This window comes from Chrysemys picta, chromosome 20 (genome assembly GCF_011386835.1).
Source record: "Chrysemys picta bellii isolate R12L10 chromosome 20, ASM1138683v2, whole genome shotgun sequence".
Taxonomy (NCBI): domain Eukaryota; kingdom Metazoa; phylum Chordata; order Testudines; family Emydidae; genus Chrysemys; species Chrysemys picta.
This window is the reverse complement of record NC_088810.1, coordinates 21,939,862-22,076,887: the sequence shown is the minus strand read 5'-3', so window position 1 is coordinate 22,076,887 and position 137,026 is coordinate 21,939,862. Positions and strand designations below refer to the sequence as shown.

At 56.5% G+C, this 137,026-nt stretch overlaps 1 protein-coding gene across 1 annotated transcript; it reads left to right on the top strand.

Moving 5' to 3' along the window:
• The first annotated feature begins 28,180 nt into the window (after window positions 1-28,180).
• Window positions 28,181-109,258, top strand: KIRREL1 (kirre like nephrin family adhesion molecule 1). Its single transcript, XM_065574581.1, has 15 exons — window positions 28,181-28,492; window positions 87,983-88,132; window positions 91,087-91,236; window positions 95,778-95,935; window positions 97,312-97,462; window positions 99,297-99,402; window positions 99,690-99,838; window positions 100,858-100,985; window positions 101,111-101,237; window positions 101,785-101,885; window positions 105,565-105,763; window positions 106,761-106,868; window positions 107,484-107,623; window positions 108,240-108,317; window positions 108,740-109,258. The coding sequence occupies exons 1-15, from the start codon at window positions 28,432-28,434 to the stop codon at window positions 109,208-109,210; spliced, it is 2,277 nt and encodes a 758-aa protein (XP_065430653.1). The 5' UTR covers window positions 28,181-28,431; the 3' UTR covers window positions 109,211-109,258.
• The last annotated feature ends 27,768 nt before the right edge of the window (window positions 109,259-137,026 follow it).

Genomic DNA, 137,026 nt, shown 5'->3' with positions numbered 1-137,026 from the left:
TTGCCCCAGTCTCAAGCCAGGTCCAGATCCACCTTCCCAACAGGTCTGTCCTCTCCCCAGTAAGTCTTCTGCCCACCCTCTGGGCTCAGCTTTCACCCTGTCTCCCAAGCCTCTTAATAGGTCTATTCCATTTACAATTGCTTTGATATCATGGAAGACATAAACAAACATTGCAACAAAGAGGCTAGTACATGTGAGCATGTGTCTCTATGTGACCACCCTCCGCTGGATGCAACCAGAACTGCTCCTCTGTGGCTCATAAGCACTATACTGTTTGCAGCTCATGAGGATTTTCCTTTAGCTTCACTGTTTTGGGAAGGGGAGGGTTTGAGTTCTCTCCCCACTGCCACCTGAGAAGTCCCAAGCGGCCATGATGTGAGGCACACTGACAGCCACAAAGCACTAGGGGGCCACAAGTTTGTGACAATATTTTATGCACCGTCATATATTACACACTGTGCTTGCTGTAGGTTTTAGCGGCTACATAACGGTCACCCTCCACGTTGGCATGTCCGTCTGCCCTCCATAGCGGAATCCTTACTGCCAAGTGCCTTTGCGTGCCGTGTTTCCATCGTGTGCAGATGGAATTTTCCCGGCTCTGATCACAATTAAACAGCGTGATCCGAGCGCTGTCGTAAATGACGGCCCTGATACCAAGGCAAAGTTACGCTCCCTTCGTACATTAACTCCTAAAGCCCACTGGCCTGCTCAGGAGGAAACTATTTTTGATTTTATATCCTCCCACATTTCACCCGCAAATCTCCACCCGGGAAAGGCAGCCAGTGCAACACGAGGCAGATGAATCTCCATTTTAAACAGGAAAGGTTGCCTGCATCCTCCGTGCTCTCGGAGCTGTCTAGCCTAGGAGAAGGGCGGCGTTCTTATCTTGTGTGGGCGCACACACTCCTTCCTAGGTTACAATGGGACCAACTAGCGTATGGTTATGCTGAAAGGTGCTAGATCTGCTAGTTAAGCACATGGATCCATAAACAACTGCAGATCCCATTAAAGACGATGGGAGCCAAGCACCCTCTTTCACGCTCAGCAGAAGGAACAACCAAGCGCCTTTGGGCACTAAAACCAGCTGCAAACAACGGATGGGCTGCCCAAGGCACTAGGCCAGCTGAACCAGTTGCAATACATGCAGGGGGTAGGGGACAGGCTGCAGCCTGCTTGTGTTGGAAGCCGGAGGAGGAGGAGGAGTTAGTTGTGAGCATGATGCTAAGAGGAAGAAGAGAGACGGAGCTCCTTGAGTACAGAACTCATTGGAGGAGCAGACCAGGGATTTCTGAAGAAGGAAGCTGCTTGCCGTTGTTTGCTTCTACCTGTGTTCAAGGAAACAGGACTTTGTGGGCATTTATTTGTAAAGACACGAGATTACCCCAAGACTCGACCTGTCTCCTCTCGCTAATTTCTCATCCTAATGGAAGCGACCCTGCAAGGCCCCCAACGTGGTCCAAGGGGCATCAAGACTGTTACACTTTGTCTGCTCAAGGTGCTGTTATGAGAGAGGTCCAGAGAAAAGCAGGATCTGAGGATCACGGGAGGGCGCTTTGTGACTGCATCGGTAAGGTCAAGTTCTGGTTTAGTCTCATGGCTTGTCTGCACAGGGACGCGGCGGAGCATTAATCTGAATTAACAAAAGGTGTTTCATTTTGCTGGGCTTCCCTCCAAGACCTTTTCCCTTGGCTTATATCCAGAGCACCTCGTGCAGGACACTTCAGCCAGCTGTCTGGGCTCCAGAAACTCAGTTTGACTCCAGCACCTCACTCCAGTCACGTGACTGGGCACGTAACAGCTCTATGCCCCCAGTGACTGGGCCCAGCCGCAGGGAGTTTAGGCACAAGGAGATGCCATAATTCCAAATCATGTCACGCTACACCGTTCATCTACATTTTTCATAGCTACTAACACCTCTATTTCTGGAATCTAATTGGTCTGGGCATCGTACGGAGTGCGTAAGGACCAATCGCTTTGCAGATTGTGTAAGGACCAATTGCTTATGTTCACAGCTTCCCCGTTCAGGGTGTTTCCACTCATCTCACCTCGCCCGAAAACATTGTCTCCAGCGCACAGCCCGTCACACCCTTGTTTACAGGGTAACTTCGTACTCAAAGCAAGCCATATGCAGGTTTGTTCATGCCCAGCAGCAAGCGCGAGGCCTACAAATTGAAAGTGGATTGTTTAACCCCCGGTGTGGCTGTCTCTAATTGCTGAGGTGATGTAGGTTACAGCCGGACTCAGATCAACAGTGGAGATGGGGCCATTGGGGTAGATCGATCACTCCCCACCTCTCCCCTACAGCACATTTGCATGCGACAATTCTATTGGTTGTAATGACTCAGTGGCATCACAGGTCTCAAGAGTTCTCATTGGTGAATAATCCCGCCCAGCTGTCCCTCCTCTTTAAGCGTTCCATGGCAGTGCTTGAAAGGGAAACTGAGGAAGCATACTCTCTTCGCTCCCTCACGTCCATTAGCAAGCGGGTTCGGTTACAAATCTTGGCTCCTCTCCGCAGTGGAAGCCCATTTCCAAAAAGGCTGCCACCCTGGAGAGACGGACCCAGGCCAGAACCTCCGAGAACCACAGCGATCTCTGGCTCTGACATCTATGGCTTTAATCCGGGCTTCCACTTTAAAAAGGGCTGCTGGACCCAACCCAGACCCCGGGGTTCTCCCGCTACCAATCTGTGCTACCTAGTTTTCCCACTAGGGGGTCTCCTGATGTCCTGGCCTAGATAGCGCAATGAGAAGCATTCTGGTGTCAGTGTCACGGTAGCCTCAGACCTCCGGAAACAGCTCCCTCTAGACGTCGCCCTAAGCAGAGTCCGGCGGGAATCCAGGAGACACCCGGAAACCTAGTTATCTGCTCAGGGCTCTGAGCAGCCTGCAGTGTCGTGGAGTTTAATAGCCACAAATGGCGGGTGGTTGGCTACGGAGCAGGGGCTTCCATAGCTGAGGCTTTAACTTTCAATCCTCCTGTTTCGTTGCTGATTTAGTTTTATTTCCCGAAGCACCTCGGCCAGGGGACGTGCCGAGCAAATTCCTGAGTACGTACCTCTGAGCCTCTGCTGTTCATCAAACACTCCCCAGAGCACTAGGAAATATCCTGCTTTGGCTTTGGCTGGAGGTTAAGAGCCGACGCAGATGTGGCCAATAGGTTTCACTAGCTCTGGTGGGTCCGGCTCAGAGGCAGGCGTGTGGGGCGATTGCTTTCGAACAGCTGGGGAATGACGTGGGTGCAGCGGAGGGGAAATCGTCCAAAATACGAAACCTAGTGGAACTTGTCTGTATTTGCAGCAAGAAAAGCTGGTTTTGTGGTTAAGGCACCGGCCTGGGCGTTAATAGTAACAACTCCTAGCGCATCTCTAGGGCTTTGCACCAGGAGATCTCCAAGCACAGAACAAAGGAGGTCGGGATCACTACCTTCATTTTACCATGGGGGAAACTGAGGCAAATAGGAGGTCAGACTAGATGATCACAAAGGTCCATGCTGACTTTGTAGTCTATGAATCTATAAATAATAACAAGAAACAGGTAGACCAAAATAGCGGCCATTTACCAGAAAGTTGCAGGGAAGGGGGACTCATCGATTGACTCATTGGGGTGGGGGAGACTGGCAGGCACCCCCCGCAACTGAGGTCAGAAGGAGCTGCAGGTTCTCATCACCCAGGGTCTCAAATTGAGATACCCAAGGCCCGATCCTCAGTCACACGCAGGCAGCATAAGGAGGCCTTAAAGCGGTGAAGGGGTGTTGGAAATATTGCCCCCTCCACACAGACGCCTCCCCAGCTGATAGGAGGGCTCTGCACAGCCAGCCCTGCTCCCAGCCTGTGGCACAGAGGGCACGGCTGATGTGCACCATGCCATGGCTATGCTCTGCATGCCAGAAGGAGCAGGAGCGTCAGTTAGAACAGCCCTGAGGCCACGGGGCCCAATCAACAGGCCACGGGGCCCAATTTGTGCCCCAGCATCCCTTGCACACGCAGCTGTTCCAAGCGGAGCGGTGTTCTGCCCGCCCCTTTCCAATGAATCTCTGTCTGTCTCTCCCTTTCCCTGGAGCAGAGCTGATTAAAATAATACATTCACCGTGCCACAAACGCGTGTAACAGTATCAGCTGAAAAAGAGCGTTTCTGCAATGAGACGTGGACGGCGAAGGAGGCAATTTAATCACTCCTGGAGGAGGGCAGGCTGGGAAAAGACCTAAACGAGACGACGGCTGCAGGTTTAACAGGAGGAGATCAGGGCGGCTTCGCCGACGTTAAAACAGAGTTATCCTCGGCTCGGCTGGCACGAGAAATAGTCAGGAGGGGTCCTAGCCGCTTAGCCGCCCTGGGCAAAAAACGGTTTCGGTGCCCACACGGCTGCCAACCAGCACCAAGCTAACATAACTGGCCAATCAGAGCAGAGCCCAAAAAGGTCCCACCCACACAGCGGGGTGGCAGCGCCCCCTGGATGCTGGTGTCCCAACCAGGCGCCCTGCTCGCCTGCCCCTAGTACCAGCCCTGCTCCTGGCGATCACAGAAAGGCCTTTGGACTAGTGCTGGGGGGGATATCAGGCAGGCTGTCTTCCTGGGACCCCCGGGCTTGCAGGGGGGTGCCAGGGGCAGACCTGTCAGGGTGGGGCTGCAGTATCCAACGCTGTCACCCAGTGGGCAGCCCGGGGAGGCAGCTGTAACTCAGGCTACGCCTGCACGTCAATCGCTGCCGTCGCGTTGACACTCGCTGTGATTAATCCACCTCCCCGAGAGGCGATAGCGGGGGCTCTGTCGACCCAGCGCTGTCTACACCAGGGCTAGGGGGGTTTAACTACAGCGAGGGATTTTTCACACCCCTGCGAGCCGTAGCTCCGCTGCTGTCACTTTTCACTCTCGAGCGTCCTTTGGACGGGGACCCAGGGCTGCGGGTGGGGGCGGCAACCATCTGCCGAAAAACACCTGGCATTGTTGCAGTCAGCTCTAGGGATGCGCTAGCATAAGATCAGTGCCCTTGAGAGCAGGATTGGGCCCTTCGGAGGTTTGCAGGCCATCGCTCGAGGTTTTTGTACAGCCTGGCTATTGTTTTTCCCCTTTGGGCCCATAGCCGAGGTGCCGGAGGGACGAGGTAGCAGCGTTTGATCTGTGACAGCTGCTGGGTGTAATCTCGTGTGCCCTCCGCAAAAGGCCCACGATACACGGTCCAGAATCAAGTTTTCTCCGCAGTGCTGCCAGCCGGGTTGAAACAAAGATGGGAACCTCAACCCGTATGGCACACAGCTGCTTTTCTCCAGCCTGGGAGATGGCAGCACATCCAGGTCAGTACAACTGCCCCAGGGAGCTGACTCCCTAACATCACTTCTTACAGCACCTTGGGGGGGGGGGGGGTGCTGCAGGTCTCTCTGCCTCGCTCCAGGACGTCTGATGAGAGAACAACCCATGGCAGTAAAGCCTGGTGGACCTGCCCCCACGTTCCCCGGGAGAGACTCCGAATGAACAAAAGTGGGGAGGGAGTTTCTTGTGGGATGAAGGGCTTTGATTTCCCCTTTTGCCTTGTCTTGGGGATGCTGCTCAGGCTCTTCTGCGAGGTGTGTCTGTCTGACTGGCCTGCAGACAGAAAGTTAACCAGGTGGCTTAAAACACTTACTCGGGTCCTAAACGAAAATGATCTTTCCATCTCTTTCTCATTATCCTGTCATTTCTATTCGGTCTCTCCTAATCAAAGAACAAAGGGACTTTCAATTAATTGGAAAGGCAGCATATTTAAAACCAGTCCAAAGTAAAACTCCCCCCTCACCCACAATGCCTGGTTTAACCTGTGGAACTCATTGCCACATGATATCCCCAAGGGCGAGAGCTTAGCAGGGTTTATAGGAAAGGGACTGGATGTTGTGATGGGGGGCGTGCCCCTTCGTTAATTATATCCTAGGCAGCGCAAGTAGCAGACCTTCCTCGTCTAATGATTCTCCTGCTGCATGCAAAGCAAAGGGCAGCGGGGGTGGGGTGGATATGACCCCATCAAACAGATCCTGGTGCAGAAGAAGAAACTACCTTCCCAGATGGAGGACGAACCCCACAAGGTTGATGAACGTGGCCGCTAACAAACAACGGTCCAGCCACTGAGACGCTAGCCCCAGCATCCTTTGGGACATTACCTTTGATGGCTTAGAGCCCAGAACTCCCAGGACGGATTGTTTTGGGGGCTGGGGGTGGCCGATTAGCTAGCAGGATCTCTCCAGAGACAAAGGCGGCATTGGGCAATGACTTCATAGCTTCTCAGCTGGGGTAACCAGAGGTCTGGGCTACCTAATGGAGACCCAGACCCAGACCCAAGCTCTTTGCCAGCTCGATGACGTAAGAACTTAACACGTGGCCCATCTTCTCCTGTGGCTAAAGCGGCAATGACCTGTCCCGGTTTACTGGTAGTACCATGCAAAATCTAGATGAGATAGGAAAAGGGCTAATTTTTAACATCTCCCCTCCTCCTTTTCTGTTTTCAAAGACAACGTATTTTACAAAGAGATCAACTGCCTGGAAACATTCTCCTCACTCTCCCTTCTCTTAGGAGAGAAACTGCAGGTCACCTTGCACGCAGGGCGCTGCCGGGTAAACAGGCCTGGGAGCCTACCCTTGTCACTGTCTAGTGGGTGGGAGGCAAGGGCGAGCTCCCCTAGACTGAGAGTTGTAGAAGGCGAACGTAGGTAACTCACGAGGGGAGATGCAGAGAGGCAAAGGAGGGGTGAGAGGTACAGGTGATCCAGACTTCAGACATTTTTGTCAATAACAAGAACATCCGGAATAGTAAGGGTTCAAAATAAACAGGGTTCAGAAGCAAACTCGGGTCACAAAAAACCAACCCCCCTGGCTGGCAGCCTGAGCAAAGAGGCCCAAGACTGCATGGGTTACGAGAACAGAACTTAGCGTTGGTCTGCGTCTCTCGCGTTGGCTTAGCTGTGTGTTGGGAGGTTTGCCTTGCTGTTGCTCACCTCCGAGAGGCAAGTAAACATTGCAGTGAACTGGCTTGTGAGAGTGAGTCACCACCGCCCTCTGTGGGATGGAATCACAACGGCCCAACTCAGTGTCATAGGCCCTATACTGCCATCAGCTAGTGGGGATTCTCCGTTGGCTCTGGGGATTGGGGCCTGTGCTGACAGAACTCTGAATTCTACCCCTGCAACTGCCCAGAAGTTCCAAATAGCCACAGTGCAGCAGGGCGATACCCATGAAATTCCCAGCTCATCACATCTTTGATGCATGCAAAAAAACCACCGTGACAGTGTTTCTCGATTCCAAGCAGAAGTGCCAGAATGCAGCAAGCCCTGTTCGCCCAAGTCTTTCAGCTCAGCGATCCAGGCTGGGGAGGTGTCGGTAACATGGAGATCCTGAGCCAAGAGGAGACTTCGAACCCAAGGCCGTGACCTCAGGATTCCCAAAGGCTGAGAGAAAGTCGTGTAGCCGCTGGGAAAAAGAAACCCAGAAGTCCTCCTGCAGCTTCATCACCGGAACAAGAGGATTAGACCAGTGTTTTGTTTAATAATTGAATGCAAGTTTGGGGACAATTATTTATTTAAAGAAAACAGCGTGTTAACACGAACATGATCTAATCCCACATGACGGCCCGTCTGCTTTATTAGCACCTCTGTCCGAGAGCCGAGCCCGCCAGGCAAACAAGCAAACAAGCAAACAAACGCCAAATAAAAGCAGCGATAGACGATGTAAGCGCCTTCCAGAAGTTCGCACGTGAAAGCCAATAGCACATCGCGCCTGAGCAAATGGCACTAGCCCATGGGGCTGCAAGCATTTGTCATCGAATTGGAGTGCACTAGCAAAACACCCCTTCGTCTGCTCCACGCAGAGGATAACAGCCTACTACTGCTGCCAATTAACAGAGTTACTCCTTCAGCACAAGTAGTAGAGGCCTGTATTTTAGTGCTGAAATTTCCAGGTTCAAATCTCCCTGGTAGGGAGGGGTCAATCTATAAACACAGTTCTTTTACCTCAGGGCAGACCTCCAATGTTACAAGCTAAGTAGGGTTGATCCTGGTAACTACCATGGAAGGGAGACTTTTGAGGGTATGGTACGGGGGGATGGTGCTGTAATTCCATAGGTGGCACTTCTCCCCCTGAATGCATCCTGCAGCAATGCCCTGGCACAACACTGGAGGGGCCATCTTCCGAGTAAAATATCCTGCCGTTAGTGTCTGGACTCGTACCCCCATGCCAATCCGGCCTGGCTCTCGGTCTCCCTCTAGTGGAAAGATAATGAGTCTCTTATTGCCTCCGAGTTCACAGAGCTGGTTGGGGGTCAGGGTTTTTAGGTCCCAGAGCCAATCCCCGCTAAACAAGACCCCCCCAGATCTGTAGTATTTGTCAGGGTACCACACAACTGTCAATGCATCTATCCTGACAACACCCCTTGAGGCAGAGCATTGCTATCGTCCCCACAGTAAAGATGGGGAACTGAGGCACGCAGGATGTGTCTACACTGCATTGTAAACCCGGATCTGTGGGCCCCGGGCTTGTGGATTCGGTGTTCCCAAGCCTGCGCTTGAGCGTCCTCACTGCATCGTAAACGTGGGTTTCCAGCTGCTGGGCCCGGGTCTCACAGGCGGGCTAAGGCGTCCAAATCCTGTCGTTTTGCAGGGTGGACGCAGCTCAAGCCACAAACCCGAGTCAGAAGTTCGGTGCACTGCAGTGTGGATGCATTAGCCCGGGCGTGAGACTTGGCTCCAGCAGTGGGAAACTCAGGTTTACATCGAGTCCACAAGCCCGTGTCCCACAGACCTGGGCTTAGCCTGTAGTGTAGACGTACCTATAGGGGGTAGGGGTTGCACTGCCTTTCACAATCTGGGCCTGCCCAAAGCCTGCAGTCGATTGGTGTCCCAAACCTTAGCCCAGTGTCTGAACCTCCTCCGACGCGGCCAGCCACCCCATGGCTTTGGATCCCGCGGGGCTCAGATCTCACCCAAGAGGCTAAGAACCAGGCCTGTGGTACCTCCAGAGGGGAGCAGATGCTCCTTCACGGCAGGTTAGCCATTCTTCCTGCCGCTTTCCCAAATCCCACAGCTCAACGGAGGCGGCGTTCCCCAGGTGCCGTCAATCTCCTCGGCCTTCCCTGGCGCTAATTAGGAGAAAATCAGGTAATGAGGGAAGAAGAAAAGCTCCCCCACTCAGAGGGAGTGCCCGTCACCAGGGGATCTTCGCTCCCCTCTCAAAGCGCTGCCCGACGGGCTCAGATCCAGCGCGCCAGCCTCCCCGCATGGCAGCACATCCCCGCTGCGGGAGGAGGGGATTCCCCTCGGGCGGGTTGTTATGGAAATGGATTGGATTGGATTTTCTTATTTTTTTGCCATGCAAATGAGGAGCCGGCGCTTGTGAGGGGAGGCAGACGCCTTGACAGGAACACGGAGCGCCCGGGGCCTTTCCTTTCATGGTGGCACAATTCCGTGACGAGCCCTTTTGTGGGGGAAACTTTGATAATCCCCGTCACGGTGCCGGATCGATCGGCTGATGACAGGCCCCGTTTCCCTGTGCCGCTGAGCGGGGGGACTGGGGGATTCAGGAGACATCAGAGACCCGTTAAAGGGACAGGTAGCTTCGCAAGCAACACGGGATCGGACACGAGAACAAGACATGGGCCCCCGACCGTCCCCTTGCCAGGATAATTCAGAGACGACCCCCTTTGTGTCATGAGAGGTAGTCTGGCCCAGTGAATAGAGCGCTAGCCAGGCATTCTAGAGACTAGGGTTCAGATCCTCGCCCCATTGATTTCTAGGGGAGTTAGGACCCTAAATACCTTGGAGGATACAGACTTTTGGCTCTTTCTGCCTTGGTTCTCCACCCGCCCTACTTCCTAGCAGTGTCGCGAGGATAAACGGGAGATTGTCAGGTGCCCAGAGACTTCAGTAATGGGGCCAGGTGCGTACAATAGCGGGGTCAGCGATATGGTAGCAGTTAGATCCAAGCCCCACGGCGCTAGGTGCTGTGCGAATACACAGGAGGACACAGTCCCTGCCCCCCAAGAGTTTACAATCAAAGACAATGGGGGAAGTTTGCTCCCAGCGAAACCCAGGAGAGTTTTGGTCACCCACCTCCAGGGGCCCAGAACCAGCCCCTTAGACGAAGGCGCAGTCCATCTTACGGACATAGGGCCAGATCCTCAGTGGGTTTTAGGTGTGGGGTAGGGCCTCTCGCCTCCTGGCGCCCCCACGGCTCTGCTCACAGCACTGCACAGGGGGCCTGTTCCTAGCGCCCCTACTGGGCTCTCCTGGGTTGGCCCCTCACAATCGCCTGTCTCAGCTGGCGTCTTCCCCCCGCTCCCACTCCGGAAAGTTTAAACCTGCCCCAGGGCCACATAAACACGTGCCTGGGAAAGTCCAAACAAGGCTTCAAACTGCGCCTAGCCCTTCTGCACGCCCCAGGCTCCCGCAGAGCTCCCTTCCCGGCCCTGCCTTGGGGCTTCCCACGCAGGACTCTAACCTTCTCCTGCCGCGTTCTTCCTCCCTTGCTCCCTGTTCGAGTTTCTCTCCACCAAAGACCATCTCCCCTACAACCTTCCAGCCAGCCGAGCTCCCTCAGACTAATTACGCCACCAGACGCCGCCTCTTCTGGCCGGGGGCAATTCGTTAATCAGCCCCAGGTGCAGGGCATGTCTAACCGGGTTCTTAACTTCTTCCCCTGGCCTGCAGATGAGGGGGGGGGAGCTCCTATCACAAGGCGCTGAACTGCCATTGAAATCAACCGGACTTAGGTGCCAACATACCTGGGGCGCTGGGCAGTCAGGCCTGCTTCACTTGTACACGGAATCCCCTTTGCACCATTCTGGCAGCATCCGGGGTGTGGGCTCCGGGAGGGAGTTTGGGTGCGGGAGGGGACTCCGGGCTGGGGCAGGAGGTTGGGGTGCGGGAGGGATTTTGGGGTGCAGGGTCCCGGCGACGCTTACCTTGGCTCCCAGGATGCGGCTGCCAGGTCCTTGCAGCCCCTAGGCACATGGGTAGCCAGGGACGCTCCATGCACTGCCCTCGCACCCACAGGCGCCGCCCCTGCAGCTCCCATTGGTCGTGGTTCCCGGACAATGGGAGCTGCAGAGCCAGCACTAGGGGCGGGGGCAGCGCGTGGCGCCTCCCTTGCCACACATGTGCCTAGAGACCGCAAGGACCTGGTGGCTGCTTCCGGGAGCCACGTGGAGTTAGGGCAGGCAGGGAGCCTGCCTTAGCCCTGGGCCCCCCCGCTGAGCCGCCAACCGGACTTTTAACGGCCCAGTCGGCGGTGCCGAACGGAGCCGCCAGGTTCCCTTTCCGACTGGGCGTTCCAGTCGAAAACCGGACACCTGGCAACCCTAATCCGGGGCTCTGCCGGTCGCTGAGTGCCCACCCGGTGCAGCCAGAGTGGGGTAAAGGGGCCTTGGCGTAACAGAGAATCCGGCTGTGAGGTTCCCACCAGGAATTTTCCTTCTGGAGCCAAAGGCATGCAGAGTTTGGGAGGGTTTGGCTCTGCTGGTCCAGGGCAGGACGAGCTTTGTCCCCTGGGCTTTAGCTACCCAAATGCCTGCTGGTCACTAGGCAAAACGCCAGGGAGGAGGGTAGCCACAGGAGTTGGGGGATAAGGTCCCCCGTGCTCCGAACAATGGCTCCCTGGAGAAAGCCAGGGCTGTTATTTTCCCACTCAGGAGAGGGACAGTGACACAGCAGGTAACAGGGACTGACACGCTGATAAACACGCTTCAGGGGGCAGCCGCGCTGCTAATGCATCTCAGAGCGGGGCTCGGCACACGGCGCCACGTCCCTCTCAGACGTATTCATAGCTCGCCCCAGAGAACCGCCCTGGGGTCGCTCCCCCAGCGCAAGCGACCGAGTCCCGGCCCCCGAGCAGTGCAGGACCAATCGTGCCCTTTTAGTGTCAGACCTGAATCTGACTAGGGATGGGACCGGGGAATCCACCCACAGCACTGAAATGTGGCCACCTCTGGGGGGGGGACACGCAGCAGCCGCTTACATGCCGCAGACCAGTCTAGGAGAGGAAGGGGTGGAGGATGCTGTGCGTCCTTTCATTACAGGGGAGATTGAGGGGGTAGAATTGGATCAGGGCACTGGGCTCAAGGACTGCCTCGCCAACCGTGCCGTGGGGTGCGGCCTGGCATGGGAACGCTCTGAGCATTGATCACCTCTAACCCCACCGGAGACCCTGTGGTGGGTCAGCGCCGCCCTTGGCAGGCAGATGAACGCCGGCCCCTTCCCCTGTGTCGCTCAAAGCCCCCCAGGCTGAGCTGAGCGAGCGCACCCCGTCCTGGCTCCCCCACGCCTCTCCCTGCAACACACACCAAGCTGGGGTCACTCCTAATTCTAGCAGAGCTCCCAGAGCTGCAGGGGCTCCATGGTGACTCACAGGGAGTGTGTCGCTTTACTGAGTGACCGCAGCGCTCTGAGGGTCTCCCACCCACGCCCTGACCCAGCCCAGCTTAGAAGATCTGACACCCGCACAGGCCAAGGGAGGAGGGCTGCAAGTCACCCACCCTCTACTCTCTCTCCTCCTGGAGCGCCCACCAGCACTGGGCCGCAAGAACATCTCCCTTGGCTGCCTCTGTCCGTCAGACGCACCCCAGGAGGTTCGACTCTTGGAGAAATAAGCCAGGCGGCTGGGCAGGGGTTCGCCAGGCTCGCAAAGGCGCCAATGCCCCCTGCCAGCTCACATCTGCCACAGCCACGGGCAATTGGCTAACGTCGCCCCGCTGCGCTCGGCGTCGGCCTGTTCCTCTGCACGCCAGCACGGGGAGGGTGGGAGGCTACAGGGAACATCTTTCTGTGCACGCCTTGGCTTCTAGGGGCCCCCCACTCCTTTCCCTTGCCTGGGATCCCCAGGCAGATTAGCCCCCAGGGGCCTGGCGCTTGGCATGGATCCCAAGCAAACAAGGCAGATTCCCCCCCACCAACACCATGCTCTGGAAGAAGACTGCAACTGGCCCCCGAGAGGGATGCTCCCCTTGGAACAGAGCCCAGGGTTTGAACCCTGCACAGTCAGGGCTGGCGCTCAGGAGAGCAAGGCTTCAGTCCCAGCGCTGCCTCAGTTTCCCTGTCCCAGCTTCGTGCCTCAGTTTCCCTGTCTATAGAGTGGAGTTAAAACCTCTTCCCCCGCTAGGTGGTGGGGTGCTCAGGTCCCATGGTGATGGGATACTACCGAGCCAAGCCCAAGCCCTTCCTGATCCCACAAGAAGACAGTGTCCTCCCCCCACACACACCTTTTCCCTCTCTGCTCCCCTTCGCTCACACATTTCCCTCGGCCCCTTTCCCGCCCTTCTGATCCCTTTCTCTATCTTTCTTCCTCCTTCCTTCCATGCTTCCCTTCCACAGATTTTTCTTTCCTTCTTTCCATGTCTCTTTCTTTCTCTTCCCCTCTGTAGCTCGCTTGCTTTCTTTTTCTTTCTTTCTTCCTTTCTCCAACATTCGGCACCTACCCAACGTGCTGCTTCTCCTTCATTTGCAGCTGGCTTTCACTCCCCACTCAGGCCCTCTCCTCTTTCTCTGTCCCCACAAGGCCTTCTGCAACTCGGATCCACTCCCCCTGTCCGGCCCCTCTATCCGTCCCAGCCTGGTTCCCGCCAGCCCGTGACATCAGTCCTGGTGGAAGAAGGGGGAAATTCCCTGGGCTGCCTCTGAGGATGGTCATGGTTGAGTCACCGATGGGTGCGGCGCCGCTTGGCTCATGGGCCCCGGTGGCGTCTCACCGGCTCCCCCTCTGTTTGGCTTCCGTTTAGAAAACGCCTGCTGGAACACCACCGGGGTGCCAGCACTCGGAGGTACTGCGGGTCTGGCCCAGCCTCAGCCGTGCTGCAAGGGAGCTGCCGAGTGTCTACAGCACCAAACACCAAACACCAAACATGGGGGAATACAAATCAATCATCGCTACTGTGTCTAGAAGGGTGGATGCTAGGGATGGGGGCAGCGAGGGGGCATCAGGACTCCTGGGTTCTATTCCTGGCTCTGGGAGGGGTGTGGGGTCTAGTGGTTAGAGCAAGGGGTGCTGGGAGCCTGGACTCCTGGATTCTATCTCCAGCACTGGAACGGGAGTGGGGTCTAGTGGTTAGAGCAAGGGGGTTTGGGGGCCAGGACTCCTGGGTTCTATTCCTGGCTCTGGGAGGGGCGTGGGGTCTAGTGGTTAGAGCAAGGAGTGCTGGACTCCTGGGTACTATCTCCAGCACTGGAAGGGGGAGTGGGGTCTAGTGGTTAGAGCAAGGGGATTTGGGAGCCAGGACTCCTGGGTTCTATTCCTGGCTCTGGGAGGGGTGTGGGGTTTAGAGCTTGGGGACTGGAAATGAGAACGTCTAGTCCCAGGTCTGGGACATTTGGCCCTGGTATAAATGACTGCACAAGGTGCACAGCAAAGGAAAATCAAGCGCAAGTGAGTCGTCCTGGGATTACAGCTGGGAAGAGGGAAGTCAGGATGCTTGGGTCCTTTTCCCAACTCAGCCACAGTGTGATCTTTGGTGAGTCACCGCCCCCTCTGTGCCTCAGTTTCCCCATGGGGAATAATGACCCTGACCCCCTTTGAGATCCTCAGGCAAAATCCCAAGTAACAAACGTTATAACTGCCGCTGCTAATAAATCCATTCCCCTCTGCCTGGCCCCGAATCGCTCATCGGCAGGCCCTCAATTAATCCCCGCTGTCCATGGGTCTGAATCCATAGCCCAAAAAAGCCAATGACTTGCGATTCTTAGCAAACCGCCCTCCGCAAAGCAGGCAGGGTCTGGGCCAGCGGTGCTGAGCGCCTCTCCTCCTGGCTCGCAGTCAATTACCAGGGAATAGAGGTCACTCCGGCAGGAGCGGAGCAAAGGCGCTTCCCAGTAATTGCTTACCAAGAAATGTTAATAATCCAGAGCCCTGCCGTGGCGCTGAAGTGCTGGGGTGGAACCCTCCAGCCTGCCCCGTTATTAATCAGGGAAGGAGGGCCCTGGCCAGGTATTTTTCATAAACTTGCAAGTTATTTTTCTGCTCCCTGGTGTCCCTCCGCAGCAAGTGGAAAGTGAATTCCTTTCCCCTCATCGCTTCCCACCGGCCGGTTTGCTACAGCAGGGCTGCGTGAGTGGGGGAACACATGCTGGGTGGTTATTAGAGGGCTCCCCGGGAACGGAAGGAGGCAAGGGCCTTAGGTGCGCGTTTAAGAGACCTGCGGGCACACCTCTGCTCTGCTACGAATCCGCTGTGGGTGCCTGAGGTACGTCTACACCGCCCGGGCAAACCTGGGGGTTGAGTCTCAGAGCTCGGATCAGCGGAGCAGGGCTCGGGCTGCGGGGCTCACAATAGCTGTAGACGTTCGGGCTGGGGCCCGGAGTCTCAAAACCCAGCAAGGGGGGGGTGGGGCTCGGAGCTCAGGTGCGTCTAAACTGCTATTTTTAGCCCCACGAGCCCGAGTCAGTTGCCCAGGGCTCTGAGACTCAGCACCAGCGGTGGTCTTTGCAGTGTAGACGCGCCGTCAGTCTCTGTGTAGCCCCCGCACCCTGCCATCTGTCTCAGGCACTTCTATACCCCAGGCACCAATGCCCACGACAAATGCCTTGCCCGTCTAGTGGCCCCAGCAGAACCCCCTAGTGCAGACAGCGGATGCGACAGGAGGACCTTTCCTGCCCGTTCAGCTCTGTCCCCTCCCCTCACGACAGGCGACACAGCTGCGGCCACACCGGGGGCAGGAGGGGGGGTTGCTGGCAGAGTTACCTCATGGGGGGGGGTTTCACAGCCCCGCCCGACACAGCTGGCTGACAGAACATTGGCGCTCAGGGATTTGCCACGTAGGTGGACTCCCTAAGACAGCGGCTTATGCCTCCTGAACGCTCCCGGAATAACTCAAGTGGTGCCACTTTCTAGAACAGCAAATCGATTAGGCCCAGGTGTGAGCAAGACCAAAATGAGAATCCACGCCTGGGTTTGCATTAGTGCAAAGAACCTCATCTAAAGACACTTCCCCTGGAGCTCCGGTGCCAGCCGTCTGGGCGGAGAGCAGGAGGATGTGAGCTCGGCCGCGGCTGTGGTGCCGTTCCAAGAGGCGACACAGGGCTGCAGGTTCATTATGCGATTAATCAATTGCAATTTATTATACAATAACATGCCCCTTAAATGTATTTGGGCTCCAACCTGCAATTATTGCTGTTGGATGAATTATCGACCAGTGGGAATAACAAAATGTCTTATATTTATAGAGCCACTTGCAGCCTAAAGGGCTTTATAAACTTGACATGGATTGGAATGGGTCCCCCCCACCCCAGCATTGGAATCCCTTCTGGGCTTCCCCTGCCGCTGAAATGCAGCCTCCTCTGGGGTGTAGCGGAGCAACTGCTTAACAGCCACACAGCACAGTGCGCAGGGGTCACTCCACGCTAAAATGCAGCCGTTTCTGGGGTGGAGCAGGAAGTAAACGTTAGGGGCGGGAGAGGAGAGAACCCCTGGTGGAACCTGCTCAAAGCCCTGTGGCTCACTTCCTCACTGTGACCAAAAGAGTGGTGGGGATCTTCAGTGACCACCAGCGGGCAGGTTTGTACATCCCATGGCCCCTCCCCATGGCCCCTGGGGCACTGGCGTCAGCACAGAGGCAGAGGGGAGAGCGCCCCCTCCTGAGCCACCCACCCCACTCCTTGCAGCACAGCACCTCCTACTGCCATCGAGGGGAATCTGTTCAGAGACGAGCCCCACAGCTGTATCATCACGATTGAGACTAAAATGCCTCTCTCTGGGTGTCCCTAGCCTCTGACTGCCAGAAACTGGAACTGGAGGACAGGGGATGGAGCAGCCGATAATTGCCCTGTTCTGTTCATTCCCTCTGAAGTCTCTGGCACTGGTCACTGTCGGCAGACAGGCTACAGGGCTAGAGGGACCTTTGGCCTGAGCCGGTCGGGCCGTTCTTATGCCCACGGGCGATCCTGGCTCCGTACACATTGCGCCCACCTCGGCCCGAAGAGGCAGCACCCGCACCGCAGCCGGCTAATGAGCGGCTTCGTTAGTGATTCCATTTCAGCAGCTGCGCGCCCGACGCTGCCTCTAAATGGCTTCTGGAGGGCGCTCGCAAATGTCGGGCTCTGTACAAATATCATTAGGTTGGTTATTATTATTATTGGCGCAGATGGGCTTTCACGGAACGCCGTGCACCGCACGAGTCCCTCTCACGCCTGCGGCAGTGGGAGAAAACGAACCGCTGACGCCAGCCCAGATTCCGCTCCGGAAAGGAGATCGGAGGGGTTGGTGGTTGCTTATTTTCCGTTTTCTTGCTAACGCCTTCTCCTCTGATCCACAGCTTGCTGGGCTGGACAAGTCAGAGACCACGGTGATGGGCGCGGGGTGAGATGCGGGGGAGGCGTTAGTGCTTAAGACACTGCCTTGGGGATATAAAGGCTTGTGCTTTGAGGCATAACCACTGAAGCGAAGTGTTGAGGGAGGTGGTGGAATCTCAGTCCCTTGATGGCTTCAGATCCTGGCTGCCTTTCTGCAGGCTAAACGCAGCGACTGGATGCAAGGCAGGGGTAGCTGGTTGAAACGGGTGTGCCCCAGGTCAGGCTGAATGATACAATGGCCTCTTCTGGCCTTCAAAAAAGCTGTGAATCCCGGGACAGGGACTGTCTCTTTGTACAGCACCTACCCCGAGAGGGCCCTGCTCCATGGCAGGGGCCTGTGGGCCCTAGTGAAAAAGAATAATTAGGAACGCAGCCCAAAGGGCAGGTTTGTTCCCGGACTGTCCTGGTGCTGGCCTGGAGGCAGGATACCCGGATCGATGGGTCCCTGGTCTGTTGCAGTCAGGGAATTCCCCATGCCCCTCTGTTATTGTAGGGTTGAAGCGCTGTCCTGTGCGCCTTGGGTTGTTATTGTGGGGCTGCTGATGGGCTGGGGATTTTGCGGGTCTGGTTGCAATAGCTTTGGGCTGCCCCGCTGCTGCGTTATCGTAGGAGCTCTCGGGGGCGAAGCGGCCCCGCTACTGGATGGCTTCTCAGGAGCGTCCCGGATGCGCATGCTGCGTGGTTACTGCAGGGTCCTTCACCAGCGCCGGCCATCCCAGCTGCCTTGGCTGTTCGTCTCACCATGCCCCAGGCGGGCCGGAAGCTGCCATCTCCATCGCTATTTCCCTTCCTCCCCCATCAGGGCCTGCTCCCCTCGCTCCTGTCTGGCCGGGCCGAGAACCGCCGGTGAATTCCTGTCCGGCATCTCCTCCCCGACCTCCTGCTCCCGTCCTTTGTGCTTGGAAAACGCCTTCGTGTTCATCTCCTCTCCTGACTGATTTCTTAGGGGATCTTGTGCCGCAGAGACGGGGGCTGGACTGACACCCCAGCGAGACCAAGAGATTTCCACAGATTCCCCAGATTGGGTGCAGCAAGTGCTTGGCTTCCTGCCTACACACTGCCCTGCAAAGGGGCAGCCGGAGGACCCCTCTCCACAGCAGGAAGGAGACGCAGTGCGGCCCAGTGGGTAGGGCACCAGCCTAGGAATCAGGAGATCTGGCATCCAGTCTCCCAACTCTGCTGCGTGCCCTTGGGCAAATCACTGCCCTTGTCTTTCTAGAGTGTAAGTTTGTGCAGCACCTAGCGCACTGGGGCGCTGATCTCATTTGGGGCCTGGGGGCGCCTCTCAGATCAAGCGCCACCCGGCCTGATCCTCCAGATGGTCTGGCTCCGTTTGTCAGTGGCCATCTTACTGCAGCACCAAAGCTCCTGGTGCCCGCGTGATCACCGGCTGTGTTTAAGTGGGTTACACTGGTGTGTCTGTCCTGGCCATCCCCTTGTGGGCAGAATCGGTCTGGATATGATAAGCCCTACATTGCTAACAGCACCTCCTTGGAAATTCCCAGCAGCAGCGGGGCTAGAACTCCGATCCAAACGCACAAGCCCCTCTCCCCTGGGTTAAGAGAGCAGCTCCCTCTCTCCCGACAGCAGTGGTAGGGCTGTTACCTGCCGATAGCCACTCGAGGGTCTCTCCCACACGCTGCCCTTGTGCTGTTACATTACAAATCCATCCCCCGAGGAGAGACACCGTTATTGCTTTTAATAAAACAGACTTGATATTCAGTTCTTTTTATTGCTATCATTAGTCTTCTCTGTAGCGTATCCTGGTGCTTCGGTGACAGAGGCCCCTGCTGCTCCAACAGGCCTGTCTGCAGTCAAAATCACCGGTGGCTCATTTGGCTTTGAGCCGGGAGAGGACAACCTAGGACCGCCTCGTGCTCCCGTAGACTGGACCAGAACTCAGGTTCCCCTGAGCCCCCGCAGTGGATTTAGCTACAGCACTGTTAACTGTGCCTGAACAGCCCATGGGGGGTCTCTAAAGACGCTGCCGTCTACGGAGATAGGCAGGTGTTGCGTGCGGAGTTCTGTGCAGACTGTTAGGAGAGACCCACCCTGTGCGCTCTCCTCGAGACTTTACCTTCGCTCTTCTTCTTGATCCAAGTGATTGCTTGTATTGCCGTAGCCTCTAGCAGCCTCGGCCGTGGACCAGGACCCCTGGTGCTTGGCGCTGGACAAACCCACCCCGGACAGACAGCCCCTGCCCCAAAGATCTAAAGCAAAGGGCCCTTCACACGGAGGATGCTGGTGCGCTCTTGTGGGTGGTGAGCACATGCTAAATGGTGTCGATGCTGCTTCCCCAGGTCTGGCGATTTCACCCTGCCGGGGATCACCCCTCCCGCTGACAGCGGGTCTTCTACGGATTTCAGCCCCTCCCAGGCCAGAAAGGGGAGGGGGAAGATTTGCTCCCCCGAGAACCTCCAGTAAGAAAAATGCTTTGGCTTGTGTCTCTGGAGGCTGCCTCCCCCTCATCCCTCCTCTGCTTCCCTCACACCGCTCGTCCCGTGAACTCCAGGGGCCTGAGCAGCTCCCCCCACCCCCGCTGGAGGATACAACCAGCCCTGCAGCTGAGTGGCAACGATTCAGGATCCTGCGGGAAACGGGTCCCAGGACTCCTCCGACGCCATCAGAAACCGGTTTCCCCTCGCGCTTTCCACTGCCACCAGCAGGCCGGTCAATGCAGCGGCCTCTCCGCAAACCCTGCTGGAAAGGGGCTTGGTTACACTCTCCATGCAGCCTGGCCCTGGAACGGCCTGCATGCATCCTATCTCTGCCTCTCTCCCCAAGCCTTCCTTCTCCAGCCTCCGCCTTCTTCCCTCTCCCATTCCACTCCCCCAGCCCGCTGTGTCTTCCCCATCTGGGGTCAGCCGTACCCTGCCTTTCTAAGGCCAGGGCTTTGTGGCCATTAGGGGCAGGGTCTCCTAGATGGTCCCTTGTCCCTTGAACATCTAGCCTGTCCTGGTGCAGAGCCCATGGCCCAAAGAGACCCCCCAAGGCTCTCACCAGCTGGGGGCGCTGTGCCTCCGAGTTCCGCTTCTCACCTAGCGGCGAGTCAAAGCCTTTGAGTGTCTCCTAATGCCTCCCTTGGATTGGCTGAGCAGAGCACAGGACACCTGGGTCCTATCCCCAGCTCTGCCACTGGCTTACTGTGCGGCCCCTGGGCAAATTCCTTCCCCTCTCCAAAAAGGGGAATGAGGTGGGTGAGTCAGCGTGGGGAATTTCCAGGTGCAAATCCGAAGCGAGGGGAGTTGCTCAGTGTTGCTGCTTTCATGTTAGACAACAGAAGGAGCTGTTTGAGTACAGGGCTGGGAGCCAGGACTCCTGGCTTCGCTTCCTGTCTCTGCCATTAACTGATCCAGGTCGAGCCAACAAGTTGCCTCAGTTTCCCCATCAGTAGAAAGGGGATAAGAAAGTTAGCCTCTCTTACGGTGTGGGCAGTTGGGAGACATAGTTACTGTCTGTAAAGAGCATTGTAACAACACCTGCCCAAATGAATCCTGAGCTGGGTTTGAACCCAGAATCTGCCCGAGAGGCGTCTAATACTTGAGCTCCAGGAGCAGCTCCATTAGCTGGCAGCAGTAATAGGCTGTTATCCTCTAGGGTGGATCAGTCACTAGAAGAAGATGCAGCACACACTTCACAAGTGGGTTAGATTTGAATCCAGGGGGTTGTGAAGATAGATACTTTAACGACGGTGCGGCACCCGACGCTGTGGTGACAGGGGCCATTCTAAAGCACCTTAGACGGAAGTCCATTATAACCCTCTCCGTGGGGTGGATCCGTGCATCTCTGGGGAGTGCCTGGCGCGATTCTTTGACATCCGCAGACGGAGCCTAGCGAATTGCAGCATCTTAGGTATTAAAAGGCAGAAGGGAGAGGAGGAGAAGCCAAGAATCTGTCGGGGGCGGAGGGAGGTAGCCGTGAGGGGAAGGGACAGCTTGAACGGCTGCATCCGTGTGGGGATGCAGGGATGTGATGTGGCACCGGCATTATGGAGCTGCCGCTCCAGGAGGGGAAAAAAAGAAGACAAGCAAATGGGTTTGTTATTCTTCTTCTTGGGAATAGCCAGCACAGCATGTCCCCTCCATCTGCCGCTCACGTGAGCAGCCAGGGCCACTGTGGAAAGAGGGGGTGGCCCCACCACCGCTGAGGTCTGTCGCACTGACATGTTCTCTTTGTGATCTACAGATCAGAGCGTTTCCCCCACCGCTGAGACCCAGCCACCTTTGGATGGTGGCAGCTAACAGCACACGACAATACCTCAGCTCACTCAGCACTGGAAGGCAACTGCCTCTGGGACGCAAGGTGGCAGCTGTTTAACTGGGTGCACAAGGATTGGAATGCAGCCACTTCTGGGGTGGCACACAGCAGCGGTTTAACAGCCACGCTGCACAACAGTCGGGGTCAGGAACCAAGGAGACTCTTGTAACTTACTGGCACAGCAGGGTGGAACGCTGGAGGCAGACTGGAGTGACCCATGTTAGAATTTGCCCCAAACTCCAGTACTGACACCTCGGCGTAGGCAAAAGGTGCAGCGTGGCCTTTAATACTCCAGCACCTCCTAATGCCCTGGTGTGCCAAAAGGATTTCTCAAACATCTCTCCCCTCACGTCCCAGCAGCCCTACCTGCACCATGCAAAAAACCCCACTGCTAGCAAGAGAGCCCAGTTGTTCTGTTGCTGTGGGCGGGGTGGGGCATTCTGGGCGGAGCTAGACCTCATCGCATTCCCCTATAAAAGTGGGACTCACGGTCACATCTACAGTGCACAGCAAGCCTGGGCTCTGACTCAGATTTGAGCCCCCAGCCCCCTTTCTGTCCACACACGAATCAGTCTGATTCACATCAGCAAGCGCTCAGGACCTGGGTCCTAGAGCCCTGGTGGGGGAGTGGGTCAGAGCCCGCGGTCCAAGCCCTGCAGTGTGGACTCAGCTCAAGTCACAGACCTGGTCTGCACCATGCAGTATGGACGTGTTAGCACGGTTGTGGGACCCGGGTTTGCAATGCAGCGCGGACGCTCCAACACCGAGTGCACACGCCCAGCTCCCACGCAGACCCGGGTTTGCAATGCAGCGCGGTCAGGGCTAGGCCCAGACCTCCAGCATTCCCAAGCCCAGCAAACTCAAACGGTAACAGCAGCTCCTCAAATCGATGGACGCTGTCCCCTGCCACATAGGAGGGGATACACCCTTCAGTGGCCTAATGGATCAGGCCTCGCTCTGTCACTTATCTGGTGTGCGAATCACGGAGCCTCTGTTTCCTCTCCCTCTTTGGACTGTAAGCTCTTTAGAACAGGGACCGTCTCCCTGTGCACAACAACGTGCTGATCTCAGCTGGGACACACACTGCTACAGCACAAACGATTGTAAGCCGGGTGCACATTGAGCCCCGGGAGATAAAGCGTCCTCACAGATCGCTGCAAGGGGGTGAGGTTTCATTGCGGTGCAAGGATACAATAGAAATAATCATAGGAAGGTTGCATCACGCTTTCTCTTGCCGTAATGCTCTGAGGACCCTGATGTACCAACTGCAGGATGAACACGAGCCCCCTGCCCTAGAGAGCTTTCTCCCACATTGCAGCAGGAGTTCATGCCCGCAGCGTGTAAATGCAGTGGGGGCGGGGGGCGGCTGGGGCCTTGCACTGAACTAGAGCTGGGTGGGGAAGCGTTTTCCTGTCCTCCAAGAATTTGAAATTTTCTCCATCCTGAATCAGATGGAAAAGTTGACTTCACAAAGTTAGGAACCAAAAATGCAACGGGGTCAACCAAAAGGTTTGGAGAGGGACGGAGGGGAGCCAGCAGGGACCCCCCCACACACACACACACCCCTTAGCCCTGGAAACAAAAAGTCATTTTGCCCTACAAAAGTGCAACTTTTTTCATTTCAAAACTGTGTGAAATGGGACATTGACAATTTGGAAAGGTTCTCCCCCCGCCCCCCGCCCCAAGTTTATGAAATGAGAAATTCCTCCAAACTGACCCTTTCCCTCCAAACACTTTTGGCTTTGACGAGTCGGGGTTTTCCGACGGAGAAACATTTCACCGAAGGATTCCTGCCCAGCTCTGCGCTGAGCCCCGCGTGGCTCCTCACGGCACAGTGCCACGTTTCTGACAGTGGAGGGCAGCAAGAAGCCACCCAAAATCCACACGCCAAGACTCCAGCCTGCTAGAGTGAAACTGCGGCCGTGCACTGGGGCTCAGGGCAGGCTGGATAGGACCCTGGAGATAGCTGCTCTGGGCCCCCGAACGCTGGCTGTTGTAAAGGCTGTTTATTATGGGCATCAGACCCATCCCGCAAGTGGGAGCTCATCCCAGGCCGGGTCTTTCCAAAGGGGGAGAGAGGCCAACCCTCCCCCTTCCGCCCTGCTGCATAGTAATGGGCCGCGGGATTCAGGGGGGTGGGAGAGCAGGCTCCCCCCAAACCAGAGAGAGCCGCAGCCAGATGCACACCACTGGCGGGGGCACCAAGCCATCAGCACTGAGCCCCCCCCAACGGATGCGACCTGGTGCATGAGGGTGCAGAGCCGCTCAGGTGTGGCCCCCAAGCCCCGCCCTCCAGACCCGCATGGTGCTGTGACCGCCCATGCACCAGGTCCGCAAGGCCCCGGACCCGCCTCCAGTCATGACAGGGGCCACGGGGCCAAACCTGAACAGGCCATGGGGAGCCAGCGCTGCTCCTCCTTGCCACTGCCATGGGGCCAGCTCCTGCATCGGGGCTGCCTCCCGCCCTGGCCCTTCCAGCAGCCCTTGTGCCCTCTGCTCTGCCCACAAGCCTGGCTTAGCCACAGCCCCACGAGCTGCAGAGTGCTGCACGGGGGAGCTGGCCAGGAGCCCAGGGCAGCACCATGTGAAAAATCTCTGGGGTCATCCCTGGACCAAAGAGCCACAAACTTTGAGCCGTGCACCCCGATCAGACCTTCAGAGCTCGGCCTGAGGGCAAACCACCAGTCCCCACAGCCCACGGGGTTGGGATGGATCCAGACACTGCAGCCGGAGCCCATCTTAGCTGCTTCTCACCTCCTCCCCTCCTTCGCCCCCATGCCCATCCCCAGCTTTAGGCCAGGTTCTTGGGGGATCTGCTCAGGTCCGCCCCTAAACCCCCCTCCCGCCTCTATCGCGCACACACCCACCACTCAGCCCTGGGACCCCCAAGTCCCATGGAGGTTCCAAACTCGCCATGTCCGGCCACTCTCCCTGCTGGGCCCAGCGCTCTCGTGGGTTGGCGGCGGGAAGCGGGTTGGAGACTGGGGGCTCCCAGCGAAGGGGATGGAGAGCGGAGCCTGTGAGGAGACGCGTGGGAGGCACAGAAAGGTGCTGCTAACCGCTGATGAGTCAGCCAGGTCCCAGAAAGCTTCTGAACCCAGAGGCCCCGTCTGCAGCTGCTCCTGGGGTCAGCTCTCGATCACGTGCTGCGCATAGTTCCTCTCTGCAGGAGATGCCGCAGCCTCAGATCCCTCCCTGTCTAGGCACAGAGGTAGCTTGTGTTAGTCTGTCTAGTGGCTGCTGTTCTAGGGGGACTCTGTTTCTCCTCCCTCTGCCTTGTCTATTTAGCTTGGGAGTTCTTGAGAGAGCCGCTGTGCGTACACATAGTAAGCGACAGTCCCTGCCCCAAAGCCCTTACAATCTAAATAGCCAAAGAGAGGACGGGGAAGCAAAGGCCCAGAAAGGGGATGTGGGAACAGAACCCAGGCATCCGAGTCCCTCTCCATTGGGCAACACTGCCTCCCAAAGTGCTGGCTTGATGGCTGTAGAGGGAATGATCCCAGTGTAACCGAGAAGGCTGCTGGGAAAAACGTTACTAGAACTTTGTTGTTTTAAGCCTTCTATTTTATTAGGCAAGTGAAAGACGATCCCCAGCAACATTCCCGACCATATAAACCCACACCCGTCTGCAGCATAAAAGAGAGAACACAATCCAGCTTGTATGTCGCTGACAGCTTCAAAGCACCAGCAGGTGAGCTCTGATCTGGCGCACCTGAGTGGAATTACGCAGGCTCCCAATCTAAACAAATGCAAACAGCTAGATCAGCAGCTCTCTGATGAACCCAAATGAGAGGAGGGCCCTGATATGTCAGTTTCACTGCTCTATTACTGGTACTGGGAGCAGCTTTAGGCCCCAAATTAGGTCAGGACCCCTTCATGCCAGGCACTGTACGCACATGAGAGTTTCCTCGGGCCTTGAAGAGCCCAGTCCATCTAAGTAGCCAAGACCAACCAAGGGAGTAACAGGATCCCCATTTTATAGATGGAGAAACTGAGGCACAGAAAGCTGCCGCTTCCCCAAGGCCACCAGGAAAACCACAGACGAGCCAAGAAACGAGTCCAGAGCTGCATTCCAGTAACCACAAAAATTCACTCCCCTTCTTTTATAGGCTCCCCACCTGCATGACCCCTGGAGGGGACGTGCGGCAAAGCAAACTGTCCTCATCTGGCACCCCCTGCTGGGAGATGCTCAGGCCCTGCAGGGCTTCACTTTTTCTCAGCCCTCCGGCCAGGTCACTTACAGCCCCCCCAGGGTAAAAGAGAGTCCCATAAACAAGAGTCCAGTGGCCTTACATCAGGTCTCCAGCACCTGGGTCTGGGCTCTGTGGTTTTTACATCCTGTTGTCCCAGGGCTTTCAAGGGTCCTTAGACCCTTATGCCAGGGGGCTTTGCACCCCCTTCACTGGGTTCCAGCCCAGGGAAACTGTAGCAAGCAGGTAAGGTGCAACCAGATCTCCAGCTTCTCCTCACTCTCTCACACCCATCATATTCTCATAACAACTGTGAAACTCACCAGAGTCTGGTCAATTTCCCTTGCCACAGGGGTGGGAAGCTGCCTGCCTGCAGACTCAGGCAAATGACGCTCCACCAGGGCACATTCGGAAAGTTTTCTTTACAACCGTAAGGGGTAGATGCATAATTTTTTTTAAAAAAGCAAAAGCTGAGATTCTGCCCAAATAAAGGGGCCTCTCTGATCCCTGTGGAAAACTTCCCACTCCCCAGGATCTTACAGGCGAAACGATTTTTCAAGCCCCTGATATTCAGAACCTTTAGTTTGGGCTTCTATAGTTTCTGGGGCGGGTGGCGGGGTAGGAGAGAAGAGGGTAAAAAAAAAAGCTAGAAGGAAAAGTGAACAGAACTGTCTGGACAATCAGCAAAGCCTGGGCTTCGGTTTGGGAAGCCTGGGAGTGCTTTGAGAATAGCATGTTTGTCCCCAGGCTGGATGGGAATGGCGGTTCCCATTAATGCTATAGCCCCCACCATGGAAGAGTTGTTGGGGGGTTATGGGGAAGTAGCCAAGCACAGACACAGACTTAACTCCTGTCTCCATGTGTCTCTGCAGAGGTGTTAATGGGCCACTCTACCCTTATGCTAAACACCTTGCATGATGCTGTGAGGGGGGAGGACACCTTTCCCAGCCTGAAGAAGAGCTCTGTGTGGCTGAAAAACTTCTCTCTCTTCCCACCAGAAGTAGGTCCAATAAAAGACAGATATTAGCTCCCCCCTCCCCTTGTCTGTGTGTGTCCTGGGCACTCCCAGCCAAAGTGAAATGAGGGCAAAGGGGTATCCTGTCCCTTTAAAAACACAGAGCCAAGGCCTTCCTCCCCCTGCCCCCCCAAAGGATGCTGGGCTGGAGCTAGAGAGGGGGCCTGTTTTCATGTGCAAGAAAATGGGGGTTCAGGGGACTTCCATTGCTCTGCAGGGAACAGGGTGAATGGGGGAGTGGTGCAGAGTGGGGGAGGGGCTGGCGGAGCCAAGATGAAAGTCTGACACCCCCCCATCTCCTCTTCCCACCCCTCAGTGCAGAATTCCCTACCCCCATGTCCAGGATTCCCCCCCCACACACACACACACATTTCCCTTCTGTCAAGAATCCCCCCAACACACATCCAGGATCCCCTCCCCCACCCCATCAAAGCCCCCCCCCATCAAGGATTCCCCCTGCTGATTCGAAGATTCCCCCCCCGCCCCGTCCAGGACCCCCCACCTCCAGAATTCACCCCTCCTCTCGAAGATCCCACCTCTGCATCAGGGATCCCACTCCCTGCCCAAGTTCTGCCCACCCCATCCCTCTAGGACCCCCCCAAATCCAGGATCTTCCCTCCCCCTGCAACATCTTCTGTCTCTGTTCAGACTCTGCCCCGTGTTCAAAAAACTCCCCCCGGCCACCCCTACATCTCTATGATCCCCTCCCCCATGACAAGATTTCCCTCCCACACCAAGATTCCCCCTGCCCCCCAAAAAGTCAGTTACCCTGTGTCCCTGTCCAGAATCTGACCCCCATGTCAAAAATCTGTTCCCCCCAACAGCTCTATGATCCCCTCTCCCATGTCAAGAATTTGCTCCCCATAGCCTGAATTTCTCCCCCCCCCCAATCAATCACCCTCTGTGCCTCTGCCCCCCCTGTAAAAAATATCCCCCACCTCTATGATCCCCTCCCCATGTCCTGGATTTCCTCCCCAAGTCAATGACCCTCTGTGCCTCTGCCCCCCTGTAAAAAATACCCCCCACCTCTATGATCCCCTCCCCATGTCCTGGATTGCCCCGCAAGTCAATCACCCTCTGTGCCTCTGCCCCCCTGTAAAAAATACCCCCACCTCTATGATCCCCTCCCCAGGTCCTGGATTGCCCCCCAAGTCAATTACCCTCTGTGCCTCTGCCCAGAACCCCCCCGCCCAGTCAATCATCCTCTGCCGAGAATCTGCCCCCCCCATGTCAAAAATACCCCCCCACACACACTTCTATGATCCCCTCCCCCATGTCCAGGATCTCCCCCCCGTCCATCACCCTCTGCCTCTGTCCACATCCCCCCCCCTTTGGCCCAAGTTACTGGTGGGTTGTTCTGAGAGCTCCCCCCCCCCGGCCCGGCCAGCTCCTCAGCCCCCCTCCCCCGCTCGCTCCCAGTGGTTCCCTCCCCGCCTCGCTCCATCCCCTCGCTCCATCCAGCGCCACCACTCCGGAGCGCCAGGCAGAGCGAGCCCGGAGCGAGCCAGCCGGAGGGCCCCTTGCGCCGGAGCCGTGGAAATGGTTTGGCGGCGGCGCTGAAGCCGGGCAGGGCGCGGAGAAGGCGAGAGACCCCCCCCGCCGCCCCCCAGCTCCGCGCACCGGACCCCCTGATCCCCCCCTGCCCCCCACACCCCCCCAGCTCCCGGGCCAAAGGCGGGAGCATGCGGAATTTGCGGCTCTTTCTGGTCTGGGTTGTGACTCTGACTGACACGCAGTGCCAAGGTAAGGGGGGGCCCCGCGCCCCCACCTCTTTTGTGTCCCCGCGCGCGAGGGGGGGGGGCGAGTTTGCAAGTTGTTCGTGGGAGGATGGGCGAGGGCCGAAGGAGCGCGGGAGGGGGGGCGAGATGGAAAGATCCCCCCCCCGATCCCCACTAACCCCCCCCCCAATTCCTTCTGCAAACGCAGCAGCCGGGCCTGATCCTGGTGTAACTTCAGTGGCTTCGCTGGAACGGCTCCTGATTGGGGGGGGGGGGTCGGTAGCCCTCCCCCCAACCCCACTTCTTTCATGGGAAATCAGGGGGGGAGGGGGAATTGCATCTTCTTGGATCTAAAGCTGGGGGGGGAGTTAAGGGGGGTTAAGGGGGAGCCGCTTCCAGTCCTCCCCCCCCCGCCCCGGTGTAACACTGGTGGGTAGCCTTGGTTGTTGCCCTTTTATTGATGTATTTGTGTTGCTCAGAGAAAAGTTTTGTGGCAAAAAGAGCGGGGAGGGGGGGCCCGGAAGGCTGAAGGGGGAAAGTGAAGGAAGAGAGGGAGGAATGGCAGAGAGGAGAGTCACACGGATGCCAAGGAAGGGGAGGAGAGAGCGGGATGGGGAATGTGGGGGGAAGGGCAGGGGAGAGGCTGCGATTTCAAGTTATAAAGGGGGGGGTCCGAACCGTGTTTGTGCAAGTTCTGCGGGGTTAGCCCCTCGCGGGGTGCATGGGGGGGCTGCTTTCCCGGGAATCCCCCCCCCCCCACACACACACACACGCTGGGGAGCGGCTCCCAGGCCAAACCGCTGGCTGGAGAACAGCTGGGGCTCTCCTGGTGGAAGGGGCATTCCAGGAAAGGGGAGCCCCTGTCTGGGAAGCCTGGGAGTCGGCATTAAACCTTGCTCTGTGCCCACTTGCGGGAAGCCAGGGGTGGGGGGGGCTAGCTGGACTGGAGTCCCGGGTGCCCCCTCCTCGATCCGGGTGGGGACCCTTCCTGGGATGCCTTGTGCTGATGTCGCAGCAAAGGGAAAAAAAGGGGAATCTGTGTTTGGAGCAGGGGCGTCTTGTCTGTGACTCCTAGCGAGATGTGTGGGGCAGGGGAGCTGGGGTGTGTGGTGGGATCTCTCCCTAGGGGCAGGGTTGTGTGTGGGGTAGGGGAGCTGGGGTGTGTGTGGTGGGATCTCTCCCCAGGGGCAGGGTTGTGTGTGGGGCGAGGGAGCTGGGGTGTGTGGTGGGATCTCTCCCCAGGGGCAGGGTTGTGTGTGGGGCAGGGGAGCTGGGGTGTGTGGTGGGATCTCTCCCCAGGGGCAGGGTTGTGTGTGGGGCGGGGCAGCTGGGGTGTGTGGTGGGATCTCTCCCCAGGGGCAGGGTTGTGTGTGGGGCGAGGGAGCTGGGGTGTGTGTGGTGGGATCTCTCCCCAGGGGCAGGGTTGTGTGTGGGGCAGGGGAGCTGGGGGTGTGTGGTGGGATCTCTCCCCAGGGGCAGGGTTGTGTGTGGGGTGAGGGAGCTGGGGTGTGTGGTGGGATCTCTCACCAGGGGCAGGGTTGTGTGTGGGGCGAGGGAGCTGGGGTGTGTGGTGGGATCTCTCCCCAGGGGCAGGGTTGTGTGTGGGGCGAGGGAGCTGGGGTGTGTGGTGGGATCTCTCCCCAGGGGCAGGGTTGTGTGTGGGGCGAGGGAGCTGGGGTGTGTGTGGTGGGATCTCTCCCCAGGGGCAGGGTTGTGTGTGGGGCGGGGGAGCTGGGGTGTGTGGTGGGATCTCTCCCCAGGGGCAGGGTTGTGTGTGGGGCGAGGGAGCTGGGGTGTGTGGTGGGATCTCTCCCCAGGGGCAGGGTTGTGTGTGGGGCAGGGGAACTGGGGTGTGTGGTGGGATCTCTCCCCAGGGGCAGGGTTGTGTGTGGGGCGAGGGAGCTGGGGTGTGTGTGGTGGGATCTCTCCCCAGGGGCAGGGTTGTGTGTGGGGCGGGGGAGCTGGGGTGTGTGGTGGGATCTCTCCCCAGGGGCAGGGTTGTGTGTGGGGCGAGGGAGCTGGGGTGTGTGGTGGGATCTCTCCCCAGGGGCAGGGTTGTGTGTGGGGCAGGGGAGCTGGGGTGTGTGGTGGGATCTCTCCCCAGGGGCAGGGTTGTGTGTGGGGCAGGGGAGCTGGGGTGTGTGGTGGGATCTCTCCCCAGGGGCAGGGTTGTGTGTGGGGCAGGGGAACTGGGGTGTGTGTGGTAGAGGCGGAAAGGGAAAGATTCCCCCGGCTAAGGGAGCAACTCAGCCTCCTTCTGCAGATGTCTCAGCTCCCCCAGGAATGCCTGCGCCTGGAGATTTCTGGCAGATAAGGCTGCTGGGGGTTGTTTATCTAGCTGGTCGCAGGGACCTGTAGAGCTAGACGATTCAGGTCTGGTCCTTCCTTGCAGACAGAGAGCTGAGCTGCGCCTCAGAGAAATGGAGGGGCCCTGGGCTCCCACTGGAAAGTAAGAAATCCAAGCCCTGCCAGGGTGGGTGGGGGGAACACGTCCCCTCTTCTGATCTTGCCCGGAAGGTGTTATTGCTGTTTGTCGCGCGGTCCCACTCAGCGGGCCGGTTGTGCCAGGCGCTGCGCAGAGGCAGGAGAGACGGTCCCTGCCCCAAGCGCTCACAGTCCAAATAGGACAAGACCCTTAGGCCCATTTTACAGAGGGGGCAAACTGAGGCCTAGAGAGACTTGCCCAAGTTCCAGGCTAGTGCCAGGCTGCCTCCTTCCCAGGTGCTGGCTGCTTGGCGGGCACATGAGTTGGCTGGTTCTGGGGGTCTGCGTTGCGGGACCACCACCTCCTCTTGGGGCGAAATAGATTCCACCGAAGGCGGGGCTGGAGGGGGATGAAACACCTGTGGGGGCCAGTTTGCAAAGGGCCCTGGCCCTGCCAGCGTCCCCGTGCTCTGGATACAGAGGCCTCCAATGCCTGCCGGTCCCTCCTGCTACAGCATTCATTTAAAAAGGGGTGGGGGAGCGTTGCTAAGATGCTGGGAAGAAAATGAGACAAACAGGGGTTTAGAGGGGGAAAAAAAGCCTCTTACACTGAAAGATCAGGCCGGGGGGTGGGTCAGGGCAGGATAAATACGTCTCATCCTCCACCCCCACCCCCGTTGCAAGACTCCGGGAACCACCATGGGTCTTTACTTCAATGGAAGGAACAAAAGCTACAGTTCCCCCCCCCCCCCCCCCAAACTGTGACATGTGGATTTAATTGGAGGGAAGGTGGCGGGGGGTGGGGGGGAGACGGTTGCAGGAGAGAGCAGCAATATTTCCCTTTTTAGAAATATAACTCTTGGAAAGCAGCGTGAGGGGGGCAAATGGGCTGAGTCTGATTTACTCCTGGGGAGGATTTGATCCAGAGGGTGGCAGGGAAGCATACCCCTCGGGGAGGCGAATGGCTAAGCAGGGCTGGCGATTTAGGAAGCAGGATTCTGGGAAAGAGGAGGCTTGGCGATCTGTTTTGATTCCCTTTCGAATTAACACCCCTCCGCCCCCCCGTTTTTCTCCCTGCTCCCCACGGCTCTGCATGACACCAGGGGAGCCACTTGGGTTATTTTTCCAGGGTTTGCGGGGTGTGCATGGGGATTCTTGTAAGTTTCTTTCTCTTGCCGACTACCTCCTCCTTTGGAAGCTGTTTGGATGGGTTGGTCTGGGGCAGGAGGGGGTTTCCTTCAGGGTTGTTATCGGGGAGAAACGGAGCAGCGATTGGGGGTTGCAGAGTGATTGGGAAAACTGTGATCTCCCCCCCCCCCCCCCGAGGAGATTTATATAAATGAGCTTGATAGATGGAGAAGGGGGGGGGAAGTGCTGGAGTATTGGGGGGGGGGAGAAAGGACGGGGGGGGCGAATCTGTGCCATTCATGTGGTTTGAGCTCACGCACACACACACACACACAAAGATGTTGAATGGGTTTCATCATTCTTCATTTCTCACTAAATAATTTTCTGTATCTTATCTAAATGAAACCCATTATTCTTCCCCCCATTTCAATCACTCGCTGTGATTGTGCCTCAAATTGAAATATTTATTCATTTTCCGGGTGATTCTTTATCCCTTTCTCTCTGTGTGGGTCCCCCCCCCCCCTTCCCTTCCTTTCAGGGAAGAACAGCAAAATTGCAATAGCAAAGACTACAGCTAATCAGGAGAAGTGTGTGTGCTTCGGGAGGTGGGGGGTGTCAACCCATGGGGGTGGGAAGTGGCTAGGGCAGAGTTTTGGCTAGGGGAGGTAGAGAGGAGGAGTGTGCTTCATATTGCTTGGAAATATTGGGGGGGGGGGAACGTGCTTCCCAAATCCCTCCCCCTACCAGAAACACATGCATAAAATGCTTTGATCTTGCACCCCAGATGGCAGCTAGACAGAAGGAAGAGGGAGTGCTGCCGTGCAACAGGGCGAGCTATAGTAAACTGGTCACAGATCCTTTGTCATGTGTCACCGCCCGGGCACTTCACATCCTGCAAGGGGGAGGAGGAATTGGGAGTCCAGGACTCCTGGGTTCTATCCCCAGCTCTGGGAAGGGAGTGGAGTCTAGTGGGTAGTGCAGGGTGGTCTACGTGTCAGGACTCCTGGGTCCCTTTTCTGGTTTGCTATGTGACTGTCTGGCCTGCTTTCCTTGCATTTATAGGGCGGCCGCTGGGCTGTCTGTGAAATAGTGATAAACCCACCTCCGGGGGGGCTGTGAGGTCTTAGTCAAGGTTTGTGATCCCCTGCCACAGATACCCGAGAAGGGAAAGGTTACAAAGAGCTCTCACTCCCATTCAGCGTGGGGTTTGCCACCTTCTCCAGTCCCAATGAACAAACGTGTTCCTGTGCCTTTAATCCCTATCCCATCCTTCATGACCCCAGACCTGGCTTCCCAGAGCAGGGACCAGGGCGCCGTCCCTGGCCTCAATTAGGACAGAATCGCTAGGACTGGAACATGCCAGGGTAGATCCTTGGCCACCGAGAGTGAGAAAGAAAGAAAGAAAGAGGTGGATAAATTCTATTGATCTTGTTGTTTATTCTGGTAACTGTTTTCATCAGCTAGTGAGTACATTACTGGTGAATAATATTTTCATTATTCAGTCCGGTTAGATAGATAGATAGATAGATAGACGGACGGGGTGTATGGGGATAGCTAGATAGATGGGTGGATTGGGATAGATAGATACACATGTGGGGGGGTGGATGGCTGGCTGGTTAGAAGAGGGGTATCTATGGGGTAGTGTGTATTGCGATGGATGGAGCGGGATGGCTGGCTGGTTAGAAGAGGGGTATCTATGGGGTAGTGTGTATTGTGATGGATGGAGCGGGATGGCTGGCTGGTTAGAAGAGGGGTATCTATGGGGTAGTGTGTATTGTGATGGATGGAGCGGGATGGCTGGCTGGTTAGAAGAGGGGTATCTATGGGGTAGTGTGTATTGTGATGGATGGAGCGGGATGGCTGGCTGGTTAGATGGAGGGGTATCTATGGGGTAGTGTGTATTGTGATGGATGGAGCGGGATGGCTGGCTGGTTAGAAGAGGGGTATCTATGGGGTAGTGTGTATTGTGATGGATGGAGCGGGATGGCTGGCTGGTTAGATGGAGGGGTATCTATGGGGTAGTGTGTATTGCGATGGATGGAGCGGGATGGCTGGCTGGTTAGATGGAGGGGTATCTATGGGGTAGTGTGTATTGTGATGGATGGAGCGGGATGGAGCTGGCTGGTTAGATGGAGGGGTATCTATGGGGTAGTGTGTATTGTGATGGATGGAGCGGGATGGAGCTGGCTGGTTAGAAGAGGGGTATCTATGGGGTAGTGTGTATTGTGATGGATGGAGCGGGATGGAGCTGGCTGGTTAGAAGAGGGGTATCTATGGGGTAGTGTGTATTGTGATGGATGGAGCGGGATGGCTGGCTGGTTAGATGGAGGGGTATCTATGGGGTAGTGTGTATTGTGATGGATGGAGCGGGATGGCTGGCTGGGTAGAAGAGGGGTATCTATGGGGTAGTGTGTATTGTGATGGATGGAGCGGGATGGCTGGCTGGTTAGATGGAGGGGTATCTATGGGGTAGTGTGTATTGTGATGGATGGAGCGGGATGGAGCTGGCTGGTTAGAAGAGGGGTATCTATGGGGTAGTGTGTATTGTGATGGATGGAGCGGGATGGCTGGCTGGTTAGAAGAGGGGTATCTATGGGGTAGTGTGTATTGTGATGGATGGAGCGGGATGGCTGGCTGGTTAGAAGAGGGGTATCTATGGGGTAGTGTGTATTGTGATGGATGGAGCGGGATGGCTGGCTGGGTAGAAGAGGGGTATCTATGGGGTAGTGTGTATTGTGATGGATGGAGCGGGATGGCTGGCTGGTTAGATGGAGGGGTATCTATGGGGTAGTGTGTATTGTGATGGATGGAGCGGGATGGAGCTGGCTGGTTAGAAGAGGGGTATCTATGGGGTAGTGTGTATTGTGATGGATGGAGCGGGATGGCTGGCTGGGTAGATGGAGGGTGTTCCTAGGAATGGATAATAAAAGGGATATATATAGGGGTGGATCAGATATTACAGAGCTGAGGGCAGTATAAGAATCTATATATGTTGTTAGATAGAGGGGTATTTATGGGGATGGATAGACAGATGGACAGAGAGGTGGGAGTGCAGATGGATGGACGGATGGACAGAGGAGTGGGGGTGAGGATGGATGGATGGACAGAGGTGTGGGGGGACGTATGGAGGATGGATGGACAGAGGGGTGGGGGTGCGGAGGGACGGACGGACGGACAGAGGGGTGGGGGTGCGGATGGGGGATGGATGGACAGAGGGGTGGGGGTGTGGAGGGACAGACGGACAAAGGGGTGGGGGGACGTATAGAGGATGGATGGACAGAGGGGTGGGAGTGCGGATGGACAGGGGTGGGAGTGCGGAGGGAGGGAGGGACGGACGGACAGAGGGGTGGGGGTGCGGATGGACAGAGGGGTGGGAGTGCGGAGGGAGGGAGGGACGGACGGACAGGGGTGGGGGTGCGGATGGACAGAGGGGTGGGAGTGCGGAGGGAGGGAGGGACGGACGGACAGAGGGGTGGGGGTGCGGATGGACAGAGGGGTGGAGGTGTGGAGGGACGGATGGACAGAGGGGTGGGAGTGCGGAGGGACGGAGGGACGGACGGACAGAGGGGTGGGGGAGCGGATGGACAGAGGGGTGGGAGTGTGGATGGATGGACGGACAGAGGGGTGGGGGGACGTATGGAGGATGGATGGACAGAGGGGTGGGAGTGCGGAGGGAGGGAGGGACGGACGGACAGAGGGGTGGGGGTGCGGATGGACAGAGGGGTGGGGGTGCAGAGGGACGGATGGACAGAGGGGTGGGAGTGCGGAGGGACGGGTGGACAGAAGGGTGGGGGTGAGGATGGATGGACGGACAGAGGGGTGGGGGGACGTATGGAGGATGGATGGACAGAGGGGTGGGGGTGCGGATGGACAGAGGGGTGGGGGTGCGGAGGGACGGGTGGACAGAAGGGTGGGGGTGTGGATGGACAGAGGGGTGGGAGTGCGGAGGGAGGGACGGATGGACAGAGGGGTGGGGGTGCGGATGGACAGAGGGGTGGGAGTGCGGAGGGAGGGACGGACGGACAGAGGGGTGGGAGTGCGGATGGACAGAGGGCTGGGGGTGCGGAGGGACGGATGGACAGAGGGGTGGGAGTGCGGAGGGACGGAGGGACGGACGGACAGAGGGGTGGGGGTGCGGATGGACAGAGGGGTGGGAGTGCGGAGGGACGAGTGGACAGAAGGGTGGGGGTGTGGATGGATGGACGAATGGACGGGGTGGAGGTGCAGACAGACAGACAGCGGGCAGAAGTGTGGATAGATGGTCTCTCCCCCGGGGAAGCAGGCAAGGAGCTGGCAGGACGTGGTTTCAGACCTGTGTAGACTCCGTGCCTGCGGAGAGCTCGGCCCCCCGTGTGCGTGGCTGCTGCGTTGCCGGCTCCCTTCCCCCCTCCGTGCCAGCCGCCCCCCGGCGAGCGGCAGGTAAATATTGTCAGCGCTGCGCGGGCGGTAATAGCAGTTTGACTGCAGATTGATTAGTGCTGTGTAAAAACTCGGCGCCCGGCGGCCCCCCTCACTCACCCACGCATGCCGGCTGCTGCCTGTGCCACTTCCCTGCCAGCCGCCCTGACCTCCAGGGGCCCCCTAAAGCCCGGCCTGCCGGCTCCACGGGGCAGTTGGGGGAGCAGCTGGCATCGGGGTGGGGGTGGCTATAGGGTAAACACTGTGCTGGGGCAAATGGCTTCCCTTACCCAGCGTGGGGGCCAGCACGGGGTTGAGGAGGGAGAGCCCCCCCCGGATGGTTGAAGTCTTTAGGGACTGGAGGAATACAATGCGGGGTGGAGGGGTGGCCCTGTGCGTGTCCGTCTGTCTGCTCGCTCTCGCCATATCCCCGTCGTCCTAGCCTGCTCTCAGCCTGCTGGCGGTGTGAGGGTTAAAGGGGCATCTTGTCATGCCCAGTGTCGATTTCCTGGTGTGTGTAGGGGGAAAGCGATGCCCCACAGCCCAGCCCCTCTCCCTGGGGTGGCCCACTTATGGGGCACGCAGGCTGCAAACGTTCCCATCTCTCCGTCTCCTGGCGGCTTGGCAGGGGCTGGCCGGGCTGCTCCTCGGCCCCCCTGCCACCAGGACGTCGCTGTTCAGCTCCACATCTCCCCTTCCCCCATCCCTCTGCCCAACGCAGCAGAGAAAGAGGAGGAGGATGAAGGGTTTGGTCCCCTTGTCTTGTCCTCTATGTGTGAGCGGCCCCAGGGCCGGTTTATAGCTTCCTGCTGTCCTGTCCAGCCCCAATAACCTGAACTGACTCCTGGCCGGGGACTCCAGCCCGGTTCCGCTGGCTGCTCTGGAACGTAACCCCCGTGTCTCTGACTCCCACCCCCGGCAGCCTCTTCTCCTCCCCCTCTGCGGCTGCCCCACGGCAGGCCTTTCTCCCCCCGTCCCCGCGCAAATGTGACACGCCACCCGGCTGGAACCATGAGCCCGTCTGCCTTTCCAGATCAATTCCCTCCATTGCAGGCAGTCGTTGCCATGCCCGGGCTCTGAAAGCAGCAAGAGGGAAATGGGGGGGCTGCAGGAGAGCTGGATTCCTTGGGGCGGATGTGCCAGCCCCGGGCATAGCTGGGAATAGCCTAGGTTTTCTGGGAGCCAGATGAGCACCTGTCCACTAGGCTGTGCTACCTTGTGCAGAGGTGGTAAAGCCCAGATCCCTAGACCATTGTGCGGGGGACGGTACGGGCAGTGGGGGGGTCACATGGGCCTGGCTGTGAAAGGGGAAGCCCCTCCAGAAACCGGGCACAAGCCAGACTCCAGGCAGGCTGGGCACCGGCAAAGCAAAGCAGGGTTAGTGGAGCCGAGGGAGGGGAGATGAGAGGCAGGGCTGGCCAGACAAGCACTTCTGGGAGGATCGCTCTGCTTGGGGAAATGAGTGATGGGGCCCAGCTCCCTCCGCCCTGTTCCATTCCAGCGGCTCAGGCCCGTGGCTCACTGCAAATGCAAACTGTCCCTGGGGATCAATGGGCATCGGACCCATCCATGCCTTGGACTGGGGGATCTCCCTGCACACCGCAACTGATCAATCCTCACCTCCAGCCACATAGGGCAGGGGCTGGTACGATCAGCTGCACTTTCCAGGTGGGGAAAGTGAGGCATGCAGTCGGGGAGTGATTTGCTCCAGGTCACACGGCAGGCCAGTGGTGGAGCGAGAAATGGAACCCAGGAGTCCTGGCTCCCAGGCCCTTACTCCGACTACCTCCCCACAGAGAGCTCAGCGGAGTGGCTGGTCCCTGAGAACCCATTGCTAGCCCTGTCTTTCGCACACTCCACCGGCCTGCCGCCGGCCGGCCGGGCCCAGCGTACTGGTTGCAAGTGACTCTTGGGTAGGAAAGCCAGCAGCTGATGGTAACAAAATCCACTTGCTGTCGAGACAGTTCTCCCTGACTCCTGGGAGGGCAGGGTTAGAGCCCACAGCCTCACAGTCCAAAAACACAGGGCTTGCCCATTTGAGTTAAGGGTGCGCTCCCTCAGCTAGCAGCGGTAGCAGGCCTCTTATCCTGTCCGTGGGCAGCCACTAGAGGGCGACCTCCAAGTAGCCCCCGCTGCCTGCTGCCACCGTCTCCCCACACTCCCTCAAGCTGTGCTCCATTCAGCTCCCTGAAGGATCGTGCTTTGCGTTCCAACAAGCCGAGTGAAAAAAACCAACGTCCCCCAAGCAAAACTGGGCTGAAAGGGGTGAGATTCCCCCTGCTCTGGGGCTGAAGACACCCACCCATGGAACCTCCGAGCACCGCAGGGTTTCCACCCTGAAGCTGTCGCCTGCCCCCCCTGCCGACAACACCCCCTTCCCCAGCTCTCTCCCCATGGGATGCTTCCCTCCCCCTCCACCCCAAGCTCCAGGGCTTCTATAGATCCTATAGTTCCCAGATCCTGCTGCAGATGTCTAGTCAGGACTCCCTGGGATCAGCCCTGCTCCAGCTGGTGTTAGCCCCCTGTCTTGTTCCTCAGGGCATTGGGGCCTTCAGCCCGACAGCTCTCGGCCAGCCCCAACCCTTGGGCTTCCGCACTGGCCCTCTGAACAAGCCAAGTCCAGTTAGTGGGTTCTTTGGATTCCAGCAGATGCAGCCTCGCCTGATCCTCTTGCACAGTCGTATGCAGGTGGGAAACGCTGCCCCCCAGGACGTTAGGGTTTTGCATCATCTTTGCACTGTTGCAAATGAGCGATGTTGCGCCGTTAAAGCTAATGCAGATTATGCCGTTGATTTCAACGGGAGCAGGATTGAACCATTCAAAGGGTCCTCCACCCTCGCGTGTGAAGGCACAAGTTGATTGTTCGCCCTCCTCCATTCTTGCGTGGCTGTGAAATCGCTGCTGCGCTCCACACCAGAGGTGGCTGCCTTTCAGCGGTGGGAGAGCAATCCCCATGCAGCATGGCTTCATGCTTTTAAATAGCTGCTGCGCTCCACCCCAGAGGTGGCTGTCTTTCAGGGCTGGGTGATTGATCCTTGGACAGCGTTGCTTTGTGCTGTTAACCAGCTGCTGCATCTTACCCCAGAGGTGGCTGCCTTCCAGAGGTGGGGGAAGCAATCCCAGCATGCAGCGCGGACTTTGCAAAGCATGTTGGGGTCGTGAGATTGCCCTTACTCCATAGGGCACAGGAGGCCGGATACCAGCTGCAATGGCCCCCTTTCGCCGGGGAACGGACTGGTGGCTCGGAAGTGGCAGGAGGGGATGGGGGGACTCAGAGCAGCCGGGATGGCTCAGTGCTGACCCTGTTCTGGAAGGGAGGATTAGAGCTAATGGACAGCGTGTCACCATGGCTGTGTGGGGGCTGACCCAGCAAATTCCATCCCCTGCCTTGAGTCCGAGATTTCTTGCTCTCCTGCCCATTTTAATATCCCAGGGAGCCTCCTTTCCCACCCACATCTCCAGCACTCAGCCCCTCCCAGCCCCTCCACTCAAAGCCACTTAGGAAATTGGGACCCTGAGTGAGACCAGCCGGGGCACGCTGGGATTAAAGGGCTTAAATCCCGGCGGGGGGGTTGGAGCCAGCCAGCACTCCGGGGTGAGGCCACTGTAGTTCCCGGCAGCAAGGGTACGCTCGGGGGCTCCGGCCCTCGCTCACTCCCCTGGCCCAGTGCTCTTGCTCCCTCGCTTCCCTGGCAGGGTCCTGTCACTCGACCTCTTGTTCCCCCAGCTCTTCCTCCCTTGCGCTCGCCTCCCTGGGCTGGCGCGTGTGTTTGCCTGGGCTTGCCCTCTAGCTCGCTCTCCTAGGCTATCGCTGCGTGCATTGGCTCGCTTGGGGCGCTCTTGCTCTCTCTGTCGTTAGGCCCTGTTGTCAGTCCAGTGGGTGGCTTTGCAGCCTCTCCTGCAGGGCTGTGATCTCCGCCTACGATTCCTTTTGGCTGAGAGGGCAGGGAAAGAAACGAAGTCGCCTTGAGACCCAGTTTGATCAGTAGAAAGGGGACCGATTGTGGCGAAGTGTGTGTGTGTTGGGCGTGTGCATGTGCCACCCTCTATTGGAAGGAATCTGAAATGTCCCCCTATGTGTCATAAGCCCTATAGTGCTACCAGCTAGGGGAGATTCCCTGCTAGCTCCAGTGCTAGACCTCTTTTCAGCGTAGACTTGCTGATACCATTTCGGGGGAGTCCTTGCTAAGCAAAGGTGGGAATTGCTGTAACAGCCCGCCAGGCGAAGAGCTCCAACCTCCTAAGAGACCCAGAGTCCTTGCCCCGATTCTGCAGCGAACGCAGGGGGCGGTCGCCGTTATAGCCGGCCTGAGCCCCAGAGCCGTTTGTGAGGGAAGGTCAGAACAAAGGCTGGCATCTCAGGAGTTCCAGGGGCCTTGGCCCCGCAGCGGACAGGACTGGGCTGTGGTGAATACAAAGGTGATTCTTTACTGAGGCTGCTGGAGGCAGACCGCCCCTGTGATCCTCTTTGGCTCTAGATCCCAGCCTGCAGTGCCTGTTGTCACCCAAATGGGGCCGCTAACTGCACTTTGGGCCCCGCCCCGCCTAGGATAATGGGCGTCAGCAGAGGAGCCCGGATTCCTGGGTTCTGTCGCATCTCCCTTGTTCTGGAGGCTGAATCCCAACACGGAGGTTGGGGTAGGGTGACCAGATGTCCCGATTTTATAGGGACAGTCCCGATTTTGGGGTCTTTTTCTTATATAGGCTCATATTACCCCCCACCCCCTGTCCCGATTTTTCACACTTGCTGTCTGGTCACCTTACGTTGGGGACGCAGCGAACAGAGAGCAGGGGAGTTAGCAGCTTTGAGGTCCCTTCCCTGTTCTCTCCAAATCAAGCCCTCTGTTGCTCCCTGGTTGTCCCAGCCTATTCCCTGGGTTGCGCCCGGGGAGATCAAGATTGGCGTGCAGCAAAAAGCCACCACCGGCTCCCATGCGCCGTGCAGCCCGGCGGGGAAGGAGCTAGCAAGCCGTGGGCATCTGCAGGCCTGCCGTGCAAGGCACGGGGGCGGTGGGAAGCAGGGAGAGTAGAAGTGCCGAGCCCAGAGGCTCCTGTCGGGTTGTGAGCGGCGCTAGCAGGCTCCCCCCGGGCCGAGGCTTGGGGAAACGTGACTTTCCCAGAGTAGAAATCCATGTAGCATCAAATATCGTTATCCCCGGGCACGTCAAGGGAGGGAGCGCGGGCGAACGAGGAGGCCAGCGCAGAGCGACACGCGTCGTGGGCGTGGCTGATCAGCCGGGTGCGAGGAGGTGCCGCGGGAGCTAGCAGCTTGCAATCCACTTCCCCAGCTTGCGGTGAGATTCCCTGGGCTCCCCCTCCCACCCCCCGCACATACAGCTGTGCCACACAGCACAGGAACAGGCAGAAAGCCGGCGGGGTGGATTTCTAATGCCGTTAAATATTAATAATGCTTTGCCCTTCTCTGGCGCCTGCCAGCTGGGGAGATCAAAGCCCTTTGCAACCATTAGCGAATTTACCCAGGAGCTGGGTAAATATTTACAGTTGGGGAAACTGAGGCACGGGGAGGGGAAGTGTCTTGCCCAAGGTCACCCAGGGACTCAGTGGCAGAACCAGTACTAGAACCCAGAAACCTTGCCGCTTCCTCCGGCACCCGCATGCTGTAACCACCAGCCCACATTCCCTCCTGCAGCGGGGAGTAAGACCCAGGAGCACAAGCTGGCGGGGAAACGGTTTTCACATCCTATGAAAATGCTGGAGATTTTGAAGAATTTTCTGGGACCTTTTGGAATCGTTCATGAAAAGCCAGAGGGAGAAAAAGACCCACCCCAGGGCAGCCAAGCGCCTGGTGATTGGACGCTGGGTGGGACCCAGTTCAAGTTCTGCTCTTCCTGACTCAGAGGATGGACTGGAACCCAGGTGTCCTGTGTCCCACATGGGAACACAGATGCCCCCACGGGACACGCCCACCTAGGAACACACACTCGTTCGTGCCCCCTTGCACATGGATACGCACCGCCTCATGCCGTGGCTGCATCCTCGTAGGAGGCGACGTCTGTCCGGCACGCGGCCCCCCCACTCCCCCACTGGCTGGCGTTTGGTGCTGGTAACTCAGGGATTATAGCTAACTCTCCATAAAGATTCCCCTAATTGCTTGCCTTACCTCAGGTTTTATCATCAAAGCATCCGTTATTCCCTCTCTAGCCTCCTTTTCTTTTTATTATCTCTTAATTAATCACTCTGGCTTTCACACTTAGCAGATAATTACAGTCTCCTGGGCACACGGCTCATTTTCATAACCTCCTGCTCTGAGTGGAGAGTGGGCGGGAGAACAGAGGGAAGGCGAGAAGAAGGGATGGAGGAGAGGAAAGTGGGGGGGAAAGAGGTGAGGTGTAATAGATTGGCCTTCTCTGCTATCATGTCTCCCTCTACAGGCTGCAGCTCACAGAAGATAAGGGCTCTACTACTGCTGCTGCAGCTAACAGGGATCCCAATCCACACACTTGATCCAAAGCCTCCCTGAAATTAGCAGATTACCATTAGTTTGATGGGCCCTGGGCCAGGCCCTGCAGCCAGAGGTCCCTCAAGTTCTAGCCTGGGTGTGTGGAGGGTGGGATGGGGGGGAAAGAGAAACGTGAGCCAAGGGAAGATGTGGGAAGGGTTGCTGGACCAGCACAGGCCAGGCAGAGACTGTTACCCAGCTGCCTGGACAAACATGTGGGTGAGCGGGAAAGAAAAAGGGGGAGAGGCCGCCTTGAGAAAGCAGCCCCCCACCTTAGCTTTGTCCCGCCACTATTCAGAGGGTCCAGTCCTGCCTGCTTCCCAAGAAGGGCAGGCAACTGCCCAGGAAAGTTCTCAGCAAGTCCAGGGTTAGAGGCAGCATGGCCTAGTGAGTAGCGACTATCACGACCTGCTCCCGAAACTGCATTTTCTGTCAGCGTCAGCATCCCAAACACCAGACCTGGTTGGTTGGGAATTTATTTTTATTTTTAATTTTGGGCCAGAAAATGCAGATTTGTCTAAACCGAAACTTTTCACGGGAAAGGGGAGGGCCCGACACACACAGCTTGGAAGTTAGCAGAACAGTTTCAAAATGAAAAATCCGGGTTTTCCCCGTTCGAAATGGCGGTCCGCTTTGAAATGTCAGCTCCTTCCCGTTTGGTTTTTTAAATTCAAAACAGAAAATGGTTGAAAAACCCGAAACAAACATTTCAAAATGAGCTGAATGCCTTTTCAGAGCATGAACATTTTTGCGATTTCAACTTTTCGTCCCACTTCAGGATGGGAACATTTTTTGCAGGTTGGGAAAACCATCTCCCCTCCCCACCCCCCTCTCCGCCAGCTCGGCCAACTCTAACAATGCAGAACTGGTGTGTGTGGGTCAGACAGATACAACCTAGTTCTTTCAGCCTCAGACCTGGGATCTCCTACCCTCCGGCCTGCTCTGGACTAGTTCTTGCAAAGCTCGCCTTTTGTCAGGGTGTACAGCCATGCTTCATTTTGTCTCCTACGAACATAACCCTCCACTTTTCCCAGCATAGGGAATGTCAGCTCCTTGCTCAGATAACTTCTACCAGTACAGCAGCAGGGCAGATCAGAAGAAGGAGCAGTTTGCATTGACCCTACGCTGGTGTAAAGGCTGCTGGGCAAGGGAGAATCCAACCCAGACTCCCCAAGCCACGTTAAGCCCCCTTTTCCTGGCTCCGGCTGGGTAAAGAGGCCTTAACGTGCATCCGAAGAAGTGGGCTGTAGTCCACGAAAGCTTATGCTCTAATAAATGTGTTAGTCTCTAAGGTGCCACAAGTCCTCCTGTTCTTTTTGCAGATACAGACTAACACGGCTTCTACTCTGAAACCTGTCATTAACGCGAGTGTGACTGTAATTTACACCCAGTTTAAGCCCCCTTGACGCTGCCAGAGGCCTAGGTGTCAATTAGAATTCAGGCCACTGCGCCGCGCCGAATTCCGTGGTTTCGTCACCGCTGTCCACCTCCAAAGCGAGCCGCCGAGCGAGAGCGGGCTGTTCTTTGTCTGTCGTCCGGCTGTCCGCCCTTCCCCGCCACTCCAGGCCTGATTCTCATTGACCACGAGGCCCCTTTGCAAGGGTAAAGGGGCCCCAAAGCGGGAAGGGGGCCGTTCTCATTCATGCCTGCTTGGTGGCAAAGAGGAGTGTCCATGGGACGCGAGCCCCTCCACGTGTATCGCGCTGGCCGGCTGTATTTGGGAAAACAAACCAACACTTTACAAAGAAAAAGGGGGGGACCCCCGTCCTTTTCTTCCACAGGCTGGAATGTAACAGGTTGCCAATGCTGCCATAGCAACGGGGGGGTGGGGGGGATTATAATCCAAATGGAAATCAAAATAAGGGGGGAAAGAGGGAGAGGGCGAGACAGGCTAGTAAAGGGGAAGGGGGGGGGGAGAAAAAACTTTTATTTCAAATCAGAGAGCAGTTGTATGCCTTGGAGGGGTTTCCATAGAAACAGCACAGAAAAGGAGATAGGCAAAGTGTGTGTGTGTGTATGGCAGGCAGCGACCCAATCGGAGTAAATGTTTAAAGGCATGAGCAAACCCATTCAGAGATAATTAAGTAACAGACAGCAGGTTCTCTTGGCTCTGCCATTGTTAAGGGCTCCAGACCCTTTTTTTCTCCACCCTCCCCATCCACAGCCGCCCTCCCCAAAGTAATAAAGTCCTTGAATGAGTGGAGGCTCTGTCCTCCCTCCTTTCCCCGCCCGCCCCTTGCTCCCAGCCCCCCTGGGGTATGTCAGGCAGGGGTGCTGAATGAGGAGCATGTAGACTTGGGGAGAGGGGATTAGAATCTGTGTTCTTCATGTCTGCAAAGACAGGCTCTGCCCACTTGAGCTAAAGGAGGACTCCCCCAGCAAGCTGCAGATTGCAGTAGTAGGTCTTTTATCTTTTCCAGGGGCTGGACACTAGAGGACGATACAAAAGTCAGGGCCTAATCCATAGCTCCTTGAAATCAATGGAAATACGCCACACGCCATTCCTCCGATCTCCGCCCCAAATCAGAACCTCCTGGGTCGGGGTCCCCAGGTTTGCAGACTCAATGGGGTTGGCTGCTTTGAGTCCCATTGACAGACCTGGTGGGGACAGTGTCTCTGCAGGGAGATGAAATACCCTGTGACTTATCAGATTGGGGGGGATGAAACTTCCAAAGTCACAGTTAGTCAGAAGATTCCCAAGAACAAAGCAGGGCTGGTTTCCATGCCCCAGGGGAATGCATTTTCCTAACTCCCTAGCGATGAGCAACTCTGAACTCTGAACTCCCCCGCTCTGATCCTCATTAACCTTTTGAGGTGGGGAGCAGAGTTCTTCTCTCTGTTTTATTTACTTGCAAGTGAATTTCAAATGAACAGTAAAAAAAAGCTTCCAACAGCGGAAAGGGGATTTCCCAGGGGGCTGGGTGAAATTTGCCGGTCTTCAATCTCGTAAGCAGTCCCACTCGTGCGTTTCAGATCAGCTAGTCCCCTTTTTAAATGCAAATCAAATCGATGCCATTTCCGCATCTCTGGTCGAAACCAGCCCCATGGAGATAGTCCCGTCCCGTGGTGCTCTGTTCCTGCTCTGGCCGTGGGTGGGGGACAGACCGAATCGGCGTGGGAGAAGCAAGCATGGCTTTTCTGGCCGAGTACAGAACGGGTGGCGTCAGGACTCTGCCACCGAGCTGCTGCATGAGCCCGGGCAAGTTGCTGCATCTCTTTGTGCCTCAGGCCTGGCCTACGCTTAAAATTTAGGTCGACGTAGCTCCAGCGCTCGCACGTGGCCGTGCAAAATCCACAGCCCGGAGCTCCGCCAACCGAACGCTCAGAAGGCTTCTGTCGAAACTCACTCCTGTCGCTCGGGGAGGCGGTTTTCCAAAACCTGGTCCGTCAGCGTAGGCTGCGTCTGCACGATATGGTTGTGCCAGCGTAGCTATGGCACCGGGGGTCTGCCACGCTAGCCCCTGTAGTGTGGACAAGCCCTCGCTTTCTCTCCCGCTCTGTGCAATAAGGGTTATTCTGTGCAGGTGAGATCAGACAGTGAGTTCAGGCAGCAGCAGGAATATCCTGCCATCCCCCGCACCGTCCCCATGGGTTGTGGCAGGAGATTGCTCAGGGACCCGATCCCTGCCACCAGCTGCCAGTGCGTCCAGGAGCAGAAATGCCCGGTCCACAGGCTGCCCTGGACATTCGGTGTTGTGAGCATTTGGGGAGGCAGGTTTGTTCCGGGTCCATCTCTTGATTATCTAACGTGGGTGCGAATTCAAGAGGTGGCTTGGGGTTCCTCTGTCTGGGAGACCCTGCGTCTGCCCTTACCTTGGGAGGGAGGAGAGAGAGCGCTGGTTTAGATCTTGCTTTCCCTCCCCTTTCTCTTTCAGGATCCCCAGCCCCCACTCTGTCTCCCCAGGGTCTGTCTCTAACCTCTTTCCCCCCCCCCACCCCGGATTTCTCCCCCATTGCCCCCCAGACACCTCACTCCTCTCCCTGTAAAGATAAAGGAGAAGCTGGGGGAGGCCCTAAACCCAGTTGGTGGGGGATGCAGCTTTGTCTAAGGGGCCTTTGGGGGCTGCTTGACTCAAATCCTGGAGATGGGAATGGAGAAGCAGGGGGCTTTGATTCCTACCTGGGAGATTACAGGGATCGGCGGAGCGCTGAGCTGTGGCAGAGGAGATGGGGTGGGGGAGTGGGCTGGGAAGTCGCCTTTGATGTTGAGTCAAGGCTTGAAACAAAATGGGTCTGTGTGTTAGCGAGGAGCCAGGGGTGGGCCGGGAACCAGGATCAGGACCACCGGCTGGGGTGATGGAGGCAGAGCAGAGAGAGGGAGGAAGAGAGCGAGATGCTCATCAGCATCCCCTGAATGGCTGGGAAAGTTTAGAAGCCCCTTCACAGGGCACTGTGGCATTTCTATGAAAACAGGGCTGAGCAGAAAGCAGAGGAGAGACACAGGGACAGACAGACAGACGGGCTCGTCAAGCCTGGGATCGGCGGCAACCTCCGGGGTGGGTCAAATGTGGCTGCGCCCCCCGCCGGCACCCGCTTGTGCTGGGAGACCTGGTGTTACAGGGGTCTCCGAGCCGGGCTACAGACTTGGACAAGTCTGGGATTTCCTGGGGCAAGCTGTAAACAGGTTTCAATCTGCTCCTCCGCGGCCCTGGATTGGGGTGGGGGGAGATAACCGGGTTTGAGTCACCTGGTTTATAAGCATCACCGGCTCGGCCCACCCAGCCCCTGTGAGAAGCTGGCCAGCCCGAGGTTGCGGTTGAGCACAGTCACTATGTGTCATCGCTAATCTCTGATTCAGCAGACAGGGCTGTGAGTTCAAAATCCCACTGCTGCCACCATGGTTCGTTAGCAAGGCTAGGCAGGGAGCGCGGGAAGAAAGAGGTCTTTACTGAGCGTGCAAAGAGGCCAGGGTGGTGTGTGCCGAGAGGTCTGCATTACTCCAGGAGCAGCCTGGCCACCAGCTTGCTCTCCTGAGCTACAGATGTTGCACCAAACGGCTCCCCTTCTGGAACCTCCCCCTCCAGGTCCACTCACTCTGCGGCGGCAGTACTTCTCCTCTTGAAAACATCTCCCGATTTTTAAGCCGATCTCCTGATTTTTTTTTGGAGTCGGACTCTGGGTTGTGGAACGCTTGGCCCTGGTGATGCTGTGAAATATCCCAGCGGAGAGGCTGCACCATGGCAAAGTGTTAGGCGGAAAAGTCCAGCGTTGTTAGGGCCTGCGTCACGCCAAGTTCCTGGAGGGAGTAACTAGTTTTGTGCAGCGCCGGCTCTACTGTGGGTACTTGGATACTTCTCTGGCCTCTGTTACCGTAGTATCTGAGCAGCTCACAAGGTTTAACGTATTTATCCTCTCAACATCCCTGCGAGGCAGGGCTGTTACCCTGTGGTACAGGTAGGGAAACTGAGGCACAGTGTGGCTTGACTGAGGTCACACAGGGAGTTTGCAGCAGAGCAAGAAATTGAACCTGGTCTCCCGAGCCCCGGTCTAGCAGCCTAAACGGTCAGCGGAGGCCATTGTATCTTCTGCGGAAGGAGCGTCAGATACTGGGATGGATACTAGTGTGGGTCTGTGTCACTATAATGTCGGGGAGGGGGAGGAGATTCCCCCACGATCAGCCCCAGATTTCCCGGAGTTCTGCTCCCAGTCAGACACCAAAATAAAGGCCCTTTATTCAAAGGGGCTCAGCACCCGCTGGGCTGGGAGCGCTTTGGAAAATATATCCCTGATTGTGGGTATCCTGCTCCGAGGGGGTTGAGGCTGAGGGCCTGGCGAAGCCAGCAGGAACCGGCCTGCCCTTTGCAGGAGCCAGCTTGCAACAAAAGTTCTGCAGAAGCAGGCAACCCCTCCCCCAAGCCCAGCTTCCAGCACCCCTAAAGTTTGAACCCCGCATGAGATCGCCTGCCTCTCTCTTGTTTGGCGAGTCCGCTTGGTTTCCCCCAAGCCCCTGCAGCAGAGCGGAGGCAGGAGTGGAAAGCCGAGGGTTAATTATTAGGTTTCCTTTCCCTCTCTAGTCTTCCAGAGAGCCTTGGCAGGAAATTTCTCAAATTCCAGGCTTGTAGGATCATCCCTGGGCTTTGACCGCAAGAGCGAGGGAGAGAGAGAGAGAGCATGAGGGAAAGAGAGAGATAACTGCTCCAGCTTCATATTTTCTCTGCAGGGTTTACAAAATCCAGAGGGGAAGGAGGGGTGATGGAGGGGGATTGTGCCAAGGGAAAGATTCCCCAAGCAAATTCCCCGTGCTAAGGCCCTGCTGGGTGCAGAGGAGGGATGGACGGGGCTGGAGGAAAAGCTAGCTCGCCTTTCGAAAATGTCTCTCCAAACAGTGCCCCGAGCTCCTTTAGGGAACACTTGGGGATCCAGAAAAGCTTCCATTCCCTGCATGTGTGTGTGTGTGTGTGTGTGAGCGGCAAGAGCCGGCTTGTTCCACAACCATGACTGCGTCGGAGTCATGATGTAGTTAGTGGCTCTTTTATTTGCATCTTCCTGTTTCCGTTCGCCCTGAGGGGCAGGCCGAGTCACCCCACAACGCACCCCCCCCCAGCCCTCGAGAAACCCTGAATTTGCACAATACCAGTGATAAGACGCGTGCTCTCCTCCCAGAGCCGGGCGCGTTTAATGGGGGGGGGGTCTCGTTATTATTTATGATTTGCATTGCGGGTGCACCCCGAGGGCGCTAGGCGCTGTACAATCATGTAACTAGGAGATGGTGCCTGCCCCAAAGCGCTTATCCGCCTACGTTGTCGTGAAAGGGGGCTGCAGGGCAAGTAGCCCCCAGGCCGCTAGGGCATAGCATCGACTTGTGGGGCTGCAGATGTAGACTAGAGAAAGGCAGAGTCTGGGGGTCCGGGCACTGAATCAGGCTCCGTCCATCGTGTCTTTGTTAAATGTGAACATCTGTCTGAGCCTCTAGTGCCTTCTGTGTCCTCGGCGCACAAAAGCCGGGGGCTAGGGAGAGAGCGGCAAACTCGTGTCATTTGTGAGCGATAGCAGGACTGGTCTCCAGTGGGGAACGGCAGCTGTAACCTGCCTGCACTTCAGTGAAAGGGCTGGGCGCTTTGGTGTCTGGCTGCAGGACGAGGTGGCTAACCCAGGTGGCTTAGCTGATGCAAAGCGTCTCCTAGAGTAATGGTGAACCAGGTGACCTGTTGGCCCAAGGTGCTGAGAGATGGGAATCAGTCTGCGGGACCCGATTCATTGTTGTCCTACGCCTCGTGCAGTTGTTTATACCAGCGCCAAGCGGGTTTTAAAGCCACCAGGGTCAAAATGGTTGCATTTAGCACCCTCTTTGCAGGGCAGCAGGAAATCAGCTCCACCACTAAGATGCATCCACCTCTGGGGTGGAACGCAGCAGCTGATTGCAAGCACACAGCAAACACCACAGGAGAGTTTAGGACAGGAAGTGAAGAAGAATCCCACTTCCAATTAGGGGTCGGCAATTCCCCTTTTCTCCTGACTCTCCCCAAAGCTGAGTCCGTCCGTCCGTCCGTCCCCCTCCCACACCCACCCCCAAGCAGCTGAACCGACTTCTCTTCCCCGGCTGGAGGGTTTGGGCTTTTGGTGGTTGTTCCTGCATCTGCTGCTGTGTCTGTCCTTCCAGCAGCGCCCGTCTCTGCGCTGCCAGGTTTCCTGCCCTGGTTGTTTTAACTAGTTGCGTGCTAATGCAGACCAGCCCTCGAGGTTCTGGGTCAGGGCTGCCGGGAGAGGGCCACCCCCGCGTTGCTGATTACTCTGCAGCCAGCCACGGTTAGGGAGGAATGTACTGAAATTCCTTTTCCTTCCCATATTTTCTTTTAGCGCAGCAGATTGACAGGGAGGGCGCAGACAGGGCCTGAAGGGAGGAGGACAAAGGGAAAAGGAGAGAAGGGAGCAGTGAGGGAGGCGAGATGAAGCCGGGAGTCCTGCGAAGGAGGAGAACATGCCAGCCATGGCTAATTACCCCGCTGTCCTCTCAGGCCGGGAGAGGCTGGTGGGAGGGCCAGGCTGGCAGGGATGAGCTGTGGGGAGGGAAGGGCATGGGGCATATGGGAAAGGAGATCCCCACCCTGGCCTCTCCCGGCCTGTTAGCGGGCGCCAGGGGCGGATGTGCGGGGCCAGTCAGAGAGCAGGGAGCTCCCCCCGTTCCCACACATCCCCTGGGGGAGGGACTGGGGGTGTGTGTGCATGAGGCCTGCTCTCCCCCAGTACTGGCCACGCGGGCTGGTTTTTAATTGAATCCACTGGTTTGGGTGCCTCCCACGGCCCCGTCACACAGGGAATGTGCTCGGAGCAGACGCCAGGCCGAAGCCTGACTCCATTGAGTCTCTGGGCCAGGCTCTCAGCTGGGGTAAACCAACCCAGCTCTGTGAGTTTCCATGGAGCTTACACCAGTAGGGAATTGGGGCCTGTGGATTTACTCCGGGATGCTGGGGCGGGGCAGGATCTGGGTCACTATTTGTGGGGGGAAGGGCAGTGGAAGAGGGGTGATGCCTGATAGTAGTTTCTCCTGTGGGCATTCACCTTTAGATTTGGGGTATGTATATGGGGGAGACTGGGGAGCAGAGGGAGGGGAGAATAGGAACCAGGATGGAGACAGGAGACGCTGGGGATCAGAGAGAGATGAGAATGGGGGAGCTGAGCGTTGGGGTGCCTGGATTCAGAACTGCCCAGCCATGTGTCCTAGCCCCTATAGCGCTTGCATGCAATGGGGATTCTCCTTTAGCTCAGGTATGAGGGGGCAGGTGCGTTAGGAGCAGGAGGCTCCGAGCTCTGTTTCTGGGCAGTCCTGGGAGTGGTGGCGCAGCATGCCCACAGCCATGACGTCCATAGGTGGCTCTGAATTTGGTCACCGGATTAGTTTCGCTTTGGAGTTCTCATGCCCTCACCAAAGTTGGTTTCCCCCAGGCTGGCAATACCACAGAGGGGTATTTACATTTTAAACGGAGGAGAGAAATCGCACACCCCGCTTTTATGGATTTGCTTTCAAATGTCATTAAAAACCATTTCTGTCCAGATTAGGTTTTATGAAAACCCAGTTGTGGGGCTCTAAAGTACCTGGCATGATTCCAGTCCTGAGGCGGGGGACAGGGTGTATTTTAGCAATCCCGGCCGCGCGCTCTATCTGAGATACCGAATCGAATCAAATCTAGTTACTGACGCCACGCTTGGCCCCTGGCTCGTCAAGGTGCCATATTGGATTTATTATCCACAGTGATCAGGGCTTGTTAGAATACGTCAACTTCACTCGTGATCTTTACCTGCTGTACTGATTAGAGCGGGGCTGGAAATTATTTTTCTGCCCTCTGAATATTTTGGAGATTTCAATAATCGGTGGCTCAGGCATTCACCTCGGGCATGGAAGACCCAGGTACAAACCCCTGGTTTGAATCTAGCATTCCTGAGGCTTGAACTTGGGTCCCCTGTATCTCAGGTGGGCTTCTCTGGGGCTGCTCATGCTTACCAGAAATTCCACCCTGAATCGGAGAAACTTTTCCCAACTAAGGTGTCATCAGCGCCGAACCTGTCCTATGGAACTTCTCAGCTTTGATGAATCTGTTTGAAAATGCCCATCTAGCTCTCTGTTGATACCGTTAACGCAGGGCATGGCTCAGCAAACGCACCGATTATTATTAGTGCACTTTGGGTTACAGGGGCACCCAACTGAGATCAGGATCTATTCCACTAGGTGCTGGATAGCGCAAGTCCCAGTCAGAATTGACCAGACACAGGGGAAACTGAGGCACGGGGCAGGGAAGTGGCTGTCCAAAGTCACCCATCAGGTCAATGGCAGAACTGGGAATACAACCCACGTCTCCCGAGGCCCAGCCCTATGTTCTACCCATTTGGTTAGACTGACGCCCCTAAGTGGGGCCCATTTGGCACTCAGAAATGTATGGCTCTGCAGACTCCATAGTCACCATCTAAGACACATCCCGGGATCATGGCATTAAAACTCAAGGCTTCCGGCTCTGGAGCAGTCTCTGTGTTTCATGCATGTGCACACATGGCCACTCAGTCTCCTTTAGTTTGTGGCCTATGACACACTGTTATGCAGGTCTGATTAAATCCAGTAGAGGACAGTGGTCTCTGTCTCTCTCATACACACAGACACAAACGTGCTTTATGGGTACACAGATGCCCTATGCACACGCACATTAGCCATTTCATTCTCATTTTGTTTGTTGCAGTATGTGGTCTGTGACACATGGTTGTGCAGTTCTGATTGCATCCAGTAGAGGGCAGTGCTCTCTCTCTCTCTCTCTTTGTGTGTGAGAGCGAGACAGAGACCACTGCCCTCTACTGGAGGGCACACACACACGCACAGGAGCCAGCTCACTCTCCTTTTCGCCGTAGCCCTATAGGGCATATGACACACAGATGTGCAGTTCCATTTCTATCCAGTAGCGGACAGTGCTATAACTGCTTCCCCTAAAAAAAGGGGGGGGTAAATAAAACCCAGGCCAACCCGTTAATTAGCATTATTTCGGACGATAAGAAGTAGAAAGCCCTGACAAGAGAATCAGTGCAGGGCGGGAGTACACACCGGCTCGTGCTTACATATGCTAAGCACAGAGGGCCATGGCGGAGATTTCAGCCTCACATCTGCTCGTCCCGATTCGATTTGAATGATAATCCCATTATTAAGAGATGCCTTCATTGAGACATCTGTAAGGAGAGCGCCTACCAGCCGCTTGGTGGAAGGACGCCAGGCCTACTTGAATATTTTTTCCCTCCATTAATGATTACAGATTTTTTTTTTAAACAAAAGTCTTAATTAGACATTGTTCCTAACAGGGATATTACACAAATTAATTAAACTCAAGCCAGTAAACAGCGCTGCTCCGTGATTCTGACAGCCACAGACCTGAAGTTGCCTGTGAACGAAAAGCAAACAAGGAGGATGGGGGTGCTGACAGCTAGTTCTAAAATATATCTAGCTTATACGCTCGTTGTATCTATATGAAAGGGGAGGCAGTGCAGTCTAATGGTTAGAGTGGGGAGGCTGGGAGTCAGGACTCCTGGGTTCTGTCCCTGGAACTAGGAGGGAAGTGTGGGGTCTAGTGGTTAGAGCAGGGGGGTGTAGGAGTCAGGACTCCTGGGTTCTGTCCCTGGCATTAGTAGGGGAGTGTGGGGTCTAATGGTTAGAGCAGTGGGGCAAAGGGGTCAGGACTCCTGGGTTCTGTCCCTGGCATTAGTAGGGGAGTGTGGGGTCTAGTGGTTTGAGCAGGGGGGTGTAGAAGTCAGGACTCCTGGGTTCTGTCCATGGCATTAGTAGGGGAGTATGGGGTCTAGTGGTTTGAGCAGGGGGGCGTAGGAGTCAGGACTCCTGGGTTCTGTCCATGGCATTAGTAGGGGAGTATGGGGTCTAGTGGTTTGAGCAGGGGGGCGTAGGAGTCAGGACTCCTGAGTTCTGTCCATGGCATTAGTAGGGGAGTATGGGGTCTAGTGGTTAGAGCAGGGGGTGTCGGAGTCAGGACTCCTGGGTTCTGTCCCTGGAGCTACGAGGGGAGTGTGGGTCTCCTGGTTTGAACAGTAGTGGAAATGGGAACCAAGACTTATGGGTTCTATTTCCGGCACTAGAAGGACTGGCCACTCTGAGAGGCAGCAGGTCTAGTGGTTTGAGCGGGTGTGAGTGGGAAACGGGACTCGTGGGTCCTTGTCCCAGCTCTAGGAGGCAGCACTGTCTAATGGTTAGAGCAGGATAGGTCTGCTGGGGGAGAAGTTTTTCCCAATTGCTGCCACTGGCAAATCTCTTCACCTCTCTTCACCTTAGTGTCCTGACCTGTAAAGCAGAGCCGCTCTTCACCTGCCTTGCAGGGGCATTGCGAATGAATGATTGCTGGAAAGCGCGGGATGAAAGGGGCTCCAGAAGTGCAAAGCAGAGCTTTTCTTCACATCTCCTGGAGCTTTGAAGTTGCGAATGCACAGACCCCCGCCTTCAGAGCTGCGGCCCCTTTGTTCTGAGCCACCCGGCCTCGCCGCAGCAGCTTCCCTCTGATATCCCCCCCGAAGCCGGGGCTTTGAAAAGCTCCGTTAAACATCCACCTTCGGTGCGGCTGAGTGGCGAGCAGCTCTTTGCAAACCTTCCCAAGTCAGCCCTTGCCACCCCGGCTCGGGCAAGAGGTCAGGAAAGTTATCCCCCCCCCTCACAAACAGGGAGCGGTGACTTTCCCCTGGGCCTCGGAACTCCAGTCACAGCCAGGAGATAGTGGATGCCCCATTGTTATTAACTGGATTGTTACTATCTAGATGCCCTATTGTTGTTATATCCCAGCGGCACTCAGAGGCCCCAGGTGAGCTCAGGGCCCCATTGTGCCAGGTGCTGCACAGCGCGAGACAGTCCCTGCCCCAAAGAGCTCACAGCCTAAGCAGATGAAGGGCAAGAAGGGAAACTGAGGCACAGAGGAAGCAACCTGCCCATGTCAGAGCTGGGAAGTGCTTGTAGGTTGTGGTGAATTGAAAGATGTGTTAACATGATAGGATTTCACTTTAAATCCTCAGGGGGTTCCTGGTCCTGCTTGCAGGCGAGGGGCTGTGTAGGGAAGCGTGGGAACTGGGGATTGCACAGATAGTCTGCAAAGAGCCAGCCAGCCAGCTGGGGTGATTTGTGCCTCTGTGGGGAGCAGCCTGCTTTGTCTCTCTCTGTTTTGGGTTTTAGGATTGGCGATTTTAGGAAGTACAGCCGTGTTACTCTGCAACCTTCCCAAAGCACTATCGTATGTTTTCCCAAAGCACTATCGTATGTTTTTACACTGATAGCTCTATTTGTACGCCAGACTAGGTCTCCCCGTCCGAGTCCCCCACCCCTACCCACCAGGCCACCCCACCCTGAATGCAGAGCAGCCACTGCTAACCATCTCAGCTCAGGTATGTCCCGAACCAGCTGGTTGGGTTACGCACTGCCACCCCCTGATGGATGGACTCAGAATTACTCGACCATGTGTCATAGATCCTAGACTGGGAGGCTGAAGAGGTGATTCTCCCTGAGCTCAGGCAGCAGCGGGCCTGTACTTTTGGAGCAGGAGGGTCTGGGTTCTAGCCCCGTCACCACCGTCATTTGTAGTGCTGTAGCTTCTTCGCCCCCTCCTCACTTATTACCAGAAAGGAGAGGGCTGAAGGATTCTTTCTCTGGCAAATTCCTTCTCCTCTCGGGCCACATGGAGCAGCCTGGTGATTATTTCCCTCTTCTCACCATCCTGCCACTGCTGGAGGGGACCTTCCCCACCCAGCCGGTCACCCCTGGGAGCACAGACTCTCCTTTTGCCCTTTCGTCTCATCTCTAATAACGCTCAGAGCCGGCTAGATCCTCTCCGTGCGCAGGATGCTGTCCACCCTGCTGTCTCCGTGGGTTACGCCGAGGCCTTTATCCCGCTTGTCAGGATGCCGGTTCATTTGTAGTTTAGAGCCTCGGCCTGGCAGGGTGACAAAGCTGCAGTCCAGCTGGGTCTGCTGGGTTTGATTACGGGATTCGGACAAGCCCCGTCCTCCCCTCTCTGCCTTCGGACAGGGCTGCTAGAGGGGTCAGCGGTCTGGACCGGAACGGCGTGAAACTGATGCGATGGGTTTGGTTCTCCCGCTTACCCTGGTGCAAAGCACGTGGATCGCATCAGGTCGCATTTAGCCCTGGTGTCAACCGCTCCCACGAGGGGTGGGAATCGGCCTAAAGTTGGTTAGAAAACTGGTGTAAGGGGCAGAATTTTCATGTTGGAGTCAGTGGGGCCAGAGCTGAGTTACACCAGCTGGGGATCTGGCCGACTGGAGTCACACTGGGGTGAAAGTTGGGGTAAGCGGGTGGTGGATCCGTCTGTGGCTGAGCAAAATCTGTGTCACTTACGTGCCACAGGACAGCAAAGGGGCCTGATTCTCCTCTCACTCACCCCGGTGTAAATCATTGCGGTCGCAAGGCCAGCTCCTAGGCTGAGGCCAGCTGATGCCCTGTGCTGACCTACACCGCCCAGTTCCATTGGCGTGACACCTGTGTATGCCACTGGAGGCGAGATCACCGGGAACGAGCCTCATCCCACTCAGTTCCTCCAGGTTTACTCGCTGGCGTAACCCCACTGGAATTCCCATCGCCCCGCATCTCGCACCGGCCTTGACACCTGCGCAGAGTGGTGTCAAACACGCCCAGGCGGGCGGTGTTAGCCCTGGTGTCAATGACTCCGGCTTGCGTGGTCTTACTCCAGATTTACTCCCCTTGTGCCTGAGAACAGGATCTGGGCTGTGCCCCCAAATTACCCCCCCGCTCACACCCCTGCGAGGCGTCGCTCACTAACTGGGCCGCCTTGGCTTTCTGCTCGCTGCCCCCCCCCAATCCCTGCGGGCTCTGCGGGCTGCGCTTTGGGGTCCAGCGCAGATTGTCCGGGGGGAGGCGCACACGCAGCGCTCTCTCCCGTCCGCTGTGCTCTCTTGCTCTGAACTCGGGGTCATTCTGACTGGGGTGCAAAGAAAACCAAGCGGGATAGAAGTCCTACCTCGTTCCTCCTTCCCCATAGCCTTGTACCCCAGTCAGACCGGGGGGGTGGGGGGGGGAGGGGAAGAAGCCCCCTTCCTCCCCTCTCCCACTCTCAAGAACAGCCCAAGGTGCAGAGCTGTCTCCCATCAGCTCCCCACTGCTGCCCTGGGTGCCGTCTGGGGGTGTGGCCAGGGCAGAGCTATGCCCTGGTTATTCTGCCCCACTCTCCCCCTGACGCTGCCTCCTCTCCGTCCAGCCCCACCCTTCCCTTTGCACCTGGCAGGTGAGGAGCCGCCCTCCCCCCCCCCTGGGCTGGGACTAGCCAGCGCTGAGCCTCGGGGCGCTGTCTCACCGTGCCGCTGACTCGCAGAGCACCTCGGCCCCGCGTGGGTCGCCGGCTGGCAGCGCAGGGATTAAGCCATGATTCAGCGCAGCGAATAGGCCTGAAGGGTTCGTAACCCCTCTGGCCAGTCTAGCGCGTCTGTGGCTGTTTGCTTTGCGCCTGCCGCGCCGCAAAGCAACGATCCGTGGACGGATGGAGCCAGAAGATAGGGGAAAGTCACTGTGGGAGGGAAGGATGGTCTAATGGGTAGAGCAGGACTCCTGGGTTCTCTTGCTGCTTCCAGGAGAGTTGTGGGGTCTAGTGAGTTAGAGTGGGGAGGCTGAGAGCCAGGACTCCTGGGTTCTATCCCTGCTCTGGAAGGGGAGTGCGGGTTAGTGGGTTTGAATGGGGCTGGGGGAACGGGCCATCAGGACTCCTGGGTTCTGCACAGGGCTGATGGCAAGGAAAGTCCTGGCCTTGGCTTGGGGCCATTGGTCAGCTTGGGCTTCGCCTTGGCTGGAAAGGCCAGTGGGAATGAGTGTGTCAGGGCTCAGGGTGGAATCACCCCCGGCTGGGGCCAGGAGGGGACCCAGCTGTGAGGCTTACAGAGCAGTGTCCGGGAGCATCGCCCTGTGCCGGGGCTGTGGGGTTAATCAGAATAGCCAGGGAATGAAACCACAGGGGGTGAAGTCCTCGCCCTGCTGAAATCCAGGGGAGCTTTGCCACTGGTGTAAACAGGGCCAGGATTCCAGAGTGGGACCTCTTCAGGGCAGGGGCTGTGTCACCCCCTGGATGTACAGCGCCCAGCATAATGCAGCCAGCGTTACCGCAATGCAAACAATACTCAGAGGCAGAAGGCAGCAGGATCTGAGCTAGAAGCAGACGCGGCTTTCTCTTTCCCCTCTTCCCTCCCCCACTTTGCAATGGCAGGGAGACTTAATCCACCATCCAGCAGAATATTTCTTTCCTCTGAAAGTTACGGCTCATCCCTCGGCAGCTTAAATTGAGCTTGTCAGTAACACCAGGAGTGCCAGCTCCAGCGCTGTATCCATTGTCAGATTGGATCCCGCTCATGCACGAGGCCTGTCCCCTTTCAGAAAGTCAGCCCAGGTTTCGCTATCAGGCGGGGTGTTCTTGCATTGCGAATGGATGTGGTGCTATTCACGAGGCGGGGAGATGATTGTATTTTGGCTGCTGTCAGGAAGATGCTCAGAAAGCACCGGGCTGCGTGGATCTGCAGGAGAAGGAGATAATCACTGGGAACTGCACTTCTCCTACTGACACTGCAGCATCTGTCTTTCTTTCTTTCTCATCCATCCATCCATCCGTCGGCATCTTTCTTTCCTTCTTCCTTTGTGTTTCACGGTTTTTGGCCTAGAATTGCTTGCAGGCAAATCCATGGGCACGCAGGGTTCTGGGATGTATGTATTTGGTTTGTATCACACCGCACTCCTGATGCTATCAGTCCGAGCCAAACAGAGCCGGGGTGTTGGACCGACCGGGAAGCTGGGATCATTCGGAGAAGGGGCGGGGGGCACTTTGGATTTGTTCTGTGTTGGCTCCGTTCTGGACATGAGCGGAACCAGCCAGGGCTCCTACGGGAGCTTCGTGACGCCGGTGCGAAGTGACTGGGTGCCCCGAGATGTGGGGTGCAGATGAGGGGTTGGATTTTTCTGAACGTGCTCAGCAGCCCCATGGCTGGATTAAGGCAATCGGGGGGCTCCGGTCACACCCCCATGTGTCACTCCTCCATATGTCTTAGGTCGCAGCGGGGCCATCTGGCGTTCCAGTAGCCGCCAGGTGCCCCATTGAGCTCGGCCCGTAGTGCCAGGCGCTGCACAGACAATGGTGTTCTTACCAAGGGGACCCAGCTGCCCAGGGAGACGCAGGGACTTGCCCCAATTGAACCCTGATCTCTGGCACCGCTTGGGGCGGAAACACAAATGCAGATCATATTGTCACCCCCCTGTCGCCCTTCCTCATTCTTCAGACTTGCTGAGCGTCGGAGGCCCGGCTAATCCTCTCGAAGGGAGGCCAGCAAGTCCCCAGCCCGCTGTGCTGCCCCTATGGACCAGCAGGACAGGCCATGGGGCTGAGACCCACCGCTGGTGGGGATCGGGGGCAGCTCAGGGATCCGCCTGGTTGGGCCTGTTCCCCGTCGCTTTGCACCTTGGCCCTGATTCCGCTTTATGCTCAGGGCCCTGGACATCCCCCCCGGCAGGGAGAAGCGAGTGTGGCTGTGTTTGATCCCCTGGTGGCCCCCCTGGCATAGCCCCAGCCCTGCTCAGGCCCTTGGCGGGAGTGAGACTCAGGCCTTGGGGGATTTCGCTGGTCGCGACCCAGCCCCAGCTCGTAGGTGGCTGGACGGGCCCTGTCCCGACTGCTGCAGTGGGTGCAGGAAATGAAAACCCGCCCGGGAATTCAGCTGTGCCGGCAGAGCTAGGGGGCCGAGGATTGGCCTGTGCATCTTCCCCGCCTCTACACACCCGCGGACACACACACACACACACACACAGCCAGTGCGCGGGCGCGCACACACACACACACTCTCAATGCACTCTCTCTCTCTCTCTCTCTCTCACACACACAGCCAGTGCGCGCGCACGCACACACACACACAGAGCCAGTGCGCGTGCATACACACACACACACAGAGCCAATGCACTCTCTCTCTCACACACACACACACACACACACACACACACAGCCAGTGCACTCACACACACACACACAGAGCCAGTGTGTGCGCACGCACACACACACACACACAGCCAATGCGCGCGCGCACACACAGAGCCAACACACACAGCCAGTGTGCACCCACCCAGACACATACACACACATACACAAAGCCAATACACACACACACAGCCAATGCACTCACTCACACACACACACACACATATACAACCAATGCGTGCGCACACACACACAACCAATACACACACATACATACAGCCAATGCGCGCGTACACACACACAGCCACCACACACAGCCAGTGCGTGCCCTCACACAGACACAAACACACAACCAATGCGTGCACACACACAGAGCCCCCCCACAGCCAGTGCGTGCACACATCCACACACAGCCAATGCACACAGATACACATGCTCACACACACACACACAGCGCCAAGACACACACCGAATTTCTCTCTGACACTCATCCATTCACACTCACAACCCCTCCACTGCCCCTCTCCCCTTTTCCAACTCTCCAAACTCCCTTTTATCCCCCCGGCCCAGCTAGCCGACGCTTTTGTCTTTCTGCCTGGCTGCTCCCTTTCACAGGGATTAAAGTGAAAAAGGAAAAAAAAAAAGTTGTTCAGAAACTCCAGCGTCCAACTGGGCCTTCCCCCAACGCGCCGGGGCAGGTGGGAGGGAGACAGACAATGAAAGGCCCCAGCCGCCCGCCGAGAGAGCCCCCAGGACAAGGGCTCAGCAGGAACCAGCCCTGGCGTTGGGGGGTGGGGGTGTCACACTGGGGGGAGCACGGCCTCAGCGATCCTGGGGGGAATCCCTTGTTTGGGGAGGGAGGGAGGTTGGGGGAGTTAATAAATGAAGGCCGTGTCCGGAGGGGGTGGGGGGGATGGTATGAGATTTGGGGCTGGGAGCTGATTGGTTTCTTCTGTCCTTGTACCAGCAGGGGAGCTGGAAAGGGACCGAGTAAGTAGGGTGACCAGACAGCAAACGTGAAAAATCGGGACGGGGATGGGGGGTAATAGGAGCCTATATAAGAAAAAGACCCAAAAATCGGGACTGTCCCTATAAAATCGGGACATCTGGTCACCCTACGAGTAAGTCCGTGTCACAGGAGGAGGAGGAGTGAGGGGTGTGGGGGTCGGGGATTCCCAGGGGCACACAGTCAGGAAGGGATTTTCCCAGCTTTATACTGGGAGTCAGTGAGCGAGAACCCAGGAGTCCTAGCTTGCAGGCCTCTGTTCTGGCCGCACAGCCTCATTACTCAGCTGCTGTCTTCTCTCTGGGTCTGCTCTTGAGGGTTTGGCTAAGGAAGGGAGGAGTGCACGGGTGTTAACCGCTGTCTGGGAACCTGGTCTGATCTGCAGATAATACAGAAAGCTAGGAATTGCCAGACTGGTTCAGAGCAGGGGCCCATCTAACAGGTATCCATCTCCCAACGTGGCCAGCTCCAGCTGCTTCCGAGGAAGGTGCAAGGAACCCCACAGAAGACTAGTTATGGAATTCCCTGTCCCCCCAGGGGTGTTCCCTCCTGACCCCATTAGTTAGCGCTTGACTCATGCCCTGAAGCATGAGGGTCCCTATCCCTTGTTTAATTTCTAATATTTATTCTTGTAACTCTGGGTGTTCACATTATAAATGCCTGGTCCTTTCGGGAGTCATGTTATGCTCTTGGCCTCGGCGATAAGCTGTGGAACTCATTGCCACGGGGTAACTACACACTGTGCGAAAAAGCATTTAATCCACTTTGAATCAGCTGCCTTTCAATTTCCCTCCCTGCTCCCCGGGTCTAATGCTGTGAGCAGATGTTCCAGCACCCCACCCCACCCCCAATCCCATCCGTTACTGTGTAGACTTGGGACAGGAAGTCAGATCGGACCTGACCCCAAAGGAACAGTGCTCAAACTTTGCCTTGACCCAGACCATTCCTTCGAGCCTCACCAAAAATGAGCCTTGCCCCAAAATGTGATTTGCCTAAAAAGGAAAAGTGGCGAAGTAGCAAAGGAGAGAGACTCTGCCTGCAAGATCTGCGAAGTGTCTGAGGTCGAACGCTCCGGAGAGAGATTGCTGGCCTCCAGTTCCCATCCCTTCGGAGTTCGTCCCGACCAAAGGGGTTCAGAGCAGCGTGGTGTTGGTGAACTCAGCATCTGGATGCTTATTCCACAACAAACTGACCCCCGAAACCTTTGGAGCGTCTCATCTTAATGATGACATTGTAATGAACTGGCTAGCGTGTGTGGGTGTGTACCTGTGCACCCGCGCATCACTGGCCCCTGCTCCTCAGGGTGTGTGCCTCTGTCTATCTACCGCCATTTGTATGTATCTGAGCCTGGATTGGGGTTCCTACGCACTGCCATAATAATAACAGCACCTACGTTTCCGTGCACCACTGTCCTGTACTGGATGGAATCAGATCTGCTCAGCTGTGTGTCATAAGCCCCACACTGCCGACACCTCTGGGGGATTCTCCTTTAGCTTAGGTGCCAGGTCCTTGGCCTTTTGGATCTGAACTCCTTCCTTGCTGCTGCCATGAAGCTCCAGACATTGTAGCAACAGCCGTGCAGTCCTCAGCGGCCAGGAATCCCTTACAGTGCCCGCGTGTGAAATGCTGAGGATGGTGCAGTCTATTAGCAAATCCACCTCTCTCTGCTGCACCTGGGATGCTGCGATCGGCCCCGGTCAGCTCATTATCAGCGAGCTGCAGAGACACGGGGGAGTTCAGAGACGAGCAGCCCAACTGGCTCGGGGATTAATTTGAGCGGGGAGATTAAACGAGCTAAATACGCAGAGCCGGGCTGCTAGTGACAAGCGCAGGGGCTAAAGCCAACGGCAAGGAGCAGCACATCGGCACCTTTGGCCCCAGCTGGCAGCTCCAGGTGCCTGCTGCGGTTGGCCCAAAGTCCCCAGGAGTGGGAGAGACTCTATGGGGCAGAAAGAGGGGGTGGGGGGTAGCACTAGCAGGAAGGGGGCTGAAGGAACAAGTGGACGAAGCCCGAATTCTCCACCATGCGCTAGGGCTGCCCCAGCAGAGCAAAGCGGTGTTAGAGTGGCTGGAAATGACCCGCTTGCAGGCATCCCAGGAGGGGCTAAGAGCTGAGCCAGGAGGCTCAGGGCCTTTCCTTTGTCCGGACTTCCCTTGTGCTGGAAGGAGCCGAACTCCAAAGGCTGGAAGCCGCAGACCCAGAATGGCAGACAGCAGGGGGCGCTGGAGCAGGAGAACCCCTGCAACGCCATGCCCCGGCTTTCCGGTGGTGAGCCTCCCACCCATTACGCCCCCTCTGTGCAAAGAGGCCCCCTGGTGTAGGGGGGCCTGGCTAAAGTGCATCATACAGCAGCTATTCTCTGCTTCCCCAGCCCCCATGGGATGGGGGTGGAGCAGAGCGTAAATTAGAGCACCCTGGAGGTGACTCTAACTAACACTAGGGCCCAGAATAAGTTGGATGCCAATGGGGCTTAAAGCCATCTCCAGTCCCGCCCCAGTACCTCACTGTGTGGCCCTGTGCAACTTACCGCTCTCTGCCTCAGTTTCCCCATCACCCCAGTTTGCGGGGGGAGGCGGGGCAGTTATGTGAATTAATTAGTCAATGCTCACAGAGCTTGGCCCTCCCTTCCCCCGGGTGCCAACCGCTTGCCACCGATAGATGGAGAATGAGCTTAAGGAACCTACTGGAGGGAGCTCGCGCCCAGGCTCGGCGGCCGGGAGAATTAACTGTCACTGAAGCAAAACAAATTGAGGCATTTCAGAGGTTTTGAGAGTTCAGGATTGAACTGCCCAAGTGGGGGGAGGAAGAGGGGCTGGGAATCAGGGAGGGGGCTGCGTGTGGGGGGGGCACATCCGCCCCCCAGCCCAGCACTCTGTTCATTCCTCTTTCTTTTCTGTCTCTGTTTTTACTTTCCTCTTTTCATTTTTTCTATCCTTTTTTCCTTCCGTCCTTCCTTGTTTCTTTCCCTTTCTTTCTCTCCATCCCTCTTTTCTTTTCCGTCTCTCTCTTTGCACAGCCCCAGTGTCCTCACTCCCTGTCCCAGCTCCCCTCACCCACTCCCTGTCCCAGCTCAGAGGGGTCTGGCTCCAGCCAGCCCCTGCCCCAGGCTCTGGGCTACACACACATTCCATGTGCCCAGCGCCATGGGACACAGAAGCCCAGGCTTTGAGCTAAGCTTGGCATGTTCCACCCTGGCAGCTCCCCCAGACGATGCCACTGCTGGCTATTTTTGGACACGTTTTCCCTTCTCCTTTTGTCCGTTTGCCCCATTTTGCCTGGTTACGACCAGCTGTCCTTCCTGCAAAATCAGCCCTGGAAACCGGCACCTTCGGAGCTGGCTGGACCGCGGCGTCCATCAGCCAAGAGAGAGATGAAATCTGCTGCGGTGCAAAGATCTCCAAACACCCAGGCAGGCCAGCCCGCAGCCCTCCGGGGCACTAGCAAAATGCCAGGCCCATCAACACAGAGCCACGCCACTCACCCGAAGTCATGCAGTGAGTCTGCACGAGAACCCAGGAGTCCTGATTCCCAGTCCCCTGGGTCACCCTCCTTCCCAGTGTCAGGAGTAGAACCAAGGAGATCTGGTTCCCAGCCCCCGCTTCCACCACCGCTAGACCACACTGCTTGTCCTGCTTCCCAGTCCCTCCTCTAACCACTAGACCATATTCCCCTGCCAGGGTCCTGCACAGAACCCAGGAGTCCTGACTGCCCATCCTGCTCTAACCATTAGACAACACTCCCCTCCCAGAGCTGGAAAGAGAAGCCAGGCGTCCTGATTCCCCCACTGGATCTCTCCTCTGCTCCTGTGCCCACTGGATCTCTCTCTGCTGCCAGGGGCTGTCGCAGACCTGTCAACCCCTTGGCAAGGGTGCGAGCTGAAAGTTCTCCGCGTCCGTGCGCATGTAGGGTCCCTCGTGGTTCCATGCTGCTCTGTTTGCTGCCAAAGGGTTGTTCAGAGGTGCTGGGCTGCCCACGCTGACTTGTTAGGGGGTCACTGGTTGGTGCTTGGGTGCTGGGACTGGCTTATTGCTTGTGGGGTCACTTGTGGGGCTTGGGCTGGCCCCCTTGGGTTGTTATTTTGGGGTTGCTTCTGGGTGGTTATTGTAGGGTCACTGTCAGGCACTCTGCTGGCATTGTTTAGTTGTTGGGGTTTTTTTGGTCCTGAATCGAAGTGACTTTGCAAACTCTTGACCTTTATAATCACGCCCACTTCTGGTGCGTGGCAAACGTTGCCGTCTCTGCACGTCCCAGCAGCTAGCCTCCCTTCGGATACCTCACCCACGGCCTGCCTTCTAGCAGAGGCCTCCGTAGTGACGCCAACTTGCACGCGTGAAGTGGCGGAGCATTCTGGGAGCTCGTCCGCCGGTCTCATTCCTCCTACGGCACTCTTGAGTGTAGCTTATTTGCCGGGTTGCGATAAAGCAATTCATTTATATTATTTTTTTTTCTCCCCGACCCTGGTTTATATTTTATTGGCATCTTTGCGGCATTGAAAGTAATGTAATTGCGGGGGAAACGGATATGTTCTCCAAGTCTGGAGTGCCTTTGTTTTTATATATAATTATTATTAGATGGGGAATATTTAAGACTCTTCAGAAACGAAAAATAGAACCCAATTCCATTGTGTCATTTTGCTTTGTATTTATGCCTCTTCCGACGAGATTTTAATTGAAAATTGTTTTATATGTTCCCTGTGTAGCACATTTTTTGCTTGGCATCTAATTATGACTCCCTCTATACGCACGCAAGCTGGATTCTCAGCTCAGGGTATCAGCGCATCGCTAAAGACAGCGACTTGAATGGAAAATTTCTGAATTGATTGCGAAGATGAATGTGGCGACGGTTTGACGGATGCCTCTTCTCCAGCAACCTCTTTAAATCAGACTTCCCCTGTAACTGGCAGATGATCAGATAAATAGTCAGTGTTAGAGGCTAAATTCTATTTGGCAGTGCTTTGAAGACTATTATGAATCTGTTATGAGGGCCCGGCCAATCCAAATAGCGATCGGTTGGGAGCGCTGGATGGTTCAAGCGAGGACCCATGTGAAAGGAAAACAAATGTGTGAACCTCGCAGACCTTCCCCGGGATGGGAGTTTGAGAAATAGACACAATTAAAGCTCTTTGCATCTCTGTGAAATTTGCAAAGGACAAACGGTTCGTTATTCTTCATTGATTTGCATGTCGGCACCTGCTCTCTCGCTTTGAAGACTGGCGAGTGCAGCGAGATCATTTCTTTTCCACCTGCCACTGAAATGCAGCCAGCTCTGGGGTGGAGCACTGAGGCTGTTTAACAGAGCACAGAAATACAGGGCCCAGGGATAAGTTACTCAGCACCAAGATGCAGCCACCTCTGGGGAGGGACATGGCAACTGTTTAACAGGGTGCAGCAATGCCACACAGTTGTTTAGGTCAGGCAGTGAAGAAAGAGTCTTCTGCGCAGTTGGACATGCAGAGGGAATCCGGTGGGGCGGAGTGGAGTTAATCCCTGGTCAGCAGGCCAGAGCTTGTGTGAAAACAGTTACAGGAACTCTGGGGCCTGCAAGAATTCACAGCTGGTTTGCTGTCCTGTCCCAAAGACAGCACCTCCTGTAGCACAGTGCCATCTAACCAGGCACTGGGGCATCATGGTCAATACCCTCTCATAGGGGAGAGTGCCCCATGCTGAGCTCCCCCCGCACCCTATGCCCTGCAGCACAGTGCCCCCTAGTGCCATGCTGGGGCCTGAACACTGCCCCGGGGCTTAGTGCCAGCGATCATGTCTCTTGGTAGGTGTGTTTGAAGCAGCGTGGTCCAGTCAGGACTCCCGGGTTCCTTCCCTGGCTTTGCCACTGACTTGCTGTGCGGCCTCATAAAAGTCACCCCTTTTCCGTGCCTCAGTTTCCCCATCTGTAAAATGGGGATGACTGCACTTAACCAACCTCCTAGTGATCTGCTCTGTTGCGTAATTTTCCTGTGAGCGGTCACGACATTGTAAGGCTCGGTTCTGCCTAATCCTATTAGCATCTGCTGTTTGTTAGGGAGAGGCAGCGTTGTCCAGTGGCTAGTACACTGCAGTGGGATCCGGGTTCTGTTCCTGACATCAACCTGCTGGGTGACCTTGAGCAAGTCCTTTCCCCTTTGTGTATCTCAATTTCCCCTCCCACCTTCTGTCCCTTCAGGGCAGGGACTCATTCACTGTATGTGTACAGCTCCTAGCACCGCCAGGCCTAGATCTAGGGTTGCCTCTAGCTGCCGCTGTAATAAATAATAATGCCTCTAAATAGCAGGCTAACTAGAGACACTAATAAGTCTGCTGCGTTTCTCCAGCCCACTTTAAAAGCATATATAATGTATGGAGCGGTAGTTCTGTGTGCTCTTTTTCCAGTTGAACACACACCCATTGTTGTTTCATCGCCTGACATAATCGCTCACAAGAAGTTATTAAAAGTTTCACGGTATTATTCAGAACCTGTAATTCCCTGAGCTCCCAACACTCCCAGTGAGCGCGGCTGCTGTCGGAAGCAGCTTCCAGTCCCAAGGAACGGTGGGAGAGCAAGAGACTGAAGAGAACGTGAGATTCAGCGGGGTAGGGGTCTCTTCGCTTCTGGTCCCAACCTGTTGTGCAGTGTGTCTGTTAGACAGCTCCTGCGTTCCACCCCAGAGGTGGCTGCATTTCAGTGCGGGGCGAGTGATGCTGATGCTGTTGCTCACCAGCTGCCACGTTCCATCCCGGAAGTGACTGCATTTTCGGGCTGGAGGGATGTGTGGATAGCATGTAGTCTGTGAGTCTGCCGGGACTGACAAACAGAAGAGCGGATAGATAGTTGGCAAAGCATTGTGGGAGCTTTCAGGGGGAGCCCGGAGGAGGACAGCATTTCCCTTGGTAGCCAAAATCAGAAGAGTTAGAAGGAGGCTATTTGGTCCGTCTGTCCCTGGCTGGCAGCCCCCGGGGGGGACCACAGGTAGGGGCACCGTATCCTTGCGCACGTCAGCGTGTCTCGGGATAGGTCAAAGTGTCACTCCCCCGCCAGCTCTGCTCATCAGAGAAACAGCCCCCGCGCCGGCATTGGCTCCGGCACATCACGCCACCACGCTGCCCGGGCTTGTGCTGATGGCATGGACCCAGGAAACCTGGCTCGTCAGGTGCTGGGAAGGAGAACGGCTGGCAGGCTCGGCCATAGGCGCCGGGCGGGGTTGGTGACGCGGGCAGGCAGGGAGCTCAGGTGCGAATCCAAGCGTCAGGGGCGTTCAGTTCCGGGCCCTGGGGCTTGCTAGCTGTAGAGATTGGCTATTTTGTGTATCACGGTAGCGCCTGAAGGGTCCCAACTGAGCTCAGGACCCCGTTACTCCGGGCGCTGCCCAGGCCCTGTCCCGAAGAGCTCCTAGCCTGCATAGACAAGGCAGGGTTATAATCCAGGGAAACTGAGGCACCGAGCAATGATGTGAATTGCCCAGTGTGTCGCTTGCAGTCTGCAGCAGAGCTGGGCCTATGAAGCAGGTCTCCTGAGTGCCAGCCCAGGGCCTTAACCACAAGATGAGGGGCCGGCTATGAAATTTGGAGCCAGATCCGAGCTTCCTTGACGTCTGAGAGTGCAGGCAAAATCCACGCAACTGGTTTAAGCTAAACCGCAATAAGGCACCAGAATAAGAAAGTCCACGTGGGAGTTGGAACTGGCTTAATGAAACTGATGCAAGTTTGTGTGTAGATGGGGTGTAATACAGCTCACCACTAGGAGGTGCTGTGTAATATTCAGGCAGCTGCATCACAGAGGGCTCATTATAGTCAGTCAGACCACGACCTCAGCATGACTGAGAGCAGCATCTCCCCCATGGCCAGTAAAAATGCACTGAGATGCCACTCGGGCCTGCACACGGACAAAACCGAGATCCTCATACTCTGAAATCTCAGGCCCTGCCACCAGAGCTGAAGGAGAATCCCCATTAGGTTTTAGCGCTATAGGGCTTATGACACACGATTGTGCAATTCTATTGTGTCCAGTAGAGAGCCGTGCTCTCTCATAGACTAACCAACTCATTAAAAAAGTAATGGGGCTAAATATTATACTCAGCCCCGCTGGCTTCCTGTGTTGTGGCATTTGCTTCCACTGGTAACCAGGGCTCAGTTGTAAATCAGCCTGTTAATAATAATAATTTGTATTGGGTTGTCTCTAGGAGCCCCCGTCCTGGACCAGGAGCCCACGACGCTGGGTGCAATACAAACAGAACAGAAAGCCTTGTCCTTCTCTGGCTTTGCTGAAATCCACTGTTACACTGATTTATGGTGAGAATTTCTCCCGTAGTGTTTTCGTTCAGCATAAAGGAGCGGGCAGGGCAGGTTTGGCTGGTCCCTCCTGTATGCAGACCCTCTATTCCTCACCCTGACCCCAGCCACCCCCAATGTAACATCACTGCAGTTACACGCGGGATAAAATATAGTCCCTCATTTCTGGCTCCCTGACCACAGTTGAAATGGTGTCAACCCTCTATTGCCCGCACTGGAGTCACACCTAGTTTACCCCGGTTTGGAATCTGGCTGCTGGTGCCATCGGAGGCCGGCGCCCTGCACTAGTCCAGAGCGGGCGTGAGACTCCACCGGATTGAAACCAGAGTGATGGGCGTTCACTGTGTCACGGCATAAATGAACACACAAGGGGCCGAATCCTTATTCACACTAAGGCCCTTTTGCACCACTCGGGCAGGGGGATATAAATCCAGCTATGCCCATTGTAGGGGCCCTTTGCACAGCCAGAGTGGAGTAAAGGATGTGATAGGATCAATGAAGATCAGGTCCAAGGTGCAGCAGCGTAGGTATCTCCTCTGTTTCAGTCCATTTGCCCATCCCCGGTCCATGCATGCCTCCCCCCACCCCCTTCTCTGCCCCTCCCCCCACCCCCTTCTCTGCCCCTCCACCCACCCCCTTCTCTGCCCCTCCACCCACCCACTTGATCGGAAAATGAAACTGATTGAAGCTGACGTCCAGTGAAGGTGTTTTCCGCTCGTTTGGATGCGAAATGCCCCGTCTCTGTGGCCAGGAGATAATCGAGGTGGAATATTTGATCGGCCGGGAAGTGAGGTGCTAAATTTGTTGTGAGATTGGTGTCACAACCAATCAAGGCGCCTCTCTCCTGGCAGGGATGGGCAGTTAAATGAGAAATCATTAGGTTATTTCAGAGCCCGAGAGGGAGGGAGGGAGCGAGGTTGGATGGGAAGTGGGGGCAGAGGAATAGGAGAGAGAGAACTGGAGAGGAGATGGAAGATAGAGAGTGGGAGCGAGGGAATGAAAGAAATCAGGAGCAAAAGCTGAGTCCCATTAACCGTTGGCAGCATCGAGGGGCCTTAAAGCCGATGTCAATTACAGTGCAAAGGGGGCTCCTTGCAAACAGAACCAGGGCCCGCTGGGCTCGGAGGACGTAAGTGGCAATGTTAAATTCTGCCTATCTTAGCTCTGCCAGCTCCCAGACATTCAGAAACCAGGAGGCAGGCCCCACACGCACTGTGAGATTGGTTTAAGAAACCGTGAGGGTTTTTTTTAACCTGACGTTGTGTGTTTTGTATTTTTTTCCCCCACCTTCTAGATGGTGAGCCTTTCTGGGGAGGGAGGAGGGCTGCCTTGTCCAGCTTTTCTCTGCAACCAGGAGGGGCTAGAGACTTGAGGGGGGTTAAAATGAAAGTGGAGAATCTCACCAAATCACATGACTCCAGGAGCTGAGGGCTTGAAGTAAAATATCAAGCTTGGGAGGCTCACAATGCGGTCACAGGAGGTGGCAGGGCTGTCATCGCGTAGGATGATTTATTGTTTGTATCGTAGCATCTAGGAGCCCCAGTCATGGGCCAGTGCCCCGAGGTGCTAGGTGCTTTGCGGACCGATCATAACAGCTTCCAATCTAACTAATGCTAAGAAAGCGAAGGATTTCTCTCTTGGGGTCGCTCAGTTTCCAGCTGTGGAGGGATCCTGACTTTTCCGTCCCAGCGCAAAGACGGGGACACTGAAATGTTATTTATTATTATTTATTATTATTATTATTATTTATTGTTTGTATCATAGTACCTAGGAACCCCAGACATGGGCCAGCGCCCCAAGGTGCTAGGTGCTTTGCGGACCGATCATAACAGCTTCCAATCTAACTAATGCTAAGAAAGCAAAGGATTTCTCTCTCGGGGTCGCTCAGTTTCCAGCTGTGGAGGGATCCTGACTTTTCCGTCCCAGCGCAAAGACGGGGACACCAAAATGTTTGACTAGCTGAAGGCATTTAAACCGTGGCCAGAAGGACAAAAGCCAGGCAACATCAGAATCCTCATAGGCCTGTCTCACATCACCTCTCCCCTCCGATGCCATTGATTATTTAATCGTAATACCCGTCCCGCCACCCCTTTAACGGTCACTACCCTTGCCAGACCGAGACTTCCCACAGTTTTGGGTTCACTCTCCTCCCTGTCCCCAACTCTTCCACACCCCCTTTCGCTGTCGCTGGGAAGATCCAGTTGTGCCCCAAGGACTCTCAAAATATATAAATAATGTAGAATTTCAAATAGGCAGAAATTACTTTTTGGGGGGTTGGCAGAGAGGAGGAACCAAATGGCTTTATTTGGAAGCAGCTGTAGTTAATTGTGTGTGTGTGTGGGGGGGGGGGGGTTAACCCCATCTGAGTCTGAGCCCAGAATTCCAGATGGACTTGTTACCGTGTAACCAATTGGCGTGGCCTGAGTTTCTGTCAATGTGTGTCATTGCTGTCCTCTGCTGGACAGACTTGGACCTGCACAGGTGTGTGTCATAGACCCTAGAGTGCCACAAACAAAAGGAGATTGAGTTGGCTCATTTGTGTGTGTGAGAGGCCACTGCCTTCTGCTGGATGGACTCAGAGCTGCACAACTGGGTGTCATAAGCCCTATACTGCTAGATGCGGATGATGATTCTGCTTCAGCCCAGGTAGGAGTGGCCTGGCTTTTTGAAGCAGGAGAATTCTGGGTTCTGCTGGGGGTCTCTGCTGTGAAATTCCAAGTGCGGCACAGGGATGGCAGCGAGATCCTAGGTAGCCACAGATTTGTTACAGTCTGTTTTCCATCACGGACCCAAAAAGAGAAGGAGGCAGAGAGGCTGGGCCATGTGTGCGAGGGCGGCCGGGGAGAAAGCACAACTGCGTGATGGTGCTGTTGTCTGCAAACCGTGGGCCAGACCCCCAGCTGCTGCAAAGCAATGAAGTCAGACAAGCCAGACAAGAGCGATCTGGGGATCTGGCCCCTTTCGTTTCCATAGGCAGTGTCCTCACTAAGCCGCCCATCCCTGCTGGGTGATTTAGCGCTGGCAGAGAGCGGCTGAGTCCTCGGGGGCCGCCGCAGTGGGTGACTCAAGTTGAAGTCAGCGGAAGCATTGCCAGAGGGTTCAGTGCGGGGGTGGGGGAGACGCTGGGGTCCCCAGTTGTCGGTGTCATGGGAATGTTCACTGGAGAATAGATATTCCCCCGCCCCTAGCTGTCTCCCTCTCATTTGTTTTTATAATTTTGCCTTTTAAAAAATGAAAACAACTGGAGCATCCTTCCCCTTGAGAGCTTTTCTATCTCTGACTTAAATACCAAAAACCAGCCACCCACCGTGAACTAAACAACCCCCCAACTAGTGAAAAACCAAGGGCAAAACTCCTCTGCTGATTCAGAGCTCTGCTCGGTTATTACATGTATTACGGTAACGGGAGGTCCCGGCTGAGATCGGGGGGGCCCCATGGTGCTGGGGGCTGCAGGGACCCAGAGTGAGACAGGCCCTGCCCTAGAGAGCTCATAGTCTGAATGGGTGAGACGATAGGAAGGTCTGTTAACCCCATTTTACAGATGGGGAAATTGAGGCACGGGGCGGTGAAATTGACTTGTCAAAGCTTGCCCAAAATTCCATTGGTAGAGCTGGGCAGAGAATCCAGGTCTCCTGAAGCGCCGCCAGTGCTCTGACCACTAGCCACCACTGCCTGATTAAGAGGGCTTCAGTCTGGGGGGAGGCAGGAGGGAGTGGGAGCTGAGACGGGGGGAACAGGGAGAAGGAAGGGGAGGGGTTGCTGGGTAATGGGGAGTGATTTCTATGTGTCGAACGGCTCCAGTTCTGAAATGCCCGGCTTAAAATGACACCAGCCCCCAGAGGTAGCCACAGTAGCTCTCTCAGGATGGGCCAGCCAGGCAAGCAGCCTGGGGTGGCCATTCCTCACTTCCCTCATCCTGCCCCGGGGCTTGCGACAGAACATGTAACCCCTCTCCCCCGGGAGGAGCCGGGGACAGCTGGAGAAGCAGCCCGGGAACCTTTAGTTCTGCCTTCCTGCCGGTGACAGCCCCCCCGCTCTGTGCTCAGGCAGCCCGGCCCTGGGCTAATCCCGCAATCCATATCTTCCATTGCCAAGGGATTTCTCTCCTTTCCTTTGGCCTAAGTGCTCAAGTCCTTAAAATGGGTCTGGGCATTAGCCCCCCTCCCTGTGGCCAGCCCTCCCCCCGCCAGTCCATCCTGGAGAGACAGATGCCTGCACTCACAGCCCGACTCCTGGCCCCCTCCCCAGCCTGCCTGGCTAATGTTCTCCTTGTGGGGAAATACCCCTGCGGGGCAGCAGGCAAACGGATGGAGTTACTGGATTTGTGTGCGTTGAGCCCCGTGAGATTCTTATCGTCTTGATCCGAAAGCACGTTCCCTGCTCTTTGTTCTCGCTCTCCATGCATGGGACATTCCCAGGTCCTGTTCTTCCCCTCCCGCCCCCCGCGCCCATCTGTGATGGAGCAAAATTGACTTGCCGCTGCGATGTTCCCGATGCCCCAGACGCACCCGGCGCCTGTCACACCTGTTACAGCACCGCACGCTGCTGCTGGGACAGGCGAGAGCCAGTTCTCTTCCAAGCCGCAGTCTCCAGCGTTACCGGGAGATATTTGCATCCCCTTGTCAGTCTGTGTTTGCCTCACGCTCCCTTTGTAGTTTGCGCTGCTTCTCGTACAGGTTTGGATTCTGGTACGTGGAAGACAGATGCTTTTTCGGGAAGGGGGGGAGGTTGAATTGAAGTGGTGATTTTTTTTCTCTTTTTGCACGTGCAGAAATATGTAAGAGCGTGTATGAGCCTTGAGAGATGGGTTAGATTCCTATACGGGACACTGCCCAGTCACGGATACCCTCTGCCGGTTGGAATCAGAAATACGCAGCTGGGTCATAGTCCCCGTACTGCTACCTGCTTGTGGCAATTTTCCTTTGGCTCTAGTGTTTTTTAGAACACAAGGAGCTGAGTTCTGTTGCTGTGATGTTCCCAGTAGCCACAAAGTGGCAACCGTGGAGAATATTTTGGCCACAGATTTGTTATAATCTGGCATTCCCATAGTATCTTCTCTCCCAGTGCTTCACTGGGCATTTCAAACATTGACAAATGAAGACTCAGAACGGTTCTTTCCTTTGGGAAACGTCAGACGATATATTCATGTCGTACGTTGATGGTGAAATACTTTCTATTCCAACAGTAACTGAGGAGGAGGTTAAACAGCAGCTACCATAGTTAGACATTTTGAAATCAGCAGGTCCCAATAACGTGCATTCAAGAGTTTTAAAAGAGCTGGCCGAGGATTCTTGGCCCATTGGGGACGTTCCAGAGGACTGGGAGAAAGCTAATGTGCCAATATTGGAAAAGGGTAAATGGAATGACCTGGGTAATTATAGGCCTGTCAGCCTGAGAGAAATCCCAGTTAAAATAATGGAATGGCTGATAAGGGAGTTGATTAATAAAGAATTAAAGGAGGGTGATGTAATTAAAGTCAGTCAACATGGTTTTATGGAAAATGGATCTTGTCAAACCAACATATTGTTTTTGTTTGATGAGCTTACAAGTTTGGTTGATAAAGGTAATAATGTTGATGAAATATACTTCGACTTCTGTAAGGCACTTGGCTTGATACCGCATGAGGTTTTGATTCAGAAACTAGAATGATACAAAACCAACATAGCACCCCTTAAATGGATTCGAGACCGTTTAAACGATAGGTCTCAAAATGTCACTGTAGAGGGGGATTCTCATCAGGAGGGTGTGTTTCTGGGGGGATCCGTTCTTGGCCCGACACTGGTTAACAATTCTGTCAATGACCCGGAGGAAAACACGAAATCCTGGCTGATGTAGTTTGCAGGAGACACAAGTTGGGGCAGTGGTAAAGAATGCTGACTGCAGAGTCTTTCCCGTTCTCTGCCCCTCTCTCTGCCCCAGTGACTGGTTAAGTATTTATCTGCAGTGGAATAGCCACTGGGCCAGTGAACGGTGAATGAATTTATAATCCGGGCATTAGGGTGCCCACCTGCCAGGTGGCAGAAGCAGAAACTTAGTTGCTCAGGGAACTTTTACCCTGAAAGTTGAGGTGCCTAGATGGTCAGAAGGGATTTTGTGGGTCGCAGCAGAGCCAAAATTGGGAGGCACCTGAACCCCAGTTTTAGCATGAAGGAGCCGAGGTCCAGAAGGATGAAGTGACCCTCCCAAGGTCGCGCGGTTGGTGGAAGACTTGGGAATAGAACCCAGGAGTCCTGATTCTGAGTCATGTGCATTAACCAAGAGACCATCTTCCTTAAACCTGGAAAACCTGCCCCCCAACACCCATCTTTCCTGCCCATTTTAGGGCATGAGACCTACTAAGATTTGACTTCCCCACGGATTTGGTTTTGCAAACCCTGCCGTCTCCTGCGCCTGGCCAGGGCTTACGTTGATCCCCCCAAAGTAATGGGTCTGTCGTTGGCTGAGGAGGGAATCTCATGAGCTCAGAGCTACATTTTGAGGGCTCTGTGGGTCTTACGGTCTAAGCTGCGCTCTCAGCCACACTGCTGTAATCCAGAGTCGCTGGGCCCGATCCCCCACGTGCAATGCACCAGTGCACAGGGACCCTCGTGGACCTGACAGACACGGGGCTGCTCTTACACTCCTCCCGCTATGGGGCCCGAGGAAGGCCAGGAGAGCTGCCGTCCCGCGATTCGCCCCCTAGGCTGGGAGCAGGATGAGTGCAGATTGCTTGCGCCCGGCCGGGAAGGCCCCCAGCACAGGGGAGATTTGCAGGGGGCCATTCGCACCCTCCCTCCTGGTTCTAAGTGCTGTCTGCCGAGTGTCCTTGAGAATCAGGCCGCGAGAGACCCCCGGTGTGAGCTTTGGGGCAGTTCTTCTCTGGCTCCAGATCCACCCCTGCAGCTGGGAGCTTTCGGGCACCAAACCCCGCAAGAGCCACGGTCCCAGCTTCGGGTCCCCAAGCCCCAGCCCAGGGGCAGGTCTGAAAGCACCTTGGCAGGCAGGTGTTGCCCCCGCCCCTGTGGATTTAAAGGCAGGTGAGCTAGAAGACCCAGATTAGCAACCTCTTTGTGGCCCCACCACTAGAGGGGGACAAAGAGCCACGTCGTGGTTCCACTTGTATCCGGCTAGTGCTGCTAGCTGCCAATTATCAGGTCAAAAAAGCAAGAAAGAGCCAGGTGCCTTGACACAAACCAGCAGCGCCGGCGCCCCCCGCTGGCCGAACTCTCCCGTGCTCTTCAGGTCGAGGAGGGGGAATGCCGTGTTCTACCCAGCGCTGCCAAGCTGTCGCCGAGGCCTGTCTCTTTGCATCTGCCCTTCGTGAGCGTCGGACGCTTCTGCCGTTGGAAATGTCTGTGCTCAGTCGAAAGGCCCGAATGGCCGCTCTGAAAATAGCCCCTGATCTCCTGCCTAATGTAAATGGGGGATGGGTGGGGGATAAAGGGAAGTGCCACGTCCGATCGCGTCTCTGCGCCGGCAGCTCCGGCAGCCCGGCTCCGACCAAACCCCACTGGCGCTCTGCTCAGCGCGATAGCCTGCCTTCTGCCAGAGAGGCGCCGGCCAGGAGCCGGTCTAACTGGGCATCCCATCTCCTGCCGTGGCAGAGCCAGCCAACTGGTCCTTGCCGCCCTGGAGCAGGGCAGTGGGCCCAGCTGGTTGGGTGTCCAGCCATCCCTCGTCAAACTTTGGTCCATCTCATCCTTTATCCCCTGCGGGGGGGGGGGGAAGTCAAATCTTTCCCTCGTGCTCACCCTGACCCTGGTTAGCTGGCGAGATCACAGCCCAAGGTAGGCTGGAAGTGGCAGCGCACAGGGTAGAGAACTGAATTTGGACTCAGGAGACCTGGCTTCTGTTCCTGGGTCTGCTGTGTGACCGGAGACAAATCCCCTCTCCCCTCGGTTTCCCCTTTGCCAAGGGAGATCTTGGGCTCTTTGGAGCAGGGGCTGTTTGTCATGCGCCCAGTAGATCTCGCCGGGTTGGCCCCCGCGTGGGTGAGCGTGTCCTGTCGCTGCCGGCCCGTGCTGTGTCAATCTGAGGCCATGCCGGCTGGAGAGAGGTTCCCCCTGTTTCCTTCGCGCTGTTGGTTTGCAGCTCCTCGTGGGTTATTTCAGGGACCATGTCGAAGCTGTTTCGCTCCCGGGCTTTTAATTGAATCGTGCTCAGCAACAAATCACTCGCAGCTCCAGCTCTGAACTTCGGAGCTGCAGCCAGGCTGCCGTGCCTGTGACATGCCCGGTGATTAGGGGGGGGGTTTGCCGGGAGGGGAGAAATTCAAGCTGCTGCCTTGTAGAAGATACAGTTAGAGCGCAAGGGCAGGGAGGGGCTGGGAGTCCGGACTCCTGGGTTCCATGGCCAGGAATTGAGAACTCTTGGCTTGTGCTCCCAGCTGGGGGAGAAGGTGTGGTCCACTGGTGGTGTAGCCAGGACTCCTAGGTTCTATTTCCAGCTCTGACACAGACGTGCTGGGTATCCTTGGGCAAGTCACTGCCCTGCTCTGTGCCTCAGTTTCCCCGCCCACCTTTCTTTATCTGCTTAGAGTCTAAGCTCTTCCCAGCAGGGACTGTCTCTCACGAGGCGTCCATGCAGCGCCCGGCGCAGTGGGGCCCTGGTTTCTTTTGGGGCTGCCACGCATTGCCACAAAGAAATGATTAATATCCATGTCCTTTGTATTACAATCATCCCAGAGGCTAATAACAATACACGGAGAAAGGAAAAGAACTAGCACTGTAGGGGGAGGATGGAGGGGAATGGCGCAGCCAGGAGAGGAGAGATAGAGAGAATGGGCAGGTTGGGGAGGAGGGACTGAGGCAGGTAAGGGAGGAGGGACTGGGATGGACCAGGAGAGAAGATTTTACCAGAACCTCAATAGGTTGAGAAACAGGAGAGAGAACTTGGGCTCCTGACCCCCAGCCACTTGGCTCCCATGCTTGGGGCAGGCATGTGGAGGCCATGGGGGTTAGACCCCACCCCGTTCCCCTTAGCATGGCCCTCGGTGTCACTTAGAGCAGCCTCAGGGCTGCTCTAACTCACTGCTCCCCATGGCCCTTGCAGAGCAGAGAATGGCTACTGCGCAGTGCGTTCCACCCGTGCCCACAAGGCCCTGGCACAAAGGGGATTCTCAGGGGTCTTCCTCCTACCATCCTCTCCCTTGCTCCAGAGATTAAAGAGGGATCAGAGAGGAAGAAGGACACTCCCCGGCCGCAGGTGCAGCAGCCCTCCCGCCTGTCGATGCAGCGACGGTTCCCCCTCCTGTCTCCGTCCAGCCACTGTTCTCTGAGCGGGACCCTGCCCCATCCAGTCTCTCCAGCCCCCCATCTCTCTCTAGCCCCCCTCTCCTGCTCCAATCCCTCCTTCCCCATCCAGTGTGCAAATCTCTCCCTTTCTGCTCTGCCAAGCACGGCCAGGAGAATCCAAATCCTCTTTTCTCTCCCAGAGAATAAAACCATCCAGGGGGGAGGGGGGATTTTTTCCCCTCTGTATTTTGTTTTATTATTTTATTTTAATATAAATAGAAGTGAAAAACTCGCGGGGGGGTGAAAAAGGCTTAAATTTAAAAGCATCGAGAAGGGGAAGAAGGTGGGGGGGGGGGTGGAGGGATAAAATACATAGGGAAAAAAAGTCTAGCGCGGAGAGATTTAGTTCCATCTGAAAGCTGTCGGCGCGAATAAAAAGCTTTTCTTTGAACCCTGAGTTTAATAGCGAGAGGAGAGAGAGGGAGATTGGAGCGCCAGCCCCAGGGTTTAATCAGTCCTTCGTTTGATAAATAGAGGGAGACAAGGCTTGGAGTGTGCATTTCCCCCCCCCTCCCCGGCAGCCTGCGTGTCTCCTCCACAGCGCTGCTCACTCGCTCGCTTCTTTCCCCGCGCGTTACGCTCCTGTCTCCTTTTCACCTCTCTCTGCTCCTCGTCCCGTGGTCCGGCCGACCCGCCGGTTCTCCCCCGCGCACAGACAGAGGCGTGTGCGCAGATGGCAAACAGGTGCATGGATGCACAAATGGAGAGACACATGCCCAAAGAGAAACACACGCGGACATGCACAAAAGTGTGCACACGGAGCTGCAGACCCACAACCAGAAGGCTACAGAGAGAGCCTCACACACACAAACATGAAGGACCAACACAAACAGGTGTGTGTGCACTCACATAAATGCACAGAAATAGACACGCACACTTGTGCAAATGCACACTCAGCTGGACACACATGCACTAGCGCTCCTGGAGATACACACACAACACAAATGGCAGCAGGACACAAGGCACACGCAGGAAGGGCGGGAGGATGGGGATTAGAGGAGGGGTAGAAAAGTCCAGCCCAGAAGGTGTGAATAATTTATCTCCTGCTGAAGTTGCTGCCGCTGCGCGGGGCCAAGGTGAGGCCGAACACGGCATGCCTTTTAAGCAGCAAACCTTTTGGAAGACAACTGTCTCCTTAGCATAATGGCCAGGCCCAGCGACAAGAAAAGACTTTCAACTTGCGCTGCCGTGGCAAACAGCCAAACTGTCGTCTTCTCCGGGATCCCTCCGCCCCGCTCGACTATCTTACCACCCCCAGAAACCGCGCTGAGCTCAGGGTTCTTCCTTCCCAGCCATCCCCGTGCCAGGGGGTGAAATAAAGACCCTGTGGCAAAGGGCTGGTGCCGTGCCCTGGCCCCGCAGCGTATCCTGCACTGAGCCCGGTCCCCCGGGTCAGACGAAAGCGTTTCAGTCCCCGTGAGCCTGAACTATTGCGTGCTGCCGGCAGGGGGCTGGAGAGGCCGAGGGACCCAGCGATGCCCGAGGCCAGCACAGTGGCAGGGACTTGGCTTGGCTGATCCAAGCCGGAGCGGAAGACGAACCCCCGCCCCCCAGGGTTGCCCTATGCTGCGGGGGGCACAGGGGGATGAGGACGTGTGTCCACGCGGCCCCCGCTTTTAGCTTAGGTGCCTGCCCATTGCCAGGGAGGACTTGGTGCTTTAGCGCCTGCCGGCCAGTGTTTCTTCAAACACTACGGGGGGAGGGATAGCTCAGTGGTTTGAGCATTGGCTTGCTAAACCCAGGGTTGTGAGTTCAACCCTTGAGGGGGCCACTTAGGGATCTGGAGCAAAATCAGTACTTGGTCCTGCTAGTGAAGTCAGGGGGCTGGACTTGATGATGTTTCGGGGTCCCTTCCAGCCCTATGAGATAAGTATATCTCCATATATTACAGGGTTATTGCTGCTGGGGGGTAGGGAGCAGTAACCCTGGCTCAGGGCTGCCACTAGCCCACTCTCCCTCCACCCCAGCAGGCTCACAGGAGCGGGGACTGGCTGGACAGTGACAGACACGGGAGCTGGAAAAGCCCCACCCATCTCCTCTTCCCACCATGGCCCTTCTAGGATCCTGCTCTGGGATGGCTGGGGGCTGGACGGCGCGTGCTGTAGCCTCCCAGCACCCCAGTCTGACAATGTCCCCGGAGCAGAGGGGCTGTAGCTGCATATCATTTACATATGCAGATCAGGCCGGGTGATCAAACAGCAGCATAGCTGGTTTGGATCTGGGGGTGGGGGTTGAGAGCACTTTTAAATTCATGTTCCCTGCGTAACACCAGCTGTCTGAGGACCGTCCCGAGAGTCACTCATAACCCGTCAGCCTTCGCTGCATAAGGCCCCGGGACCGGGTGTTGCCACATCCTGGTGGACTGGGGTTATTCTCCCAGCTCAGATCGGATCCGTTTGCCCGGCCAGCGCTGGCTTCCCTCCTGGCTTGATCTACAAGCTCAGACGCTCGGGAGCTCAAGTGCCGCAGCTCAGCGTGACTAGACAGACGCTCGGCTTGGTGCCACCGGAAAATTCACCTGCGTTGTTTCTGCCCGTTTTTCTAAGTGGGGTCTAGTGGGCTGAGACCGTGGCTGGCAGCCAGGATACCTGCATTCGTGTCCCAGCACGGGCAGGCAGTGTGAGCTAGTGGTTAGAGCAGAATATTGGGAGCCAGGACTCCTTGGTTCTTCTTCCCAACTTGCAAAAAGTGTGAGCTATGATTAGAGCAGGGACTTGTTAGTCAGGATTCCTGACTCTGCCCTGTAGCTTTCTGCCAGTCATTTCCCTTCACCGTGCCTTGATTTCCCCATCCCTTGGGCAAGCTCTGCCCCTCCCACGGAGGATGAAATGGTCAAGCTGCCTGGGACGTTTTCCCACCCGCTCCTGGTGTGGTTCTGCAGCTCCCAGCAGGCTTTGAAGAATCACCTCTCCTGGTCTGTTTGTTGCGGTCAGACCCTGGTGGGATTCCTGCTGCGTCAGCCTGGCCCATGGTTTGTGATGTGCCGCTAAGTGGCCAGCAAACTCAGTTCGGTGCTGACTCGGCTGAGTTTTGAAGCCGGGCTGAATAACCTCAAACCAACCCCCAGAAGCTTCTCACAAGCTTGAGTCTAACCAACGTCCTCCCGGCGCTGGCTGGATCCAGACGCACACGCTGTGGAAATGTAGAATAATCACCGATTGTCTTAACAGCCATCCCTAGAGGCCCTGAAACCCCACTGCGCTAGGTGCTGTACGGACACGTAGTTAGAGACACTCCCGAGCTCAGGATCCAAAGACCTGAGGCAAAGGAAACAAGTCTGAGGCCCGGAGCTGACCCATAGACAGCCCCTTCCAAGGTTTCCAAATTCCTTTCCGTGCCACGTGGGCAGGAAACCGAACCCCCTCGGGACGTTTTCAGGGCAGCGGAACTGCGCTGGTCGCTCTGTGAGCCCGTGGCTAGGGGACGAATCCGGCGTGTGGGCGACGCAGACCCGAGGCGCTGCCCGGCCTGGTTTGGGGTGAGGGCGGATGACAGTTCTGCTCAGAACCGGGTCTCATATCCCCAGCCGCCCTCTAACAGAGCGTCTCTCAAATCGCCTCCCGATTCCAGGAAACCCTGCACCGGGCTTTGTGGGAGGCTGGGAGAGCTCCGAGACTGGGGGCTGTAAAGCCAGCGGCTTCACTCTGCAATGCACAGGGAAAGTCCCTCCTTGCTCCGGTTTCCAGCCTGAAGGTGTCTGTCACTGTACCACACTTGTTGGCCCAATAAAAAGATCTCCCGTGATCTACCTCAGCCATCAGTTTCCCTCCAGGATCAATACAGCTGCAGGGGTTTCTGTTATTCTAGCCTGCCCGGCTGAGAGACCTTCATAAATAACTATCATCTCCTTGTGCTTCTGGAAGCGTCGCAGAGCACGCGTAGCGGGATTCCTAAACAGCACCAAAATGCAGCCACCTCTGGGGGCCGCGCCGCAGCTCTGAGGAGGGGAGCTGAAGGACAAGCTGTTTGGGGCAGGGGGTGTCTGGGTTTGCACAGCGCAGTGCACCTGGGGTCCTGGCCCAGGAGTGGGGCTGCTAGGAGCTACTGCAGTGCAGACAATAGCCAATGATAGGTGTCCCGTTTGACCCGGCCGGAGCGACCAAGGGCAGGGGAAGGCCTCAACCCAGATCCGCGCGTCACCTCTGCTCTAGGAAGGGATGAGCTGGGGCTACTGCTCTGTCTCTTGCCGAGAGCCCCCGGGGCACAAGCTGGGGGGGTTGGCCCGCCCCCAGGGCATTGATTCTGCCGGTGCTCAGAGGAGCAGAGCGCCTCCTGCTGGTCACCAGCACCCACCGGCCAGCCAGCCCGGAGCCTCTTCAGCTCCTGAGATCTGGGGGGAGTCCCACGTGCTGTGACCTCCCCTCCTTGGCTTGGCTGCCTGGCCCCCTCCCTGTCCTGCCTCTTCAGGGCCACGGGGGCCTAGAAGGGCCGAGGTTAGCAGGATGCCGAGACTGGGCAAGAACAACCAGGAGGGTAAATGGGCATCGCTCCGTAGAAACCAGCGGGGCAACAGATGCCCAGGCACTGCGGCTCGGGCCCAGCGGGCACCTCTCTGCGGGCCCCGGCCGTGCCCCGACGAGGACAAGGGGAAGCGGGAACAGGGCCCAGACATACGCCTCCACCCTGCTGGCGTTTCTCCGAGGGGCTGGGGCTGCGTTCGGCCAGCAGAGCCGGAGCGAAAGAGACCAGCGCCTTGCTCGGGGCCGGGGGCGCCGGCGCGTTTCACTGCGGCTCTTGGGGTGGGTGCCGTTTGTCTGATGATGATTTCCTGGTGGGGGAGAGGCAGCTTTTAGATGGCAAATGGAATTGGCCAGGCTGGCCGGAGCGATGGTGGGTCTAACCCAGTTTCCTCCCGCCGCCCAGGCAGGGATGTGCGTCGCCAGCCTCTGGTCCGTGCACCTGCTTAACGCGGCTGTGAAGAGATGCTGGGGGGTTGCTCTGGGTCTCGCTGCTCCCTCCCCCTCCCCGCGCTTCTTCGCTCTCTGATCCCACTCGCTTCTCCTCCCACCTGTCTCGCCCCCCCTTTCTCTCACTCTGATCTCTCTTCCTCTTTGATCTCTCTCCTCCTCACCCCCAGCCTGTCCTCTCCTCCCCTCTCTTTCTTTCCTTCCTTCTTTCCGGAATCGCTTTCCTTCCAACCCCCCCCCCTCCTTTTTTCTCTGCCTCTCATCCCCCACCCCCCCTCCAGAAATGCCATGCTGGGGTCTGTCAAAGATCAAAGCGCCCCCGTGAAATCCCATTGATTTGACTGCAAGGCCCCAGATCTCCGTCCGGCCTCTCAACGCAGGGCAGAGCGGCTGGGGCCTGGCCAAACCCTTCTCACTCGCATTAAAGAGCAAGGGGGGGCGGAGAGGGCCCTGGGGAGCCCTGACGGGTCACCCCACGGCCCCAGGGATGCGGGAGGGGGCCCATTACATCTCCCTGGTCTCATCTCCATCCGGCTTGCCCTAGCGCTGTCTCGCATGAACGCCGTAGCCTCGAATGCACCCATTCCAGCCACCCCAGCAAAGTGCCCTTAGCGCTCCCCTCCCAGACAGGGGCAGCCGAGCCCTGCGGCTGGCTGGGAGACCTCTGCAGAGCTCAGCAGGGCTGGTGAGACGGTCGGGGGGTCCCAGGACCAATCCCTAGCTCTTATCATCCGTAGAGCTTTACGAAGGAGGCCAGCCTTATTTTACAGATGGGGAAATTGAGCTCCAGAAAGGGGAAGCAATTTGCCTGAGGTCTACTCCGGTGCTCCAGGCACTAGGCCACACTCTCTCCCCCGGCCTTTCCTTGAAGAAGGGCAGCTGAGTCTCCAATGACCTGGGCTCATTACATGGTTACTAGCCATATGGAAGCACCTAAAAGCCCACGGTCAGGGCCCCATGGTGCTAGGAGCTGCGTGTGCATGTAGTGAGAGACAGCCCCCTGCCTCAAAGAGCTTGCAATCGAAATAGAGAAGACAAAAAGGGCAGAAGGGGAAACTGAGGCACAGAGCCGGGGCGTGACTTGCCCAAGGGCTCTGGGATGAGAACTCATTTTATTTGCTTTCAGTTCTTCCCTCCCCTTCCATTCCTAACCCAGCCTTTCACCTGCAGCAAGCCCCCACCCTGGGTCACAAGACAGGCTAAAACCCTGTGCTCCATAGCCCAAGCCCAAGCTGCTTGCAGTAGTAGGCTGTTATCCTCTATGTACACCAGTACATGGGGCACACAGGGGTCCCTTTTATTAGCAAGTCCGAGAACTCCCTGGAAGGGTCATGGGAACTAACAGGACTTAGCAATCCGTATAGCACAAGTACATCTATGCCTGTTCCAGTCACCCCTCCGATTGCAGTGTAGACACACCCTTAGTCCCAGACGAGTTGCACCACAACCATCTGACCACGTCAAACGCCACAATCCCTGCACCAAAGCTCCAGCGCTCAAAGCTGCCCAAAAGATTGAGCCACGTCTTTCTCTACGAAATTAACAGGAATCAGGTGTCCAAATCCCCTAGCCTGCTTGGAGAACCTCACTGTGCCAGCTTCACACTGCATTGGTTACCCACGACCCCTCAAGGTCACCTTCTGCTACAACCTGGGTTTGTGGCCGAGACCAGCCTTTCATCGGTCCTTTCCACATGCCCAGTCCAGGGCTCGCTGTGGGGGAAAGGATCACTGGGGTGGTTGGAAATGTTATTTTTAATATATTCCTCCCCTCCTCTCCCCCCCCCCCCCCCAAATAAATCAATCCTGGAATCAGCCTGGTTGCTCTTTCTCAGAGGGGACAAACAAGGAGTCCTAGATCCTAGCCTCCTGCTCTAGCCACTACCCCGCACTCCTTCCCGGGACCGGAAAGAGAACCCAGGCATCCTGATGTGTAGCCCCCTCCCCCCCAGCTCTAACCATTAGACCCCAGGGCAGGCCGCTCTCTGGGCAGGGACCGGCTCCTTCTTCTGTGTTTGTACAGCTCCGAGCGCCCATGCCAGGGGCTCCGGGGCCCTGCAGTAGTAATAATTAAGATATGAGCAGAGAACCCAGCCAGCTCCCCGTAGTTGCCAGGACTCTGCCGGGGTAAAGACTCCCTTGTAAAGCCAAGTGGTGTGTGTTCGTACAGCCCGAGCGGCGGGAGCCCTGCTCCGTGCCTGGGGCCCGCCACGCCCTAGGGAGGCCACAGACAATAATCAGAGAGAAGCGGCAAAGAAACCGCAGCTCCCCCCCTCCCCGCCTCCTTCGTCTGTGCCCCCCACCCAGCTCCAGCGTGGCCCCTTGCTGCCTTTCAGAACCGCAGCTGTCTCCAGCCAGGCTGCCAAGCTGCCGGGGCCTTGCCAGCTCCTCTTCCTCTGGCGCGGGGCTCGGCCTGCTGGCTGGTGCCAGCTTGATTCACTTCAACGTGCCGCTTTCCCCCAGCCCAGCCTCGCCTGGAGGCTGGGAAGTGTTGAGATTCCCCCACCCTGAGCCTCCCCGTCCCGCTGTCGATGCCCGGTAGCCCCCGGGCCGGCTGTGAATTCGCTGCCACGTGACCAGCTGCTGTGGTGGAAAGATGCGGCTATCGATCGCCCTGGCTGGGCAGGGGGATGCCAGGGGGGCTGGGAACCCGGGGCCCCGGCTGGGTTTAGGTCCCACAAGGTGGCTGTGGACAGGGGCGGCCGGGCCCAGCCGGGGGGCGAGAGGGAAGGGGCTGGGTTGTGGATGGTGAACGCCAGCCCCAGGCAGAGCTCGAGCAAACTACACGCTCATACACGTACACAGCGTAACGCAATCCAGATACGCACACACACACACACACACATGCAGGCTGTCCACGACACACGCACTGTAGACAGCCTAATACACTCATGCACATCGACCCACACGGTACACAGCATAACACACAACCTAGCTACACGCAGACATACAGGCTCTACACAACATAACACACTCACTGGCATGTAAATAACACAACCTAGGTGCACGCTCATACACAGGCTGCCCACAACATACACACACACTGTACACAGCATAACACACAACTAGATACACACACAGGCGGTACAAAAGAGAACACACACGTAGACACACACTGTACCTCGGAGAACACACAACTAGGTACACACCCGCACCCTCACAGGCTGCACACAGCATAACACACGACACAGACCCTTGTAATGCACATGGCAGACACACATTCACACACGTAAACAAAACACACAGACCATACACCCCCCCCTCACACCCGCCCAATGCCCCTGGCAGAACACACAACCTCGAAACACGTTCACACATGCCTTCAGCACCTTTTTACACGAAACACCCGCTGAGCCATTCTGTACACAGCACACGTTGTGGTGCAACAATCGTACACAGTACAACAGCGTCACTCCCACAGAAGGCACGCATCGTAACACCTGGCCCAGACACAGCTTCACACGGGCTGTGCACAAACCACACACACACACACACGGGACCAGGCTTCCAGAGTGCCCAGCACCCAAAATGCACCCAGCGCACCACACACTTGGCAGCTTCTTTCTGCTCGCCTACCCCGCTGCTGACCTCAGTGCTCCAGTGCGGTGCTAGGGGGCGCTGTGCTGCAGGGAGCTGGGGGCTCAGTAGGGGGCGCTGTCCCCTCTGGCTCTGTGCTGACCCCAGTGCGGTGCTAGGGGGCGCTGTGCTGCAGGGAGCTGTGGGTGGGGGCTCAGTAGGGGGCGCTGTCCCCTCTGGCTCTGTGCTGACCCCAGTCCGGTGCTAGGGGGCGCTGTGCTGCAGGGAGCTGTGGGTGGGGACTCAGTAGGGGGCGCTGTCCCCTCTGGCTCTGTGCTGACCCCAGTGCGGTGCTAGGGGGCGCTGTGCTGCAGGGAGCTGTGGAGGGGACTCAGTAGGAGGCGCTGTCCCCTCTGGCTCTGTGCTGACCCCAGTGTGGTGCTAGGGGGCGCCGTGCTGCAGGAAACCGTGGGGTGGGGGCTCAGTAGGAGGTGCTCTCCCCTCTGGCTCTGTGCTGACCCCAGTGCGGTGCTAGGGGGCGCCGTGCTGCAGGGAGCTGTGGGTGGGGGCTCAGTAGGAGGCGCTCTCCCCTCTGATTCCCCAGGACCCCCCAACATTACTGGTGGGAGAAGCTGGTCCCGGTGCTCAGTGCCGTGCAGGGTCCCTCCCTCCCCAGGGCACTAACGCTCATCCTCTCTCCCTTCCCAGTTGTCCAGACCCGGTTCAGCGAGGAGCCGGAGGATCAGACCGTGGTGGCCGGGCAGAGGCTTGTCCTGTCCTGCGTGGTGCTGAACTACTCCGGGATCGTGCAATGGACCAAAGATGGCCTGGCGCTGGGCATGGGGCAGGGGCTGAAAGGTACTGACGCTCCGGCCGGGGCAGGGAGGGGAGGCGCCCAACCTGCGGGTCGAGTCGGGCTGATCCATCGCTTCCCTGTCGCCCTGCGCCGCTGGGGCGTAGTCTTCTCGGCGGCGATGGGGCTGGAGTCACAAGGCACGAGCAGCAAATCAGGGGGGCACGACAGATCCACCCACTGCCCTTCTCCCTGCAGGCTGGGCCGGGGGAGCCCGGGCAGGCCTGATTCCTGGCTCTCCTGATGTTAATATGAATGGAATAAATGGGCCCTGAGAGTCCAAGGTGTTAACAGGACCTTGTCACTGTCCGGGGAACACCCAGGGTGACTCCGACAGATTCAGGTGCCAGCTCCGGTGATTCCCAAGCCTGCTGGCGTCCCGCCTTCCAATGCCAATTTCTGGCAGCCCATTCCTTTCCCCTCTGGGCATATCCAGGTTTTGTTCCTTCGCTGCCCCACGTCTCCTCTGTCCCGCGCTCATCCGTCCCTCCTGCCCCGCTCTTCCGCATCTCCTCCCTCCCGCGCTCATCCCTCCCTCCTGCCCCGCCCTTCTGCGTCTCCTCTCTCCCGCGCTCATCCGTCCCTCCTGCCCCGCTCTTCCGTGTCTCCTCCCTCCCGCGCTCATCCCTCCCTCCTGCCCTGCCCTTCCGCGTCTCCTCCCTCCTGTGCTCATCCGTCCCTCCTGCCCCGCCCTTCCGCGTCTCCTCCCTCCCGTGCTCATCCCTCCCTCCTGCCCTGCCCTTCCGCGTCTCCTCCCTCCCGCGCTCATCCCTCCCTCCTGTGCTCATCCCTCCCTCCTGCCGTGCCCTTCCACGTCTCCTCCCTCCCGCGCTCATCCCTCCCTCCTGCCCCGCCCTTCCCCATCTCCTCCCTCCTGCCCCGCTCTTCCGTGTCTCCTCCCTCCCGCGCTCATCCGTCCCTCCTGCCCCGCTCTTCCGCGTCTCCTCCCTCCCGCGCACATCCCTCCCTCCTGCCCCGCCCTTCCCCGTCTCCTCCCTCCTGCCCTGCCCGTCCGCATCTCCTCCCTCCCGCGCTCATCCCTCCCTCCTGCCCCGCCCGTCCGCATCTCCTCCCTCCCGCGCTCATCAGTCCCTCCTGCCCTGCCCTTACACGTCTCCTCCCTCCTGCTCCGCCCGTCTGCATCTCCTCCCTCCCGCGCTCATCCCTCCCTCCTGCCCTGCCCGTCCGCGTCTCCTCCCTCCCGCGCTCATCCGTCCCTCCTGCCCCGCTCTTCCGCGTCTCCTCCCTCCCGCACTCATCCCTCCCTCCTGCCCCGCCCTTCCGCGTCTCCTCTCTCCCGCGCTCATCCGTCCCTCCTGCCCCGCCCTTCCCCGTCTCCTCCCTCCTGCTCCGCCCGTCCGCATCTCCTCCCTCCCGCGCTCATCCCTCCCTCCTGCCCCGCTCTTCCGCGTCTCCTCCCTCCTGCCCCGCCCGTCCGCATCTCCTCCCTCCCGCGCTCATCCCTCCCTCCTGCCCCACCCTTCCCCGTCTCCTCCCTCCTGCCCCGCCCGTCCGCATCTCCTCCCTCCCGCGCTCATCAGTCCCTCCTGCCCCGCCCTTACGCGTCTCCTCCCTCCCGCGCTCATCCCTCCCTCCTGCCCTGCCCTTCCTTCGCTCAGTCTTCCTTTGGGCCCCCCGCCCCCCCTCCGCCACACACACGCTGGGGGGAGCGGAGTGCCGTTACTTGGGATAACAGCACCACCTGCTGAACTATATGGAGAGAGGGAAAGAGGCTGGCTGGCATCTAACATGTGGAAAGCAGGACAGAATGAATCCCGGCCGTAACTCCGTTGATTTCCATAGAGTAACACCCGGGATTCTTTTGGCCCATTCTCTTCCTACACTCTGAATTCTCTTCCATGCTCCAGGGTTTTTATTAGCTCCAGAGGAGCCACCTCTTTTTAATCACAGGACAGACTTAGCCTGTGGAACCGACTGCCACAAGATTCTACGGGGTGCTAGAGGTTAGCACGATTCGGGGTTTCTGCAGATAAGAAGACAAGCTGTCCAGAAGCCACCGGCTACCTGGTATTAGGAACAAATTAACGTGTCCTGGGGCAGGTTATTCCAGAATTAATAACAGTCCCTAGCTCTTATTATCTGTAGGTCTCAAAGTGCTTTACAAAGGAGCGCAGTGTTATTATCCCCATTGTACAGATGGGGAAACTGAGGCATAGAGAAGGGAAGTGACTTGTCCAAGGTTACACAGCAGACTAATGGCAGAACTGGGACCAGAACACAGATCTCCTGAGTCCCCATCCAGGGCGCTAGCCACTAAGCCACACTGCCTCCTGTTATGGGGGCTCTTACACTTTCCTCTGAAGCAGCAGTTGGAAACAAGATACCAGGCTAGATGGGCCCCTGGTCTGCCCCAGCATTTCCTATACTTCTGTGTCTTTCAGATGAGATGGAAAACGGTGGTCTCAACCGCTCATGCTCGTTTAAGATCCCACAGCACCTTTATAACCTTGTTCTCCTGGCCCCATTCCAACTCTGTCAGTAACATTCTAGCTCCCACTGTGGTTTCAGTTCCTCCCTTGCTGTCCTATACTGTTGTGCAGCGTTGCTATTAAACCACTGCCGTGCCCCACCCCAGATACGGTTGCATTTCAGTGCTTGCTGAATGATTCCCATGTAGCGTTGCTATGTGGCGGTTAAACAGCTGCCACGCACCACCTCTAAGAGGGCTGCATTTCAGCACTGGGTGAGCAATCCCTGTGCAGTGTTGCTGAGTGGCTGTTAAACAGCTGTCATGCTCCACCCCAGAGGTGGCTGCAGCCATTCCTGACGTAGCTCGTATGTCATCGTTCACATCTGTAAAGGGGTTTGGGATCCCAGGGGATCGTCCCTTGAGCCGTCTCTAGTGCCTCCTAGCGGTGCCATGTCCCTTCAGTCTGCACATACCCTGGTGCCACTCCAGGTCCCGTCGCCTCACTGTCTGTCCTGTCTCTTCCTGCAGCCTGGCCGCGCTACCGGATCATCGGCACGGCAGACTCCGGACAATACAACCTGGAGATCACCGACGCCGAGCTCTCGGATGACGCCTTGTACGAGTGCCAGGCCACAGAAGCAGCGCTGCGCTCCCGGCGCGCCAAACTCACCGTCCTGAGTAAGGGGCTGCCTGCTCCCCCGGCCCGTCTCCTGCAGGGCTCTCCCAGTCCCCGGCCCCTCTCCCTGCAGTACAGCTGGGCCCGGCTTTGGACTAGGCGCTCTGCTCTGTCTCTTGTTGGGTTCTTGCAAAGTGGCTCACCAGGGTGACTCTGGGTTGGTTCTGTGACGGGAGACTGGCAGGGAGCAGTGAGGGTGACACGCAGCGGGGGGCGCTCTCCCCTTTGAGTCCATGTTGATGCCGGTGTCCCCTAGTGAACCATCCTCCCTGCTCCCCGCAGCACAGCGCCCCCTAGCGCCATGATGGGACACTGGGGTCAGCGCTGCTCTAGAAGGGAGAGCGCCCTCTACTGAGCCCCCCACCCCGCTCCCTGCAGCACAGCGCCCCCTAGCGCCATGATGGGACACTGGGGTCAGCGCTGCTCTAGAGGGGAGAGCGCCCCCTACTGAGCCGCCACCTCATCCCTGCAGCACAGCGCCCCCTAGTGCCAGGCTGGGACACGGGGGTCTGCACTGACCCAGAGAGGAGAGCGCCATCTGCTGTCCATTTTCCGCTGGGGACACCCACTCAACAGACCCAACTCATGGCCGCTTCTCCAGAGGAAACCTGGGCCCACAGCCCCTCCCTTGCACTAGCATGGCTGCCGGCAGCTGTTCCCTCTTGGATACCCCAACTGTGGGAGGGGATCCCCTTTTCCAGCCTGCCCCAGAGCCTGGGGGCGCGGCTTGTGCTGGGTGACCCTGATCTCCCTGAGCGCTTTCACCAGCCTTCGAAACCAATTCGCTCGAAAATGAAATGCCAAGAACGTGGTGGCGGGCGCCGGCTCCGCGGGCAGTCGGGAATGCCGCTCCCGCAGCCGCCTCCCCGAGCCCTCGCGGGTCCTGGCTGTGCCGCTCACTTTAATGCCTTCATCTATATGCGCGCCGTGGCTGAGTTACTGCAGCTGCGGGTGCCGTAACTTTGATTTCCCTGACTTTTGTGCCTTGTAAAAAGCCGCAATCGAAATGTTGCATGAATGGAATTTGGGGCTGATTTTTTTTTCCCCCTTCTCTTGCATTGAAATTCTTATTCGAACGCCGGGAGAGAAAATTAAAGGGAAGGCGCGAGGGGGATGCGGCTGGATTACTGAATGTGCAGCTGCAACGGCAGATTTCCTCCCGGTCGCTCGGGTTCTGGGGCGGGTGGGCCCGGGAGCAGTTAGAAAGGCTCGTGCGATGACGCGTTAAAGGGCTGGGGGGCTTAAGAGAGGGGGAGGGAGGGTTTGGGCAGGGTCTGAAGGATTCGGGGCTGTTTGGAGCTTGGCCCACTACCCCACACGTGCATCTTCCTAGCTCCGTGCACCGGGGGCTGCAGGAGATGGCTGCGCTCCCCTCCATGACTCAGTTAAGCCGGGCGAGGGTTTCGGGAGACCGCGCGGGGGTGAGGCCGGGCCGTGCAGGGAGGTAGCGAGCCAGAGGGAATCGTAGGGCCGGTGTCCAGCAGCCTCTGTTAGAGTGAGCCCAGCCCAGCCCCATCTCTCCTCGGCAGCTGGGGCACTTTGCCGGTGGGGTGTCAGGCCAGCAGCCGGGTCTTGGCACCACCAGAGCCCAGCTCTGAGAGGGGCCGAGCGGGGATGCTGCGCAGAGGGGGCTGGGCAGGACTGACAGCTGTGGGGACGCGCTCGGGGCCCACGGCTGGGGCACGCGGAGACAGGCTGGGAGAATCGGACACAGGCTGAGATTAGCAGATGCCGGCGGTGGGGGCCGTTAGGAAGGGATTCTTCCTCCCCTTGCCCACCCCGTGGCCCTGCCGCCCGGTCATCCAGGTGCACTAGGGGAGGGCTCTGAAGCCCTGTGACAGGACGCCTGTACAGTCAGCGGCACGGGAGGGGGTTGGATACCCTGGGCTTCTGGAGAGACAACAAGCAACCCCGTCCTTTCAGCACTGGGCCCTGATTGTGCCCCCTACCCAGGGCAGGGCGAGGTGACGGGATGTCTGTCCAGACTGGCGCTCTCACCGCCAGGACAAAACCAGCCTGTAAGCAAGAGCACAGAAGTCAGGGGCCAGGGTCTCAAACCAGGGTCCCGAGCGAGTTGGCTGGGGGCGGGGATGCCCTGGATCTGTGCGAAGAGGAGAAACAGAAACCGAGCAAGCTTTTCCATCCTTTTCCGCTCTTCCCTTCCTCCTGCACTCCCTCCTCTAGACGCCCATTATGCATTTGCATAACTGCAGAGAACCTCCCCTGGGGCAATTTGAAACCAACGGGGCCTTTCTGACACATTCATCTAGGCTCCCGCTCTGCGGGCGTGTCAGAAAAATCCCATCCTACCTGCAAACAAACGCATTGTCTTTCCAGCCAGTACGCCAACCCCCGCCCCGCCCGCCGCAGGTCCCGGAACTTTTACAGTGCACTCCGGGGACTGCATCTGCAGGCGAACAGAGAAGAAAGCCATACGCTGTCACTTTCGCGATGGAAGGGGCCTGTGACGGCTCCCACCCACCCTACCCGCAATCCTGCCTGCTTCATGTGTAACGGCGGAAGGTTGGGAGCTAAGATCTTTTCTTGATGGCCCAGTTTCCTTCTCTTAAGGTTTTGTTCTTAACTCCAAACAAGGCCGGCTTCTTCTTTTATTTTTATTTTTAAATTAAGCCCTAATAAATCAGTAATGGGGCTTTAGAAATCAATCACAAAGTGGCTTCGTACAAAGAAAAGCAACTTCTCCAGCTCCGCTTCCCGGTTGACAATCAGCTGTCAAAGCCCGACGTCACTTACAAAGAGCCCGCGAGCAGGCCGGTGTCTTTTTTTTGTGCTGCTAATCAGTTTCCCTTTATTAGAGCATCATCAATTTTTCAGTGTCACGCGGCCTGGATTCATTAAGACGTGCGGTGGTTGAAAGAGCCACGAAAAAACCTCCGCTCGCTGTGGAGCACAACTTGGTAGGGCTTTTTTTAAAGCCCCCGTCCCCGCAGTAAGAGCTGCAGGTCCAAGACAGAGCTCCTGGGTAGATTACATAAAGCCCTCATTAAAACACAGATCTCTCTGCATATTTCATCTAACAGAATAGGCATGTAACCGCCTTTAGATAGCTGGTCTCTGGCTGGTCGTCCTGTCTTCGTGTCTGAAAACATGGGCTACTGCTGGTCAGGAATTCTTTGGCAAAATGGTTTTTTTGCTGACGTCCGCAAGACTGAAATGGCTGGTGGGGAAGGTTTGATTTCAGCGAATGTCCCGACTTGAAAAGCAGTTTAGGAATCGTGAGCATTTTTGAAAGGAAACGTTTTGGTGTCTCAGTTCAGCGCGACTTTCCGGTTCAAAATGTCCCTTCCTTTGTATTAAGGAAAAAAGAAGCAAAGGGTTGAAACTGAAATGAAATATGAGGCGTCTTGATTGACCCAGAACAATTAATTTTTTCGGATTTGCGGTTCACAAAATATTTTGAGATTTCAACTTTGACCCCAATTTGAGCGTGGAAAAATGTTTTAAATCTCAAAAATTCGCCTGGGATGGGCAAACAGTTCCCCCTTCCCCCCGCCTTAATATCGGGGTGTGACCCCACTGCCCCATCCAAATGGAGAGTGGTTCGTTTCCTGGGGTCAAACACTCGAGTTGGAGCTTTCTTGAATGGGGCCGGATCGACTGAGGCCAGTTTGTGCAGGTTTTCAGGTTATAACAAAAGGGTGGTCGCAGTTCGGGATGGAGGTGTGAGCTGCTCACCATAACGGGGTATCAGGAATGAATCCCTCCCCCAGCATTATCTGACCAGTCAGACGGGTGCATTATGGGAGCGTTCAGAAGCACCAGGTGTTGACCAGGGCTGAAGTCAGAGTACTGGGGTTATGGACTAGTGGTCTGGTCTGGTGCAGATGCTGGGGTGGATGGACCAATGGACTGGTCCGGGGCAGCAGGAGTGCTGGGGTGGGTGCACCAGGGCTTAGCTCACTGCACCCAGTAGCTCAATGCTCTGCAACGGCACACTGACCCCTGTGTCCCCCCCCACGCTGACCCTTGTGTTCCCCCCCCCCACGCTGACCCCTGTGTTCCCCCCACGCTAACCCGTGTGTTCCCCCCCATGCTGACCCCTGTGTTCCCCCCACGCTGACCCCTGTGTTCCCCCCCACGCTGACCCCTGTGTTCCCCCCCATGCTGACCCCTGTGTTCCCCCCACGCTGACCCCTGTGTTCCCCCCACACGCTGATCCCTGTGTTCCCCCCACACGCTGATCCCTGTGTTCCCTGCACGCTGATCCCTGTGTTCCCCCCCACGCTTACCCCTGTGTTCCCTGCACGCTGATCCCTATGTTACCCTCTCACGGTGACCCCTGTGTTCCCCGCATTCCTTATGGTGCTTGGTGAGTGTCTTCCCCCACTTTGTCTGATCCATGATTTCTCCCCCGGGTGAGCCCACTGCCCTGGGGGCCATGGTGTGTGTAGCAGGGCCGGGACTATATTGTGGGCAGCAGCGGGTGAGGGGTCAGCCACAGCCGGGGTGCACCGAAGCCCCAGCCGCGTGCCGGATCCGACCCAACCCAGCACTCACCTGCCTCTCTCTCCTCTGCTGCCAGTTCCCCCTGAAGACCCGGTGATCGACGGGGCCCCCGAGATCCTGCTGCGGGCAGGCACCCCATACAACCTGACGTGCCGGGCTCACAGCGCCAAGCCTGCCGCCACCATCGTCTGGTTCCGGGACGGGCTGCAGCAGGAAGATGCCAGCACCAGCACGGTACAGAGCCCGGCCCGCCCGGCCTTTGCCGTTCCCCACGAGCTAGAAGATGCCGAGGGTGGGGAGAGAAGGCAGGTGGATCCCTCCTGCCCTGGGGAGGCGGAGCGGGGTGGCTGGCTCCATTCGAAACCCCTGCAGGAAGGACAAGTTGGAGAGGTCTCAGTCCAGCCCAGGGGAGTGAACAGTGACCACCTGTCCCTGTTGGCCCTCATTAGCTGTTGGCCCTCGTTAGCACGTGGCCTGAGGACGGAACAGGCTCCCCTCCCACCCCGGAGGTGGACGTCCCACTGGGAATACTGGGGCATCTCATCCCTCCCACTGCACCTGCTCTGGGTGTGTGCGGATGGCTCACGCCCCAGGGCTGTCACCGGATCCTTGTTAATTCCCGGAAGGAAACGCCGTCCCTTCCCCTCTCCCACTGCCTCTTTAATTGATTTGATTCGTTTTCCTTTCCCCTGAGAGAGCTGGGCGCAGTTTCCAAGAGCACTTGAGAGCCAAATGTCCCGCTCATTAATCCCCACACGGTTTATGGTGCGAGAACATGAATCCCGATGAATTTGTGGGGCGTTTTATGGGCATGTCACAGGCCATTCGGGGAGTGCCGTTCCAGGTGAATTTGGAAACCATTCACTGCAGCGTTAACGCTCGCCAGCCTGGCTCCGACCCCCGGGGAAGTCTGGCCCACCGAGATTCTCCCCAGCAGTGGCATCATCGGAGAGTTTGGGGTTGGTTTTTTTCAGTGAGGGAGTACAGTCTAGTGGTTACAGCAGGACACCAGGGTCCTCTCCCCAGGCTTGAGAGAGGAGTGGGGTCTAGTGGTTAGAGCGGGTGGGGACTGGGAGGCAGGACACCTCAGTTCTCTCCCCAGCTCTGGGAGGGGAGTGGGGTCTAGTGGTTAGAGCAGGTGGGGACTAGGAGCCAGGATTCCTGGGTTCTATTCTCAGATCTGGGAGAGGAGTGGGGTCTAGTGCTTAGAGTTGGGGGGGGGACTTGGCATAGGATTTCTGGGTTCTTTCACCAACTGTAGAACTGAGTGCTGTCTAGTGGTTAGAGCAGTGAACTATAACAGGATTCCTGGGTTCTCTTCCCGGCTCTGGCTGGGAATGGGGTCTAGTGGTTAGAGCAGCGAAATAGAAATTAGCGCTCCTGGTTCTTCTTCCAGGCCTGGGCTGGAGCCGAAGGCTGGTGGTCAGAGCCAGGGGAAGGGAGTCTGGGCTCGTGGACTCCATGCCTGGCTCTGCCACTGACACGCCGTGTGGTCTTGTGCATGTCCCTTGCCCTCTAAGTTTTTCCACCTGGGCAATAGGAAGGAATAGCACCAAGGGCCCCCATTCTCCAGCCCTGTGGTTTGATCTTCCCCTCTTCCCCACGGGCAGGAAGTGTTAGCAGACGGCAAGAGGGAAACCACGGTCAGCCAGCTCCTCATCAACCCCACAGACGCGGACATCGGGCGGGTCTTTGTCTGCCGGAGCACCAACGACGCCATCCCGGCCGGCAAGGAGACCTCCGTCAAGCTGAACGTGCACCGTGAGTCCAGCCCCTGCCCTGCTGCTGGGCTCCAGAGCCCAGCTGGACGGCACGTTCAGGAGCAATGGGAACGGGGCCTGGTTCCCCACCTCCCCTCCCCTCGTCAGTTACACCAGCGTGCAGTGGGTGCAAAACACTGCCATTCACACCCACTGGGGTAAACGACCAGGTGAGGGGCAGCCCACCGGAGGCCGTGTCTGCACTGGGCAAGGAATCCACCCCAGGGCACTGATCACATCCAGTGCTTGGCTCAGAGATAGAGGGATGTGTAGGAGGATAGATAGATAGATAGATAGATATAGATATGGGGTGTCTATGGATGGATGGACAGATGGGGTGTCTGGGGATGGAGGGACAGAGAGGGGGTGTCTGGGGATGGATGGATAGAGGAGGGTGTCTGCGATGGTGGATGGATGGACAGATGGGGTGTCTGGGGATGGAGGGACAGAGAGGGGGTGTCTGGGGATGGATGGATAGAGGAGGGTGTCTGGGATGGTGGATGGATGGACAGATGGGGTATCTGGGGATGGAGGGACAGAGAGGGGGTGTCTGGGGATGGAGGGACAGAGAGGGGGTGTCTGGGGATGGATGGATAGAGGAGGGTGTCTGGGATGGTGGATGGATGGACAGATGGGGTATCTGGGGATGGATGGACAGAGAGGGGGAGTCTGGGGATGGATTGGCAGAGATGGAGTATCTGGGGATGGATGGACAGAGAGGGGGTGTCTGGGGATGGATAGAGTGCAGAGAGGGGGTGTCTGGGGATCAAGGCCGGCTCCAGGGTTTTGTCCGCCCCAAGCAGCCAAAAAAAAAAGCCGCGATCGCGATCTGCGGCGGCAAGTCGGCGGAAGGTCCTTCGCTCCGAGCGGGAGTGAGGGACCGTCCGCCGAATTGCCGCTGAATAGCTGGACCTGCCACCCCTCTCCGGAGGGGCTGCCCCAAGCACCTGCTTGCCAAGCTGGTGCCTGGAGCCGGCCCTGCTGGGGATGGATAGATGGATAGAGGGGGGTGTCTGGGGATGGATGGACAGACGGACAGACAGAGTGGGGGTGTCTGGAGATGGAGGATAGACGGGGTACCAGGGCGCGAGGCCACCCTACCCGAGAGGGCACAAACAGCCGTCTGGGTTCGATACCCCAGCTCCCCGGAACCGGGCAGCCCGGCGCCTGTAGAGCTCACCCCAGGGGGTGGGGTCTAGTGGATGGAGGGCAGGACTGGGACTCAGGAGATGGGGGTCTCCAGGTCTGCCACTGATGGGCTTGGGCAAGTCTCTGCCGGCCACCCGTGGAGCGGGGATGGCGCTGACCTGCCGTGCGGGGCTGGCTCTGGCCAGCGTTCGCCACTCAGGATTTCCCAGCTGGGTCTGTGCAGCCCGGCACTGACACCCAGTGGCTGCTGTGGGGAATCACAGCTCTCACGGGACCCGAGTGTGGCACTGACTGATCCACAAACTGTCCATTGAGCTTCTCCTGCAGCTCCCCCCAGCCCTGCTGCCCTCCGGGGAGAGGCGCTGAACTACGACCCTGCCCGCCGGCTCATGGGGTCAGCGGGGTCACGGCCAGAAAGGACCATCAGGACCGGCCAGCCTGGACCTCCTGCAGAGCTCATCCAGGGCTTCCCGGACCCAGACTGAGCGAGGCCTGTGGCCAGAGATGCCCAGCGATGATTTAAAGACCCCCGCCCCAGCCCGGGAAAATCCACCCCGTTGCTCACTGGGCTGGCAGAGCAAGCAGCTCCCTGCACCAGGCTCCACCCGGGGGCCTTTTCTGTCCCCGTGTCAGTTTCCTTCCCAGGCGTCGGGCCACTGACGGCTGTCTCCGTCTCTCCCTGGCAGATCCCCCCACGGTCACCCTCTCCATCCAGCCCCAGACGGTGCAGGAAGGCGAGCGGGTCGTCTTCACCTGCGTGGCCACTGCCAACCCGGAGATCAGAGGCTACAGGTGAGGGGTGCGGGTGGAACCAGCTGGGATATAATTAAAGGGGAGGCCCTGGGCCAACCTGCTCCTGAAGCCGGGTTCCCGCTAGCATCACAGCGCTCGGCTTCAGCCCCTGGTGCCTCCACTCCCCCCCGTGGATTCAAACCATTCACTGATGGGTTACACAGCTCCATAGCCCATCATCAACCCGCTGAGCCACCTCCCTCCTGGGGGGAGGAGCCTCTCTCTGTGTCTGCCCTCCCCCCCCAGCGGGAGGAGCCTCTCATTGTCTGCACTCCCTCCCCCCCCAGGTGGGCCAAAGGTGGCGTGATCATCGAAGAAGCCAAGGACAGCAAGTACGAGACGCAGGTGGATTATTCCTTCTTCACGGAGCCCGTCTCATGCGAGGTGCACAATGACGTGGGAAGCACCAACGTCAGCACCCTGGTGGACGTGCACTGTGAGTGCCACGGGGGGGGCGATGGGCCCCACTGCTCGGCCTGGGCGGAGACGAGACAGGGCTGTGGTGGCTGGAAGGGGGGGCTCTGCAGAGAGGTGGCTGGGCACAGGCAGAGCCTGGGGTGCTCGCTGGCTCCCCGGTTACCAGCCAGCCTAGTGGGGTGTCACCTGAACACCAAGCCTGGCCCCGAGCACACAGAAAACACGGCCAGCGGCGGGACTCGAGCACGGGATTGTTAGCACCAAGGGCACAGACCATCCCGCTGCCTGAGCCCCGCAAGTTGTGCCTGAGCAGTCAGGGGCTGCAGGCTAGTGGGAGCCATGAGCGCACGGGGACACATGAACACGCTCACACACGAGCCTTCAGCACACGGGGACACACACAAACAAGCCATGAACACACGTGCACATACACGGACACGCTCACACACGAGCCTTGAGCACATGGGGACACACACAAACAAGCCATGAACACACGTGCACATACACGGACACGCTCACACACAAGCCTTGAGCACATGGGGACACACACAGGGACACGCACAAACAAGCCATGAACACACGTGCACATACACGGACATGCTCACACATGAGCCTTGAGCACACGGGGACACACGCAGGGACAGGCACAAACAAGCCATGAACACACTTGCACACACACAGACACATGCACACACACGGACACGCTCACTCACGAGCCTTGAGCACATGCATGCACACATGGGGCACGCGCACATACACAAGCCATAAGCACGTGCCCTCACACACACAAGAGCCATGCGCGCGCACACACACACACACACACACACGTGGTCACAGACATAAGCTATGAGCACACACACGCACTCACCCGGGGACGGACACACAGATGAACCACAAGCACGGGGATGAACACCCCACATGGGGAGACATAGACATGGGGACTCATGGACACACAAGCCATGAGCACACCTGGACACACCCACGGGAGCCAGGAACACCCCCACGCATGCAGGGCCGCTGACGTCTCCTCTCTTGCAGTCGCCCCTCGGATCGTGGTGGACCCCAAGCCCACGACCACCGACATCGGCTCGGATGTGACGCTGACGTGCGTGTGGGCCGGCAACCCCCCGCTGACCCTCACCTGGACCAAAAAGGAATCCAACATGGTAATTCCCCTCCCAGCGCCCCATGGCCCAGGGGCTCACCTGGCCCGTTCCCCGCAGTGGGTGCTAGCGATGGTGGGTCTCCGCACGCGCCCCCCTCTCACGCTCCGCCCTGCGTTTGTGCCCAGGTCCTGAGCAACAGCAACCAACTCTACCTGAAGTCGGTGACGCAGGCCGACGCCGGGCAGTACATCTGCAAAGCCATCGTGCCCAGGATCGGCGTGGGCGAGCGGGAGGTCGCCCTCTTTGTCAATGGTGAGGCCCTCTGCCCGTGGCATTGGGGAGCAGGCTGTACCCCAGTGTTCATACCCACAGAACCCGGTATTCATACCTACGGCTTGGTACCCTGGGCACAGTACCCCAGTATTCATACCCACGGCTTGGTACCCTGGGCACAGTACCCCAGTATTCATACCCACGGCTTGGTACCCTGGGCACAGTACCCCAGTTTTCATACCCACAGCTTGGTACCACAGGCACGATGCCCCAGTATTCAGACTCACGACTTTGTACCCTGGGCACAGTGCCCCAGTATTCGTGCCCACGACTGGTACCCCTGGCACAGTGCCCCAGTATTCGTGCCCATGACTGGTACCCCTGGTACAGTGCCCCGTGCTTGGGACTCCTTGTCTCTCAGAACCCTGCAGCTTGACATCCCGTCTCCTACTCCCTCCAGAGATGCTCACCCCGGCCTGCTGCGGCTCCCCGTTCTCGTTAACTAACGAGCCTGGTGGGACACTCCACAGCCGTGGGGTGCCCGCTACGGTGCCCAGTTTAAGCCGCTGTTTCTCTCCCCCCACAGGCCCCCCAATCATCTCGAGTGAGGCTGTTCAGTACGCAGTGCGCGGCGACCGCGGGAAAGTGGAGTGTTTCATCGGGAGCACGCCACCCCCTGACCGCATTGTGAGTGCTCTCCTGGGGGGGGGGTCTCTCCACGGGGGGCAGGAAGGGGGGCAACCCGGCCTGGCCTGGGGACCCTCCAACTAACACACCAGGGCAGCAGCAGCTTCCTACCTAGCCAGGCCCTCGTCACCACGGATCCCGTGCTTCTCAACACCCCCTGTGCCTGTTGCCTGTGCCAGAGAACGGAACCGGCTAGAGCGAAGCCAGTTTATGCACCAACAGCTCCACCAGTCCACACTCGACAGGGTTAGGAACTGCCGGACGTTTGCTCTGCCATGGGGAGCTGTCCCCTGGCTCTGCTGCCGGAAGAAGGCATGCTGGGAGGTTTGGGAAGGACAGTGGTGGCTGGGCTGAGTGGAACCTTTCCAGCTCTTCCATGTCCACCTTGGCTCTGAGCACGGTCAGCCTGGAGTGGCCCTTCGCACAGATGCAAGCGGCCTGGTGCATGCGGACGTGAGATGAGCCGCAGTCCTTGAGGGGCTACGAATTTAGCATGGTCAATTTCTCCAGTATGGACTAGCCTAAATTTAAGGCACTCATCATGGTGTCCTTGGAGTTTATGCTGTGACAGCCCCGGGGGTAGATCTGAAGCCAGAGTCTCTGGATTCATAAGCCTGAGTCACCACGGGTTGAGATACTGGACCAGGTGGGACCCATCTGTGGGCTCATAAACCTCGCTATACCCTCCAGCCACTAGAGGGAGATAGAGAATCGCGTTGGGAGCTGGTTGGAAAACGGATTTTTTTGTTCCGTGGGAAATTCTGAAATTCCCCAAATTAAGTTTTGTTCTGAATTGTAACAAAAAGTTGACATTTTGAAATTTGGCATAGAACGAAAATTCCCCCAAATTTCTCTTCGAAACCATTGAGATGTTTCATTTTGATACGGCAAAACCGTTTGGTTCCAATAATGTCAATTCTTTTCAACTTGGATATCGTATTAAAATAATAAATACAATATATAGTATCTACAATAATAAATACAATACAGTAGAGCTCCTGTTTAGTGAACTAGTGGAGGCTTGAGGAATTGATAACATCGAAAACCTCATAAAATTGAACATCTCAAATTTGAGGGTGATAAGGTGCATATGTTAATTTATTAATTGTTCAGTGATTGTGTACATAATGAGTGGTAACAGATGGGTTAAGTGTGCTGGATTTTCCTTTATTTGAGAAAAATGCAGCTCTTCTTTGTAGCTGCTAAATCTCTCAGACTTTTCAAACCTCTATAGTTGCTTGAACGTTAGCTGATGGATTGCAGTTGCATTCAGTTGCAGAAAGATGGTTCTTGTAAGCAATGATTCATAAGGTCGATGTTCCTAAAACCAGGGTTCTGCTGTACACAAATATAATATACTATTAACATGAATATTTCACTATAAAATACAAGTTGAACCGAAATGAATCAAAGTGATGCCTTCGAAACGGAACCTTTCGACATCATGGAAATGAGAATGTTGAAATGATTTGTCAACTCGGTTGAAATCGACAGGTTCCCGTGAAATATTTCAGTTTTGCCCAAACTGCGTTTCTGTTCCGTCGGAAATGTTCAGACCCGTTCTAGTTGCACTTGGATACGGCGGCGTTGGCTGCGTTGGAGAAGGAAGGGGAGGCTGGGAGAAAAAGGAGGGTGGAATTAGGCCGGAACGGAGGGGTAGTAAGAAGCAGACAGAGATGGACATTTGGAGTCAGGGTGTGCAGTTCCCGGACCCCCACCCCCGCTGTATGCGCCCAGCAAACCATCTTTTTCCCTTCACCGCTGCATTTATTGTTTCATTGTGGTCTTAGGCCGGCTGCATCTCTTCCCCCTCCCCCTTGGCTGTAAACTGTTAATTGCGAGAGCAATCGTCGTGTTGACCTCGGCTTTGCCTTGGGATGGGTCATTGGCCAGTTCCTGGGTGGAGGGAAGGGGATGTGATGGCTCTACTCGGGCCAGGTCAGAGCTGGTGCTTTGGATGGAGAGAGCGAAGGAATGACGTGATGCAGGAAACAGAGAAACTGCAGTTGGCACCGAGGAGCAAAAGCACTAGCCGTCAGCAGCCTGACGCGAGGGCCGGTTCCGGTTTCGCACGCGCGCTCCCCCTCGTGGGGACACCGTGACTTGACTTGTCGTGTGACTGCAGTGTAGCCTAAGGGAGAGGCCCTGGCTGGCAGCGTCTCTTTAAAAAAACCCAGCCTCGTTACTGCGCCATTAAAGCAGCTCGATTGATAAATAAACCCAGCGGCGGGGAAGGCTTCAGGGCAGCCTCCTAAGGTGACCGTGGCTGTACGGCGCACCTGGGGCATGCTCTGGTCCTCTTGTGCTGGGGAAGTTACAGTGGCCCGTGGGATCGTGGGGGTGTGAAATGTTTATTACACCATGGCCCTGGGGCGAGCGGTGGGGCTGCAGTAACCGCCCGGGGGGGCTGCATTGGGCTATTTCCTGAGCTGAATTTGTCTTGGAGCTCGGCAGTATTAACACTGCTCACATAGTGCTGTTTGCTCTGTCTGCATCGCTCTGTCAATCTCGCGCTTCCTGTCTCGTCTGTTCTTTCACAGCCCTTTGTCTCCGCTCCTGTCTCATCTGCCTGTCTTCTGTCTGTCTGTCCCCGTACGCTCCCATCTACCCGCCTGTCTTCTGACTGTCTGTCCCCGTACGCACCCATCTACCTGCCTGTCTTCTGTCTGTCTGTCCCCGTACGCACCCATCTACCTGCCTGTCTTCTGTCTGTCTGTCCCCGTACGCACCCATCTACCCGCTTGTCTTCTGTCTGTCTGTCCCCGTACGCACCCATCTACCTGCCTGTCTTCTGTCTGTCTGTCCCCGTACGCACCCATCTACCCGCTTGTCTTCTGTCTGTCTGTCCCCGTACGCACCCATCTACCTGCCTGTCTTCTGTCTGTCTGTCCCCGTACGCACCCATCTACCTGCCTGTCTTCTGTCTGTCTATCCCCATACGCACCCATCGACTCGCCTGTCTTCTGTCTGTCTATCCGCATACGCACCCATCTGTCTGTCTAGCCCCATACACGCCCATCTACCCGCCTGTCTTCTGTCTGTCTGTCCCCATACGCGCCCATCTACCCGCCTGTCTTCTGACTGTCTGTCCCCATAGACACCCATCTACCTGCCTGTCTTCCCCCATACGCACCCATCTACCTGCCAGTCTTCTGTCTGTCTAACCCCATATGCACCCATCTACCTGTCTGTCTTCTGTCTATCCCCATACGCATCTATCTAACTGTCTGTCTTCTGTCTGTCTATCCCTATACAGATCGATCGATCTATCTATCTATCTATCTATCTATCTATCTATCTATCTATCTATCTATCTATCTGTCCATCTATCCCCATACACACCCATCTAGCTATCCCTGGACACATGCATCTATCTACCCATCTATCTGTTGACACAGCCCTGTGCCCGCTCCTGTGTCCTCAAGTTGCAGATGGTGGCTGAATGGAGGAATCCAACCGTGATCCTTCCACACACCCATTCAGTTTGGGACAGGAAGTGAAGGGGACGATCATATCCTACTGGAACCACAGGGGGCTGGTGGGCTGTAGTGACCCACCCAGGATTTGACCCAGATGCTGGGGTTCTCCGAGGCTTAGAGGAGGTGTGATGGAGCAGGAGCTCTCGGCCCCAGGTGCTGACCAGGCCTTTCTCCCTTTCGCATGCCCTGCCCGGCGATAGGCCTGGGCCTGGAAGGAGAACATCCTGGAAGCTGGCACGCTGGAGCGCTACACGGTGGAGAGAACCAACACGGGCAGCGGGGTCCTCTCCACCCTGACCATCAACAACGTGATGGAGGCCGATTTCCAGACCCGCTACAACTGCACGGCCTGGAACAGCTTCGGGCCGGGGACGGCCATCATCCAGCTGGAGGAGAAAGGTAGGGGGACGGGGGGGGCGATGCAGTCAGGGCACAGCAGGGACAGGGCTAGGGGGAGGCAGGTGCCTGGGATTAACTCCCAGCTCTGGGAGGGGAGTGGGATCTAGCGGTTAGTGCACAAGGGGCAGGATGCCTGGGTTCTATCCCCAGCTCTGGGAGGGGAGAGGGAAGGGTCTAGTGGTTAGAGCACGGGGGAGGGGCAGGACGCCTGAGTTCTATCCCCAGCTCTGGGAGGGAAGAGGGAGGGGTCTAATGGTTAGAGCACGGGGGGGGGGGGGGGGGGCAGGACGCCTGGGTTCTATCCCCAGCTTTGGGAGGGGAGAGGGAGGGGTCTAGTGGTTAGAGCACGGGGGAGGGGCAGGACGCCTGGATTCTATCCCCAGCTCTGGGAGGGGTCTAGTGGTTAGAGCATGGGGGAGGGGCAGGACACCTGGGTTCTATCCCCAGCTCTGGGAGGGAATTGTGCCTAGTGGTTAGAGCGGGAGCCAGGTTCTAGTCCCAGCTCTAGGAGGGGAGCGGGAACCAGGGTTTACAGCAGATGGGGAATGGGGAGCCCTGTGTTCCCTTCCCAGCTCTGGGGTACAGTGTTGTCTGATGGTTAGAGCAGGAGGCTGGGTGGGTTCCTTGGTTCTCTGCCACTGACAGTGTGAGACCTTGGGCAGCTCCCTCCCCCGTTCTGTGCCTCAGTTTCCCCCTCTCGGGAACAGGGCTAATGACACCAGTCTGGCGGGCTGTGCAGTGACCCTGTCACAATTGCCAGGCACTTTGCCACCCCCAGCAATCGGCGCTAAGGGCCCCGGGAAACCCTCCCGTCCCTTGAAACCAAGGCCCAGAAGGGACAGACGTCACAGCCTGGGCAGCACCACCCCGTGTTGCTGGGACCTCCCAGCCTGCTCCATCTCGGGGCTAAGGGGAGAGGATGGATGGGCTAGGGAGGGACCGGCAGGAAGGGGGCAGCGTGGCTCCCCCAGCTAACGCGCCCCCATGTCCCCTGTAGAAGTCCTGCCCGTGGGCATCATCGCCGGAGCCACCATCGGGGCCAGCATCCTCCTCATCTTCTTCCTCGTCGCCCTGGTCTGCTTCCTCTACCGGCGCCGCAAAGGAAGTGAGTGCAGGGGAACCCCCTTCAACTCAGCCCCGGGGGGCTAGGAGGGAGGGGAACGGCTCCAGACTGCCCCAGCCGGCAACTTCCAGCCACTCAAGGGACAGGCAGGGATGGGACCAAGCAGCCATGTGGTCCACAGGGGCCGTGGCTGGATGCGTCCCCCCCACACACACTGCCAGTCTGCGGGCCGATGCCCCCTTCACCCCAGGCCTGGGATGGAGCACGAGGCCCACGAGCAGCTTCGTTTACCGGGGGCGCCCCTTGGAACGGCCGCACCAGCAGGCGACGGGAACGGCCACGGCTCCTTGGCACCGGGTGCTGGGCATAGGCAGGTGCCCACGGTGCCAAGAGCAGCTTGAAGGGGGGAAGTCCTGCTACAGGTGGGCGCTTCCTCTGGGCCCATGAGGTCCCTGGCCAAGGCCCCGTCCCAGCAGGGGGGACTGGCGGCTGGGGGGGCTTCCCAGGGAGGAGGCCAGTTTCTCCAGACCAGGAGGAAGGGTGAGTCCAGGGCCCCTGACAGCCAGGACTCTGGGTTGGGGTCTCCAGCTAGGAGAGGCCGGACTGCAGCCGGCAGAGCCCCCCGTCCATCCATCCGTCCGTCCGTGTGTCTCACAGGCCGCAAGGACGTGACCCTGCGCAAGCTGGACATCAAGGTGGAGACGGTGAACCGGGAGCCCCTGACGCTGCACACGGACCGCGAGGAGGACACAGCCAGCGTCTCCACAGCAACCCGTGTCATGAAGGCCATCTACTCGGTGAGGTCCTCCCTAGGTCCCCGGAACGAGCCCAGCAGCACAACAGAGCGAGACAGGGCAGGACTCCTGGGTTCTGTGCACACCCGTGGGTCCGAGAGCTTGTGTTAGTGGTTAGAGTGGTGGGGAAGGCAGCTGGGAGCCAGGACTCCTGGGTTCCCTCCCTGGGACTGGGAGTGTGGTCTGGTGATTAGAACAGGGAGGCAGAACTCCTGGGTTCTGGGGCCTCCTGGCTGCACACTTCACAAGAGGGAGACCAGCCTGGCACCCATCAGACAGCCCAGCGCCCTAAGCCTGGTGCCACAGCTCCAGCCATGCCCCGTGGAGCCACCCTGGGCTGTAGCTGCTGGGAGCGCCCCCCGAGGGCCGGGGTGGGCAGTGTAACTCAGTGATGCTCCTGGGTTCTCTACGGATCTGCGAGGGGAGTGTGGGCTAGTAATTAGAATAAGGAGCCCGGACTCCTGGGTCCCATTCTCGGCTGGTTACATCAGTGCCCCCCACGTGTGGGGAGGAGCCACGGCCTGGGATGACTTGGGGGCTGGAGAGCCAAGCGGCCGGTGGGCTAAGGCAAAGCCGTGGTGGGGAAGCTGACGGGCCCCTTTTTCATCTCCCTCGACAGTCGTTCAAGGACGACGTGGACCTGAAGCAGGATATGCGGTGCGACACCATCGACACGCGGGAGGAGTACGAACTCAAGGTCTGGCACCGCCCCCCCAGGGACGCCTGTCCGCTGAGGGTGCAACGGAGCGTGTGTGCGTGGGCAGGGGAAGGCAGTGTGCGGGGGAGTGATGGTGCCAAGGTGCCTGAGCGCACCAGCGAGTGTGCTTGCATGCAAAGGGTTGTGTGATGGTGTGTGCACGTCAGCGACTGTGTGTGCGGAAGGGATTACACGTGTGATTTTGCTGGGGGTAGGAACCAGGACTCCTGGGTTCTTTGCCCAACTCTGGGTGGGAGTGGGTGTGGGGTCTAGTGGTGAGAGTAGGGGACTGGGAGCCAGGACTCCTGGGTTCTTTGCCCAGCTCTGCCCCTGGAATATTCCACAGGCATCCAGAGCTTTGCCCTGCCCCATGTGAGCGCCCTAGCGCTGCCTGAACCTGCCCCTCTCCTTTCCCCTTCCAGGACCCAACCAACGGTTACTACAACGTTCGTGCCCACGAGGACCGCCCGCCCTCCCGCACCGTGCTCTACGCCGACTACCGCACCCCAGGCCCCGCCCGCTACGACATGCGCCCCTCCTCCCGCCTCTCCCACTCCAGCGGCTATGCCCAGCTGAACACCTATACCCGGGGCCCCGCGTCGGAGTACAACACCGAGCCGGCCCCGGGGCCCCCGCCGGGCCCCGCCGCGGGTGAGACGGCCAGCCAGCTCTCCTACGAGAACTACGGCGGCCACACCGCCTTCCCGCCCAGCGCCGGTTATGCCACCTACCGCCTGGGCTACACCCAGCACCCCCCGCCCAGCCTGGACCGCGCCCCCTACGACGCCTACGACCCCATGGGCAAGTACGCCAGCGCCACCCGCTTCTCCTACACCTCCCAACACTCGGACTACGGGCAGCGGTTCCAGCAGCGGATGCAGACTCACGTCTGAAGGACCTGGGGGCTGTGGGGCGACGATCCTCACCGGAGACATAAGGGGGGGTCACAGGTACTTTGTGACTGTCCTCTGATATTCAGGGGCTTTTCCTGAACCCCCCACACCCACCCCTCCAGCGGCAGGACTCTCAGCCTGCCCGGCGACTGCACCCCTCACCGCCAGGATTCAGGGGACCCTGGCGTCCGGCTGACTCCGGGGCCCCTCTTCCCCTATATCTGAGCTTCCATCCAGCCACCCATCATGTTGTCTTCGTTCGTTCTTTTCAGCCCATGTCTCGAGGGGCCGGCGCCCTCCCCGACTGGAAGGAAAACCAATTTTGGGGGGGCCGGGGAGCCTCACCCCCATCCCGGCCCTGCTCACGTGCGGCACAGCTCTCCTCCCAGCAGGCTGGAGGCCGGATCAAGCGTGCTGGTAGCTGCGGGGGGGAGATTCCCTCCCATGGCCTGGATCCCACCCGACCCTGCAACAAGCGAGACTCCGGAAACTTGCCCCCGGCCACGCGGGGGAGCCCCGATTTCTTTGCCACGCGTCGGATCTTTGAGGGGAGACGGGCCGAGCTGAACTCCGCCGGGGGTGAAAGGTTGTGACAACAAGTGGGGGTGGGTTGCGGGGCAGCGGAGGACCAAGCGGCGATGGGGGGTGGCTGAAGGCAGGCTAGGCTGTGAAGTCCCCCAGGGGCCGTGGGATCCCTGGGGTCTGCAACAGGCTCCCACACAGTTCGGCCGCTAGGAGGCAGAGTTGTGCCGTCACCGGCTCCCAGGGCATGATGGGATGCGCCGCAGCGGGCACAGGGGACGCTGCGCTCTAGATGTGAACACGCCCGGGCGGGGGGCCTGTCGGCCGGCAGGCCGGCTAACCCTGCAGCCAGCCTCCGAATGGGCAAAGGGCTCTGATCCCACCTCAGCGTCCATCGCTCAGCGCCTGGCAGGATCGGGCCCTAATGTGGAGAAATAACTTGGAGCAGCAGCTTTTGATCTATTCCATACCCGGGACCCATCCAATACCAGGACCCCCTATTCTAGACCAGGGTCCCATGTCCAATACCGGGACCCGCTATACAAATCCTCCCTCTTCCATGCTGGGACCCCCCACACACAATACAGGTACTCCCTATCCTATACCAGCACCCCTTTCCCATATTGGGATCCCTCCTGCCCCACTTAGCAATATGGGAAGGGTGAAATGCTCGCATCCCCTACGTTGCGAATCCCTGACCTAGATGGCGCTGCTGGCCCTAGGGAGAAAGGTCAGCCCCACACCCGAGTGCTTCCATTCACGACAGCACAAGCCAGACCCCGGCCAGTCCTGTATCTCTCGGGGCGGCCGGATCCCTTGCCGCTCGCACCCCAAATTGGATCCCTCCCCCGCATGGCGTTCCTCTTCAAAAGAAAGCAGGGGGCCCCGATCTCTCCCCCAGTACCCTGTCCGTCCAGGGCTAAGCTGACTCCGTCCCCCTGTCCCAAGCACTTTGAATATGTTTCTTTGGGTTTATGTTGGGTTTTTTTATATATATATTTTATAAGGGGGGAAGGAGGGGGTTGGTTGGTTGGTTTTTTTCCTCCGAAAGGACCAATTGGAATCCTGCCTCTTCCACCATTTCCTGTGCCTTGAACTTCAGCTTTATTTGCCCCATCGGCGTTCGCTTGCGCGGTGGAACCGAGCGAAGGGGGCGGGAGCGTTGGCGGGGCGAAATGTTTTAGGGGCTGGTGAAGCTGGAGGCTCATGTCTCCCTCTAGTGCCTGGCACCAGCCACTACAACAGCCTGTCCGCGAAGCCAAGGGAGGAGCTGCCCCTTTAGCTTGAGGCATCGAGAGCTGTGTTTTTAGGGCTGAAGGTCGTGAGTTTGATCCCCAGTGGCGGACGCAGTCTCCACTGATGATAGGGGCTTTCCCAGGCTGCCCATTGAGAAATGATGGATTTCCCAGGGTTGTTATTTTGGTGGGGGTGAGGGGTATCCTTCAAGCTTCCCAAGTATCCCAGCGAAGCTGCACCCCACTCCTGGAAGGGATCGGGGGGGGGGCTCTGTTTTTGAAGCCTGGCAGTGCTATTCCCCAGCCAGGCAGAGGGGGCGCTGCTGAGGGACACTGGGTCCCGCCCTGCAGCATGAGCCGTGCAAGTCCTAAGCGGCGCTGAACAGGACCCCGGCCCCCACCTTCACTGACTGCCCTTTCCGCCATCGCTCCGTTAGGGAGCAGGACTCGAACCCAGGCCCAACTTCTCCACGGTCCCGCCCGGCCCAGGCGTCGAACTCTGATCTCCCGCGTGGCTGGGCAGAGTGCAAAGCCACCAGCCCTGTCTTGCCTGTTCCCCCCTAGTACCTACCGGCGTGGCAGGACCGTAAGCATCCCGGGCCGTTCCAGCCCTGGGCTGCAGCAGTCCTGGAGGTTTTCTTGTGACCTTGCAGCGTCGGTTTCGTTTGCACAAATCGGGGCCTTGATTTTAACTACAGCGAATGCCCCCCCCCTTACATTACGGAGCCATTCAGATATTGTACAGCCGTGAGCCGCGTGGGTTATCGGCACGGCAGCAGAAAGGGTTAGCCATGGGCATGGCGGCCGGTTGGCCGGCTGGAGCCTATAACAATCCAGAACGGTGGGGTCGCCGTTTATTAAAACATCGCCTGACCCTTTATTTACCCTGTTTGGAAGCAGCTGGAATTTGATCGTGTCTCCTGATACCGGCTTTTCCTGCCCTATTTATGGGACTTATGCGGCGGCCATTAACCTGGCGCCTGAGAACTTCACAATCTTCACTGGGCTTTTCCTCACAACCCTCTGTGAGGCTGGGCAGGGCTGGTCTCTGGGGCACCTGGCACTGGCCCATGTCGGAAGGCAGGATACTGGGCCAGATGCACCATTGGTCTGACCTAGGATGGCCGTTCTTAGGGGCTTAGCCCCATGGTACAGATGGGGAACTGGAGCCCAGAGACTCAGATTTTTACAGGTGTTTTGGCATAGTTGCACTCAGCATCGCAACGCCTAACTGATTTAGGAACCCAGATCATTTTCCAAAGGGGTTTAGGCACTCCAGAGCCTAACCCTCATGGGCAACTGATGGGATTTTTGCTCCAAAGTGCCTAAATCCTTTTGGAAACTGAGTTTTAGCTCCCAAATGAGTTAGGCGTTGCAAAACTGGGTGCAACACTGCCCAATATGTGGCTCAGTCATGCGCCCAGGGTCAGATGGCAGAACAGAGTTGACCCTGGGTCTGCCTGGTCTCAGGAGAACAACCTGATCCGGGGACCAGCTCTTAACGCACCACTTTCAGGAGTCATGTTATTTTGAACTTCAGCTTTCCCCCCCCCCTTAGTAATCCATTTCTAGCTCTTGTGTTTTTAAAGAAAAGAACCCAGGCTCTAACCACTAGACATCACACTCCTCCCAGCACCTGCAAACACGATCCTGAAAGGTTCAGAAGCCTGCAGGAGAATCAAAAGAACCCAGTTTTTGCCCCAGCTCGTGATTGGTGGGCGGTCTGATTTGCAATTTGTGAACGGTTGGGATTGGCAGCCCTGGCAGTGGGATCTTAATAGAAAGTCTGAGCCAAATCTGGCGTCGTGGTCCATGACTGGAGCCAGGGACTGCTGCAATAGAAATAATAATGACTAATAGTCATCATAAGTAACAAACCAGTGCTGGCTAATTTGCTGGCATGAGTTGGTCATGTGAGAAGGGTTGTTTTTTATATGAATGTATCTAAATATATATTTTATATAAATATCCTGCCAAGCAAATTCTTGAAAGCCAGAAGCACATGTTCTTAATGCTCAGCGGTATATAATTATAGATCAACGCCCCCCCCAAAAAACTTCCGCTTTGAGGCAGACAGCTGGCACGGGAAATTTCAGCCCGAAGGGTTAACGTCTGCAATGTTCTACGCAACTGAAAACAGGGCCTTAGAATGGAACGTGTTGGGCAACCTTAACTCTAGGGGGTGCACCATGCACCCTGCAGAGATCATGGGGGCTTGGCTGGGCGTGTGTAGAGGGCCATGGAAAATGAGGGCGAAGCAATAATTCCTCGAGGGAGAGGGTTGTGTCTGTGAGGGGGAGCTGGGGAAAAGCCGAAGAATGTAGCTGGTCCTAGAGTTCAAATCCGGATAGATTTGTTTTTTCGCTTGATCTCAGTCTGGCTTCGGGGTTTGAATGGCCCCTGGACGGCTGCCCTGTGCTTCCCTCTCTTGAGCATTTGTGCTCTGCGGTATAAACCTGCTTGTGGCCAACTCCGGCTCACTGGGACTGGCTCCCAGTGCATCCCAGGGGTGAGAGCCAGGACACCTGGGTTCTATTCCCAGCTCTGGGAGGGGAGGGAGGTCTAGTGGTTAGATCAGAGGACTGGGAGTCAGGATTCCTGGGTCCTATTCCTAGCTCTGGGAGGGGAGGGGAGTCTACTGGTTAGATATGGGAACTGGGAGTCAGGACTCCGGACTCCTGGGTTCTACCTGGTTTGTGTTGGTTAAACTGGTGTAACCCAACCCGTGGGGTGTTCTGTCTCCTCCTAGTGGCGGCTTGGCTACCAGATGAGCTCAGGACTAGCAGAGGCTCAGGCATCAAGATTCAGAGGGTCCCACGTAGAATTCCTGCTGTCAACAGCCCACCCGAGGGTGCGGGATTACGCCCACGTCCTTGAATTTGCAGGCTCAAGCAGGGGTTTGCATGAGTAACTTTAAACCATTTTAAGTCAAACCGGTGCAAGTACTGTGTGTGGAGCAGCCCGAAGGGAGTTGGGAACCCAGTTCCCGTGGAATTTCCCTGGGAGTTGGGTGCCGAGTTGCCTGCGGTTGCTTTGCCTCCCCCAACAGAGCGCCCCTTGGGCAGCTGGACGATGGGAGCGGTTCGGTCATTACGGCGCCGGGTTAGCACAGTGCCGGAAACCAGCACAAGGTGCGGGTGGGTTCCTCTCCATTCGGGACCTCGGTGATGGGTCGGGCAGAGCTCTCTGTCTGCCTTGTCCCAGAGCTCTAGAGGGGTCTCATCAGCTCACCCCAGCACCTGGGCGGTCTTTCCTTTGCTTCTGGGCGCTGGGGCTGGGTGGCTGTGGAGAGAGACAGGACGGATCTCCCCACCCTCAACCCCCTGCAGTCAGGAACAACCCACCCCTTGGTTCGAGTCACTCCCTCTGGTGCTAATTCACAAGCCTTCACCCTTGCCAGACATTCCCCCTCCCGCCCCATGGCTGAGTGCAAGGGTGGGGGAGCAGGGAGTAGACCCAGCATCACCCACTTTGAAGGAGTTAACCTTGACCCCCCTCCCCCCCGAAGGTACCTTTAAAACAGGCCTGATGCTGCAAGGCCCTGAACCCGAGCCCAGAAACCGCGCCCGCGGCCTGCAGCTTTAATTCAGGTGTCGCCACTTTCAGGCCGTGCGGCTTTTTTTCTTCCCCAGCGGTGCCTGTGGGGACCCCCTGGGGACCCCCGTTCTCTCCCGCCCCAGTCTAGAGCGGGGGGGAAGCGGTGGGACTGGCCTTCGCCCCGACGGTGCCGGGATCTTCTTTAGCAATAGAAACCCTCACTGCCATGACACGGAACCGTGCAAAACCAGGAGCCGAGTGGCTTTCCGTGAAACTCACTGTAGCGAGATCGTCTTCGAGGTTATGCAGCCCCCCGCCCTCCCCCCACGCACACACCTTCCGGCTCATTACTAAACGCCCAGGCTCATTGGATCCCCCACGGGAATGGGGGGGGAGAAATGGGGGGTATTTTTCTTAGCACAGGCCCTTTTAGATTTCTAGAGACGTGTATCTGTGAGTCCCCTGCACCCCTTGCCCGGCCCCACCTTGGATTATTTTTTTCATTTTCCTTTTTTTTTTTAAATATTATGTACTATATTTTTAGTCTTAAACACGATATATTATATATATTTAATTTTTTATATATATAAAAATATAAATGTTACCAAAAAAAGAGGTTGTGTATTGCCTTTGTGGCGCGAAAGCGCTGCCCGGGGGGAGGGGGCAGGAGTGTGTGTATGGATGGGGGGCGTTACGCGTTTGGGACCTGAATAATCCTGTTGGGAGCAGAGGACAATTGGAGCAGGGAATAGGGCCCTGAAGAAGGAAGGGCTCGTCTCTAGTGCTGTTCATCGCCAGCGCTCGACGCGTAGGGTGACCAGATTTCCCGATTTTATAGAGACAGTCCCGATTTTTGGATCTTTTTTATTGTATAGGCTCCTGTTATCCCCCACCCCCATCCCGATTTTTCACACTTGCTGTCTGGTCACCCTATCGACGCGCTTCACAAAGGAGCTGGGTAGCGTTCTCCCCATTGGACAGAGAGGGGAAACTGAGGCAGGGGGTGGGGGAAGTTAGGAGCCTAAAGACCCTTGAGGGGCTGGGCAGAAGCGATTTACTCAAGGTCGCTGGCGATAGGCCACAGCCCCACCTGTGCCATGCTGCTTACCTCTCCAGGTGGGAGACTGAGATAGGCCATGTGACAGGAAGATCATGTGACTAAGGCCAAGGCATATAAGGGAGCATGATTAAGCCCAGAGCTTGCCTGCCAGCCAGCACCACTCCTGCCAGGTGGGACCCGGAGGGCCAGGCTGGGAAGCTTCAGGTGGGTGAGGGAACATCTGCCCAGCACAGTTAGCACTCAGGGCTTGCTCCTAACCCGACTCCCATCCGCACACCGCCATCCCTGGTCTGGCCGGGTGGGGCAGTCGCTTACCCGCTGCTGGAGCTAGTACATGAGTCAATGGGGATTTGCTGCCTGGGAGCAGGAACACAGACCCTGGGGCTGAGGGGTGGGGGCTCTGTAGTTTGCGTTTGAAAGACTTTGCTTCCTCTCCAGGGGCAACTGGGACAGGGGCCGAAAGAGGCCAGCCGGCCGGAAGCTAAGCCCGGCCCCCAGAGGGAAGCCTCTCTTGACCGTGGGAAGGGTGAGGGCTGATGGAAATGGTGTAAAAATGTAATTAACTAGCCCCCCCCCCCCAAGGCAGAGACTCTTCTCTTCTAGCACTTGAGAGTGGTCTTTGAAGAGTCCTGAGAGAAGGAGAAACTGAGGCAGGATGCTGCCGCGCCTCCCCAAGCCCTGAGGGCCCCCTGGGAGGCCTCTGGGCTGTTTAGTCACTCAGTGGCAAAGCCAGGTTTCCTGTGTCTCAGACCAGTGCTCTGCCCACTAGGCAACACTGCCTTCCCTTAGCCTAGTCCCAGGCCTTTCAGTGCCTTGGAGAGAAGGCCCCCAAGGCCTTGAACTTGACCGGCTCTACCAGCGTCTCCTGTGTGTGAAAGGCAGCAGGCTTCCAATTCACACCCGTGAGATGTGGGGGTTGCCCCTCTGAAGGTCAGGGAGACGGGATCTGGCCTTAGACGCTTGAGCGGCATTGGCAGATTTGGGAGGGGTGGGGGTAGAAGGTGCCCAAGGCTGGACTTAGCAGGGGGGCTGCAGTGGGTATTGGGGGGCCTTGGCAGAGCTGGGGGTGGTGTAGAAGGTGCCCAAGGCTGGACTTAGCAGGGGGGCCGCAGTGGGTATTGGGGGGCACTGGCAGAGCTGGGGGTGGTGTAGAAGGGTAGAAGGTGCCCAAGGCTGGACTTAGCAGGGGGGCCGCAGTGGGGATGGAGGGGCCTTGGCAGAGCTGGGGGTGGTGTAGAAGGTGCCCAAGGCTGGACTTAGCAGGGGGGCCGCAGTGGGTATTGGGGGGCACTGGCAGAGCTGGGGGTGGTGTAGAAGGTTCCCAAGGCTGGACTTAGCAGGGGGACCGCAGTGGGTATTGGGGGGGCATTGGCAGAGCTGGGGGTGGTGTAGAAGGTGCCCAAGGCTGGACTTAGCAGGGGGGCCACAGTGGGGATAGGGGGGCATTGGCAGAGCTGGGGGTGGTGTAGAAGGTGCCCAAGGCTGGACTTAGCAGGGGGGCCGCAGTGGGGATGGGGGGGCACTGGCAGAGCTGGGGGGGGGTAGAAGGTGCCCAAGGCTGGACTTAGCAGGGGGGCCACAGTGGGTATTGGGGGGCATTGGCAGAGCTGGGGTGGTGTAGAAGGTGCCCAAGGCTGGACTTAGCAGGGGGGCCGCAGTGGGTATTGGGGGGCACTGGCAGAGCTGGGGGTGGTGTAGAAGGGTAGAAGGTGCCCAAGGCTGGACTTAGCAGGGGGGCCGCAGTGGGGATGGAGGGGCACTGGCAGAGCTGGGGGTGTTTGGGGGGAACCCGCTACAGCTCATGGTGCAGGCGTTCATTCCCTCCCATTGCTCAGGGGCTGCAGGAGGTGCTGGATTTACCCTCTTCTTGCACCGCAGCATTTGGGGCCGTTCACAAGCGGGTTTGGCTTGGGTCAGTTCCTCGCCCTTAGTAATAAAAGGGGGGCGGGGGAGGCTGGCGAAGCGAGCGGTGGAATTGCTTCTAGAGCCAAAGGCTTTGCACGACGCATCAGGGGGCCCTTTCACCCAGCCCGATTCCCCTCGCTCCCTCGTTAGCGTTGCCTGTAGCTTCCCCCGCAGCCACGGTGGGCCGCCCCCTGCACCTTCCCCAGGTCCCTGCTTAATTAGCAATGTTCTCGCTGCTTCTCTCCAGCAGCCCCCCCCGTAGCAGCTCTCTCCCAGGACCTTTCCACTGTAGCGGGTTGGATTTCTCCTAGGGGGCCTTTTGCACTCAGCACAGCCTAGAATCCGCTCCGGCTCACGGCTGTTGAGAGGCGGCCCCCCGAGCTGACGGGCCTGGCCCGGATCCTGAGTCCAAGAATGTGGGAGGCTGGGTGGGGTTTGGATACTCTGCCCCAGATCCTCTCCTGCACGACACCCCCCCTTAATGTCTGATCTCCCTCTCCACGTTCTCCCTTTTCCGGACAATCGGGGCTCTCTCTGCTGCCGCCCCCCTTCCGTCAAAGGGGAATGAAGCCTCCGTTACTGTGTAAGCTCCTTGGGGCAGGAACTCTTCCTCTGTGTCTTACATCTGAAGAAGTGAGGTTCTTACCCACGAAAGCTTATGCTCCCAATACTTCTGTTAGTCTCAAAGGTGCCACAGGACCCTCTGTTGCTTTTTACAGATTCAGACTAACACGGCTACCCCTCTGATCCTCTGTGTGTGTGCAGCTCCCGGCACGCTGGGGCCCTGATCTCAACTGGCCCCTCCCGGTGTTAACATAATCCCTGTCCCTCTAGCAGCTGGTCCATGGCTGGCAAAACCCAACCGTGCCCCCCCCCGCTCCCCGGGCCAGGGCCTGCCCGGGCTCCGCTGACCTATTTCACAAAAGCTTTTAGCGGGAGCGGATGCCGGCATGGGCGAGAGCGCCGTTGTGAATTACACAGAGCCGAGGCTTTGGGTTTTGTTGTTTTGTTGTTTTCCAGGCAACCCTGCAAATGGGCTGGCTTAATGATTTGGTTTCTCGACAAAATGTAGCCTATTACTTTGTGTGTTTCCACGCCTGGTTTATTATGCATGAGCCAGGCACTTTGCCTGCGGCTCCCGGGACCCATCTGAAAAACAAAAAGGTGCTTCGTCAATCTTAATGGCTTTCGCTGGAGCAAGGGATGAGCGATAGAGAGATGGATAAATAGATGGCGGGTGTGGATGGGGATGGAGATAGAAAGGATGAATGGACGGCTAGACAAGATCGATGCTGGTTTCTTCTCTCTGTAGCTCTGTTCCCGACTCAAATGCCCCTTCAGGAGCAACCACCTCCCTTCTAGCAGCACTAGGAGGTGACCTAGGAAGCGTTAAAGTTGCGCCTGCCCGAAGTCTAGATAATCTCCAAAATTCACGCTCTGGAGGCTTCTCTCCATAGCGAAGCAGCGTCGTTTCCCCAGGAAATCAATCTCCCCAGCCGGCTAATTTATGCCCGGCGCCCGAGACGTATTGTAATTTATTCTACCGGCTGAAACGCACAGCGGCTCCTCTCGGCTGTACAGAAATCTCGCTCCTTGGGCTCCCCTCCCGTCCTCCTTCCCCGCAGACGCGACAAGGCTGCAGCCTTCAGAAGAGCCGACAAGGGGAATTGCTCTTCTCGGCACTCTTCCTTTTGCTGCAATTCCAGCGCGTTTGTTCTCACCTTGGTGCGACGTGCCCCGGCTGAGCGCCTTGGATGAAAGGGACGTGTCTGCTCCAACCTTCAGAGGCTGCAGAAGAAAAAGGCACTTGGAATACGCAGGGGAACTAGCAGCCCCAGTAAAACGCACAGTTATGGGGATAAAACACTGGCCTGGGACCCTGGAGGTCCAGGGTTTGGTTCCTGACTCTCCCATGGTTCCCCTGGGAGAGCCTGGACAAGTCACCGAAGAGCCTGATATTTTCAGAGGGGTTGACCACCTGTCCTCAGCCGCTCTGACAATCAAACCTAGAATCTCCTTGCCCTTCTGCCTAGATACTGAAATGGCCCTTGTCACCAAAGTATTCACACCCCTCTGGCTTCAGCCTCACCGCTCGCCGGGAAGGCAGGCTGTTGTCCCCATTGTACAGATGGGGAACTGAGGTCCAGAGACTTGGCCATGGTCACTCGGGCAATCTGTGGGCTGCACCTAGGTCTCCTCAGGCAGCGGGAAGATGGCAGGAGCCAAGAAAAGCCCATGGTGCCGTGTATCAGAGCCTCGGTCAGCCCACTTGCGCTGCAGAGAGAAAACTAGCAGTGTACACTTGGGCTTGGCGAAGGAGGAATGTCTATGCTGTACTTTTAGCCCTGCAGCCCAAAGCCAGGGAGACTGAATCAGTCGGCCTGGGCTCTGGGATTCGGTGCCGTGGGTTTTTCTTTGCACTGAAGGCCTAGCCTGTTCCCTGGTACCCCCGCCACACCCCTTCCTGGACAGCACTGCCCACTTTTTGCTGGGTGCTCTTCTCCAAGGGTCCCAAATTCAACCTCCTGTCCACACAGGATAACACACGTGGAATGTTGATGTAACTCTCAGGGCGAGGGGAGCGAGCAGGGCTCAGTGGATCAGGGACTTGGAATGAAAGATGGGCCGTATTTTTCAGCTGAAACTTTTTCTTTCTCTTGTTGAAAAATGCAGCGTCAGGTCGACCAAAACAATTCATGAATTCAGGTTGATTTCACTGAATTGTTGTGAAATGGGGGGGGGGGAAGATCTCTGACACTTTTGAAACAGCAGTTTTGATTTTTCACTTTTTATTTTGAAACTGACTTCAATGTTACTTTTGAAAATGTAAAAAAAAAAAAAAAAAAAAAAAGTTCTAACAAAACATTTCATTCAACCTGAAACTTTTTTTTCTTTTTAAACTTTTCAGTTCACTGGAAAATGTTCATTTTGAGTTAACCTGGAACGATTCCCCCCCACCCCCCTCCAATTTTTGCAGTACTGCCAACCAACCAAAACCAAACAAAACTCCATGATTTACGCAGCTTGAGCCAGGAGACCTGGATTTGAGTCCTGACTCTGTCTCCTGCTGTGTGACCGGTTTACTCCCTGGGCATTGTTTTGTGAGGCACTTGGAGATCGATAAGCCCTGTATAATATTCTTACTATTATTAAGGCAGAGACAGTGAGCGGCAGATTAGAGCAAATTCTTTAGCTGATTATTGTTGTCAATGACAGTCCTGCCCCCTGCAGCCCACTCAGCACAGATAGGGGCCCAGGAAATTACAGGTCTGTCCTCCCACCTTGAAATCCTGACGTGAGCACACTCAGCTGACGAGCTAGCAGAAGCCTTTTGTCTTTCCCCAATATTCTCGCCTGAGTGATGACCGGGGGTCTGGAGAGAAATGTAACTTTGCATCCCTCGGCCTTCTTGGAAAATAGCTCGCCGCAAGGTGCGAGCAGGCTGTGATTTAGCTCCGCACCGTCCCTGACAGTTACATCAGGTTTAAATAAAGATCCCCCTCAAGAAAACCATCATTTGTCTCTCAGTGCCTGATAATAACGTGCTGCAACCAAACACAGAGATGATTTCTGCTTCTGCTCGGGCTGCCAGGCCGGAATGGAATCCTTCAGCCCCACCGCTGTACTTCTCCCCAGCCCAGATCACTTGATTTCTCTCCTAATAAGTCAGGCGGACCTGGCAAGAAAAAGATCGGCTCAGGGTTAAGGACACTATTGCCAAAGTTTACCAAGCAACCGCAGGGCTCTATGAATTCCTCCATTCTCCCCTGCAAGCATCCCCGTAACATTTACTCAGCGTATTAGGAGACTCATTAAACAGCCGTAAGGGAAGAGGAAGGGGAAGATAAAACATCCATGGAAGTTATATGAGTTGGGGGTTAGGGAGACGGCATGTAGCTTGGGACGCCTGGGTTCTTTCCCCAGATCTGGGAGAGAGTGTGACCTACTGGATAGAGAGTCAGGACTCCTAGGCACTATCCCCAAGCGACTGTGTGTTGAGTAGTGCTTGAAACAGGACTGGAAAGCCAGGACTCCTGGGTTCCATTACCAGCTCTGGGAAGGACTGTTGTGTAGTGGTTAGAGCAGGGAAGCGGCGATCAGGACTCCTGGGTTCTACTTCCACTTCAGCCACTGCCCTGCTGCGGGGCCTTGAGCAAGCTGCAATTTAGCCTTTCCGTGCCTTAGTTCCCCTATCTGTAAAATGGGGGGGAAACCAAATCCCTACCGCACAGATGGAGGCGGGGGGCTGAATTAGGGTTTGCAAAGCACTCCAGGCCGCCCCTATGGAAGATGCTGCGTGTAAAGTGCTAAGTATTGTTGTTGTCGTCCCGGCCTCAAAAGGGAATATTTTATAAAAGTGAATCTCGATCGCTATGTTAGTGATAAATTATAAAACACGGCGTTTCTCTCCTGCGTGCGTTCTCTCCTCTCTCCGCTCCCCACGGTGGCTGATTCTGTTGCAAGCTGCTAGGAACGGCCTATTTCACAACATGGGCTTTTACGGGGGGGTTGAAACACTTTTTTTAATTTACAGCAGTGATGCACAACGCCAGCCCTTTGTACTTTAACAGGGCAGTGTCTTTTTATCTGAGGAGCTCAAAGCATTTCACAAAATGACACCTCAACCCACGTCTGCGGTGTCTTCATCCCCTACTTCCATCCAGGGGAGACAGGAAATTGGGTAAGTGCCTCTAAAAATTTAGGACCTGAGCCTGCAGCCACCCCCTCGAAGGACTTATATGGCTCCTGTCACCAGGGTATCCAGCACCTGATACCCATTAGTGAATTCAATAATCCCATTTCACAGGTAGGGAACTGAGGCACAGGGAGATGAACTGATTTGCCCCAAATCACACAGGGAGTTTCTGGCAGAGTCAAAAGTCGATAGCAGGCTTTCCCAAACCCTACTCCAGTGTCTTAACCCCAAGCCCAATTCTTCCTCTCAACACCCATGGCCAGGAAACGGAGAATCTGCTGCTTTCTAGAATCAAATTTAGACCAATCCTTTGCCAGGGCTAAAATATTGGGCCAATTCCCCCCCCCCCTGTTTTATATTTTGCTTATGGGGGTTTTCTTTGTGGGATCTCTGAGATGCATTTTGGCCCAGCAGCAGTTTAATTTTAAACACTTCCAAAATTGCCTTTTATCAAAGACAACCCTCCAAAAAAACCCAACCCAGACAGGCTCTGGAAAATGCCCCAGGAGAGCGGGGCCTTTCAGCTGTTTTATCTTAGGTCCTTACCTGGCCACCGTTGCTGTGGTATCAGAGCACCTCACAAGCTTTACTGTATTTATCCTCGCAGCACCCTTGTGAAGCAGGGCAGTGCTGTGCTATTCTCCCCATTGTACAGATGGGGCAACCAAGGCCCAGAGAGACTTACCCAATGAGGCTGAGGCAAGGAACTGACCCCACATCTCCCAACCACTACACCATCCTTCCTACCACATTTTCTTCAGGAGTAGGAGACGCAGGCTCTGGTGGCGCAAACAGGGGAGCGAATTCCTGATTCTACAGTTTGCCACTCACCTTGGCAGCTGTGATGGGTAACAGGGAGAGCGGCAGGTCTCTGGGACAGCCAGGCCCATATGGGGGCTTTAAAGGCCAAAGTTAACAGCTGGCTGTGAGGAAGAAACCAGTGCAGCTGTTGCAGAATGGAGGCGATGCGACCTCTTTGGCTAACAGGTGGGCAGTGGGGTTCTGCCGCCCATTGCACGTGGACTCCTGGGGTAGCATTGCTCCAGCGGTCTGTTCTCAGGGCTGGTTTGCTGCAACAAGCTAGGACCTCAGAAGGAACAGTCACTAATGCTGCCCCTGAGAAAATCCAGTGCCGGCTGGGAGTCGGGATGTGGGAATCCCAGGGGAGCCCCTCACATTGTGAACTAAGGGGCGGGCGGGCAGGTGCCCTCCCTAACAAGCACGGAGACGAACCCTGCACTGCTCTCAAAATCCTTCCCTCGACCTGCCTGCACCGGTCGTGTCCTGGGTGGGTTGAGCTATTGCTGATGCCTTGTTAAAAGGGGAATAAAGGGCTCTGACTGTCGGCGAACTGACAAACTGTCAGCCAGCAGGAAGAGCTCTGAGCTCCGTGCAGCTCCAGGAGGGCAAGCAGAGTCCAGCAGAGCAGGGGCTGCTGCCACTCCACTGAGTATCGATTCCTCGCTGTAGTGAAACGATTGACAAAGCTCCCCGATCCCCAACAACCCCTTTAGGGTCCAGCAGTGCAGACAGTGAAAAGGCAACGGTACTAAGGAGCAATCGCCATTAAAGCATGCTAAAAGCTAGCCACAGGCGGTCTTGGCTGGACCAGGGGGCCACTGCTAGACATCTCAGAGGAAAGTGGTAGCAATACCATAAAGTGTCCCTCAACCTTAACTCTTGGCAGCAGGACGCCTCAAAGCACGTTGCAAAGGAAGCCTGATATCATTATCCCCCCAGTAAAGATGGGGAAATTGAGGCACAGAGAGGGAAAGTGACTTGCTCAATGTCACGCAGCAGGTTAATGGCAGAGCTGGGAACAGAAATCAGCAACCCTGACCCCCGCCTCTCTCCCCCCACACACTTAAGTTCTCTATCCACTAGGCCATACCACCTTAGTGTATAGAAAATATGTTTCTACGGCTGGGCAGTTAGCAATGGGTTTATGGTCTAAAGAATGAGGGTAGATAACCCTATTTTTTTATCCTCTCTCACGGCATAGTGGATGGTGCTTGTGATCTTATTTGAATCCAACCAAGCCCTAGGACTCAACATCATGTGGCCATGAGTTCCACAAACTAATTGTGTCACATACATAAAAGAAACAGCCAACACAGTAACATTGTTACAAAGGAAGATTTGGGGACACAAGGGCCTGGTAACAGGCTCTGCTATCTTTCACATCAGGGATCATAGAATATCAGGATCGGAAGGGACCTCAGGACCCCTACTCAAAGCAGGACCAATCCCCAGACAGATTTTTGTCCCAGATCCCTAAATGGTCCCCTGAAGGATTGAACTCACAACCCTGGGTTTAGGAGGCTAATACTCAAACCACTGAGCTATCCCTTGAGCCAGGATCTTTCTGTCTGCTCCACACAGAGCTGTTTACACTGATCGTGCTATGTAATAGTGACCAAAATTTATTATCCGATGGCTGTTTGGTGGAATGCGTAAAAGGAGTCAGTGTTGTGGTTTAGGTCCTAGAGGGTCTGGTGTCCATATTCCACAGCCACCTGAGTCTGTGGAAACCCTGTTGATAGGCCAAGGACTGAGGAGTCAGCGTCATGAACCCCCTGCTGAGAACCGATGGGCTATGCAGACTGGACTCCCTTCAGGGCAGGAGGGAGATGCACAGGTGCAGGGGTAAACCGGGGAGGTCTGCTGTGCTGAACCTGTTCAGAGCCTGTCAAACACCTGAGTTGTCAGGCTGGTACCTTTCCCCAGCACTGATATCACTTAAAACACTGCAAGGCAACAAGAAATTGAGCAGCACTAAAGGTGGAATGAGAGATGCGCTGGTATTAGGAGACCCTCCGGGCAGTGACGGAGATTCTGCCAGCTCTTACACATCAATGGGCTGTGCCCTAAAGGGGAAGGACAAGTAGTAGCAATACCAATGCGCCAAACAGCCTCCTGCCCTCCCACCTCATGGGAACCCCACTGCTCACCCTATGTCCCTTGGGATCCAGCCCCTGCCCCCCAACACCCCATAGGGAAATCCCATCCTGCCCTTCCCACCTCATGGGGAATCCCACCCCTCCCCTTACACCCCTTGGAGAACCCCACTCACCCCACCTTGGGGAAATTCTCTGCTTCTCACATCATGGAGAACCCCCTTGGACTCCAGTCCCTGCCCCCCACCCCACCCCACCCCCACTGCCCCCATGGGGGAAACCCAACACCCCCTGCCTTACTCAGAGCCTCGCCCTTCCCCACTCCAACTCCCTGTGGGAGGCCTGCACAGCTCCTGCCTCCCCCATGGAGCACAGCACTTCCCCCCAGCCTATGGGATCACCCCATGGGGCACAGCCCCTCCCCCCCATGGGGCACAGCCTATCAGGTCCCCCCATGGAGCACAACCCCTCTCCCTGGCCTCTGGGGTCCCCTCCATGGAGCACAGCCCCTCCCCCAACCTATGGGGTCCCCCCCATGGGGCACAGCCTATAGGGTCCCCCCCCATGGGGCACAGCCCCTCCCCCAACCTATAGGGTCCCCCCCATGGGGCACAGCTTATGAAGTCCCCCATGGAGCACAGCCCCTCCCCCCAACCTATGGGGTCCCCCCATGGAGCACAGCCCCTCCCCCCAGCCTATGGGTCCCCCCAATGGGGCACAGCCCCTCCCTACAGGCCCCCCCCCAGGAAGGTCCCAGCCCAGTTCCCCATAGGCTAGTGATCCCCGACACCCCCTCTTTGACATCCCGCGAGATTTGGAGGCTACTTCCCAGAGTCCTCGCGAGATCAGCCTCGAGAGGGGCGGGGTGCGTCTTGAACCGAGTAACGGGGCGGGGCCACGGCGAGGGCCCGCCCCTTCCTGGCCTGGGCTCGACCTCAGCCCCGCCTTCCTAGAGAGCCCCGCCCACGACGTCATCGGTAGGTGCCCAGGGGAGCGAAGACCCGCGCAGGGCCTCCGCGGGCGCGTCGCGCAATGTGCTTAGGCGGCTTCAGCGAGCGCCTGCGCAGCGCGTCCCCGGCGGGTCCTTCGGGCTTCCAGGGGGAGCCTTCCCCGGCTCCATCCAGCTCGGGGTTCGCCCCCCCTCAACCCCCCCGGGGCCTCGGACCCGCCCCCACCTCCTCCCCCCATGGGTCTCAGCCCCCCCCCCCCGGGCCCGCCTCCTTCCCCCCATGGGGCCTCAGTTCCCCCACTGCTCCCTCTTGGGTCCTCGGACCCGTCCCCTGTGAGGCCTTGGACCTGCCCCCAGACTCCCACTGTCTCCCCTTGCGGGACCTCGGATCCCCTTTCCTCCTGTGGGGCCCTTGGACACCTCCATACTCCCCTCCCCCGCATGGGGACTTGCACCCACCCCTGTCCCCAGACAAGGGGCTTGATGTCTTTCCCCTGCCACCACTCAAAGGCCTAAAGGAAATCCCTTGAACCTGAATGATGCGGAGGGCGGACTCTGCCCAGCATCAGCCAGGGGCAGAGTTAAGGGTATTTGGTAGCCTTAACTGATGCCTTGTCAACCCCAAGTGTTCAGAATTTGGGGAAACCCACCGAAATCGTGAAACTGGCTTAAACATCGGGAGATTTTAATCAGAACGGATAGTGGGTTCTTTTGATTTGCCTCCTGGCTTTAGGTTGCACTCGGGTCATGTTTTCAAGCTTTTCTGTGTAACCGTGAGGGCTAGAAACTTTAATTTAAAAAACTAAATAGAAGCTGAGATTCTCACGTGACTCCTGGAGCTGGGGGCTCTAAGAAAAACATGAAATATTGTGAGACAAGACAAGATCAAATTGCAAGTAGTTGCAACTTTTGGCTGTGTTCTGCGCCATAGCAGGAGCTGGCCTAGTCTCCAAGGCTGCTCTCCTTCCTACGGCCCCTATTGGCTCTGGGAAGCAGAGACTAGCCACAGTGCATGGCACTATAGCCACACCCCTGATTTCCCCCTACACTGGGGGCTGGGAGCACAGCTGGTGTGGGGTCCTTGTGGCAACTCTGTACTGGTTTGTGAGGTCCCCAGGGTAGAGCATATTCCCCAGGGTCATTTTTCTCTGCTTACTGCTCATCTGCATTTGTATGCACAGAGGTGAGGTTTGGTGCATGTCAGCCAGTGTTCTCACTAATTTTACAGGTGCTGTTCAGCGGACCCTTGGAAAATTTGCTCCTGAGGTGCTGAGAACCTACCAGGCACAGATCCCTCTGAGTACCCATTGGGAGATGAAGTCACTTAGCATCTCACAGGATCAAGCATGGTGCAGTAAAGCATTGAAGACATTGCCCTCCTTATAGGAAGAGCTGTTGTTGGACGATCCCACAGGCCGCTTTGTGAAATCCATCCTGGTCAGCCAATCTAGTCTCTTTTTCTTTCTGCCGTGGTGATGGGAGTGGAGGGGGTGAGAGGATTAATTAGGGTTTGTAAAGTGCTCTGGGAGCCTCCTAAGGAAGATGCTGCTTGTAAAGTGCTAAGTATTGTTTTTGTCAGCCCAGCCTCAGAAGGGAATATTTTATAAAAGTGAATCTTGATCACTATCTGTTAGTGATAAATTATAAAACACGGCGTTTCTCTTCTGCATGCATTCTCTCTCTCTCTCTCAGCTCCCCACAGCAGGCTGATTCTGTTGCATGCTGGTATCAACGGCCTATTTCTCAACACGTGCCTTTATGAGGGGGAAAAAAGCATATTTTTTTTTGGTCTTTGCCAGAATGATGCACAATAACAGCTCTTTGTACTTTAACACTGTAGCATCTTTTATCTGAGAAGCTCAACGCATCTTACAAACAGTAATGAGTTAAGCCCCCTGTGGAGGATTTTCATCCCCAGGAAAACAGGAAAATGGAAATGTAATTTGAAGTGTCTAATATTTGGGAGCCTGTGCATTGGGGCTTGACTCTCCATTGCTTTGCACCTTGTGTGATCACTCACCACTGTGCAAAGTGCTTGGAGAAGGCTACCAAATCTGAGATGGGTTTTGCAGCTACCTTGCAATGGGGAAAATGACCACACAAGGTCTAGAGTACCGGGGGATCCGGCCCAGTGTAGCGCCCTGGCCCCCATTCTTGTAGGATTTGAGCTCCTGACAAACACTAATGGATTCATCCTCACAGCAGTGATGCAGAGGGGCAGGGTTATTATTCCCCTTTGGACAGATGGGAAATTGAGGTCCAGAGGGATTAGGGCAGGGGGTGGCCAACCTGTGGCTCCGGAGCCATGTGCGGCTCTTCAGAAGTTAATATGCAGCTCCTTGTCTAGGCACCGACTTCGGGGCTGGAGCTACAGGTGCCAACTTTCCAATGTGCTGGTGGGTGCTCACTGCTCAACCTCTGGCTCTGCCACAGGCCCTGCCACCATTCCACCCCTTCCTGCCCCTTCCCCTGAGCCTGCCATGCCCTCGCTCCTCCCCCTCCCCCCCGGAGTCCCCTGCATGCCACGAAACAGCTGATCGGGAAGTGCAGGGAGAGAGGGAACAGGAGGCGCTGATCGGCGGCTGTCGGTGAGTGGGAGGCGCTGGGAGCTGGGGTGGGAGCTGATGGGGGAGGGCGGGGGGCTGCTGATGTATTACTGTGGTTCTTTGGCAATGTACATTGGTAAATTCTGGCTCCTTCTCAGGCTCAGGTTGGCCACCCCTGGATTAGGGCCTTAGCCCTGGAAACACTGAGGCTCCTGGGCATTGGAACTGGTGGGGAGTGAGACAGGAAGTGGGGGTGCCAAAAAGGAGGAATGTCACGCTCACTGTATTATGCCTTGCAGCCGAAAGCAACACCCTGAGGCAAAGAGGAAGCCAGAGCAGCTGTTGAAGAACTGGGGTGCTTTTATCCTAATGCAGACTACTAACCGGCAGGCCGGCAGCCCTGTTCTGCACCCACTGTAGCTTTGTACATGGTCTCCAAGTGTAGCGCTATGCAGTGATCCACTCTGATGAGGTCTAGATCCAAAGGAAACTGTCACCAGTGCTTCCCTGGATGCCATGGAGAAATCAGATGCCACCTTGGATTCTAGCTTTGGGAATCCCTCACATTGAGAACCAACAGGCGGGCCGATTAGGACCAGAAACCAAACCCTGTACTGCCCTTAAGATCCTTCCCGCAACCCGCCAGCACCACCTTTGTCCAGTCCACGTGGAGCTTTTGCTGCTGTCTTGCTTAAGGGGGAATAACCAAGGCCTAGTGCGCCTGAACTGACTGAAACTGCAAACTGTCGACCAGCAGGAAGAGCAGCAAGTGGCCTGCAGCTCGGGGAGGGTGAACTGAGTGCACTGCTCACAGCGGAGCAGGGGCCGGTGCCACGTCAGTGAGTATCGATTCCTCTCTGCTCTCCACCATCCACGTGAGAAATACGGCTCTGGTCAGGCTGGATGTGTATGGTAATGATCTGATGTATGAAGCTCTGCTGGGGGTCTCAGGGGGCAGGCAGTTAAAGTGCAATCTCAGTTATAAGTGCGCATCGTTAAAGCATCAGCAAATGCAGAAGAGCATAGGGAATTGCCACAGTGACCTAGTTCCAAGTGCTTTTATGGTGTCGTGGTTACTGTGTTTGCATTGCGTACAGGAGGTCCTGGGTTCCAGTCCCGGTGATTCTAGCACAGTCACATTAGCAGGCAGTGTGGTTTAGCGTGTGTGACTGACAGGAGAGCTGGGTTCTGTTCCTGGTCTTGTGACTTCGGGCGAGTCACATTTCCTCTGTCAGCTGCCTACTGAGGCAGGATAGTCTAGTGGTTCGGGTGTGTGCCTTGGCTATGGGAGATCTGGTTTAATACCCTGCTCTGCCACAGACTTCCTGAGTGACCCTGGGAAGTCACTTAGCCTCCCCATGCCTCAGTTTCCCATCTGTACAATGAAGATGATAGCAATGCCCTGCATCCAAGGGGTGTTGAGTGGCCATATATTGTGAGGTGCTCAGATACTGCTGAGGTGGGGATTAGATAAGTACCATAGCTAGATACCGTGGGGGTTTGTGTGCCGCCTTCTGAGGCTTCTGGCCCACAATGGGGCCTGGGTCTGATCTGATCCGATGTTCTCAGTCTTGGGCCATTATATCCAATAAAGGATTTAAAATGAGCCTGGTGCCACCACCAGGTTACAGTAGGTTGGGGGTGGCCAACCGGGGGCTCCGGAGCCACGTGTGGCTCTTCAGAAGTTAATATGCGGCTCCTTGTATAGGCACCGACTCTGGGGCTGGAGCTACAGGCGCCAACTTTCCAATGTGCCAGGGGGTGCTCACTGCTCAACCCCTGGCCCTGCCACTGGCCCTGCCCCCACTCCTCCCCTTCCCACCCCCCTCCCCTGAGCCTGCCGTGCCCTCGCTCGTCCCCCTCCCCCCCAGAGCCTCCTGCATGTCACGAAACAGCTGCTCGGGAGGGAGCGAGAGGCGCTGATCGGCGGGGCTGCCGGTGGGAGGGAGGCGCTGGGAGCGGCGGGGGAGCTGCTGACTTATTACTGTGGCTCTTTGGCAATGTACATTGGTAAATTCTGGCTCCTTCTCAGGCTCGGGTTGGCCACCCCTGCAGTAGGTAGTGCAGCTCAGAAGTTTTGGGTTTCATACCTTAGGGCCTGGTCCTGCAGTGAGCTGGTGTCTCCCACCATCAACTTCAAGGAGAGCTCTTAGTACCACTCAGGACGGTTCAGCAGTGTCTGAGGTTAATGGATTGGGGTAAAGCAGGAATCCCCATCAGTGAGCTCACGTGGTGGGGGAAGGGATTCATCCTCATGCTTCAGGGCATGAAGTGATCACCTTGGAGGGATCAGGAAGGAACGACTCCTCTGTAGGCAGGTGCATTATGGGTGGAATTTCCCCCCCACTCACAGGCCAGTACAAGAAGCAGGACTTGGCTGATGTATGTACCTTTGTTGTGGCCCTCTGCCCAGCAGATGAATTTCACCCCATGAGCAACATTTGCACCTTCAGAGGTATCATTCTAGACTGTAGGCAGGGTTCCAGGCTCCAGTCGATGTAGCAGTTGCCTGAGCGAGAGTGGTAAATCTTTGCAAAGCGACTCCTTTTCTGTCACGAACAGGTGATAAATGGCCATGACTGTCACTTTGATACATTTCGGTGATGAAGGAAGCCAGGCTGTTTCATACAGCCAAGACAGCTCTATTCCTGGGGACGCACTTCCCTCTGGTGGATGACAATAAAGATGCAGTTTCTTGGAGGCTCATTCCCTCCTTTTAATAGAGTCACCTAACCGGAGGGAGTCACTGAATGGGGGTGGGGAACCGGGAGAGTGTTTTTCAGTTCTCAGATTTTAACACAAGAAAGAGACAACCATGATAAAAATATAACGAGGTGACTTGATGATGGGGCATAAATGTTTCCAGGGGGAGAAAATGCTGGCTGCGGAGGGCCTGTTTAATCTATCTCAGAGAGGTAGAGCAAGAACCAATGGCTCGAAGTTAAAGCCAGACAAATTCCAGTTAGAAACAAGGCCCACGTTTTTAACAACGAGGGTGATTAACCACTGGAACAAACTGCCGAGGAAAGGGGTGGATTCTTCATCTCTGAGGCTTTAGAGCAAGACTGGAGGCCTTCCTGCAAGGTCTGCCTTAGCCCAAGCCAAGGTTTGGGGCTCAATACAGGGATAAGTGGGTGAAATTTTCTGGCCCATGTTCTACAGGAGGCCAGACTAGATCTAATGATCAGTCTGGTCTTAAAATCTGTTAATCTATGGTGGATGTTTACTAGCTCTGGGATCATTTAATACATTTTCTTACAGTTAATTGAGTGCCCAGATTCCAGTCCTGTTTAACCCCAGGACAGCTTAACTCTGTCACGGGTGCCCTGGAAAAAAATGGACCGGAGTTGGAAATTCCTGCTCCAAACTGCCCCAGATTTCCTGCACATTTAGCACCAGGGTTTTGGTTGGACCCATCTCGGAGATCCTGTTGTCTGCTGTGGAGGGTCCTCTCCAGGCTCTGCTGGTGGCTAGAAGGGGGAAGTTGAAGCTGTCTGTGAGAGAAGATTATGGGCAGATGTCTAAACAGGGAAAGGGAACTTGTAATGACCTGATCAGGAGCCGCTCTGGCAGCTGGTGCTCGAAGGGCTGTTACTCTTGGTCGTTTTCACCACTGAACGAGTGAAAAAGCCTCCAAAACCTCTTGTTCCCCTGTCACATTTCTCATTGTTCTACTGCTCCCAAGACTGCCATGGGGCTGTGCTGCTCTCGGCTCAGCCTGCTCCCTCTCTTGTCTCTGCTTGTCTCGCCCGCAGGTGTGCGTGAGTAAGCCAGTTAAATCTGCACAGGGACACACTGGACCCAACGCACCAGAGAGAAGTTGCAAAGGATGAGGGGGTACGTGGCCGATATTTGAACCTTGTTGTTCATACTGGATACATTTTAACATGGGCCGAGTGACCGGCTAGAGTCCACCCCACAAGGGTTCAAAGAAATCATTGGCAGTTCCCTGGATGGGGATGGTACCACTGGGATTAGGTGCATTCTCCACGGTGACCAGTGTCTCTAGGACTGCGCTGTGGTGACGTACAGCACATACGAATACCTGGTTCAAGACTGACTTGTTTGTCAAACCTGTGCTGGGGAGCTTCCCCCTTGGTCCAGACCTGCCCAGGTGTGTTGTTCTCAGGCCACGCTGCAATGTTCGTGTACGTTCCTGATCCCATCACTCCTGCGGTTACTCAGTGATACGGTAGGTGTACTTGTAGTTACAGGGTTCAGCCAGTAGGGGTCTCCATGTGCTGCGTAAAGTTCCAGGTAGGCTGTGATCCCTGGTAAACAAGAGAGACAAAGCTGGGATTGAACCCTTGGCATAGCTGAAAAACTCAGCCCTGAGGCAGCTCCAACTGGCCTCCCAAAAACGGAGGCATCCAGAAATCAGTGGCCACCTTTGAAAATATGGTTGTCAGGTTTTGGGAAGCTGGAAGCGTGGCAGGGCTGATGTTTGCAGCAAGAGGGCGGCATTGATTGTCTTGGCATCTGTCACACATGGAGGCCCGGCACAACACATTGTATCCCTGGAAGGGGCCCAGATGCCGGGCCAAGCGAAGTGATGGACACCGGATAAGAACCTGTATAGAATTGAACACAACTGGTTATTACTTCCTGGATTTGGGCTGATGGCTCCATATAGTCACATGGCTGTACTTTTAACTGATGACAAAGACACGTTATCGGGCCAGATCCTCAGTGGGTGTAAATCCGTGGTGCATCACTGATGTCAATAGATCGACGTTGACTTACGCCAGCTGAGGATCTGGGCCCCAGAGCTTTGGATAGGTGATTTTTTGCATTCATTATAAATTCAAATAAATGGCTGTATCTCCAGGCATTTTCTAAACCATCCTCATATAGCACATCCCTGCTCTGCTAAAAAAGGAGCAGTTTATAGTGTTGTATTTTTATTTCTACTCTGGTTTTTCTTTGCTCTAAGTCCAGGATATCACAGACCTGTCACAGATACATATTTCCCTCACTCTCTGGCCTTCTCCACCCCCCCCTACCCACTTCCCCCCCGGTCACAGGAGCGGCTTTTGGTCCTTGTGGCTTAGAGGTGATTATTGTGGCTGTGTTACTGGCACTTGCTGCGATTGTCTTGGTGACGTGTTGGATAGAAAGCCCCAGAACAGCTGAACTGCTGGGACCCTCTGAGTCAGAGCAAAACCACATTGCAGATGTTGAAGAAGGTGAAAGGAACAGGCTAGGGAAATCCGTCTTGTTCTTAGCTCTGAAAGTTTCTCCTTCCTCATCCTCTTTTGTAATCTTGCAAGTTAAATGTTGCTGGGACCTTTACTGCCACAGACTCCCTGTGTGACCTCGGACAAGTCACTTCCCCCACCTCTGTGCCTATTTCCCTGTCTGTAAAATGGGAATAAAAATGCTCACCAAAGTATTCAGAGCAGGCGGGCTGCGGCAAATTAAGTAATTCTGGCAAAAGCATTTTGGGGTCCTTGGATGGAAGGCACCAGAGCTGGGCAGAGGGTTATTATTAGGTTAGATTGTGATTCCTTCTGAAAAAGAGCATGCTTGATGTTCATTAAACTCACAGGCCACTGTGTATCCCGTTCCCTCCCTGGCTGGGTCTCCAGCTTAACCCCAGGGAATTTCAGGATTCATTCTCTTCTTGCCTTTCCATGGTTTTACTGGGTTCTCTAAACTCTATTGCAGAGGTCGGCAACCTATCAGAAGTGGGGTGCCGAGTCTTCATTTATTCACTCTGATTTAAGGTTTCACGTGCCAGTTAGACATTTTAATGCTTTTAGAAGGTCTCTTTCTATAAGTCTATAATATAGAACTAAACTATTGTTGTATGTAAAGTAAATAAGGTTTTTAAAACGTTAAGAAGCTTCATTTAAAATTAAATTAAAATGCAGAGTCCCCCAGACCAGTGGCCAGGACCCGGGCAGTGTGAGTGCCACTGAAAATCAGCTCGCGTGCTGCCTTCGGCACGCGTGCCATAGGTTGCCCACCCCTGCTCTATTGGTTAGAGAGGGGACTGAGAGCCAGGACTCCTGGGTTGTCTTCCCCACTCTAGGAAGGGAGTGTTATCTAGTGGTTAGAGAAGGGACTGGGACTCAGGACTCCTGGGTCCCATTCGTAGCTCTGGCACTGACTTGCTGTGTGATGTAAAGCAAGTCATGTCCCTACATGCAAAATGGGGATGTTTCCTTTCCTGCCAGGCTAGTGTGAAGGTCGTTAATTAATATCCATAAAGAGCTTTGAAGTCCTCTGCTGGATGCAAATGATAATGATTTCAGCTGTTGTTGTAGCTGAATGCCGCACAAGGACGCTATTGGTTGCCTCTTTTGACTCATGTATGCTTCAACATAAGAGAGCTTCACCAGGACAGCCGCTAATCATTTGTGAAACTCACAAGCCCCCAGAGCTCAAACACAATGACACTGCAGTGTCTTGCTTGCTGGCCTTCTCTTGATGCAGTGGCATAATGAACCCTTGAATAATAAAGACAATTAACACCAAACCTCAGTGGTTTAAATGTCCCAGCTACCGGTGTCTGCTGCTGGATGGGAGGTTGGAAAAGATGCTTCTAAAATTGAAGGGTTTTTTAATTGTAGATACTTTCTATTTTAAAAAATTAACTAACTTTAGTGTAACTGTTTTAGAATACAGGTAATGCCGGGGGGTTAGCTGGCCCATATTGGTAAAAAGCAATATTGGTAAAAACCTGAAGCAAATACTCACCAGCAACTACACACCACACCACAGAAACACCAACCCAGGAACCAATCCCTGTAGCAAACCTCGTTGCCTACTCTGTCCCCATATCTACTCTGGCAACAGCATCAGAGGACCCAACCACATCAGTCACACCATCAAGGGCTCATTCACTTGCACATCTACCAATGTGATATATGCCATCATGTGCCAGCAATGCCCCTCTGCCATGTACATTGGCCAAACCGGACAGTCCCTCTGCAAAAGAATAAATGGACACAAATCGGACATCAGGAATGGTAACATACATAAGCCAGTAAGTGAACACTTCAATCTCCCTGGTCATTCTATTACAGATTTAAAAGTCACTATCATTGAACAAAAAAACTTCAGAAACAGACTTCAAAGAGAAACAGCAGAACTAAACTTCATTTGCAAATTTAACCCCATTAATCTGGGCTTGAATAGGGACTGGGAGTGGCTGGCTCATTACAGAAGCAGCTTTTCCTCTCCTGGAATTGACACCACCTCATCTATTATTGGGAGTGGACTACATCCACCCTGATTGAATTGGCCCTGTCAACACTGGTTCTCCACTTGCGAAGTAACTCCCTGCTCTCCATTTGTCAGTATAGAATGCCTGCATCTGTAACTTTCACTCTATGCATCTGAAGAAGTGAGGTTTTTACCCACGAAAGCTTATGCCCAAATAAATCTGTTAGTCTTTTGGTGCCACCAGACTCCTTGTTGTGTTCATATTGGTAAAGGGATTTTAAGCTTTAATTGTATTGGTTACTGGTTGACATCCAGTTTAGTTTAGGCAAGTAAAGGTCAAAAGGGGTTCCCCATTGATGGTTTTTGGGTGGCTTAGTGATAGATCTAAGCTAGCAAGAGTTGTGGACTAGATGCTCACAGGTGCTGGCTAAGTACCATTAGTGCAGAGGTTCCTGCATAAGTGAGACGAGACGTTGATATCCTCTCTGATCATAGACGGGATTCTCTGTCCTGCCAAAACTTCTCATGACCAAAACATTCTACTACTGTGGTGCCACAAGGTGGCAGAGCTAACCCTCTGATGATGGAGGACTCCGCCCACATAGCATGGTGATGGGGGCTTTAAAAAGGCGAGAGGAGATTGCAAAATAGCAGTGTTTAAACACAAAGGTGTACGGGTGCGTGTGAGAGAGAAGTGGATGGGGGTGGGTGGATTGGTAGAGACCCTGGATGGATGGACGGTACACAGCCGTGTTCTCTGTAAAAGGAAATGTTTCTCCTTTCAGTTTCGTTCAGTGAATTTAGAGCTGCTTGTGTTCCTCTCGTGTCTTGCACTGATCAGTTTGCGCCATGTGGATGGTTATTGCACGTGACTGGCTGGCGTGACAGGTGTCTGTGATGATCGGGGATCATGTGGCTGCTTAACCCAGACAGGTCCCTAGCTGGCCTTTCGGGACCCTGGAGCTGGGGCTGGATCTCCGTGCAGAGAGATGGGGAGGAGCAGGGTGGGTGAGAAAGCCCAGCCCAGTGTGACCTGCGGGAGAGGCACAGCCCTGGGATGGGACAAAGCGAAAGGGAGCGGGGGAGGGAGAACAGAGAGACCAGCTGGGCGCCCCCTCCTGGGATGTTCTGTGCTGCCAAGATGGAGGGGGAGGCTCTCGATCTGCTGCCAAATAGACCATCCAGTTCTGAGCTACCGAAACTCACCCAGCGCAGAGGGGCCAGCACAACCCTTCCTTCACCCCCCTCTGCATGGGACATGCCTGGCGCCCTCTCCGTCAGGCTCACCCTCTGCTTAGG

Excerpts from the sequence above, each read along its gene's own strand:
- KIRREL1 (XM_065574581.1), top strand. The coding sequence starts at position 28,432 with ATGCGGAATTTGCGGCTCTTTCTGGTCTGGGTTGTGACTCTGACTGAC. Across the intron at positions 91,237-95,777 it reads CGCCAAACTCACCGTCCTGA|TTCCCCCTGAAGACCCGGTG; the intron begins GTAAGGGGCTGC and ends CTCTGCTGCCAG. Across the intron at positions 95,936-97,311 it reads AAGATGCCAGCACCAGCACG|GAAGTGTTAGCAGACGGCAA; the intron begins GTACAGAGCCCG and ends CCCCACGGGCAG.